Source organism: Oncorhynchus clarkii, chromosome 20 (assembly GCF_045791955.1).
Source record: "Oncorhynchus clarkii lewisi isolate Uvic-CL-2024 chromosome 20, UVic_Ocla_1.0, whole genome shotgun sequence".
In the NCBI taxonomy this organism is placed as follows: Eukaryota; Metazoa; Chordata; class Actinopteri; order Salmoniformes; family Salmonidae; genus Oncorhynchus; species Oncorhynchus clarkii.
In genome coordinates, this window is record NC_092166.1 from 23,497,159 (window position 1) to 23,641,337 (window position 144,179).

The window sequence follows — 144,179 nt, forward strand, 5'->3', positions numbered from 1 at the left end:
GGATGTATCACCGTCTGGTATGACAACTGCAGCGCCTGCAACAGCAGGGCTCTCCAGAGGGTGGTGCGGTCTGCCCAAGGCATGCCCTCTAGGACACCTACAACACCCGATGTCACAGGAAGGCCAAAAATATCATCAAGGACAACTACTACCCGAGCCACTGCCGGTTCACCCCGCTATCATCCAGAAGGCGAGGTCAGTACAGGTGCATCAAAGCTGGGACCGACAACCTGAAAAACAGCTTCTATCTGAAGGCCATCAGACTGTTAAATAGCCATCACTAGCACCTTAGAGGCTGCTATCCTATATACATAGACTTGAAATCACTGGACACTTTAATAATGTTAACATATTTTGCATTACTCATCTCATATGTAAATACTGTATTCTATTATATTCTATTGTATTTTAGTCAATGCATCTCCGCATTGCTCGTCCAAATATTTAAATATTCTTTATTCCATTCCTGTACTTTAGATTTGTTTGTATTGTGTGTATTGTTGTGAGATTGTTAGATATTACTGCACTGTTGGACCTAGAAACACAAGCATTTCACTACACCCGCAATAGCATCTGCTAAGCATGTGTATGTGACCAATAAAATTTGATTTGAACAAAGAGCAAATGCATCCAACAAGTTTGATGAGTCACAAGCTTGATGCAATCATTGCGTGCTAGGAATATGGGACCAAATACTACACTTTTGACCACTTCAACTTTAATACACATAAGTGAATTTGTCCCACTTTTGGTCCCTTAAAATGGGAGGACTGTGTACAAAAATAGCTGTAATTATAAACGATTCACCCGATATCAATGAAAATATCCTCAAATTAAAGCTGAACGTTTCCACTTTAACCTCATCGTCATTGTATAATTTCAAATACAAAATGCTGGAGTACAGAGCTAAAATAACAAAAAATGTGTCACTGTCCTAATACTTTTGGTGCTCATTGTGTAGAGACAGTAAATATTGGTGAGAAGTAATGAGAATTTCCCAGAGAGGTCAAGGATGTATTTGGGCTAAATGGTGTTTCTAGTGGCAAAATACTCCCCCCTTCCTTTTCACTCTTTTTTTCCCCTTTTCACTCTTGTTAATCAAACAAGATAGACAAATAAATGCATGTAAAAAAAAGAAGGCAAATAAGGTTTCATCTTCTATTATTTCACTGTTATTTCACATAATTTGCCATGTTTATATTAATGAGGTAAAGCTGACAACGTCACGAAAACGATGCATATGCTTCACTGGGGCAGAATTCCATGAGTTATTGTGAATTTGGATGGCCAGATAGCCACCAACAATGACAAAAACGGCTCGTTTCAGCTAGTTTAATCTTGTTCTTGATTCCATGTCATGTTTTGAGCTGTTTTGACTGATTTCATGTAATCTATAATATGGTTTAAAAATCGCTAGCTAACTAACTAAAAACTGTAATTATGTATTTGAGAGACAACAAATGTTCATTGTTCAAGTGTTTTTATATTTTCAATAAACATTGGAGACGAAACATTGTTGACAACATGTAAACTATCTAAGCCAAACCCATCTGTTTTGCCTGCATATTTGTGCACGCGTCGGTTTTGTTAGTAAACAATCAACCCATCTACAGTAAATACTAGTGTATATCGTTGGTTATACCCCTCATAAAAAGATGTGGGGGCGAGGTTGCGCCAACTGATAGTCTGGTCGTCGTCACAAAACACCAAAGAAGAAGAGCAGTCGTTAACCGGATGTTACGTCAAATCCACAAACAACCCAAGGCTGCTGAAATTTCTCTGGAGCAAAGCAGCATTTTCTGGAATAACCCTAAGTGGAAAACGATTATAAATCAGCACTGGGAATTTATCCGTCTATAAAAGAAAACTGGGACGCTGAAGAGCAAGGTAATTTGACTTCGTCTTTTGTTTTACAAGTGACACATTACTTTGAGTTTGATTGCTGGGCATCACCATCACAAAAACATTAACGTTAGTTAGCAGTAGCTTGTTGGCCTGTTAGTTAGCATTACCTATCTAGTCATAATGGTCCTTTTGACAGCAACGCGAGTTACAGCAACATTTAGATGTTTGCTAGAACACTCCGTATGGTCTTTCGCTTTGGTGTTATTAGTGTTGAGTTGCTAGCTAATGTTTCATGCTAGGAGGCACAGTCAGGACGGCGAACAAAACTGGGGGTGTATTCATTACGTCTTGCAACGGAAACAGTTTAAGAACCAAACGGAAACAGAGCAAGCGTAACGAAACGGAATTTGTCCAATAGAAATGCGTCTTCGTTGCAAAACGTTTTCTGTTGTAAAACGGTTTGCAACAGACGAAACGTTTTACAACTATTGGCGTAATGAATACACCCCTGGTTATGCTGTCGAGCTAACGTTATCATAATGAGCAGCACAAACGCATTAGCTAGATATGGTGGAAAGAGAAACATATGAGACTGTACCAAGTTCTATAACGTTACATTTATTTTGAAGTGTAAAAAATAGCTACATAACTAAACAGTAGCTAGCTAGCTAGCTAGCTAGCTAGCTGACACATACCTGGCTAGCAGGCGTAGCACATCGCGTAATTTCCCACTACTAGTAAATCTTAGTACAGACCTGGAATTTCATTATACGTACTATTGTAGCTTTCCCCTGTGGTTGACTCGGAGGGGGGGTTGTCAATCAAGCCTGTTTATTGTAAAATGTTGTACCAGGGGTTAAACTCAACGCTGCGCCAGAATGTGACCTCTTTGGATGATAAAGCGTTGACCTTATGGCACCGTAACCCCCCAGCTGTCACTCAGACATACAAATTAGTTACTAGACAACTGCCAGGCCAGTCTCGGGTGGATAAAGTAATTGGAGTCTAAGATTAGCCCATTTTCAAGGTGCTTTGGTACTTCCATTGTTATCTTGGATATTTTGTTCCCTGAATCCCGGGGAAATGATTGGCCATTTGCACCGTAGTTTGTATAAGATTGGCCACGTTTTTCTCAACTCCATGATGTACATCACATCCAGTAACGGTGCGTGGGTAAAATCACTGAGCAAGCCAAGCCAGTAAAAAATCCATATTACAACCTATGTTGGGATAATTGCATTGTTTGCTTTATAACCCATTAGTTCATACACCACCATGATATACAATAAGGCAGTGACCACAAAAAGACAAGTCACACAGTGGTGGAATAAATTCAACAACGCATACGTTTGTTTCATCACAAAACCAGAGAGCAACATCTGTCCGGTGAAGTCCAAAAAGCAAATATTGCATACAAACAGTTATGTCACCTGCAGCATGGTCAAGCAAGTTAATGTTTTCAACAGTTTACTAAACAACTACTGATTTAGAACCATGGAATTACTATAAGTCAGCACAAAGACAACAGGAGCACTGCCTCTGCTATTCCAGCACCATTTCAACTTAATCATTTAAACATCATCAAATCAACAAGACTATATAGGCTTTGTTTTCGGTTTATTAAGCTAACTTGGATACCAAAAACAATTGAGTCTAATCAATGATGCTAAATAGTGTGTGTGTGCGTGCAATTAAAACAAGAAATGTTGACTCGCCCTACTTGTAGACTAGTTGAATGCCAATGCCATCCTTCTCACTCATGTTGGCAAAACGGTCTATGACTCTGTCATACAGTACACTTGTTATTTTTGTTGTCAAAAACTAGCTAGCTGAAATGCTTCCTTTCCTGACTTCCTTTCATGGGCTAGCTAGTTAGTTAATGTGAGACTCCTAGGCTACATATTGAACTTCAATCGTCTCAGGCCAGTGGCACAGCATACTCATTTATGGATGGATTAGAATACATAGATACATGGGCTACACATACGGAGACAGAGGGGTGCTGTTTCCCTAGCTTAGATGATTTCTCCAGTGAGATTCAGCCTCTTGCAAATTGACAGAACATTTTGGAAACACAGAGAGATTAAAGATAATTCTGTTATACATTTTAATGTATTTATTGGTGAAATATTTGGGGAAACCTGGCTTTCATTGGTATCCATGAATACACACCACTGATCACATCAATGGAGTTGAGTGGAGACAACTAGATCGAGTCGCTGTCAGTCATAACTTGTCAAAATAAACATTTTACACCCTTTCCGTGTACCTCTGTTTTTCCACCCGAGCTGCGTGCTTTTCTTTGATTTCTGAAATGATTGCTTTTTACTAAAACATTTGTCAAATGCAACCACTGACAGCAACTCAATCTAGTCGGAGGTATGCTCCGCCACAGTTGTCGCAACCCAACTCCACCGAGATGCAAATATAGTGGATTTGAGAAACTCAACTAGTTTAAGATGTGCAGTCCTGCATCTTATACTTTACTGTTTTCTCTTTACACAGGTTTCAAAAAGTTCTACAAAACCATGGTGGAATATTATCACATTTTAGGTGTCCAAAGAAATGCATCTCAGGAAGACATTAAAAAAGCGTAAGTATCCTTGTCAAGTGCTGTATACAGTGCCTTCAGAAATGTTCACACCTCTTGACTTTTTCCACAGTTTGTATTACAGCCTGAATTTAAAACGGATTCAATTGAGATTTTGTATCACTGGTACACATTATCCCATAATGTTTAAGTGGTATTATGTTTTTATACATTTGTACAAATTAAATAAATGAAGAGCTAAAATGTCTTGAGTCAATAAGTATTCAACCGCTTTGTTATATGTTCAGAACTAAAAATGTAGTTCACAACTAAAAATGTGCTTAAGTCACAATACGTTGCACGAACTCACTCTGTGTGCAAAACAATGATCTGTAAGGTCCTTCAGTTGAGCAGTGAATTCCAAACACAGATTCAACCTCAAAGACCAGGGAGGTTTTCCAATGTCTCGCAAACGGCACCTATTAGTAAAAAAAAAAAGAAGCAGACATTGAATATCCCTTTGAGCATGGTGTAGTTATTAATTAGACTTTGGATGGTGTTTCAATACACCCAGTCACTACAAAGATACAGATGTCCGACTCCTTTCTACCTCAGTTGCTGGAGAGGAAGGAATCCGCTCGGGGATTTCACCATGATGCCAATGGTGACATCAAAACTAATGGCTGTGATAGGAGAACTGAGGATGGATCAACAACATTGAAGTTATTCCACAATACTAACCTAAATGACAGAGTGAAAAGAAGGACGCCTGAACAGAATAAAAATATTCCAAAACATGCGTCCTGTTTGCAATAAGGCACGAAAGTAATACTGCAAAAAATGTGGCAAAGAAATAAACTTTATGTCCTGAATACAAAGCATTATGTTTGGGGAAATTGGAAGTCTATGGCAAGACTTGAAAATGGATGTCTAGCAATGATCAACAACCAACTTCAGAGCTTGAAGAATTAAAAATATATATAATAATCTGCAAATATTGTACAATCCAGGTGTGCAAAAGCTCTTAGTTATTGTGTGTAGATGGGTGAGAATTCACATGCAGTCAGAAGGGGCCCCTAAGGGATATTTTGCCACGACTCATGGTATGTTAATATGATATCTGAGTGCGAGCAACAAAATCAATGGAGACCCATCGGTCCCTAATTTGATCATGATTACTACAAGTTTAGATTGATACATTAATCTAAATAATTTTAGCTGACATGGGCTAATTGAGTTGCCTGGCTACACAAACTCCTTGTTCCGGAGTTCGCAATGAGTCTGGATCTGAGTGTCTCCCCGACAATTTCTAGAACTCAAATACATTCTAACCATTCTGGTTGGTCCCAGAAACCAGTGGGTTGGGCCAGAGCCAGAACACACTTGGGAGAAGCGGCATTTTGAAAATACATAATTGGCGTTGAGATATTGGATAGAGATGATCGAATTGCTGATTACTTTTTTTTGTATCACACCCCTCATTTTGACCTCACCACAAACGACTTCAACAATGGCAGTCTGACTGAAGTACAGTTTGTAGTGAACATGAAGCAGTGGAATAATTCAGTTTGTCGTCAGGTAACTAACTAATTGAGTGACTGACATAAGAGAAACTGTTGCTGCACAACCACGTTTGGAAATTGCATTCTATTATTCTAACTGCTATTCTATTTTTATTTTTCATAAATGTTTTGGATTATTGATCCGCGGGCATACAAAAGGGGGCTGCCAGTTGCCCATCCCTGCAATAGATTGATGGCTTTTTCTGATATTTTAAATGTGTGATCTATACTGGGATAATGACATTATGTATGAAACAGGCCCCTTGAGTTGCTGTCTAATGTATTTCTAAACTTTCAGGTACAGAAAATTGGCACTAAAATGGCATCCAGATAAAAACCCAGAAAATAAGGAAGAGGCAGAGAAAAAGTTCAAGGAACTTTCTGAGGCCTATGAAGTTCTTTCAGATGGTAAGTCATACATTTTGAAAGTTGTTTGAATTCGAGAGAACAGTATTTATGATACACTGAGGAAAAATATAAACGCAACATGTAAAGTGTTGGTCCCATGTTTCATGAACTAAAATAAAATATCCCAGAAATGTTCCATACGCACGAAAACGTATATTTCTCTCATTTTGTGCACACATTTGTTTACCTTCCTGTTGGTCAGCATTTTTTATTTTCCAAGATAATTCATCTACCTGACAGGTGTGGCATATCAAGAAGCTGATTAAACAGCATGATCATTACAGAGGTGCACCTTGTGCCGGGGACAATAAAAGGCCACTCTAAAATGTGCAGTTTTGTCATATAAAACAAGGCCACAAATGTCTCAAGTTTTGAGGGAGAGTGAAATTGACATTCTGATTGCAGGAATGTCCGCCAGAGCTGTTGCCAGAAAATGTCATGTTAATTTCTCTACCATAATCCGTCTCCAACGTCGTTTTAGAGCATTTGGCAGTACATCTAACCAGCCTTTCAACCGAAGACCACATGTTACCAAGCCAGCGTCGTTTGGGCATGCGGTTTGGTAATGTCGTAAACAGAGTGCCACATGGTGGCGGTGGGGGTATGGGCAGGCATAAGCTACGGACAATGAACACTTGCATTTTGTCGATGGCAATTTGAATGCACAGAGATACCGTGACGAGATCCTGAGGCCCATTGTCGTGCCATTCTGATGTCATCACCTCATGTTTCAGCATGATAATGCAGGGCCCCATGTCGCAAGGATCTGTACACAATTCCTGGAAGCTGAAAATGTCCCAGTTCTTCCATGGCCTGCATACTATGCGAAGGAGATGTGTTGCGATGCATGAGGCAAATGGTGGTCACACCAGCTAGACTGGTTTTATGATCCACGCTCCAACTTAAATAAATATTTTTAAAGGTACGCTATATATACAAAAGTCTGTGGACACCCCTTCAAATTAGTGGATTTTGCTATTTCCGCCACACACGTTACTGACAGGTGTTGAGGGCACTGCCATGCAATCTCCATAGACAAACATTGGCTGTAGAATGGCCTTACTGAAGAACTCAGTGACTTTCAATGTGGTGCCATCATATGATGCCACCTTTCCAACACGTCAGTTTGTCAAATTTCTGCACTGCTAGAGCTGCCCCGGTATACTGTAAGTGCTCTTATTGTGAAGTGGAAACGTCTAGGAGCAACAACGGCTCTTAGAATCTTTGACATGTTGCATTTTTTTACTTTTGTTCAGTATTTATGAATAATGCACTGATATTGGCATCCGTGACATGTAAGGTCCATCTAACCGAAATATATATTTTTTCTTGTCAAGGAAACTGTTTGTTCACATATCATAGCAGCGCCCACAACAGTTATGCTATTGTTGAACTATGTGTTAATACAATGTGAGTAGTTGAGGTTGAAAAAGATTGCATTTGATTCCTTTTGAAATTCCCCCTAATAATCCAATGAGATGTACGCTGATCTGCAGGTACTGACCCAGAATGATTTCCACCTGAACGCTTGGCAAGCATAGTGTTTTTCACTTGTTATCATGCTGTTTGAGTAATTTCACTTTGTTTTGATGAGGTTACTTTTGTTTTATTTTCTGTTGTAGCCAACAAGAGGAACATGTATGATCGCTATGGTAAAGAAGGTCTAACAACAAACAACGGCGGAGGTGGTGAGTCCTTTCTTTATTAGGCTCTTGGCGGATATCTCAAATGTATGCATTTATTTTGTGGAAGTGTTAATTTTGTAAATCTGTAATAAACAATCATAAGACTTATTATTATTTCCACTAACCATATTTAACCTTTGTTTTCATTTAGGTGGACATTACCACAATGGTGATCACTTCAACGAAGGGTTCACGTTCCGCAATCCAGAAGACGTCTTCAGGGAGTTCTTTGGGGGTCGAGATCCTTTTGCTGATTTCTTTGGTGAGCATTTCTGAGTATTGTTTTTTTGAGTATTGGTAAGACATTGTGAAAAAATATGTATTGTTGTCAGAGCGAGCTGCAGACGGAAGTGAGGGACAATCAGTAGGAAATAGGCGAGCAAAGAGAATGAAGGACAGAGATGAAAGAGGGAGCCAGTCGTCCTTTATGAGGACCATGTTGGGTTGGTTACTATAGACTTAGAAGGCTTATTCTAGCAACTGATAATATTAATAATTTAGTTCAGAGCATCTACTAAATTTGAGTTTTACGGTTAGTAAATTGCATTACATTCACTTTCAATTATTAGATCTATTTATATAATAATACAAATCATTTGGTGGCTACTTATTCATGTCCTGCTTACAGTGCCTTCAGAAATGATTCACACCCTTTGACTGTTTCCACCACATTTTGTTGTGTTACAGCCTAAATTTAAAATGGATTAAATTGGGATTTTGTGTCACTGACCTACACACAATACTCCATAATGTCAAAGTGAAATTATTTTTTACAAATGAATGAAAAATGAAAAACTGAAATGTCTGGAGTCAATATGTATTCAACCCCTTTGTTATGGCAAGTCTAAATAAGTTCATCAGTATACATGTGCTTAACAAGTTGCATGGACTCAAACTGTGCAAAACTAATGTTTAACATGATGTTTGAACGACTATCTTCAAAATTCAAAAGGCACTCGCACATCTGACCTATCTTTTTTGCAGGTGCATGGTAACAGTTGAATAAAATAAGAAACCTGCTCACTGCTCTTGATAGGGGCATAATTCATGTTCACATTTACAACACAATATACAGTATATCACAGAAGTGAGTACAACCCTCACATTTTTGTAAATATTTGAGTATATCTTTTCATGTGACAACACAGAAGAAATGACACTTTGCTACACTGTAAAGTAGTAAGTGTACAGCTTGTATAACCGTGTAAATTTGCTGTCCCCTCAAAATAACTCAACACACAGCCATTAATGTCTAAATCGCTGGCAACAAAAGTGAGTACACCCCTAAGTGAAAATGTCCAAATTGGGCCCAATTAGCCATTTTCCCTCCCCGGTGTCATGTGACTCGTTAGTATTACAAGGTCTCAGGTGTGAATGGGGAGCAGGTGTGTTAAATTTGGTGTCATCGCTCTCACACTCCCTCATACTGACTGGTCACTGGAAGTTCAACATGGCACCTTATGGCAAAGAAAACTCTGAGGATCTGAAAAAAAGAATTGTTGCTCTACATAAAGATGGCCTGGGCTATAAGAAGATTGCCAAGACCCTGAAACTGAGCTGCAGCACAGTGGCCAAGACCATACAGCGGTTTAACTGGACAGGTTCCACTCAGAACAGGCCTCGCCATGGTCGACCAAAGAAGTTGAGTGCACGTGCTCAGCGTCATATCCAGAGGTCTTTGAGAAATGGATGTATGAGTGCTGCCAGCATTGCTGCAGAGGTTGAAGGGGTGGGGGGTCAGCCTGTCAGTGCTCAGACCATATGCCATACACTGCATCAAATTGGTCTGCATGGCTGTCGTCCCAGAAGGAAGCCTCTTCTAAAGATGATGCACAAGAAAGCCTGCAAACAGTTTGCTGAAGACAGACTAAGGACGTGGAATACTGGAACCATGTCCTGTGGTCTGATGAGACCAAGATAAACTTATTTGTTTCAGATGGTGTCAAGCGTGTGTGGCGGAAACCAGGTGAGGAGTACAAAGACAAGTGTGTCTTGCCTACAGTCAAGCATGGTGGTGGGAGTGTCATGGTCTGGGGGCTGCCTGAGTGCTGCCGGCACTGGGGAGCTACAGTTCATTGAGGGAACCATGAATGCCAACATGTACTGTGACATACTGAAGCAGTGCATGATCCCTTCCCTTCGGAGACTGGGCCGCAGGGCAGTATTCCAACATGATAACGACCCCAAACACACCTCCAAGACGACCACTGCCTTGCTAAAGAAGCTGAGGGTAAAGGTGATGGACTGGCCAAGCATGTCTCCAGACCTAAACCCTATTGAGCATCTGTGGGGCATCCTCAAACAGAAGGTGGAGGAGTGCAAGGTCTCTAACATCCACCAGCTCCGTGATGTCGTTATGGAGGAGTGGAAGAGGACTCCAGTGGCAACCTGTGAAGCTCTGGGGAACTCCATGCCCAAGAGGGTTAAGGCAGTGCTGGAAAATGATGGTGGCCACAAAATATTGACACTTTGGGCCCAATTTGGACATTTTCACTTAGAGGTGTACTCACTTTTGTTGCCAGCGGTTTAGATATTAATGGCTGTGTGTTGAGTTATTTTGAGGGGACAGGAAATTTACACGGTTATACAAGCTGTACACTTACTACTTTACATTGTAGCAAAGTGTCATTTCTTCTGTGTTGTCACATGAAAAGATATACTCAAATATTTACAAAAATGTGAGGGGTGTACTCACTTTTGTGATATACTGTACATAGGCATTTCATCATTAAGACCTTCAGGAAATAATGTCTGGAGGGTGAAAATCCTTCATTCTTCCGCTTAGAGTATTATTTATACCACCTCTGTCTGATATCTTAGCATTCTCTGTCACAAAATCTAAAGGTAGAAATGTCATGTTTTGGGTCATTAAAATGTACTGCGACTGGATATCCCTGTCGTTTCTCCTAATTTAACTTTTATGTTCACAAAGTCTCTGTGAGAGCGAGAAGTTTAACCTACGTTGCACAGCCCACGTGGACATTTAATAATGTAGTTAACATGGGTGGTGGAGCACGTAATAATGTCATTTATTTGGCACCGTTTTCCTGTATGTGGGTGGCAGAAATATTCACACTTCATCATATTGTTGCACTATGCACAACCTCTGCATTTATAGCTACCATTTGGAAGAGGGCACAAAAGAGACTGGCAGATTTTGTTGTTGTTGTTGTGGCTGGCAGTTAGCATGAACCAATTTATCGTGTAAATTGCGACCTCCTATATACAGTAAGTGGTGGGTTCTTAAATTCAGCTGGCAAAGCTGGGTCTGATGATAAAACATGCCAGTGACTACCTTCCAATGCCTCGCAAAGAAGGGCACCTATTTGTAGATGGGTAAAAAAATAAAAGCAGACATTGAATATCCCTTTTAAGTGAAGTCATTAATTACACTTTGGATGGTGTATCAATACACCCAGTCACTGCATAGATACAAGCGTCCTTCTTAACTCCGTTGCTGGAGAGAAGTCCAATAGTGACTTTAAAACAGAGTTTAATGTCTGTGATAGAACTGAGGATGGATCAGCAGCATTGTAGTTACTTCACAATACTAACCTAAATGACAGAGTGAAAGTAAGGAAGCCTGTACAGAATAAATATATTCATCAACAGGCATCCTGTTTGCAATAAGTCACTAAAGTAAACCTGTAAAAAAATGTGTCAAAGAAATTAACTTATGTTTGGGGTAAATACAACACAACACTAAATACCATTTTTCATATTTTCAAGCATGGTGGTGGTTACATCATGTTATGGGTGTGCTTGTCATCGGCAAGGACTAGGGAGTTTTTTTGGGATAAATGGAAACCGAATAGAGCTAAGCACGTGTAAAGTCCTAGTGGAAAACCTGGTTCAGTCTGCTTACCAACCGACACTAGGACACATTCACCTTTCAGCAGGACAATAACCTTAAACACATGGCAAAATATACACTGGAGTTGCTTACCAAGAAGACAGTGAATGTTCCCGAGTTAAAAATATTGTGCAATTCAGGTGTGCAAAGCTCTTAGAGATTTCTCCAGAAAGATTTGCTGCCAAAGGGGATTCTAACATGTATTGACTAAGGGGTGTGAATACTTTTTATAAATCAGATATTTCTATATTTCATTTTCAATACATTCTAAAAACACGTTTTAATTTTGTCATTATCCGGTATTGTGTATAAAATATAATTTTTATCCATTTTGAGTTCCGGCTGTAACGCAACAAAATGTAGAATAAGTCAAGGGTTATGAATACATTCTGAAGGCACTGTACATTTGTCCTGAAATGGAAATGTGTTTTTTGCATATCCCAACTCTCCCTTGGACACCCTCAGAAATGTGTTTCAGGGTCCACCATTAGCAACGTCAACCCTGGCGCAATTAGGGTTAAGTGCCTTGGGCACATCGGCAGTTTTTCACCTTGTTGGCTCAATTGTTCGAACTAGCGACCTACCTGCTGACCTATAGCTGACAGCTTGCAGTCTATTTCTCATTGTTTATAGCTTGAGTTATCATCTGGAAACTGAAGTCTTTCTTCTCTTCTTGGTTTTTCTTTTCTTCTCATGCAGGAGGGGATCCGTTTGGGGATGAGTTTTTTGGTGGAGGGCGGAGGCACCACAGGGGGGTGAGCAGGAGTCGGACGGGGGGTCCCTTCTTCGGGGGATTCGGAGGCTTCCCACCCTTTGGTGCAGGTTTTACAGCATTTGAACCAGGTCAGGAAACACTGGTCCCTCTTTAAAACATGTATTCCAAAGAAACAAACCTTTAAATTATGTTATTACATGTAACTAATTACCAGGTCCTGTCTGTACTGTCAAACTGTGTAGGGGTGAGTTTAGTAATTTTTTTTTACATTCGGTATCACTACATCAAGAGAAATATTGTATTATTTCTAACAAAGATATCTACATATATTTCAGGATGTTTTTTTTAAACATTTTATTTAACTAGGCAAGTCAGTTAAGACAAACCCAACCGAGGAAGGCATTTATATAAATATTTTCTCCCCAATTTCACCCACTAATCACACGAATGTCTTCAAAATACTGTCCATATTATGTATAAAACTGACAATTTTTTATGGAGTATATCGATTAGCCCCAACAATTTACCCCAAAGTAACTATTCTGACTATATTAGCCCACACAGCTACAAGGATGCACTTTCATGCTGATGTGTAAAACGGTCTTAAAATGATCTACTTTGGTTTAGATAAAAACATCATGAAACCTAAAACACACTACATTTATTTGACTTTTGAGAATCTTCTTATTGGACCTAACTTGCTTACCACTTTTTTTCATGTGGTTTCTTCCTTCACACTCTCCATGATGACCTTTTCCTAAATATTTTGTGACATGATTCATTTTTCTGTATGATTTCCTAGAAATAAAGGGGCTTCACTAATTATTTGGCACAACTTACCCCTCTCTCCCCTACAGCTATCAATCCATAGCATTTAGATATGTTTGTTATGGATCCATGAGTGAATGCCATTTCTCTGTTCTCTGACAGGCTTTACCTCTTTTGGACACATGGGTCAGATGGGTCACATGGGTCAGATGGGTCACATGGGTCAGATGGGCCACATGGGCCACATGGGTCATCTGGGAGGAGGCGGCGGCCACGGCGGCTTCACTGCCTTCTCCACCTCCTTTGGCGGTGGGGGTGGAGGTGGGGGTGGAGGTGGTGGGATGGGCAACTTCCGCTCTGTGTCAACCTCCACCAAATTCATCAACGGCAGGAAAATCACAACAAAAAGGTACTTTAGATTAGTAGTAGCTCTCTAACCACACAGTGAAGTTGATATTTTTTGTCTTTAATTGTGATGGTTTCAAGGGGGAATAGAACAGTAGATGGCTAGTTGCAATTAGGCTAGATAGCATCTGATGATAGTGTGTCCTTTACCATTGCTTCTTTTAGAAGTGCATTGATTTAGAAAAGGAACACTAAAATGTATCTTAAATTCCCCCATACTTTAGAATTGTGGAGAATGGACAGGAACGAGTAGAGGTGGAAGAAGACGGACAGTTAAGATCACTAACCATCAATGGTAAGGAACAACTACTGCGACTGGATAACAAGTAATCTCCTGGAACATTACCAGCACAAACTTGAGCTTAAAAAAACAATGTTATACCATTGTTTGGATGTATGTACTTTTGGTTTTTCCCTTGTTAGCATTTGTAGGTCAAGATGTCCATTAGGAAAATAAAATGTTCTATGCATTTTGTTAATGTATTTATGAATTGGAGCTGTCAACAATTTGGCTTAGGATGGTGTGTTTTTACTTGCGTTTGGGTAAGTTAGGACCAGACAACTTTTGTTTGTACTGTCTTTCTGTATGCACTTCGCTCTATTGCAGTCTCCATGGGCTTATTGCCTTTGATAGTGTTTTGGACAAGGAACGCATTGTGCATTTAGATAAAGCATGACTTGGCTTTTTCGTCTGGACATTTAATATGAGTGTTGAACTGGAAAACTTAACCCTTGCTTTAAAACCCTGTTTACGACCTAATTGCTTGTCTAACCTTTGTTAGTAAAACATTTTTTGTAAAATGCGTGTAGAAAGTGTTAATATGCTATTTTATTTGTTCTAATACGAGTGTATTTTGTGTTTTTTTTTGTTCATTTCAGCATGTATGCCAATAAATGTTCCTCAATCTTAATGTTATTATTGCATAACCATGCACAAATTAATGATTCATTATATAAATTATATATGAATATACAACAAATTTTGTGTACTTTGTAAAACAATTTAAAATCAATAAATATGAATTTCATCCTTTTTGGGGATGGGACGAACAGTCTTGGGTGGCGTGGTGTGCGGTTTCTTTTAACAGAACAAGCAATTCATCGTCATGAGTTGCTAAATGCTACTTTAATTACAGAGGATAGGTCACTCTGTGTGAGTGCATGCTACTGTACTAACTGCATGGACGTGCTTTCTATCTTCTAGATATCTTTCTATGTGTGCTCTCTCTTTTAGTCTTTTGCTTGAAATGGCTTAGTAATTTACTTATCTTTGTGGTGTGAAGGCATAATCAGTGGGGGATATTATTGCCATGTGCATAATATCAATGGGTCAGCTGAGTCCATAATAAAGTGGCATGAGAGCTACTAGGACCATAATTAATTTATTGTAGTTTGGGTAAAGGCAACTTGACAAAGTTCCATGCATTTATTGTTTCGCCTCATTCACTTGTATCTCTGAGATTATCAACTCTCCGTTTTTACATTTCAGGCCAGGGCCAGCCCTAGGTTTTTGGGGGCCTAAACGAGATTTGGTTTAGGTGCCCCCCCCCCCACCTTGCGGCTAAAAACAGAGGAGAGAATTATTATTAGTTATTTCTATGTACATTTACTGCAATTCTACACATTTTGCTACGGGGTACAGAGACAATGTTGCAGTTTTAAAGATAATTTTCAAAAAAAAATGTAAGCAAATTTCCTGAAATTCCACACATTTTGCCATGACTTATGGAATATTCATATGATATCTTGAGTGAGAGTGACTAACAAAATCAATTAGGGCTGCCTGGAGGTCAGGGCCTCTGGGCACATGTCCTGGGTGTGCCTGGTCAGTAATTCGGCCATGATTACTACAAGGTGTAGATAGCTGGTTAGACACTTTTTTTTTATTTTTTTAAGCTGACATCTTAATTGAGTGACTGACATTACAATACAAGAGAAAAACTGCTGATACATTACCACATTTTGAAATTACACCTTGTATTTTAACTCTTAACAGTAAGTTCCTAAAAACAAACTCTTATGCCCAGTGCCGGCGCTGGGGATTATTATTTACAGGGAAATATTTAGCGTTGTTGAGGATTAAAAAAAAGATGCAATATAGAACAACAGACTGATCTCTTTCTCTTACACACACGATACAGCATGTATCTCTCTCCTGTGTTTCCATGCCCCAAAATAATGCAGCTTATTTTGCAAGATTTTGCAGCATTTTACAACGTCTCTGCCATGTCCCTTTTTATGCATTTTTCAATTAACTGTCCAGTTCAACATTATCCATCGATGGTTGCACCTGTTTAGGTTCATTTATTTCCATGTCTGTCCTGATCCATGCATGGAAATCCATTGAAGGGTTTCCTATTGAAGACTGTATGTACTGTAGGAGGTAACTGGTACTTACAACACCCCCATTCCTCTCTCCAGGGACAAAGCCTAATGCCGCAGTCCAACAGGAGGAGTGCAGACAAACTGTTACTGCACACTCCTCTAGTGCACACGCCTCCCGGTCCCCTGTTTCCCGTCCTCCTCATCATGTAAAGACTTCCTCCCAGACTTCCTCCCACAGTCCCAATCCAGACAGAGAGGAGGGAAGGAGCCCTGCTTCAGGTTAGAACCCATTTTAATACATGACCCCCCAAACATTACCATAATAGTACAGTGGGCTATTGTTTTACTTACAAGATTCATTGATTGGAGAACATGTGTAGGCATTCAATTCTCAAAGTGTAATAATGTGTTATCAATAGTTTTCATACTGTAGTTATGGGCCTGTGTTCACAAAGCCTTTTGCCTTTTAAATCATGATGAATAAGACATGGAGAGACCTGATCCTAGATCAGCACATCTACTCTGAGACGCTTTGTGAATACGGGTCCTGGACTCATTGGATTGACACTCAAATAAGCTGTCCTTTAAAAAAAAAAATGTATTTCTCTCCAGGACACAGTGAAAACAAGAGGAAGAAACCCATGCCCGAGCCCACAGAGGATGCCAAAAAGAGAAAAACATAATGGATTCAGTATACACATCAGATCCTTGTCCTTCTAGTCAGCTACGTAAACAACATGTCATTAATACACCCTTAACAAGTAATATTGTTTAAAGGACACTTAAATATGGGGTGCTAAAAGCTCTTTATCAAGCATGCACACATACTATAAATGTATAATCCTGACTACTTTTCTAGTATATATCCTATCTTATGACCATTCGAAAATACCAAGAGCAAACATCCCCATGTGGTTATGTTTGACCAAATGATTCAGAAAACCATGCAAATTACAATTGAAATTATTTTAAATCGTGACACTTGTGTTTCCTTACATACTGTAATGTGCATTAGTAAAGGAACACTATGTCAATTAGTTTAACTGCAATATTGGATGGGTGATGTGCAGGGGTGAAAATATGATAAGTTTTAAGGGTGGTGGTAGTTGCAGGGGGGGTGGTTATGTGTATTAATAATAGTCCAAATCAAGGAGGATGCACCAAGTCTTCTTTTGTTAACAATGGTGATACCATACCCCGACATTCCTTCTTAATCCAACCCATGGTTTTGTGTACAGTGCATTTAGTAGGAAACAGCCCATGATAATATATGTTGCTGTTACTTCCTGGCTGCCAGTGCCCTCAGCAGAGGGTTCCATTTGCTCTGACAGGGGAGGGGCTTGTCCCTGTAGCCCTGGAACAGCTGAGGACCGTCGTGCTCTTCTGCCTCTGAACTGATCTCCATCTTCTGAACGATCAGCTTCAGAAGGTTGTGCTGCTTCTCAATAATATTAGACATTTCCTTTAACCTGGAGAATGAATAGATGATCTATTTGAATAGTCTCAAAAGGAGTGTAGAATGGAAGCACTTAATAAGACATTTGCAGAATGCACTAAATACTCATACATCTTTTAATACTGATAAACTAAATGCAGATAAACATTTGAATGTTAATACTTGTAGTGTATTGCTCTGCTTTTGTATTTAAATAAGGTCAAACAAACAACTGGTGTGAACTAAGTACTTACCTGTACTTCTGTTTACTGATTTCCTGTTCCATAGGTGTAGGTGGATGGGAGGTGAGGTTGAGAGTGGTTCTCTCATGCGCCATACCCAGCATTGCAAATAACATTTCTCTCTGTTAAAGGAGATTCAAACTATTCATGACTATGTTGTTTACCAAGCGCCTCCCATACCAAATACTAACAGTGTCCTATGATGGGCTTGGGCAACCTCCACGTCTCTCCAATAATATTTCCATGTGGAATATTAGTTGATTAAACAATCCTTTAAACTAAGTGATTCAAAAATGTTATAGATCATCAATTTCTAAACTAAAGAAAGTCCTTTGAGAAGATCTCAAAATATTTGTTATGTTCTTTAGTTTGAAAGCCCTTCAATTTTATACAAACATTCAAATGACAGTTAGCAACATATTCTTGAAAAAAATGATCAGAAGGGACATACCTTTCCGTCACAGGCTCTGTTAGGGTACTCAGTGAGTGAGATCTGATCAACCCTCTTCATTAACCAGTATGGCATTTTCTCTTCCAGACTAGTGTGAAGCTCAATCTGTTGAATAATGATTTATAATATACAGTCCCGTGAAAAAGTATTTGCCCCCTTTCTGATTTTCTCTATTTTTGTGGCAGGACTTGAAATGAGCAGTTCATGCTTGAAAACCCACAAATGTCACTGAGTTAAAGCAGTTCTGCATTCAAGAGTGGGTCAAAATTCCTCCACAGCGATGTGAGAGACTGATAAACAACTCCAGGAAGCATTTGGTTGTAGTCATTGCAGCTAAAGGTGGCACAACCAGGTATCGAGTGTAAGGGGGCAATTACTTTTTCACACAGTGGAATTTGGTGTTGCATAACTTTGTTAATTAAATAAATAAAATAAGTGTACTTTTTTGTTGTTGCTATTTGTAAACTCAGCTTCCCTTTGTCTAATATTAGGTTTTGGTTGAAGATCGGATAATATTCAGTATAAAAAAATAGAGAAAATCAGAAAGGTGGTAAATATTTTTTCACGCACTGTATGTCTTATTTTAAGATCCTGCCAGTCAATCACTAGTAGAGATTTTGAAAATGCTTTATGAGTTTGAAAAAGCACAACAAAGAAGACAAAACACACCTGCATTCCAATTTGCTTCAGCTCAGCATTCGCCTGTACCTCTGCTATGTCACCAACAGCCAAACCAATCTGTCACACAATATGTAGTTGTAATTAAGCATCAGTAGTTTATAAAGGGAGTATAGGTAAATGGCTTCATGTAGCATTTTAGGACTTACCATTAGGTTAATGAGGAGAATGGGCACAGCAAAGGTGAACATAACAAAAATGCAGTAGGTCAAATATGGGAACGGCAGAATCCCTCCCAGAAATGGCTTCAGGACATTTTCTTGGTAGTTGAGTTCTCCAGCCATCATGACAAATGTTTGCATGATTACTAGCGGTATGCTAGCTCTATTTTCAAAAAGTTTCTGGGAACAACAATGTAGGAACAAGTAATTGTAGGAATGCATTATACAAATACAGGTACAAGTTATCTGCCATTTTAAACAGATTTTCACAGACATTGTTTTTCACAGACACAATACAATGTTCAATCATCACATTTGTATATCTATATGGTCCTGTAAACATACATGATCTAGCATCAGGGCATAGAACGCCAAGGCAAATGCCAGCAGCAGGAAGAAGAAGAGTACAATGATGCTTATAAGAGTTTTTGCAATCTCTAAAAACATCACCACGTAGATCCCAAAACGTTCAAACCTGTGGACCAAGAGTAAATGTATTTGTTAAAATTGCTTTTGTTGATCAATACATTTATTTCATCAATTTATATAAATGTTACTTCAAAGATGGGTCTCAGTAAACCTACACTATTTTGTGGCAAAAATAACTTTCAGTGTCCATACCGTTGGAAATAGAGCAGAAAGTTTATCCAGGATAGAAGAACTGCCACTACCCCAGCCTCCCAATGCCATGTGTCCTTCAGGTCCATCAGTAAAGGGATCACAAACAACAGAGAACTGATGGCAGCACCCCAGTCCAATGCATTGGTCACATCATAGAAGTACTTTGAACCCTTGAATAGAAACAAATTACATCAACTTATTTTTCAATATTGTAGCAAATTCCAGGGGGTAGCACTGACTGGGACTCGAACCCCGCTCCAGAAACTGTCAACCCAACACCTTAGCCATTAAGCAAAGAGATCCAAACCCCTTGACAAGGTCGCCAGGTGTTGGGTTAACGTTACAATATATTTGACATGTTGATTCGCACTACCAGATAAATCACATATCATGGCTTAGGGCTACAGTATTTAGAACAGCTTTAGATGTCTAGGATTACCTGCTGAACTATCTGCACAAGCTCCTTGCCAACTGCGTACAGACTCATGGCAAGAATCAGGACCATGCATGTGGTGATTATGTAGCATTGCTGTCAAGATGAAGAAGTTATTATTGAACAGGTGTGTGAGACACATACACTTAAAAATACGTCTAATGTCTTGTGGATGTAATCAGATCTTAAACTGCACCTCGTCAAGGGATGTGGTCACCATGCTGACTGATGGTGATGGTGACGGTGACGTGGTATTGGTGACATTGGTGTTGAGGACAGGCTTCAGTGTATGAATGATGTGTGTCAGAGGCCCCAGACCAAGTGAGTAGATGGCCAGATTTAGCAGGTGCACTTTCATACCATAGGCATTCCTAAACAGATAAAATAAACTATATGGTGAGTATTCGCAGGTGACTATGCATGAACATATATTTTGTACAGTGGGGAGAACAAGTATTTGATACACTGCCGTTTTTGCAGGTTTTTCTACTTACAAAGCATGTATAGGTCTGTAATTGTTATCATAGGTACACTTCAACTGTGAGAGACGGAATCTAAAACAAAAATCCAGAAAATCACATTGTATGATTTTTAAGTAATTTATTTGCATTTTATTGCATGACATAAGTATTTGATCACCTACCAACCAGTAAGAATTCCGACTCTCACAGACCTGTTAGTTTTTCTTTAAGAAGCCCTCCTGTTCTCCACTCATTACCTGTATTAACTGCACCTGTTTGAACTCGTTACCTGTATAAAAGACTCCTGTCCACACTCAATCAAACAGACTCCAACCTCTCCACAATGGCCCAGACCAGAGAGCTGTGTAAGGACATCAGGGATAAAATTGTAAACCTGCACAAGGCTAGGATGGGCTATAGGACAATATGCAAGCAGCTTGGTGAGAAGGCAACAACTGTTGGTGTAATTATTAGAAAATGGAAGAAGTACAAGATGACGGTCAATCACCCTCGGTCTGGGGCTCCATGCAAGATCTCACCTCGTGGGGCATCAATGATCATGAGGAAGGTGAGGGATCAGCCCAGAACTACATGGCAGGACGTGGTCAATCACCTGAAGAGAGCTGGGACCACAGTCTCAAAGAACCATTAGTAACACACCATGCCGTCATGGATTAAAATCCTGCAGCGCACGCAAGGTCCCCCTGCTCAAGCCAGCGCATGTCCAGGCCCGTCTGAAGTTTGCCAATGACCATCTGGATGATCCAGAGGAGGAATGGGAGAAGGTCATGTGGTCTGATGAGACAAAAATAGATATTTTTGGTCTAAACTCCACTCACCGTGTTTGGAGGAAGAAGAAGGATGAGTACAACCCCAAGAACACCATCCCAACCGTGAAGCATGGAGGTGGAAACATCATTATTTGGGGATGCTTTTCTGCAAAGGGGACAGGACGACTGCACCGTACTGAGGGGAGGATGAATGGGGCCATGTATCGCGAGAATTTGGCCAACAACCTCCTTCCCTCAGTAAGAGCATTGAAGATGGGTCGTAGCTGGGTCTTCCAGCATGACAACAACTCGAAACACACAACCAGCGAAACTAAGGAGTGGCTCCATAAGAAGCATCTCAAGGTCCTGGAGTGGCCTAGCCAGTCTCCAGACCTGAACCCAATAGAAAATCTTTGGAGGGAGCTGAAAGTCCGTATTGCCCAGCGGCAGCCCCGAAACCTGAAGGATCTGGAGAAGGTCTGTATGGAGGAGTGGGCCAAAATCCCTGCTGCAGTGTGTGCAAACCTGGTCAAGACCTACAGGAAACGTATGATCTCTGTAATTGGAAACAAAGGTTTCTGTACCAAATATTAAGTTCTGCTTTTCTGATGTATCAAATACTTATGTCATGCAATAAAAATAAAATGAATTACTTAAAAATCATACAATGTGATTTTCTGGATTTTTGTTTTAGATTCCATCTCTCACAGTTGAAGTGTACCTATGATAAAAATTACAGACCTCTACATGCTTTGTAAGTAGGAAAACCTGCAAAATCGGCAGTGTATCAAATACTTGTTCTCCCCACTGAATATGACCTACTATATTCAGTAGCATGGCATACACAACTTTTCATTTGATGGTGCCAATATTTACAGTGTTGGAGACAGTAGTATGATGCTAACGTTCGTACACTATATACAGGTATATGCAGTCTAGAATTGTCACTCACCATTTCATTTCCAGATACTTCTTGCAGACAGGATGGGTCAAAAGCTCTATGCGGTTAAATTTCACCATGTACTAGTAAAAACAATACACACACTTTGACAACACATCAGATAATTATGTTTTCCTTTCATTTATCCAGCAATGTTGTGTTGTGGGAATGACAAATACACCTATGACCTGTTCCTGATACTGTACCGTTTTGTTTTGAAATGTTAGTTGGGGTAACTTCATTGCCCTTAACTCTGGAGCAACATACCACGTTTGAAAACTGTGAAGTTCAGTCTACAGTATTACAGTGGGTACTCACGTTCAGAGCAGTGAGAGGCTGGAAGTCAAAGCTTTTGTCTGCTTTTGCAAGCTTAATGACATGCATGGGAGCTTGTAGCCATCTGAAAGTGTACTCGATCTGTCGTATAAAAAAAAATGTATTATATTACAACACATACCCTAACTGGAACTTTTTTTAGAATTTGATTAAGCAATAATGATTCTGAGTTTTAAATAAGTCATATCAGATATAGAATAGAGAGAACAGACTTACAGAGTAGTTGGTACTATTTATGTCATCATCTGACTCCTTTACACAAGTGTCCAAAAGATGCTGTGGAGAAACACTGCATCGTTGCAACATTGACTGGGAAATGGGAGAGATTTGTATCCATTTCCTTTATGATAGTTTCCTTCATGCATAGTTTGTTGGATACAACTAACCTTGAATGACTCTGGCAGGAACTCTATCATGTCCATGACAACGCATCGCTTAGTTGACTTCACTTCGAACAATAGCATAGCCTCAGCACATCTGAAACAAGCAGGTTATACTGTACATGTCAACATGACATTGTCATGCAATTCAACTCAATACCAATCGTCAAACACATCACTGTACTGTCAAAGCATCATAACAGCACATACTGTAAGTAGTTACGAGAATAAGTATCCACTGTATTTTACAACATTGGACCAACCTCTCATTGTGGATGACAGCGATGGCTGCGTCTTTCCTGCCGTTGAGAACAGCTTCGTGGAGGAAGGAGGCATCACTCTTGTTGAGCGTTAGCTGGGCCCCTCTGTCCAGGAGCAGTGTCACTGCAGCCACATGGCCCTCTCTGGCAGCCAGATGTAACGCTGTGTTCTGCACCAACAGTAAAACATAGCACTTTGAAATCAGAACAGAGGATTGTATGTACCTGCAACTATAACATTTAGATGAACTTTTTTAGAAAGAAGAATGATATCTGTATAAGTGGAATACTTCCTCTGTATTTCAACATAGACATCTTACAACCCTTAAGCAAAATAAAAAGGAAAAAGACAAGGATGAGCACACCTCAGGGTAAGGGAATGTAGAAAATGAGAGAAACCAAACCCTGTCTTCATCTGTTTTGTCCAGCAGTTTGATATTTGATGCCAGGAGTATGATAATGGTCTGGCTGTATCCCTCTGCTGCAGCGTGATGTAGACATGTCCAACCTTTATAATCACTGCAATGGCATACAGTAAACATTCATTAGTACTGCAGCTGATTCAAAATGGGAAAAGTAGTAAAAAGATAAAGACCCTGGTTTTCACTCAACAGACCGTAGTGTAATTGAGGTTGGGGACCTCTACAGGTGCTGATGAGGGTAATAATGGTGTGTGTGTGTGTGTAGCAGGTCTGAAGTACTGTACCTGTGGAACAGCGCTCCTTTCCGCAGCAGCAGGTCCACCACTATAACATGGCCGCCACGGGACGCCAGGTGGAGGGGAGTCATTCCCCTCTCATCTCCCTCATTCAGCAGTCTGGTGTTGGTCATGCTCTCCAGGAGTCTGTGGCAGGTGTTTATCCTCCCATACCTGGGATAGAAACGATTGCTCATGAAGATGTTATCAAAGACAAATATTCTATAATATATGTACATCCATTCTCGGACTTATACATTCATGATATGTACCCATTGATTCTTGAAGAATATAACTTATGAGCTCAACTGTCGTACCCCATCAGAATGCAAAATATAAGCGTGTTTTACTCCAATGTTTGTAAACAAAGAAAATGTAAACAAACACTATATAGCCCCAAAACATGGTTAAAACTATAATGTTGATATCATAGATGGTCAAGCCTTGCATCCATTCCTCCATTTGAGAGCGATTACATTTCTCCAGCCCCATCCCTCAGCTTTTTACCAAACCAGGGAAGGGGTGGCTGCTTTGTTATCGTTTCTACTGCTGATTGCTGCTTTAAAGGTAAGTCAACTGGTCAGTCATGTATTAAAGGTTTAGAGGGTTGAATTTATTCAGAAGTAACTCACTCGGCTGCGAAATGCAGTGCAGATTTCTTCTGCTTTGACTTCTGGTCCAGTGAGACGTTCAGTCTGAGCAGGTTCTTTACTGACTCTGGAATGCCCAGTCTGCAGGCATAGTGCATGGGAGTACAACCCTCATTGTCCTCTGCATCCAGGAGCTCTCTCACACTGCTGCACTGTGTAGGAACAGATGATATGAGAACTTTGTCACCTCAGGAGTTTAACAAACCAAGTGTAAACTGTCCTCTAGATCGAACAATGATTTGCAAATAGTGATGGTTTGATTCTACATGTTACTAGAAAATGCATGGTCTCAATATTTTACCTTCAATACAATGCCTAACAGTGTTGCGTTTGTTTCAACTTCTCTACAATAGGTGGCAGTAATGCACTACATCTTCCTACAAGATCCCCACAAGAATATAAAAATATGAGCTCATCTTTGCAATATTGAGAACTTATGACTATGCCTTAAAAATGAACATGGACCTTGTGGTCATTTTGGAGGCTTCATCATTGTTATTAAAAGTTCTGTCAGGTCGATGAATGGTAGAATATTACCTTTAAGAATTCTGGAGGAAGGTTTGTCAGACCTTTAGGCTGCAAGATGGCAAGGTGAAGGAAATTGCAGCCATGTTTGTCTTTTATTTTCAAATTAGCCCCTAAAATAGGAGATCATGAACATGGTTATAACAAATCATACAATAGTGTAAACTAAATGTGGGAGACATACCGTACGCCTTTCTTTGAGATACTTACCATGTGTAAGAAGAAGGTTCACTGTTTTCCATGCGCTACAACTTGTTGCCAAAAGCAGTGGGGTATGACCCTTACAGTCAATGGCATTAATGTCTCCGCCCTGTCAAAGAAGAAATATGAATAGGATAAGATTATGAAACACCGGAAATATTCATTCTGTTCTCTTTCAGGTGGTTCTTTTCATGTTCTGTTTACCTTTGAAATGAGGTATTCAGCCAATTCAACATGGTCAAATATTGTTGTCCTGTTGGTGAAAAACATGATAAAAAATTAAGAAAGCGGGATATCATTTTTACCCCAAAACATTGTCCAATGAAAATACATACGGTGTACACTACAGTATTTTACTTATGCAGTGGAGTTTGGCAAGTGCCATCTGTGAGATTGATGACATCACAGACTCTATCATGTGCTGATAGCATGAGTTTGACGGCCTCGGTTGCTCCCTGGGTGCAGGCAAAGTGGAGGGCTGTGGATTTGTCACACTGTAAAGCGAAGCACAAAGACACGACAGAGAATTTGTTCTTAATTGACTCGCCTAGTTCAATAAAGGTTCAGTAAAAAATAAATAGATTACAATCAATCAGACCAATTCGAAATGATGTCAGGATATGACAGATTACAGATTAGATTTAGTGGTCATCTTCCAATGTCTCGTGGGAGTAACATGAACTGATAATGTACTAATTATGGGTGGATGATTATGGATGCATAATAACCTGTTGTTACTTACCGTACCACATTGTATGAATCTCAGTTCTAAGAACCTTTCAAATGAATGCCTGTGATATTTACATTGTTTTCTATTGGAAGAAAATGATCATTAAGGTTTCTAATTGGTATTTTTTATTACTCAGAAGCCTTCTAAATATATGTGCTTTTGTCTATGGTTCTGAGGAAGAACCAAAGTTATTTTTGTGGTAGATTTTGAAATCCAGACACATGAGTATACGGTATATGATATTTGTAGGTGCAGTTTGAGTGATTATTTACATGTCAAAAGCTTCTTAACTTCATCATCACCAGTTGAAATACCTGTTGTTGGTCCATTTTAGCTCCCTGTTCTATGCAGAGTTTGATCACCTCCAGGTTGCCTCCACGGACGGCCAGATGAAGAGGAGTACTGAATGATTTGTCCACATAGTTGATGTGCGATTCAATTGAGTAACCTACTTCCTCACCTTCAGCAGAGAAAATTAGTGAGTAAGAATTATCTGATGAATATTGTTTGATTACCAAAATATAAAACAATATGTACAGTAGGAGGGACATTGGGGCTCGGAGACATATGTTTCTTATTTACCTTTCTGAAGAACCATCTGCATTGATTTCTTGGCCCCTGCAAAGGCTGCTGCGTGAATGGGATAATGCCCCAGCTTGTTCTGTTGACATAGTCTGGCTCCATATTTAAACTGAGAACAGCAGGTGAAATTAGTGCAGTTAGTAGCAGTTACATTACAAAAAACAAATGTAGGACACCAATAATGAACAATTAATCACACACGTCTCCTTGTTCAAACATGCAAGAACAAACCATTCGAAAATTATACAGTGGCCATATATTCAATATTCACACACAAGTAGATGGAGAGCTTCATGGTTATCAACACAGCAGGCCAACATTACAGGTGTGTTCCCCAGGTCTCCCTCCAGGTTGGCATCCGTGTTGCTGTGAGACAGCAATAGCTGTGGAAAAACACAATTACATATAATATAGTATCATATACATTAGACTTTTCTTCTTACATGTTAGTCATTTAACAGACACTCTTATCCAGAGCGACTTACAGGAGCAATTAGGGTTAAGTGCCTTGCTCAAGGGTACAATGACAGATTTTTCACCTAGTCGGCCCTGGGATTCGAACCAGCGACCTTTCTGTTACTGGCACAACTCTCTAAAAACTAGGCTAACTGCCACCCCAAATGTCATGTAATATCTGTTATTAGACTGAATAAATAATAGCATCCTACATAGAGGTGAGCTAGCTAGAAGTTTAGAAGTATAATAGAGGTGTATTAAAGAATAGAGGTGTGCTATAATTGCGGTGTACTAGAGTAGAGGTGAATGGGGGGTCAGGTAGGGGACGGACCTCGATGAGAGTGTTGTGTCCGAGGCTGACAGCCATGTGTAGGGGAGACATGAGGCGGCGGTTGAGGATGTTCGGGTTGGCTCCCAGGTCCAGAAGGCAAGCACAGCTCTCTCTCTGGGTCCTCTGCACAGCCCAGTGTAATGACGTGTTGCCCTCCTCATCACTGGCACTCAGTTCTTCACCAAGGTCACAGATAAGATTTTTTTTTTTTCAATACATCAATAATATACAATTTATAAAACTAAAAAAGTCCAGATTTGCGGGATAATGTGGGGACAATAAGGAATATATTCCCTATGACCCGTGGTACCACTGCATAAATAAAAATGATAAAAAATAGTTTCACGTTTTATTAATATAATAATTATATTAACATAAATACATAAGTAAATGTGTAAGTCTTACCATCTGGACCAGTCAACTGCACAATAAGCTGTATGGTGCTAATGTGCCCGTGTGAGGTGGCATAGTGCAGAGGGCTGGCATTGGCATGGTCACGGACACCCAGGTGGGCTGAGTGCTTTTCCAACTCTGCCGAGTCACCTTGTAGAGCCCACTGTGGCAACATCAGCACAGAACAGTACTCTATTACGATATGGTCTACACTACCACATCTACAAACTGAATTCTTAGTCAGATTATTCATTATTCATAACTTTGAATCTGCTCTAAACCCAGAATAAAATATATGTTTAATCAAAAATGTACAGTACAATAAATATTTCTATATTTTTTTAAATGATAGCCTTCATATTCTATTAAAAAAGATATGGTATAAAATGTACATTGTTTTTTACTTACCTCAAATATTTTGTCAGAAATCTGTGTAGCATCATCTCCGTACATCACAGACTGATAGGTCTTGTCCTGCATCAGGCCTGTCTTTAAGGGGCTTGTCAAGCTTTTCTATTCATGTCCACATTTCCACAAGGACTTCAACATTACATGTGGTTTGGCTTGTGACAGAATGCATAGAATAATAGTATGTTCTGCAAAGGTGTAAGAGCAGAGAATTTCAATTTCAACATACATATTAATATCTACAGTAAATATCTGTCAATGCCTAAGCACGGAGTATACATAAAAAACATACAGTATTGCAAATAAACACATCCAGCAGGCTGCATAACCTGCTGTAAAATATTATAGTAGGTTTGTTTTAATTTTATTATACCAATGAGACCAACCAATAAGATATAATACATTATGTTCTTACCTTTATGTTCTCTGGGTGTGAGATGAGCTTTCTAGTGTCTGCTGTTATTAGAGAGGGGGTTTATATAGAGACATTTGGCAAACAGATCAAATGACATTGCCTCTTGGTTGGTCAGACTTTGGACTGACACTGGAGAGGGTTATTATCCTAATGTAAATGCATCTGGTCCATTGCGAGTTAATTGGAAAAACAGTCCTTCCTGAAAAACAACATTAGTTGAAAATGAGGGGTAACTTTGTTATTTAGTGTAAACCTATGAGAATCACAGGCTCATTACAGCACTATGGTCCTATGATTTTCCAGTAGTAAACTCAAATAAATTAAATTATTCTTTCTTTGTTCCTAATTGTGTAATGACCACAATGGAATGGTCCTATTCACTTATGTTTTCACATCATCTTATAATTACATACCATTACCATAAAGAATGATTAAAAACCAAGAAATGACATCATTTTCTATCAAAGCTGATATTCAATCTACATGGATTTTACAAATGTGCTAATTTAGCTCTGTGATCCTAGATGTTTCAAAACTTAACATATAGCGTTTTTTCCCCAATGCTTGCTGTTACACAAAATCTGCTGTTTAAAAAAATACAACTAATGTATTCACAACTCTTTTGTCATTTACTGACTTTAGCTTTTATGAACTATTTTATTATATTATAGTTGTGCTGGTTGGTTCGACTATAGTATGCATTGGTTGAAGCTCAGTGTTAAGTTAAAATCTAGCTAGCAGCTGTAGGCTAGCAGCTGTAGCTAGCTAGAAATCACCAGTTGGGTGAGAAGCAAAAGTAAGGTAGCTAACTAGCTAGCTAGGTAAGTATATTTTGCTATGGAAGGTTTTTCATATGGCTGAAGTAATCTGTGTAAACATGGGGTGGCAGGTAGCATAGTGGTTAAGAGTGTTGGGCCTGTAACCGAAAGTTTGCTGGATCAAATCCCCAAGCTGACAAGGTAAAAATCTGTCGTTCTGAGCAAGGCAGTTAACCAGTGGGTTCCCTGGGTGCCGAAAATGTGGATGCTGATTAAGGCAGCCTACTGCACCTTTCATTCAGAGGGGTCGGGTTAATTGCGGAAGTTGTACAACTGACTACGTATCCCCCTTTCCCCCCCTAAACTGCTGACCTGGACACTTCTGTGTAATCAGAGCTGCTATTATAATCAGTTAGATGCACCAAATTTTGGTAAAACTGCAACACTGCTAATTTTTAATGCATGCACAGGGGCTCGCAAGTGGCACAGTGGTCTAAGATGGTGCTTGAGGCGTCACTACAGACAGCCTGGTTCGAATCCAGGCTGTATCATAACCAGTCATGATTGGGATTCCCATAGCAACACAATTGACCCAGCGTCATCCGGGTTTGGCCGGTGTAGGCCGTGATTGTAAATACGAATTTGTTCTTAACTGACTTGCCTAGTTAAATGTAAAAAAATTATGTGGCTGTTAGACGATCCGAAGAAAATCCTATCAGTGGCAGTCACTGCTGTTTAAGATGAGGGAGGACTTTTTTTAATGGGCATGGCTTTATTTATATTACAGCATATTGGATGACTGTCATTCATATTCCATTCACCCAGCTCAATGTTACATTGATAGGTTTAGACATGATACTTCAATTTTCCCTATACCCATCATGAGGTTGCTACAACGTAGCCGACGAATGAAAGTTAGCAACTTAGATGCATAGGTCGAGAGAAATTTGAGTAGTCAAGGTGACAGACAGTGACAGATTCAATAACACCTTGCACACTTTTGCATGCATCTAGCTGACCTAAGTTGTCATCATTAGTCCAACAGTTGCAAATGAGAGTTTTAAGTGGACAAATTCAGGTATATTTTTCCCCGTTTCATTCAGTTTTCTTCCGTTGAAGAAATGTTTTTCTACAGAATTGGCTGGAATGAATGTACCGCTGATCACAAGCAAGCACAGAACTAGCAGCCACATACAGTATAAACCACATGATCACTTTGCTTGTTGTATATATAAATCCTTCTCGCTTCTACACTCTCTCCTCCTCTCACCTTTTTCCTTTTCTTGTGGACTTCAGTGCACAATACAACAGCTGCCGGTGACCGGGTGAAAAAAAACTTTCCAATCCAGACTTTCATACCATAACAGCTAACCGTTACACACAGCCTACATCGTTGTCAACATATTAACGTCATATTAACGTCATAGTCAACATAACAACTAGAACTAATGCGGTAGTAAACCTGCTACAATCATGCATTGCAGTGTACAGCATGCAGTTTAGCAGTTATACCGGCGGACCCTAGTGGCAATAAATGAATAAAACCAAAAGCTTACCTTGACTTGGAAGAGTGTTGGATAGCCATAGCCAGCTAGCTAACATAGCATTTGATCCGTTTGAATTGGGTGTTTGAGTAGACTAAACTAGTTAGCTGCATTTGCTAGCTAAGTAAGTGAAAGTAAAAATATGTATACAGTACCAGTCAAATGTTTGGACACACCTACTCATTCCAGGGTTTTTCTCTATTTTTACTATTTTCTACATTGTAGAATAATAGTGAAGACATCAAAACTATGAAATAACACATATGGAATCATGTAGTAACCACAAAAGTATTAAACAAATCAAAATATATTTTAGATTTGAGATTCTTCAAATTAGCCACCCTTTGCCTTGATGACGGCTTTGCACACTCTTGGCATTCTCTCAACCAGCTTCACTTGGAATGCTTTTCTAACAGCCTTGAAGGAGTTCCCACATATGCTGAGCACTTATTGGCTGATTTTCCTTCACTCTGCGGTCCAACTCATCCAAAACCATGTCAATTGGGTTGAGGTCAGGTGATTGTGGAGGCCAGGTCATATGATGCAGCACTCCATCACTCTCCTTCTTCGACACTATTTTTATTTTTATGAAACTCACTGAGGAGGAAGGTCCTCCCCTTCCTCCTCTGAGGACTCTCCACTGAATTATATCCCTTGCCTTATGCATTAATTCAGTATGCTCCCTCCTCTGTCAATACAATTTCCGTCTTGTCATTATAATCCAAATTTGCAGTGACTGATCAACACAGAGTCAAGCTCCCAAAAACCGGAAATCACCATCCACAACTAGAAAGTAGCAGGAGTGCGAGTTGCACACGAAGCATCCAGTTAAAACAACAACATCATAATGATCATTGCTTGCTAGCTTGTACAACCTGTGCGCAGTCAATAGAAAATGCTTGCCATGCTTGCTAACTTGGTTGGCTATAAAATGAAACTGTTTTAGACAAAAAAAATGCTTTACAAGCAAGATAAATAAATATTCAATCAGTACTGAGTGAATGAACAAAACATTTTGGAATTAACGCGTGCTATCATCACCAGACTGTCCATTTGAATAGTGTCAGGTTGACATACAGTTGAAGTCGGAAGTTTACATACACCTTAGCCAAATACATTTAAACTCAGTTTTTCACAATTCCTGACATTTAATCATTGTAAAATGTCCCTGTCTTAGGTCAGTTAGGATCACCACTTTATTTAAATAATGTGAAATGTCAGAATGATAGAAGAGATAATTATTTCTTTCAGCTTTAATTTGGAAGCAAACTTCCAAAGTTGTGGCAAAATGGCTTAAGGACAACAAAGTCAAGGTATTGAAGTGGCCATCACAAAGCCCTGACCTCAGTCTTATAGAAAATGTGTGGGCAGAACTGAAAAAGTGTGTGCGAGGAAGGAGGCCTACAAACCTGACTCAGTTACACCAGCTCTGTCGGGAGGAATGGGCCAAAATTCATCCAACTTATTGTGGGAAGCTTGAGGAAGGCAACCCGAAACCTTTGACCCAAGTTAAACAATTTAAAGGCAATGCTACCAAATACTAATTGAGCGTATGTAAACTTCTGACCCACTGGGGATGTGATGAAAGAAATAAAAGCTGAAATAAATCATTCTCTCTACCATTATTCTGACATTTCACATTCTTAAAATGAAGTGGGGATCCTAACTGACCTAAAACAGGGTATTTTTACTCAGATTAAATGTCAGGAATTGTGAAAAACTGAGTTTAAATGTATTTTGCTAATGTGTATGTAAACTTCCGACTTCAACTGTATTATACATATATATTATATAATATTTGTATATTTTTTAGCATGACACTCTAACTCCATTATCCCTCACAGTATGAATTAGCCTGTTTGAGAAGGTTTGAATTCTAAGCAACTTGTCTACATATTGTTGAAGTACAATAGACCAACATAGCTACTGTAGTACTTCAACACTGTGTGCTGGAAAACGTTGGTAGAGCATGGGTAAAGTACGCAGTACACACAGTGGCCAGTTTATTAGGTACACCATCTAGTATTTTCCACTCCTCAATCCTCAATTCTCCAGTGTTGGTGGTCACATGCCCACTGGAGCAACTTCTTGTTTTTAGCTGATAGGAGTGGAACCCGGTGTGGTCGTCTGCTATAATAGCCCATCTGTGACAAGGACAGACGAGTTGTGCATTCCGAGACGCTGTTCTGCACATCACTGTTACAATGCCCTGTTATTTGCCTGTTTGTGGCCTGCCTGTACGTTTGCACGATTCTTGCTATTCTTCTTCGACTTCTCATCAACGCGCTGTTTTCGCCCACAGGTCTGCCATTGATGTTTTTTGTTTTGTTTGTGAATGTGTATTATTGTAGCGTCATCTTTATTGCAAAAGTAAATACAATACACAATTTTAAGCTACATAATCATTTTACAGAGGTAATGAATTGCCCATTTGATAAAACAGGACCATGTTTTAAAAACAAGTGGTTACAGTATGTCAATGTTAAGCTAACTGTTATAGAAATAAGGAATGCAGACAGACCCTATAGACCTCTATATCTTTATGAGTGACTGTGTCAAACACACCACCGCCTTTTATGTTGGCGGTGATGAAAACATATGTTATGATTTATTTTTATTTTTCAATGACATAAAATAAATGTTGAAGGAATTACAGGCAGGCACCACGTTACTACAAGACAAAACAGCTCACTCAGTCAAGCCTGCTGGTCTTGTAAGTATAAAAACAAAGCTTGCTTGAATATAATAATAAGAAAAGCTTGAAAATTGAGTAATGTCTTAGTGTGGGGTGGAAAGAATTCAATACATTACCTTGTATGAGGTACAAATCATATTATTGTGGGAGCATATGAATTAGGCTGTTTGAGAAGGTTTGAATCCTAAGCAACCTGCCTACACATTGTTGGAAATACAAATAGACTAACATAGCTACTGTAGTAGGTCAAAGCTGTGTGCTGGAAAACCTTGGTAGAGCATGGTTGAAGTACACATTTTGGTTCTCGTGAATTTCCTTTCTTTTTCGGGCTTCGTGGTTGTTTTTTTTAAATTATTTTATATGATGGCTTTCATAAGACGTTCATGTTTTCTCTTGCAACAATTCTCTTTGGGAACCTGGGCAATGAACCATTTATATGTTCAAGAATATGTTCAATAAAGATAGGGACCTCTATTATTGAGTCCAATCACAGTCAATATTTGTTTGGTTAGCATGGTCCCTGGCCATCATCTAGTTTATTGTGTTTTTAATTGGAAATGTGTTACTATGTTTGATTGATTGCCAATATAGTTGAGCTATAAATGTCCCAACACATACACATGTAGGATCTTAATTTGAACCAGTTTTCTATAGCAGGAAAATAATCCTGCAGCAACAGGGAATGTGAATTATTATATGGATTATAATTAATGGACATTTCTATGGGTTGATACATTTTTCGTAATGGAAAATATAGTCTGAAATTTCCAAGTGGAAATTACAAACTTCAGAAGGCTTTTAAATCTTAAATATACTACATGTTCTCCTGCAACAGGGTGATCAAATTAAGAACCTACATCTGTACAGAGTTCTTAGTCATAAATGTCATGAAACATTGCTTTAAAATGTATGATACTATGAGGTATTTAATGAAATAATAATGGAAGGTATTTAATTTAGTGGAATTTTCTACTATCATTTCATATTAATTTTACTGGGGTAAGACAAGAGTCAATGGAAAATCAGACAGATTTGTTTAGTGGTAATGTAAGTACGCCACTGGATTGAATGTCAAACTTTGTCAATGCGAAATAATGTTCTTACAGAGAACAGTAGTAGTTTATATGCTTATACTGTGGAACATATTTTGTTCTCTGAATAAGCAACATACCCCCTCTTGTGGTCACTTTTGAAACAGCTATTTCTCTTCTCCGTTATGAAGTCATCAATGTCCCCACTATCAGTCAGATCTTAAACATTGTGTGGGCAACAATGCTGTTTTCATACTAGCAGTAGACTACTGTAGCCTTTGCTGGAAAACTGTCGTGACTTGTCATTTGGCTTAGGGAAGAATGATCTGTCCCTATTATCTTGCCAGCAACCTGCTACAGAGGCAGCGTAGGCCAATATTGGATGCCTAAATCTAATATGGTGTGGAACAGAATGTGGCTCTCTCCTCAATATTTTGTTCCTGCAATGAGGAATTACCATCTTCAGATGATGTTTTAATAATTTATCTGCAGATAATCCATGTCTGAATCTCAAAAAGCAATAATAACAGTACAGTATGCAAATCAGGGAGCCAAATAAACGGCTCTTTCACATATGTAATTCGGTTCCCAACTTTCACCAAAAAGAGCGATTCAAAAAGAGCCGTTGTTGCGGCGTACGACCCATCACTAAAGGGTACCCTCCCCTTGGCTGGAGGTGGCAGCGGCAGATTGCATCTGGCTGCTCACCAGAAATAGCCTTCTAGAATAAACCTCTAACGTGAGATATTTAGGTTCCCTGGCTGATAATGGTCTACATATTCCAATGTACAAAGGAAGGACGAGGAGTCCCAATCTATTATTGTATTGAGGATGTGGGATGTCCCTGCCGCAGCCTGGTAATGTAACTGGTCTGGTGAGCCTGGACAGGCAACTCCAAAATACACATTATCATATCATTCATCCAAGGTGACAACAAGTCATAAAGTACTGTTTTAAGGAACAAACTGAGGGCATTGGAATTCATCATGTGCGAACTGTAAAAATAGTTATGTTGTGGTTATTTTCAAGCACGGATTCTTTGATCCCATTATTTTATAACGAGCCTTACTTGGTTGAATTTTGTATAAAGATGTTCCATTCAGTATAATTGAGGTAGTTACGTAGTTAACATTTTCATGGAGCCAAGAATATCCTGTTCGCCCTTGGGGACAGTGTTGGTTTGGTTCTTCTCTGGTCTTCTTGCTCCCATAACGACTTATACAATATATACAAATGTACTTTACTGATTTATTTGTAATACTTTATGCTTTATTTTTGTCTGGGCAATACTAGCCTATTTCTGACTAATGTAACACTACATAACTATATGAGGAAAAGGAAGTTGTTCTAGTCTATTCCAAAAGTCGAAATGTATAGGCTAACATTTTCATTCAACCGCAACAGTGTTTTTTCTTTTTTTTCTTATCAAAGTCTTCAGAAAAACTTTGAATGCTTGACTAGACACTAGAACATTACAACATGCAACCTCCTTCGTTGACACAGGTCTTGCACTGAGTAGAGTTCGTAGATCTACCCGGGCTCGCTCTCGTTGATCTGTAGCTGTCCTTGGTGATGTACATCTCAATCCAATTAGCTTTCACCTCCGGGCTGTGTTGCAGCCAGCGGGTGGAAAAAAGCTCCCCCCTATTACTCGATCCTGTGCGTCTTGCTATACAGATAGCCCCATGGTGCGCTCATCCGTTTATTTTTACATGTTCGATATCCGAGGACAACCTCTTATCATATCCCCATGGAGTGTGTCGTTTGCAGTTTTACTACTGGTAGTAGTAGTATTTTCTCACTACAAGGACGATATTTCTCTGTTTATTTCTAAATGTGACAAAGATAAAATGTGGAAGATATCCTCTACTCCAGTTACAGACGGCTTGCGGTACTAGTCGGATGGGAGGGTAGCCTAATCACGGATAACCTGCCTCTTCAATTCTCTTCGAGGGAGAGGAGTTTGGTTTGAAAGATAAGAGTGATACAAAAAGGTAGGCCACGGATTGTTATTAGGCTATATTAGACTCCGTTTTTTTCTGAAATGTTCACTTTTCATATATTTTCTGAAATGTTGTTTAAAAATAATAATATCTTATATTTTTAGCCTATCTACTGCTCTATTATTTAGGTTGTGTAAAATGCAAAGACGTTCATAATAGACTATATGTGAAATAAATTATGTTTGATTACAGTGAAATACAGGATCAGTAAGGATCTGATTACCAGATAAGATGTTCGAAAAGTTCAGGTTACTGAATTGATATGGTATATTGGGTAGGATACCAAATCATATATTGGTTCCATTTGATCTTGAATGAGGTTTTCTGTGTATTACATAAGTAACCTTGGGGTGATAAAGTACAACTATGTTACCTCTTAGAATGTATCCTAGGCTATAATAAAGTGCCTTATTATCAAGACCTATCAAGACAGAGTTGGGTAAAATTTACCCTCCAAGTGACACCCTCCAAATCTAGTGTAAATTGGTTAAAACGAGTGCCCTGTATAAATAGCTTGGAGGCTATTATGAAGTCATGAACAGTAGCCTACACTCTGTGGAAACGGTTCTACATTGAACCCAAAATTGTTATACTTGGAACCAAAAGGTTTCTACCTTGAACCAACAAGGGTTCTTCAAAGGGTTCTCCTGTGTGGACTGACGAAGAAACCCTTTTAAAATCTAGATAGCACATTTTTCTAAGAGTGTAGCTAAGTGTAATAGGCTACTTGCGGTGAGATTTATGGTTAACTTAAGCCAACACAATTAAATCTTAGGTCCACTGCCTTCAATGCATAGAGCACTCTTTATTTTATTTGATAAAGAATAACTTTTCAGGGTGGTTCTGCAATACCATGAGCTCACATAACATTTATTTAATGGATTGGCTATATTGTTCTTCAAACCTGGTCTTGGGGAACCACAGGGTGTGTAGGATTTTGTTCCAGCCATGTAATAACACTAGCCTGGAAATCTAGACTGAGTCACGCTAAGGATAATAATTCAGTCTGGATTTTCATGCTATACTAACAGACCTGATTTAACTAGTCAAGGGCGTGTTGATCAGCTGATTAGTTGAGGCCTACTGGGCACAACGAGCATGCACACCCTGTGGGTCCCCATGACCAGGCTTGATGAGCACTAGTTAGTAAATGATGTCACTGCTTACATGTAGTCATTATAAACTGATGGGGATATTTTAAAACCAGGTATTCAAAAATGATGATGCATTCAGATGCACATTTGTCCTCAACTAATGGTAAAATTAGTGTCCCTGTTTTTTTCATTTTTTTTCTTTCAGTTGAAGCCATGGGGAAACTGGTTTGAAGTTCCTCTCACATTCAAAGTTGTTGGGCCCAATCCTAATTGAGGGGTCAGTGGATTTGACCTGACCTAGCATAACACCTGAACTGTGACCATCATGGCGGAGAGAGCTAGCTTTGGGATCCCCAAAAGCAACTCACGTCCTGTAGGCTCACTCCCACCAGAGCCGATCGACATCATCCGTACTAAGGCTCGATCCAGAAGAGTCCGCATCAATGTTGGGGGGCTGGTCCACGAGGTCCTATGGAGGACCCTGGACCGTCTCCCCAGGACCAGGCTGGGTAAACTCAGAGACTGCAATACCCATGAAACCTTAATGGAAATCTGTGACGATTACAGCTTGACTGATAATGAATACTTCTTCGATAGGCACCCAGGGGCATTCTCCTCCATTCTGAACTTTTACAGAACAGGGAAGCTGCACATGATGGAGGAGATGTGCGCCCTGTCCTTCGGCCAGGAGCTCGACTACTGGGGTATAGATGAGATCTACCTGGAATCCTGCTGCCAGGCCAGGTACCACCAGAAGAAGGAGCAGATGAACGAGGAGTTGAGGAGGGAGGCCGAGTCGCTCAGAGAAAAGGACGGGGAGGAGCCGGAAGAAGGCTGCTGTCCAGACAAGAGACAGAAGCTGTGGGACCTCCTCGAGAAGCCTAGCTCTTCTCTTGCTGCTAAGGTAAGACCAAAGCGTTGACCTGGGTTGAGTTTAGGCCTACTGACTATGGGTCAGTCCAAATCCATCCCATCCCATGGTATCATAGCTGCTTGCAGGAATCTCTCTAATTTCATAATGTAGTCTCATAATTTATGATCTTGGTTGCAGTAAAGTAGGGGAGTACTGTAGGGGCTAGACCTCCTTAACCCGTTTTCAACTTCAGCTCAGCTGCTGGCAAAACTCGGTATGAAGTGAATCTCAATATATCAGATATATGGAATTTGATCAATTCGTTTATTAATAACAGATCTTGTGTCCCAATTTGAATTTGTCTTTAGATATCTCTTTACTTCCAACTCAATCAAAACAGTAGAGGAGAAATTGTGCCACCAGCAGCTTAATCCTCTTTTAACCTATGAAGTAATCAGATAAGAAAGAACCCGGAAGATTATGGTTCATGTGTGCTTAGTGCATACTGCTCTGTGTGTTGTACAGTTGAGATGATACATTAAAGAAATACAGTATATGAATAATATCACACATGCTGTATATTGATGCACAGTATTTTGCACTCTTAACCAATACATGTATACTAAACAAAAATATAAACGCATCATGCAACAATATCAAAGATTTTACTGAGTTACAGTTCATATCAGGAAATCAGTCAATTGAAATGAATTCATTAGGCTCTAATCTATGGATTTCACATGACTGGGAGTACAGATATGCATCTGTAAAAAAAAGAAGAAAGTAGGGGCATGGATAAAAAAAATGTCAGTTTCTGGTGTGACCACCATTTGCTTCATGCAGCATGACACCTCTCCTTCGCATAGAGTTGATCAGGCTGTTGATTGTGGCCTGTGGAATGTTGTCACACTCCACTTCAATGGCTGTGAGAAGTTTCTGGATATTGGCGGGAACTGGTTGACGCTGTCGTACACGTCGACCCAGACCATCCCAAACATGCTCCATGGGTGACATGTCTGGTGAGTATGCTGGGAACTAGACCATTTTCAGCTTCCAGGCATTGTGCACAGATCCTTCTGACATGGGGCAGTGAATTATCATACGAGAATGGATCTCAGGATCTCGTCATGGTATCGCTGTGCATTCAAATGGACATTGATAAAATGCAATTGTGATTGTTGTCTGAAGCTTATGCCTGCCCATGCCATGACCCCACTGCCACCATGGGGGAACTCTGCTCACAACGTAAGCAAACCGCTTGGCCACACAACGCCATACACATGGTCTCCAGTTGTTCGGTTGGATGTCCGGTTGGATGTACTGCCAAGTTCTCTAAAACAATGTTGGAGGAGGCTTATGGTAGAGAAATTAATATTAAATTCTCTGGCAACAGCTCTGGTTGTTATTTCTGCAGTCAGCATGCCAATTGCCCGCTCCCTCTGTGGCATTGTGTTGTGTGTCAAAACTGCACATGATAGAGTGGCCTTTTATTGTCCCCAGCACAAGGTGTACCTGTGTAATGATCATGATGTTTAATCAGCTTCTTGATATGTCACAGCTATCAGGTGGATGGATTATCTTGGCAAAGAAGACATGCTAATTAACAGGGATGTAAAGAAATGTGTGCACAAAATTTGAGAGAAATTAGCTTTTTGCGCATATGGAAAAATTCTGAGATGTTTTATTTCATCTCATGAAACATGGGACCAACACTTTACATGTTGTGTTTATATTTTTCTTTAGTGTAGTTAATTTTAGTATACGCTGATCAGTTGATCATATGAACTCCTGCACCAAATGCCTGTAGTGTAAGGTTAGGTATTATGGTTTGGTATTCATGTTCAAGTTAGTTCTTGGATCTATGTCTCCAGGACTAAGATCTTATATGAATCTGTCTAATGTGATAAAGTGTTAAATAATATTTTACAGACAGCAGCTTTATTTATTGTCTTGCATACACACTCTCAATGGTACACCATGTGTACTATGCTTCCCAGAATTCAGTCCAAGAAAAGCAGTCAATTGACCCATTAGTAACGGTTTAATGTGCATGCTTTTATCTTCTTTTTTTTACTAGAGTGGGGAAGTGTAATGCATTGTATTCCCACAATTGCACATTTGTCCTCTCTATGGGCAAAATCTAAAGCATCTAATGGTTCAGTCCACTGCCAACCTCAAATGGTATAAACAGGAGGTTTTCTGAAGAACCATGTTGGAGTTTTAGGGAGACTAGATTTAGTTATGCTAATAAACACAAGTGATATAAGTAAGTGCAGTGTACACATTTTTATTTTCTTTTAATAACATTGAGTCACCTAATTCAAGAGGAGGTGCTTAGTGTCTGTTAGGAGTTTTAGCAGTAGGCCTGATAGGAAAATGTTTTAGGAGGAGGTGCTGGAGGTGACAGATGGTCAGGGGAACCCACTGTTGGCTCACACACGGGTCAGTCCCCATTATCCTGCTTCAGTAAACTGGCAGGACACTCAACTGACTGCAGTGTGTTTTATGAACATTGGTTACACGTGTTATGTAGGGGTTGTCTAGGGTCTGCTCAGAGGGTTGGCGTCAGTTCCTGATCGCATTCATCAGAGTGACATCACAGGTCGCTCCTTGACTAGGCAAGGTAGTAATTGTACCAGTGGTCACATCATATGACTTTAATATAGGCCTGCATGGAGAAACATGGATGAATGGAGACAAATGCTGAGTTGATTTTGTCAATCAGATGGGCAACTGCCGACTGGGCAATCCTTTTAATTGAATTTTGTCCTTGTGCAATATTTGAGTCACTATGGACATCATGTAATTCAAGCTGACGGGCTCCAAAACCTGAAACATGTTCCACTTTACATACATGTACTGTATTTATTAACTGTAACATTGAAACCTGACTACCCAGAGATGGGTGCAGTGCCATCAGACCAAAGGTCTTTGTGAAATTAGCTTGGTGATTTGTAACGATTAAGTGAACAGTGAAGTAAGATAGGGCATCCCTTACCCCCCAATGACAGACACTAAGCTCCTGTTGGCTTGTGGAAGGAAGCATGGGGGTAGCACTAACTAGCACATGGAGCTTAGGGAGTGCTTAAAGCACAGGGGTAATGCCAGGGTGTGTTGCCTCCTTTGGCCGAGAAAGGACATGGAAAAGCATAAGGCACAGGGAAGGACACTGGCTGTGTGTGTCGCTAACTCGAGATACCGGAGGAGTGGCCATGGGGTATACCCAGCCTGTCACAACAGTATGTTATGGTTGGCTCCCAGTCAGTTATATTTTGTGAGTCAGCACAATGACACAGCATCCACTCAGGGCTCTTGTCATTACATCACACACAACTGCTGACAGGAACGGAAAGGGGCCTTGCTTGACCAAATCAAATTACTACTCCAGAAGAAGTGTCATTCACAATTTTGTGAGGCTACTGTTCAATACTGTCAAACATTATTTCCAGTTTATTACCTGTAGCACAGTATTTGATTTGGTATGCGTATAGAATCAAAATGTTTTATTTTGAAAATATTGGAAACAACTTTCCAACGGGTCTCAAGATAATTCTGTGTGATTTTCCAATGACACAAACAAACATTGGAAACTTTAGCAAATGTGAATAACTCCTTGACACAGAGCGTGTGTGACTTCCATGTGAGTGTCAGCTGCTTACAGCCTACTGTGTCCTGCCCTGTCCTACCAGTCCTACCTGTCCTACCACTGTTCACCACCTCCTCAATTCTACACATCAGTCAGTTTTAATATACTTTTATATGCTATGACAGCAATCAGGTTCTCATACAGGTAGGCCTACTCCATAATGGGGTGTGTCCCTAGTTTTGCTGAGGCCTGGTTGTGCGGCTCAGTACTGTAGGGAGTGATGGAAGTGAGACTTAATCTTCTTTGGGGGTTTGACCCAGGCTGCTTCTGCAAATAGACTGTTGTGAAGGCTGCACACCGTCTGGCTCACAGCGAGCTGGGTTTGCAATATGCCGACCGGCCCGGGCGGGGGTCACGTGTGCGGTAGAGCTGTTAAGCAATTACTGCAGTTGGGTTGGCTGCTGCTATAAGATTAACAAATGACGTAAAAGCAGTCTCCTCTCTTCATGATTAGTTCCTGTTCAGTACTTGTTGAATAGATACAGGTTGAGTGCCCACTGGTTAATTTGAGTTAATGACTGTGAGATAGTGCAGACGGCAGGAGCATGTCTCCTTATCACGCTCAATTTAATCTTGAAGAATGATTAAAAAGCTTGAGTGAGATTAATTTGTCCCTTTGGCAAGTTAGACAGAATGCTTGGATAGCATAATCGTTTTTCCCAAATGTGTTGTCTTTTAAATTGGATTCTTTCACCCATTTATGTCAATTGACCTTCAATTGGAGCTGAATATGTCATAGGGAATTATTCTCAAATAGAGGTACAGGTTTTTCACCTGTAACTCATGTGGCTCAGTTGTTGCAATCTGGACATGCACTATAGCAGTACAGGGTTATTTTAGCCTTGACTAGATTGGAATGTTGTACATGGTGAAACTGTTCTCCAAAGATTTTGCGTGCACATGATTGTTTTGAACAGAAATCTATCTCCCACTGAGTGCTGTCTACCTCTCAATCTAAAATGAGAGGCATCTTTCAATCCACCTCAATTAACACACTGGATAGAAAAGGTCAACAAAATGTACATGGGTACCTGGTCAACTCAGAGCAATACTTTATTATCCATTTTCAAATGGAAATGGATTGATTTCCTGTCACATTACCCAACTTAAGTGCTCTTGATATTTTGGGCATTTACTGTATATATGAGTATATTCACATCAAGGATGTTATCCTGTTATTGATATATTGGATGAGGGATTTTGAGTCTTGGCAAGGAAACTGCACCTCTCAGCATAATCCATTTTGCCTTCAGATCGTGTACCCAAGCATGGCAGTGTGCGGCGCAGGAAAATGCCACAGGCATCTGTGTGGTAATTTGCTGCCATTTATATAACTATTTCTCATCCCTCTTCGCCTCTCCTCAATCTGCAACTACCTTGATATTAAAAGCTACAATTAGCTGATTTTCTATCTCCAAGGAAGCAATAATCCCATCACTTCTCATACTATGTGTCACTTCATATACAGTATACATTGTGGTGTTAAGTCATTTAAATGCCCTTCACATTCCACTACAGAAGCCAGTTGTTAAAATTCTAAGCATGAGCCATCCCCTTTCTTTTTAGAAACTGCTGGTTAAACCTTTCAAATGACGACTCACCTTTTTATCCCAGATTTATACCAACTTTGAGAGAAATTCATTCCATTATGGCAGAGGTCCATCTGGACCTTTTCAGATGTGAATCATCAGTTACACTCTTCGGTGAGGTTGTTCAATATTACTCAGTTGCCAAACAAAGGCGACTTCATTTGTTGTACAATAGTTTGATCTACTGCAATGTGATTTTCCTACTTTTTGGAAGGGTGCAGATTGAATGAGTCAGAGATGATCCTCTTTAATGAACACTGGAAAGTCAAGATAATGCGATCCATAAATGTGCTTTAAATGTACAAATGTAGGATCTTCATTTGAAAATGCAAACTTCCCACTGGGCACAAACTGGTTGAATCAACCTTATTTGTCAACGTATTGTGACATGGAATCTACACGGAATAGACATTGGATTTGAAAAAAAGTTAACTGTTGTTTTAAGCGTGAAATTTAAACTACAGGATTATGTCAACATGTCACAAATAAATTACAATTGAAGACGGAAGTTTACATACACCTTAGCCAAATACATTTAAACTCAGTTTTTCACAATTCCTGACATTTAATCAGAGTAAAAATTCTCAGTTTTTGGTCAGTTAGGATCTCCACTTTATTTTAAGAATGGGAAATGTCAGAATAATAGTAGAGAGAATGATTTATTTCAGCTTTAATTTCTTTCATCACATTCCCAGTGGGTCAGAAGTTTACATACACTCAATTAGTATTTGGTAGCATTGCCTTTAAATTGTTTAACTTTTTTCAAACGTTTCAGGTTGCCTTCCACAAGCTTCCCACAATAAGTTGGATGAATTTTGGCCCATTCCTCCTGACAGAGCTGGTGTAACTGAGTTAGGATTGTAGGCCTCCTTGCTCACACACACTTTTTCAGTTCTGCCCACACATTTTCTATAAGACTGAGGTCAGGGCTTTGTGATGGCCACTTCAATACCTTGACTTTGTTGTCCTTAAGCCATTTTGCCATAACTTTGGAAGTATGCTTGGGGTCATTGTCAATTTGGAAGACCCATTTTTGACCAAGCTTTAACTTCCTGACTGATTGTCTTGAGATGTTGCTTCAATATATCCACATTATTTTAAATTCCTCATGATGCCATCTATTTTGTGAAGTGCACCAATCTCTCCTGCAGCAAAGCAACATTATGCTGCCACCACCGTGCTTCACAGTTGGGATGGTGTTCTTCGGCTTGCAAGCCTCCCCCTGTTACCTCCAAACACAACAATGGTCATTATGGCCAAACAGTTCTATTTTTGTTTCATCAGACCAGAGGACATTTCTCCAAAAAGTACGATCTTTGTCCCCATGTGCAGTTGAAAACCATAGTCTGGCTTTTTTTGTGGCAGTTTTGGAGCAGTGGCTTCTTCCTTGCTGAGCGGCCTTTCAGGTTATGTCGATATAGGACTCGTTTTACTGTGGATATAGATACTTTTTTACCTGTTTCCTCCAGCATCTTCACAAGGTCCTTTGCTGTTGTTCTGGGATTGATTTGCACTTTTCGCACTAAAGTACGTTAATCTCTAGGAGACAGAACGCACCTCCATATTGAGCGGTATGGCGGCTACATGGTCCCATGGTGTTTATACTTGGGTACTATTGTTTGCACAGATGAACATGGTACCTTCAGGCGTTTGGAAATTGCTCCCAAGGATGAACCAGACTTGTGGAGGTCTACAATTTTCTTTCTGAGGTCTTGGCTGATTTCTTTTGATTTTCCCATGATGTCAAGCAAAGAGGCACAGAATTTGAAGGTATGACGTGAAATACATCCACAGATACACCTCCAATTGACTCAAATGATGTAAATTAGCCTATCAGAAGCTTCTAAAGCCATGACATCATTTTTTGGATTTTTCCAAGCTGTTTAAAGGCACAGTCTACTTGGTGTATGTAAACTTCTAACCCACTGGAATTGTGATACAGTGAATTATAAGTGAAATAATCTGTCTGTAAACAATTGTTGGAAAGATTACAGGTGTCATGCACAAAGTAGATGTCCTAACCAACTTGCCAAAACTATAGTTTGTTAACAAGAAATTTGTGGAGTGGTTGAAAAACGAGTTTTAATGACTCCAACCTAAGTGTCTATAAACTTCCGACAACTGTGCACTGGAGTTGCTTACCAAGACGACATTGAATGTTCCTGAATGGCCTAGTTACAGCTTGGGCTTGTTGTAAATGGGTTGAAAATCTATGGCAAGACTTGAAATTGGCTTGGGGCACCACCAGTACAGAGCTTGCTCAGGAATGGCAGCAGGCAGGTGTGAGTGCATCTGCACGCACAGTGAGACGAAGACTTTTGGAGGATGACCTGGTGTCAAGAAGGGCAGCAAAGAAGCCACTCCTCTCGAGGAAAAACATCAGGGACAGACTGATATTCTGTGAAAGGTACAGGGATTGGACTGCTGAGGAATGGGAAAAAGTCATTTTCTCTGATGAATCCCCTGCGCTACCATCATTCCTGTGTCATGCCAACAGTAAAGCATCCTGAGAACGTTCATGTGTGGGGTTGCTTCTCAGCCAAGGGAGTGGGCTCACACATAATTTTGCCTAAGAACACGGCCATGAATAAAGAATGGTACCAACACATCCTCTGAGAGCAACTTCTCCCAACCATCCAGGAACGGTTTGGTGACGAACAATGCCTTTTCCAGCATAATGGAGCACCTTGCCATAAGGCAAAAGTGATAACTAAGTTGCTCGGGGAACAAAACATCGATATTTTGGGTCCATGGTCAGGAAACTTCCCAGGCCTTAATCCCATTGAGAACTTGTGGTCAATCCTCAAGAGGCAGGTGGACAAACAAAAACCCACAAATTCTGACAAACTCCAAGCATTGATTATGCAAGAATGGACTGCGCAGAAGTTAATTGACAGCATGCCAGGGAAGATTGCAGAAGTCTTGAAAAAAAAGGGTCAACAATGCAAATATTGACTCTTTGCATCAACTTCATGTAATTGTCAATAAAATCCTTTGACACTTATGAAATGCTTGTAATTATACTTCAGTATTCCATATTAACATCTGACAAAAATATCTAAAGACACTGAAGCAGCAAACCTTGTGGAAATTCATATTTGTGTCATTCTCAAAACTTTTGGCCATGACTGTCTGGTTGTAAGCATAGTGATAACACACTGAGAATTCACCAAATTTCTGTATGTCTTTTTGAGTGGATAAATAAAGGTTGAAAGCTCATTGATCAACGTCTCAACCAAATCTTACCCAAATGTCCATGTTGAAATGACTTGTTGTGCCCAGCGGGTTGTATTCAAGGTTTAAAAAGGATTCTAAAGTTTGTAATATCCACTTAACATTTTTAACCTTGATTTGTCCTAACAAAAATGTTTCAACCTCTACAAAAATGTTCATTAATTATAATCCATACCATTATGATCCATTGCTGCAGGATTATTTTCCTGCTGTGAGAATTTGGTCAAACTAACATCCTATATCTGTACTTGAAAAAAAATAAATGGTGTTCATTTAAAAAATCATACACTCTTTCTTAGGGAAATAAAGGTGCTATCTAGAACCTTAAAGGGTTCTTCGGCTGTCCTCATATGAGAACCCTTTAAATAACCATTTTTGGCTCCAGGTAGAACCTTTTGTTTGCCAGTAGAACCCTTTTGATTCCAGGTAGAACCCTTTTCGGTTCCATGTAGAACCCTTCCAAAATGTTTCTACCTTTAACCCAAAAGGGTTCCTGGAACCAAAAAGGGTTCTCTTATGGGGAGAGCTGAACAACCCATTTTTCTAAGAGTGTACAATTGATTGCATGGCTTGAGGGTGGTGAGTGTAATATGATTTATTTGACGGCAGTCGGCAGGCTGTAGGCCTACAGCACATGAGACGAACAGGGTCATCTGTTCCAGACATGCCACCAGGGGTCTTTTCACAGTCCCCAAATCCAGAACAAATTCAAGAAAACTCACTGTATTATATAGGGCCATTATTGCATGGAACTCCCTTCCATCCCATATTGCTCAAATGAACAGCAAACCTGGTTTAAGAAAACAGATAAAGCAACACCTCACGGCACAACGCCTCTCTCCTATTTGACCTAGATATTGTGTGTATGTCTTGATATGTAGCCTATGTGTGCCTTTAAATGTATGTAGTTCTGTTCTTGTCTATTAGTGTTATATATGATGTCATGTTTTGTCTGTACCCCAGGAAGAGTAGCTGCTGATTTCGCAACAGCTAATGGGGATCCTAACAAAATACCAAATTATTATAGTTGTATGTCATATGCAAATTAGCTCTGCATTAGCAGATGACACAAACATCACATTAAAAAAACATGTGTAAGTATGCTGTGGCAGTCTGTTCTTCTCCATGCGATAGTGTGTGGTGTGCATGTAGCCATTGCAGGATCCAATGTTTGTCCCTAAAACAGAATACCTTGGACATTTGGTTTAGTTTATTTGGTTAAATATCAGTTCAGTTTACACACTGTGTTTAATTACAGGTTGCCCAATCATCACGTCGTCTGAATCTGTCACATGGTCATGTCACCTTAATTACCAAGCTTGTGGTTGGCCTGTACGTCGTGATGACCAATCAGGCGCATCTATTTGACTAATTACTATAATCATGGCCTTCTCCCTTTTCCCCTCACACAAAGAGAAACCATCCCACCATCAGCAACTCACTGAGCACAATCCAGTGGGCTCTGGTCTACATGGATCACAGTCAGAAACAGTAGCCTGAGCCAACATGATCTAAATAAAGCCTCTTTTGGGGGGTAATAGCATGGTGTGTGTCACCATAGTAATGAACAGTGAAATCTATGCAAATTGTCTTGATACCGCAATGTTATATTGATTTAAAAAAGTGTGTGTCTATATGCAGCTTCACTGTCTATTGATAATTGAAAATTGTTTCATTATGTTTCTAAGGAAGTGTCATATTTTAGGTTTAATTACAATCCAGTGGTACATCCCTTATCAATAGTGAAAATATACACATACATACACGCAAACACATAAGGCTTGATATTGGTTTAGTAATGGTCTTTAGAAGGCTATATAACCATTTTCTAGTTGGTATTGCTGTACAATGGCCTGTAAAATTAAATGGCACTCCTCCACTGTGTCCCTTACTCAGCAGAAGCTCCTTGAAAAATGTGGTGGGTTGGTTCCAGCTACATCTCCCATATAAAAACACAGCCAATCCAATATATCCCATGTCACTTTTCCATAAATACCTCCTGATATTGATCAAGACATTCTTGGGTTTCCTTGCCGAGTTAGTTTCCCCTCCGAGGACGGCCTGCAGCAGTGATAATGTTTGCCAGAAATAATCTAACCTTCAAGCCTTACATCCTTTGCGTTGAGGTGGTATTTCCTTTTTTTTCCTTGGGAATTTTACAGTGTGTTGTTTGTCTTGTTGCTTTTTTGTCTCGTTGTCTATCAGATCTATAAGCTGTGGGCTCTTTGCTGTATGGCCGGTATGCCTCAGAGGAAGTAAGTTCTGTATGTCAGCCATTTTGCTATTGGCTCAGAATAAATATTTTATATAGGATTAATTTTATTGGCTGTGTACTGGCATACATTTTACAGGCATACTTTCATCTCAATGAATTTGTTTAGTTGATTACATTTAGCCTTTGGCAGTCAGATCACGATAATGCTACTGGACTTGAGGTGAGGTCAGTTTGAGGCAAGTGTGGAACCGTAACACTGTTTGACTGTGGTGTTTCTCTTTTATGTCATCACCATAACATTTGTGATGTTAAGCCTCAGTTCTCTGCCTTCCACACGTGTTCATTTCCTCTCAGATGTTGCTGTAAATCCAAACTCCTGTCACAGATTATAGCTGGACAAATCCCTGTGTTTTGCCTGATTGAACCTCTACAAACAATCTTCCCTGGATTTTTTTCTGTCCGTTTCCTGGGAGCCTTTGTTTGAAGTTTAGCAGCAAACCAAGAGCTAAACGTAACTGAGTGGGAGGACAGACCTGGCCAGGGCTTAATGAGGGAAATCCAGATCTTTCAATTAATCTGCTTACCTCTCAGTAGCCAGATGTTCCCAAGGACTGCACCATGCCGGTCCAGGTCACACATGCATGGAGCCTGGTTGGGACAGAGAGACACACAGCAGAGGCAGCTCAGCCTGTGTACTAGCCCCATTGTCCCGCAGTCCCACCTCTCACCTAATGTATTGGAAACCGCCGCCACTCATAAACATAGAGCATCATGCTCAGATTGAGTCATGATCAATCATCATACTCTTGGTTTTGTTTTGAGGGATTTCTGTGTATGAATATAAGGATTTAGTGTTGCAGCATATTTGAATGAAAATGTGGATTAGCAGAGTATAATACTCAAAGGTCTTAGACTGGGTCCCCGGAATGGATTCCTTTGTTGGATCTTAAAATATCCAAAGGGTCGTTTCTAAATACAGAACATGGCTACATCTATTTGACCTCAAATGCAAATTACTTTATTGTCCCCTGAGGGAACAAAAAAAAAATGTAATCTGTAGTGTTATATGAAAATATATATGTTATCTATATGGAACATTGTAAATTGTTATTGCTGTGAAAAAGGTATTTAATGTACAAGACTATGGACGGATATGGTAATACTGTACAATAACTGTTGTAGATACCCATAGCCATATCTGATTTGAGAAAGTAACGAAGTACTGTAACATATTCTGTACATGTACTTGGTGTATGTTGTCTATAATTCACCTTATTAGTTCCTTTTTAGAAATTCAATACAAACACAGCCAATGTGTCTCAATGGTAATTGTTCAACTCCACTGAGAGCTCCAGGGCCAAAGAGGAGACTGTCATTTGCAGTGCTTAATGAGAGATTTGGCAGCAACAGACAGTGCTCTTTTAGTGGGTAAAGATTGTCTGTCAGGACTGTTGGAGGGTAAAAAACATCCAGGATGTAATGCAGGAGAAGAACAATACAGGTGTTTTATGACTGTTTCACAGCGTATCAACGAACACCCTTACACTTGAGTCACAAAGGTGTTTTGTGGCAGAGTATTTGCTGATCCTTTGGCGTTCGCTCCCTGTTTGCACACGCATGCCCTGCCCTGGAATCTTCTCAAGATGTGGGCTAGCGATTTCTCTGTATCCAGATCACTGTTCACGTAATTACGTTTCTGCAGATCTACAGATCAGGTCAGGAGGAAGCTAATCCTGCTCCTTCCACCCCCACAACCTCACCAATGATGTCTGTCGACCTAGACTATATCTAAATGCACCACACGCACGCAAGGCCCATGAGTGAATTACTCTGTATTAAGTGCTTTGGTAGTATATCACATAGCAATCATTCAATCAAATGTATGTATAAAGCCCTTTTTACATCAGCAAATGTCACAAATCACCAACAATCTATCATGGTCCGAACACCCCAAGACAGTCGTGAAGAGGGCACGACAAAACCTTTTCCCCCTCAGGAGACTGAAAAGATTTGGCATGGATCCCAAGATCCTCAAAAAGTTCTACAGCTGCACCATTGAGAGCATCTTGATCGGGTGCATCACCGCCTGGTATGGCAACTGCTCGGCATCTGACCGTAAGGCGCTACAAAGGGTAGTGCGTACGGCCCTGTACATCACTGGTGCCAAGCATCCTACAATCCAGGATGTCAGAGGAAAGCCCATAAAATTGTCCGACCCCCCCCCCCCCCCCCCCCTCATTTGTTTTGTACTCTGCTGCTACTCGCTGTTTATTATCTATGCATAGTCACTTCATCCCTGCCTACATATACAAATTACCTCTAACCTGTACCCCCCGCACACTGACTCGGTACCGGTAGCCCCTGTATATAGCCTCATTATTGTTATGTTATTGTGTTACTTTTTATTATTTTTTACTTTAGTTTATTTGGTAAATATTTTCTTAACTCTTCTTGAACTGCACTGTTGGTTAAGGGCTTGTAAGTAAGGTCTACACTTGTTGTATTCGGCACATGTGACAAATAAAGTTTGATTTGATTTGAAGCACAGTGGCTAGGAAAAACTCCCTAGAAAGGCAGGAACCCAGTAAGAAACCTAGAGAGGAACCAGGCTCTGAGGGGTGTTACAGTACATGGCCAAGATGTTCAAACTTTCATAGATGACCAGCAGGGTCAAATAATAATAATAATCACAGTGGTTATAGAGGGTGCAGCAGATCAGCACCTCAGGAATAAATGTCAGTTAGCAATTATTTTTTGATTTTTTTGGATTTTATTTGTGAGGGCATAGTTTATAGAGTGTTTGCTGAAGAAGGCAACGTGTTCTCAATGACATAAATGCCATGTTTTTTCATAGAGAAGACAAAGACACATGGTAGTGGCCCACTAGTCTGGTTTTCACAGAAAAGTCATGTAAGCGTATAATGATGAATGTTGACCTCAGTGTCCTGCCTGTGAAATAGTCAAACTGTTCAGCATAGTATTTTCCTTTGTGTTGTTTCTTCTTGTACAAAGCAACAAGTCACTCAAGGTTATTACTAATTTCTATGTGAAGCAGCATGGATTTAGATTAGGCCAAGGTGCAAAGGTCCTACCATTTGGCAGCTATTATGCCACATTAGTTAGTGTTGACAAAATGGACTTTCATATAACTCGATCCCAATTGCCCTTTGACTCACCTGTGTGGGTGATAGTTCAGGTCACAGTTGACCAATGAGACCTCCAGCAGCTCTGCCATCACAGCCAATAGGCATAATGCTGCATGACCATTGACTTGACCTCAGCAGCCATGACTGTGGTCAGACTGGGTGTTCATCCTGACATGCCCGAGACAATCCCTGCATCACGCGATGGCTACAGCCAAGGCTTTTCAGAGGCTTTGTCTTATCCATCCCTCTGCATCACACAATGACAGACTCCCTCTCTAGGTCTCTGTTGTGTAATGTAAAACACCTTTCTTTGAAGCGGTTTCAGTTAAAAGTGTTTAAAATGTTCTTACATCTGGAATCTTTCAAAATATTTGGGTTCTTTGGTATTTACTTAGAACTGTAGTAAAATAGTTGTTACATAAATATATACTTTCCCCCCTTAGGATTCATCAAACCAAACACAAGTATGATGGATACTACCTGAAGGTAGCTACTGATTGTGTATTATTATTATTATTATTTAGTAAACTTTGATAGCACTTTTCATTACTCACAAAATCTCAAAGCGCTTGTTCAGCAAAATAAACAATAGCAAGTATTTAGACAGAAATATAGGCTACAACAGTAGCTAGATCAGATCGATCAAATCTGTTTGAGTGCTTCTCGAAGCCTCCAGCGGTTGGGCAGCTGCGGTCATGAGAGGATCTAGACGCTCATAGCTAGATGGTCAGCGGAGATGGTGGTCAGGTCAGCATGTCCAAGGGCAGGCAGACAGGCAGGCAGCTCAATGTTATCAGTGCATCTCCGCCGTCTGCAGCTTCTCTGTATTGGGATCCGGTGAAGTTTGAGCTCCCCACAGAGTACAGCCTCCTTACTTCAGAAGCATGGCCGTAACTATGAGGACAACGAGGTCCGGACTTCTGTCATTTTTCGAATAAAAAAAGTATACATATTTTGTACACAATAAAGAAAATGAATTATGGGTCAATATCTAAATGTTGGTCACAGCTTTGATCAAGGCTCAGAATGCTAATCACGCCTCTTTGCGAAATAGTGGAATCATGAACAGTGGAATGTTCGTTATATTCGCCTGCGTCCCCTGGATTTGTCTCCCGGATTTGCCTTTCACCACTCTCTCAAACGGCTCTCAAACGGCTCACTCCGCCCTCTCGCTGCACAGCCCGAGGGCCTGATACGTGAAACAAACTACCCCAGCTCGGAGACGGCTCACTGGAGAAGTAGGCAACACTAGAGGTGCTGCTGACAGTGTGTTTGTGAGATGCCGGACAAAAGGCCATCTTTAAATTATCCCGCATCTGCCGTGTCTACAGACATCACCCAAACAAACAAAAACCGACTCTCGGAGAATGAGTGCACAACTGGTAGTCAGTCACTTATAGATATAGTACCTTCAGAAAGTATTCACACCCCTTTACTTTTTCCACATTTAGTTGTGTTACAGCCTGAATTTAAAATGGCTTAAATTTACATTTGTTTTGTTACTGGTCTACACACAACAGATGTTTTTCGAAAAAATAATCAAATGAATTAAAAATTAAAAGCTCTTCGTTACAGCAAGCCTTAATAAATTCAGGAGTAAAAATGTGCTTAACAAGTCGCATAATAAGTTAAATTGACTCACTCTGTGAGCAATAATAGTGTTTAACATGATTGTTTTATGACTACCTCATCTCTTTACCCCACACATACGATTTATCTGTAAGATCCCTCAGTCGAGCATTGAATTTCAAACACAAACCACAAATACCAGGGAGGTTTTCCAATGCCTCGCAAAGAAAAGCACCTATTGAATATCCATTTGCGCATGGTGAAGTTATTAGTTACACTTTGGATGGTGTATCAAAACACAGACAGTGATGTGGTGCTCAGTGGTGAGGCTGAGGCAGGCTACAATGCATGCAGGAGGAAGCATAGGAGACAGAAAAGGAGGAAGCAAGCAGAGAGAGGTTAATACAATGGTTCCCAAACTTGGGGACAGGGCCCGGTCCCCTGTTAGGAACTAAAAAAAATAAGATATGTTTCAATATGAACGTTTCCACATGGCCTATCTTCCCTATAGGCCTACATTAAAATATAATCAAAATGCAAACAACACAGTACAATAATAATGTAATGCGTGTTTGTTTATATCGGTGGTTGTTCGTCTTATCCATTACTTACCATTTTTTTTTACCATTACATCACTGATATTCATACAGAATCTTAAGTAATATTGTAATAATTATTGTGAAAGTGGTAATTGGGCTGCAGGGTAGCCTAGTGGTTAAAGCATTGGACTAGTAACCGAATGGTTGCAAGTTCAAATCCCCGAGCTGAAGAGGTACAAATTTGTCATTCTGCCCCTGAACAGGCAGTTCCTAGGCCATCATTGAAAATAAGAATTGTTCTTAACTGACTTGCCTAGTTAAATAAAGCTTAATGAATAAAACAAATCTATGTGCTCCATTGATGTCTGTGTGTCCAGAGCTTCATTAGTAATGCCTAGAAATACAAATGTGAATGCTATGCAATTTGAAAAAAATAGATATCTAGGTAAAGAGCAATTCATCATTACAACTGACTGAGCAGTCGCTGATGCTATGTGTCAGTGTGAATCATTTATCATATTTCCCCCCCTTTCAGGGGTTTACCATTACAATTGTATAAATAATAGGCTTTTGTAGATTGACTGAGATGATAGAACCCACAGCAGCCAAGGTGATAATGGGTGGGGTCATTTTTCCTTGTTTTTGCTGTTCTCCAAATAGCATTTTTAAAGTGTTTTAATTGTATAGAATGCAGTAAATTAGCTTCAATGTTAAAAACACCACCCCCTTCTGGACCTCACTAAAACTCAAACCCTGGTTAAAGCCCTGTTCAGAAGTATCCTCCTGTGCAATGACAAACTGTCCCACTGCCAACTCTGCATGCATTAAATATGATTATATATGTACAGAATGTACATTAGCCCTCTGCCTTGGCTGCCACTAGGCGCCATGACAACTATATAACTATCAAAATACCAGGAAGTAGGCCTACCCATTGCTACTAACCACATAATTGCTCAGAAAAATCAGCATTACCAATACTTGTATGGATCACGGTACTTTGTTACTGGAACCAACAGATATGTTTTCACCCCAGTTGTGGCTCATTTTAAGCACAATTTTGATTTTATATTTACAAGCCAAACTACCCTGCAGTATATCATGATTATAGAGTGTCCATTTGCCTGATGGATCAGTGCTCAGGTGTGATAGAGTAGATTCTTAGCTAGTCCTTGGCTCGGTCTTGGCAGGAGGCTTTCTCAGAAGTAGCTGGCAACGGATGCAGGCGGTTGTCAGTGACTCACGTGGCATCGACAGGCTGTCACAGCTATGGCCACTCTCCACCGTAAGTCACCTTAGGTGCTCTTCTGGATATTTTTCATTCTTTAACATATCTGTGATTTATTCACTTAATATATAGATGCGGGTATAATAAGTCTGTACAAACCCTCCCCTTCTCCAGAGGGCCATAAGTATGGGAGCTTCAGCATGTGCTTGTCTCTGTGAGGAGGACATTTCAGGATAATTGTAATAGGATTTGGTGGCTATCTATAGTAAGGATAGAGAGAGGTTAGAAGTGGTTACTCATTCTTTCCTCAACAGGAAGAATCAACCAATAATCTGATACTTCTTATTCAGTCAACATTGTCATTCCAAACACACCCACTAAAAATGCAAGCCGCAGACAGGATATTGTGCATAGAAAGCTGATTGTGCATAATCATTGATTTAATGCAACGCATTGTGATCCATACAATGTGTATGTATGGCTATAGGCTATGTGCAGGAACTTAAAAGTTAGCATGTATTAGCCTACAACTATTATATTTATGTTTGAAATGATAAGAGAATCCATGATAGGTTATAAACTCTATATTTGCATTTGCTTCATGGGATGAGGGGAAACCCCTCCAGAAAGGGATTGTTCTGTGTAGCCATCTCTCACAAGGCCAAGAGTCTCATCAATAGCTCTCTAAGCCAGTCATTTGAGCTCCCCCACTTGTCCCTGGCAAGACTGCATTTCACTTTCATTGCACTCATATTTTAAAGGACTAATGACACTGAAACACTACAGGCGCTTGCCAATACAGCCACTATGCCAATATTGAGACTTAAGCTCATACTCTCACATCTTTGTTGCACGCATACAGTATTGCTCATTTCACAATATGCAAATTGGGCATGTTTGCATAAAGCACTTGGAGATGTGGAGAGCGGTCACAGTTATGTCAATTAGTCGTGTTACGTCCTGCAGCACTGCAGCAAGGTTGTCATGTGAACATCAACTGTGCTAAATACTACAGTATGGCCCGACCTGTTTGGTTATACCTTGTGTAGGCAAATGTGTCCTTGCATTTTATTTGAAAAGTAATAATCACATCTTGAAAAGTTACTTCTAACTCCTAACTCTATTACCTGCAATGAGGGAACTGTCATTTTATTGAATTAGTTATCTCATTCAAACACCTGTGAATCCTTTGAGACGAGTTTAAATGAAACCGGCAACTTTTTCTTTGTCTTTCACTGTCTGTGTGATTGAATCTCCCACAGATACTGTATTCTCATGTCATAGTTTTTGGGCTCGGTCTGCTAATCACAACTGACTGTGTTTCTACACAGGAGTTGGAGATGCAGATCTATTATGGTGTCTGACTCTTTTGTAACCTGGGGTTAATTCTCCTCTATAGCCGTGATTAAGAGAGTATTGCAGGGAGGTCAGGCCCATGCGATGACAGCGTCACAGCCTTGGGGACCCAGGAAGGGAAGGAGGGCGGCTGGACCGAAAAGGGATAGCTAAGAGAGATATAATAAGAATTTGATTATTTCCACAGGGAACTAAACCTGTGCCCTTGTCTTGATGAAGAAGTGAACATACACGCAATCACACACACACACCTCACAGGTTTGACCTACAACAACCTTTGGTATTTACACATGTTAGTGCTAATTTAACCTGAGCATAATGGCCGTTGACAAAGACTTCTTAGAACCATGACATAGTGGAAATAGCAGACAGAAATCTATATGCTGTTAATTAACTGATGTGATAAGTGGTGATTTGTTTGTTTCCTGTATCAGATATCTCTGATTTGAGTGTTTCTTCGGTTAAGGAAGGAGTGGCCAATGTGCTGCAGAGTTGAGAGGATATCTGCTTTAAACATTGATTATCAATCCATAATAGAGCCTCTGCTGCCGCCCACATTTAGATGGATGTAAGGAAATATTGCCCTCTGCTCTGTCATCTGTGCCTTACACAACCGTTTCTGGTATTGCTCACATCATCTTATCCATTGGCTTATACAGTACAGTATATAGACATGTAATGTTGTAGAACCATCTAATCAAAGGATGTTGTGTCGTAAATAAGACACATTTGGTGTAAGTGGTGTTGAGTGAATACTGTAACTAAGTATTCTAAGTAACTAAGTATTCTAAGTAACTAAGTAACTTACCAGCAATATCAAAATTACTTTATGATTGGATGCGCTAAGAAATCTCTCTCGTGAGGTCAGGGCACCTTACGAGTCTATGATGCCTCTGTCAGACCACCCCACCAGGACACTGTAGAGTTAAGTGGTTGCATGGGGAGAACAACCCTTGGCCTAGGCAATATAGCTAATGAAGACAAAAATGACAGTTGAGGTGCAGTACAGTTGATTTACTTAAACAACATCACTAGACCTTAAGCACAGTACGCAGTGGACTTACTGCTTGATGATTTTTAGCTGCAAATACAGCACCTGCTCTTAATGATCCTCCTGACAACGTTAAATGTGAGCAAATATCAATCTCACTTACTATCTGTTCACTTGAAGGCATAATTCATGTTTTCCATCCATCTTAGTAAGGAAGGCTTAGTCCTGAGAAACCAGGTTAACTAGAATAAGTAACCAGTATGCACACACATACACATACACTGATGTTTGTGTGTAATAAGAGTTGTCTCAGCTATCTGATTATGACTCATTTTCTATTTTTTTTGTTTCTTTGTCTTTCAGTTCCTGGCCTTTGTCTCCGTCTTCTTCATCGTTCTATCAACAATCTCATTATCACTCAATACCTTGCCAGAGCTACAAGTCGTTGATGAGTTTGGACAGGTCAATGACAATCCCAGCCTAGCGCATGTTGAAGCTGTGTGCATCGCCTGGTTCACGATGGAGTACCTCCTCCGCTTCCTCTCTTCTCCTGACAAGTGGCAGTTCAGCAAAGGCCCATTGAACGTCATTGATTTACTCGCTATCCTGCCCTACTATGTAACTCTCTTTCTGACCGAATCCAACAAGAGTGTTCTGCAGTTCCAGAATGTCAGACGAGTGGTCCAGATATTCCGTATCATGAGAATCCTAAGAATTTTAAAACTGGCCAGACATTCCACTGGACTGCAGTCCCTTGGGTTCACCCTTCGGCGCAGTTACAATGAACTGGGTCTGTTGATATTGTTCTTGGCTATGGGCATCATGATCTTCTCCAGCCTGGTATTCTTTGCTGAAAAAGACGAAGATGCCACCAAATTCACTAGTATTCCTGCCTCATTCTGGTGGGCTACCATCACCATGACAACTGTAGGTTATGGGGACATTTATCCACAAACTCTTCTTGGTAAAATAGTCGGTGGGCTCTGCTGTATTGCAGGTGTGTTGGTCATTGCATTGCCCATCCCCATCATTGTGAACAACTTCTCAGAGTTCTACAGGGAGCAGAAGAGACAGGAGAAAGCCATCAAGAGGAGAGAGGCCTTGGAGCGGGCCAAGAGGAATGGCAGTATTGTGTCTATGAATCTGAAGGATGCGTTCGCTCGCAGTATGGAGCTGACGGATGTTATGGTGGAGAAAGGTGACGAGAAACGGCCAACGGATAACCATCTCTCACCTAGTAGGTGGAGCAGTAGGCAAGGCATCTCTGAGGTTAGTCCAAAGTCCCAGGCGAGGTATAAAGAGGTTGCTCAACTGGGATCTCCAGATAGGGTCAATCCTCTAAGAACCAGCCCACAGCACCTGAATGCCAAGATATTGGAGGAGATGTACAACAAGATGACGACCACTGCCAACGTTGGCTCGGGAGCTCCACATGAACAAGGACAGAAGCTTAAGGAGGAAATGGAAATGAGGGTGGTGTCTTCTGGACTAAAGCCCCCCCTAATTAGGGAACAGGTCAGTGGTGACCTCAGGAGCCCATCCAGCATGGACAGCTTCGCCAGCTGCACTACAGAGTTCAGTGTGGCAGAAAGCAGTGCCCTCCTCCCTAACGTAGCAGGACGGAAGGCACCTCCTCCCCTCGACCTCAGCCAGATCAGCTCTATGGAACCAAAAACCAAAGAGAAAGTTCCGCCGGCTACCATCATCAAGGAGGGTCTTTATGAGTTTGTCTCAAGCAATCCAGAGAGGGCGTCACAGGGGGAGGATAATCAAAGCTTTGACATGAGCGTCGAAAACATCCGCAGTTCTCTCAGAGGCAACCCACAGAAGACGAAAGCTCTAAAAGTGAATTTCATTGAATCTCAGGCAGAGATGCCGTCAACGCCTCCCTGTGCTACTCTGTCTCCACAAGGATACCAGCCCTCCCCACCCCCAGGCCAGGTCCCGGTGACCAGCCCACGGGCTCCAGGAGAGTCAGGCCAAGGCGAGGATGCAGCCAAGGGCTTGGAGGGCGAAGGTCAGCCTTCCAGCTTAAGCCACAGGGGAAATCACATGGACAGGGCCGCTGTCTTCAGCCCTTTGTCACCTAAATCAACCAACTGCACAACTCAGGAAGTGGTTGTTGCTGGCAACGATGAAGGAGAGGCAGGCAACAGCCAAAAGGAAAACCACATAGTTCTGGATGGAAGTCTATCTCCATCTTGTGAAACAAGCATGTGACTAGTATAGGTGGAAGGTCAAGGAAAGATTGAACAGACTCTCTTGTTGTCTATGAAGAACAAAAAGATGAAGCACACTAATGTATTAAAAAATAAGTTGTCTGCATGGCTTGACAATAATTTTTTCTGATAACATCACTGTTTCTGAAGACCTATGAGAACTGCTGCTTGCTGCAGACATTGAACTTTTAACAGTGACTTTTACTATAAGGCTCCAATGTGAGCAAAAAAACAACCTAGTATGAATGAGGACATTTATGAACAAATTGTACTTTATGGTCGTGGACTTTTTACGCAGCTAGCTGTACATTGCAAGTTTTTTTTTTTTAGCTTGCTGAATATTTTTTTCTGAAGTGTGGTGGGACAAGGACATCGACTGAAGAGGGGAACGTGGAAAGACTTTGGGATTTTTATATAAGGCCTCATCATTGGTCGAGCAGTATCAATGTCATGTCATATTCTGTACTTGATATGGCTTGCATTAATTAGCAAAGTTGCAATTCCATCTCATGTTATTGTATCTGTTTAGATTTTGCACCGTTCTCAATCAAGTCAACCGAGAGACATACTGTATATGGAACAAGCAAGGGCCTCCTAGTTCAGGGAAATTAGAAATGAATCTAAGCAAAAACAAAACAAAAGTGAAGCATATTATATAGCAATTCGTAAACATCTGCCTATATGGAAATAGACCAATAAGAAAAAACAGTTTTAATAATAGCCTATACATGACTATCTATGATTGCTTTTAAATACTTTATATTCTACTATGTTATATTCTGTTCATGTGAATGAGCTTATGTCCCTCATTTCTATGTTTAGCATTGCTGTGGTGCAACCCTGCATTGATGGAATGGGAAATGGACAAGCCATGTAAGTACTGGTATTTACACTATGACAAAATTGATTAGATAATGGCATTATACTTTAAAACAAATATTATCATACAGCAGCACTTCATTCACTTAGATACGGATCATATCAACTGAATGGTTATTCAGGTTCTTCACTAAAATGGACATGTATTATTGCTAACTTCCAGATCCATCATGATCCAAGGAAATCTGTGTTGTTACACTCCTCACTGTATTTATGTTGTTGTAATGCTGCCTTTTGCTTAGAGAAGTGCAGAAAAAAATGTATTGGATATGTACATGTGCGTATGCTAGTTGGAACAAATAATGTGTATGTTTGATGTGTCAAGTTTAATTTATATTGTATGGGGATGATTGTGGTCACAGTAGGTCTAATACTGCATGGTTTCCCAAAATCAGTCCAAGGGCCGCCCCTGGGTGCACATTTTAGTTTTCGCCCCTAGCATTACACAGCTGATTCAAGTAATCAAAGCTCGATGACAAGTTGATTATTTGAATCAGCTGTGTAGTGCTAGGGCAAAAACCAGGGGGGGGCCTAGGACTGATGTTGGGAAACCCTGCAATACAGTACAGCACTCAGGGAGAAAGTGTAACACTGCCCTCTAAAGACAGAGGATTTTAAGGCATTTTAATTCATCCAAGAATTCATGCATATCTCTAATTAGAATTCCTGTTGATATTGAAGAAAATAACCTCTTTATTCAATTCATTGAGCATTTTCAAGTTTTGCATGGCACATCTCAACTGTTGCATCTTTAAAAAAACTATACTTATAAATCTGAACTGAATCAGGAGGGCCATCTGCAGACAATCTGAATACTACAGTATATTCACTATATCAATTACTGTGCTTATATTCTATTTAAAGTAGATCATGTTACCATATTATGTTTTGTTTGTTTGCTTGTATGATTGATTCCATTTTTCTAAGATAAAATGGATCAGGACTGTAATATTTCCTGGTAAATTTATGAATTGTGTGCCTTTTCATAAATAGACATTTATGAGAAGGCGAAAACCTACATAATTTGGCTGGTTCATAGAGATCTATAAAGAATGTATTTCTAGTAGGGAGATATATGAGGTGATGATATGCAAATAGCTATTGTTCTGAGTTATCAAGTTTTGTATAACTTGAAAGCTTTGTCATATCATGGCTTACATCCTCCTTTCAAAGTACCATTTGTTGTCAGTAATGTACAGTACAGTAGGCTTATGTTAGTTCATGATTGAGATGTCAGGGCAACTGGAAAAGTTACTGCACTGACACTCCTTGATATAACACCAGCTCATTCACCAAGACATCTGTAAAACCTCAATGTCCATTTGTATTTTTGTTGTAATTATCTTACATTCTTTTGTACAGTTAGCTCTATCCTACTCATATCCTCAAATCAATACTGACAACCACAGCGTAATGTAGGTAACTCTAGGGTCAATTCCTCATCTGCCTGCTTTGTGTGATGTTCCCTCCATATACCCAATTTTCTTTAGTTATTTTAAAGGTATGTGACCATAGTCATCTTAATTGTAAGTCAACATAACTTGATAGTGAATGAGTAGTAACTTATTGTTTCCAATAAGTTGATTACCATATGCAAGACAAATAAAATGTGCTCATGTGACCTTGCCTTTGTAATTGTGTGTTTACAGAGGGGTCATCAAGATTCTTATTTTGCATGTGATGGACATTTTCAATAATAAGGCGAATAGACCAAACGTACACAGTATGAGAGCAGAGAACAAAAACACGTTTTCTGGGGCAAATGTGCCAAATTCCCTTCTATGGAATGGCCCTGTAGTAGCCCTATCTATGAACCATCCAACCAAGTCCATCGGGGAGCTCTCAATTCAGTGATAATCAGTCAATCCCTGGCTGTTGTCAAATGAACACAAAATAATAAAAAGCATTAACCCAGGGATATGTTTAGGGGAAGTGCTTTAGTGATCATTGAATGATAATGCAACAGCAATAGATGTACCTTACACTTGGACCTAAGGTTCAGAATTCTCTGTTTACTTCCTGCATGCAGGATTTTAGGAAGAAGCCGGGGCTGATTTACACACGCTAGTCTTCTAACAATAAGGATAGGTTTAATCATTACACTTGGAAGTCAGAGGAGTGAGGTTGAAGAAAAGTGGAATATGTTTTGAGTGATTGTCAACTGTACTGCAGACATGGAATGTAAGTCACAGAAAATAGAGGTTGTGGTGGCAACTGCAGAGAAGTACATGGGATTACGAGGTTTCACTGTTGAAGATTTGCAGAGAGTGTTGACTGGTAGTGTTCTGTCCCCTCAGACCGTTGGCCTGGCTTAGATAGGGTTAGATAGGGTTAAATAGTGAAATGGGCTGGTGTTTAAAAAAATATATATTATAATATTTTTTTTATGAGGGCTACTAGTTGGCAGGGTAATTGCCCTTTCTCCAATTTTGTATTACCAGAATTTAAAGTAGGTATGCCATGACTGCTCTCACACTTCAGTACAGTAGGTGGCAGTGTATGCACATGTCAGTTGGTTGCAATCTGCCAATAAAACCTTGAAGAAGAAGAAGAAGAAGAAGGAGGTGATTTGTAGATGTATTTATTTATTCATTCAACCTTTATTTAACTAGGCAAGTCAGTTAAGAACAAATTCTTATTTACAATGACGGCCTACCAAAAGGCAAAAGGCCTGGGGGCTGGGATTAAAAATACAAATATAGGACAAAATACACATCACAACAAGAGAGACAACACAACACAACATAAAGAGAGACCTAAGACAACAACATAGCATGGCAGTAACCCATGACAATACAGCATGGTAGCAACACAACATGATAACAACATGGTAGCAACACAACATGGCAGCAGCACAAAACAAGGTACAAACATTATTGGGCACAGACAACAGCACAAAGGGCAAGAAGGTAGAGACAACTGTCAGCAAGAGTGCGCAGTGGGAGAGGATTCATAAAACCGTCTCAGGTCGTTTTTCTTTGTGTGGCCACTGCTCATGCTTTCGAAATGTTGGTGCCCGGAGAAGACATGTTTCCTAGGTGAGAATTATGATTATGAGATGGAGTTATGTTGGGATGCCACTGCGCTGCAAGCAAAGTTGGGAGAAGAGGAATATTGGGACAGGGTCACTAAAAGGTTGATTTTTGAGGATTAATCAAGGGGGGAAATGAGGTCAAAGATAATGAGGAAAGCAGAGGTTGGATTTGAGGAATATGGCAATTAAAAAGGGAGATGGGGTGTTGAAGAAGATTGGTGTCAAGTGCAAACAGAGTGAGCTGTGTTCCAGACCGAGCTCTAGAGGTGAAATGGAAGTGAATGAGCGTGAGTTAAGTAAGGTGGGAGGTGTGGTAAAGCTCTGGCATCAGTGGACATGTTAAAAATCTGGTCTAGTAGGAGTAACATTTTTGGAGAAAGTGGATCCTTGGCTTTTGGCAGATTCATATGTGGTTTCAGGGTGGGTGAGAAAGGAGTTGGGTGCAGATGAGTCAGTGAAAGTAACCTGTAGTGGACTTGTGAAAATTGTGTGGTTACCACAGAAATGGAACGTAAATCACAGAAAATATATGTTGTGGTGGCAGCTGCAGAGAAGTATTTGGGTATACGAGATTTGACTTCAGAAGAGTTATAGTGTGTGTTGAGTGGTGGTATCCCGTCCTCCCAGGCCGTTGGTATGGTGCAGGAGTAGATGGGGCAAAGTAGTGGAATGGGATAGAGGGTTTTTAATCAGTGTCGGGTTTGTTAGAGGTTTATTTTTATTTAAATTGTTATTTTTTATATATTTATTATTATATATTTATATTATATGTATGTGTGTATATATATATATATATATATATATATATATATATATATATATATATATATGTGTGTGTGTGTGTGTGTGTGTGTGTGTGTGTGTTTGGATGCCAACCGCCGTTAAACTCCAAGAAGAAGAAAATAAGAATCATGCGCAGTGCCTTGTGCAAGTTGACCCTCGTGAACAAGCATGAGTACTCGCAACAAAGTAGCAACTAGCAATAATTAGCACAATAGCTGCACAATAGGCTATCAAAGTCAATTTTGTTGTCTCATCTTTCCTCGAAATTATCATGATCAGGAAATCTTTCTGAAGGCACATTTATTTTGTTGCTTACCATGAATATCTTTGTTGAATTCTGCTTGGTGTCGTGCAAAGTTCTCTGGACTTTTGTGTTGGCTGGAACGAGATGGCTCGTGCGTCCAAAAGAGAAGAATGTAATGGGTCAGGTTTGTGTGATCACTGGGGCAGGAAGCGGTCTTGGAAGACACTTTGCCAAGGAGTTTGCCCGAAGAGGTGCTACGGTTATTCTTTGGGACATCAATTGGGAAAGTAACGAAGAGACTGCTGAGATGGTGCGACAAATCTACAGCGACTTTACCAATAGGAACCCCGAAGGTTGGCAAACTGCTGCTTTATTCAATTATACTACTTTACTTTTAAAGGGGAAATCATGAGTTGCTACATCAATGTTTGGACTTATAAATGAATATGTACCCATTGAATAATATAACTTGTAAATGACATGCTTCATGGGCTTAGTTTAACTGTTGTCATCATCCCAAAGGTAAATGTAAAGTAACACTGTATAGAATCAAAACATGGTTAAAACTATAATTTTGATATCATGGATGGTCCTTGCATTCCTTGCTCAATGAATTTGAGTGATTACATCCAGCCCCCATCCTTCCGCTTTTTACTGAAACTGATAAATTGCCCTTTTAAAGGTGCAATCCAGTATTTATAGCGTTGGTCTTTTCAATGTAGAACTCTTGATAAAAAGAAGAGAAGCCTGTGGTTCATACTATGATTTACATTACAACCCCAAAACTAGGACATAATCCATTCGTGTTGTCATAGAACACTTAGGTAGGCCTGCACTATTTAGTTTCAAATTATATGATGGTCAAATATGTATCTCTATTCTAATTACTTTAACCCTAAAGATTGAGGGATATCACAAAATAAAGTGCTGTTTGTGTTTGCAAATGTTACGGAATGCACCTTGAAATATTGTTCCACTAAACCAGACGAGGACCATCTCCCCTGCTCTACAGGTTCAGTGGATGGTGAGGAGGGAGATGTATCTCAGATTCAGCCCAAGGTCTACACTTATCTGTGTGATGTAAGCAAGAGAGAGGAGGTGTACTTGACCGCAGATAAGGTGCAACGTGAAGTGGGCAACATTGATATCCTGATCAACAATGCCGGGGTGGTCTCAGGACGTCACCTGCTGGAGTGTCCAGATGAACTCCTAGAGCGCACCATGATGGTCAACTGCCATGCTCACTTTTGGGTCAGTTGCATTGCACTCAATCTGATCACTTAGTTTCACATGGACTAGTCCAATGACAATGAAGTGTATTTCCAAAGGTAGATGGAATAAACCTATATGAAAATCTGCTTAGGACAAATTCTTACACCATAATATCAATTGTCACTTGCCATGCAACGTTTATATTCTTACCGTAAGAATTATTTTGGCATGTTTTTCAAATTCAGACTACCAAGGCTTTTGTTCCCAAGATGCTCGAGCTGAACCATGGGCACATCGTGACGGTAGCCAGCTCCCTGGGTCTGTTCACCACTGCTGGTGTTGAGGTTAGCAGCATATTCTCCACTGATAAAGCTACCGTATACCTTCCTACAGTGTACCCGAGTCTTTTATTTGAAAACTCCGGTCAAACCATTATCTATCGCAAATTCTGTCTTTTACCAGGACTACTGTGCCAGCAAGTTTGGTGCTATAGGTTTTCATGAGTCCCTCAGCCACGAGCTGAAAGCTGCTGAGAAAGACGGGATAAAAATGACGCTGGTCTGTCCTTTCTTAGTTGATACTGACATGTTCAAAGGGTGTGAAATCAGGTTGGTAAAGTGTTACATTTAACAAGTGTATTCAAATCTGAACACAATGCTCATTTCTTCATGGCATCATCAAATGTGAACTCATGCAAAGACACTACAAACGAATTGATGACTACTTCTGTCCCATCAGGAAAGAGATTGCCCCACTCTTCCCTCCGTTGAAGCCAGAGCAGTGTGTGCAACAGGCAATGAGGGCTATCCTAACAGACCAGCCCATGATCTGTACGCCTCGGATTATGTACATGGTTAGTTTCATGAAGACGTAAGTATTACACAACATGAATATTGAGATACCCAGCTTTTGTCAAACAGCTCTTTTAGGTGAACTTAATGACATCCTTAAATATTCTCTGATTTTCCCCCTCTTGCCACCATCAAATGTATATCATGGGAGCCATAGCTTTATGCACTTACTGATCATTTATTCATTTCTGTATCCCTGGCTATTTCAGTGTCTTGCCCTTTGACGCCATCGTTTGCATGTACCAGTTTCTTGGAGCAGACAAATGCATGTACCCGTTCCTGGCTCACCGGAAGGAGTCCATGAACAACAATGAATCCAAGCTGCCTGCCATCATGCAGCTGCCACTGGAGAAAAAATAATGTTACATATACCCTTTGAAACTCAGATTTATCAGATGGAGAGGTTTACCACATTGTCCCTCTGGAACAAACTACATATGCTGTGTACTTTATTAAGGGTTCTTTTGGTTTCTTGAAACCAGTTTTTGTATTTGTTTTAAACATAATAATTGACAGTAAATGTGTAAATGTCATTGTTTTGTAGACACTCACTGTGTATCCCTATCCCGCGCTTTGTTCCATGGTGGCCGGCTTGATCATTCCTCACGCAGTGCCTTATTCTGGTTGCCTTTGAGTCATTAAATTGTTTTTTGTATTTTGCATTCTATAAATGAGTTTTGTGTAGAATGTCTTCATTTAGAAAACAGATTTTTGGGAAAGAGTCCTTTCACTCGAAGTGCCACATGTTTTTGAATGTGGACACTCCCTAGAATGCTGCCCCTGTGTGCATAACTTGTGTGTTAATTTCTGGGGATCTTTCCAGGCTACGACATAGCTGAAAGCAATTTATCTGTTTGGGATACAAAAGAGAAACAAAAGCTAAGCAATTAACAATGAGATACTCATCTGCAGACATGTGCAGTATGTGACAGCACTGTCACTAACCTGAACAGAATAACTATTTCTATAATTACCATTTCAAGACTTCATAAAACTATAGACAGAGGACTGGATCTACCGTGGCAGTCATTCACCTATTTTTCAAGTCTTTTTGTTTTTTCAGAACTGGAGATGAGACCCTGTATTTGTTATTGTACTATGTCCTAACTGTACATGCAAATATCATGTGCAACTGCTTCTGTACTTGGAACTCCAGTGAGATGAACCACTGCAGTTTTCTCATTTGATTGTCCTAACAAGTCAACAAAAACAACTTGACTGAGGTTGTATTCAGAGAAAGCCTAAGGACATTTTGCAGCTCTGAGTATCAGTAGGAAGATTAAGTAACTGGGAACCAATTTTATAAGTGAGCTGTGCTATTGAATCAGATAACTTTTCAATATTAAACAATATAGTTAATCAAATATTGCAGCTTATAAATAGCCTGCATATTTGATGCTGAAGATTGAGGATCAATTATCTCATTTTATTTTTGACATTTGTGATCTTGCACATATATCTAACAAGGAATTGTATTGTGATATTAGAAATCCTGTGTGTACCTTGGCACAGAAGGGAGAGGCTGTAGAGAGAAATTGTAATGTCATCTTTTTGTAGGCACTAACTCCACCATGGTTTGTTGGATAAAGCCTATGAAGAAAATGAATGGTGTTTTTGGAGAAATGCTGAAAATAAGGTCTGTGGTTAACACAGGCTTAAGAGATCTTATACGTTTTGTTCGATGAGATAATCTTCATCAGCTAACTTGACTTTTTGTGAATTTTGAAGAATTTATGTATTAATAAAAAACAAATCACAGGGCTTCACAATTCATAAAAGGTAATGCATACTGACTGCAATTATCTCATAGAACAAAATGTATAAGATCTCCTAAACCTGTGTTTATCTCAGACCTGCATTTATTCCAAAACCCTATTTGTTGTCCCAATGAGCCCTTTACAGCCACTGTAGCTAGTTTCTGATTGTGGCTAGAAACTCGTCTGCCAAAGTTGGGACTTTTTTTTAATGCAGACGTTAATGCCGTAGTTGTACATTTTCGGTGAAAATCACTAGCCAACAATACATGTGCAGAAGAGGCAGACTCGATGCTGCAGGACTCTTTTGAGAATACTGATATGTTAAAAGATTCATCCACCCAGTACTCATTCATCAACATTGAGGAATATGCATCATCAGTCACAGGCTTCATTAGGAAATGTGTTGATTATGTTGTACCCACAATGTTAATCTGGACATACCCCAACCAAAAACCCTGGATGAACAGTGATATCCGTACTATGCTGAGAGCCCATACTGCAGCATTCAATGGTAGCAGAACGAACCTCAATGACTCGGTGGCACGCTACGTGTTCAAGGCAAGCAGGTACGAGCTCAATTAGGGATGTAAAAACAATACAAACTCAAACTTGAATTGATGTTCAACAACTCAGACACGCAATGCATGTGGCACAGACTACAAACTATCACGGACTACAAAAGCAAATCCAGCTGTGTGGTGCCCACTGAAGCCTTCCCCCCAGACGAGCTTAACACATTCTATGCTCGCTTCGAGGCAGACAATACAGAGCCATACAGGAAGACGTTCGCTGCTCCGAACGATCAGGTACTTACGCTCTCCGAGGATGGTGAGAGGAAAACTCTTAAAAGAGTGAATACTCACAAAGATGATGACCCAGATGGCCTCCCTGGCCATTTCCTCAGTGTGCCCTGACCAGCTGGCTGGTGTCTTCTTTGACATCTTCAACCTGTCCCAGGCTATAGTCCCTACCTGCTTCAAGGATACCACCATTGTCCTAGTGTCCAAGAAAAACAAGGTGTCTTCCCAAATGACTATCACCCTGTTCACACTCACTCTGGTCATTATGAAAGGTTGGCCATCAAGACCAGCATGCCAGGAACACTGGACCCACTTCAATTTGCCTACTGCTCCAAAAGATCCAAGGAAGATGACATTTACATCGCTATTCACACTGTCGTAACACATTTGGCCAAGTGGAACACCAATGTGAGAATTCTGTTCATTGACTATAGTTCAGCATTCAGTTTGCACCCTCCCTCTCAAACTGAACAAGACATCAGTAGGCCTAGTTCGCATACATAGATATTGCCTTTAATTTTTTTTTTTTACAAATAAACAATTATTTTCAGAAGAAACCTTTGACTCGCCTTCTGAAGTGCCACTGTACACAGCACAGCCATTGGTTAGGAAGCACAAAGGCTTTAGGCCTACATCAGCAAGAGCAGGGCAGGCCAGGGCCCATGATTGGGATGGCCTATCCATTGCAGTGTGTAATACAGTATAGCCTAGTTTTACACCATCCCAGCAGCGCAACAACTCGGGAAGGAAGTATAAAAAATTATTCTAAATATAACTTTGCCCTGTGCTTATCTGAGCATGGTCTTCGCATAGCCTCGGACAATGTTTTGTTATTTCCTTTTGTTGTTGCATTATCGAGAAGGAACCTCTAAGTAAGCATTTTGTTGGACGGTGTATACCATGTGTGTGACTAATAAAACTTAACTCGAAACTTGGACACATTAGCTACCGCCTGCGACATGTGATAGTCTACAGCTTACCGTATACTTCCCAGTCAAAACATTTTGGGCATATATTATGATTCAAAATTCAAAAGGCACTCGCACATCTGGGTTTGTTGCAGGTGAAAAAAAAAAAAGCTCTGACGAAGGCCTTGAGGCCGATACGTAAACCTTAATAAAGAGCAGTGATACTACCAAGAGCAGTGTGCGGGTTTCTACTTTTCCCACATATATTATGGCAACATTTTGTGATGATTTGGTCTTCGGCAGGTTTTTTTTGGGCTGTTTGTGCACACAACCTTTCTTTTTGAGGTAAGTCGAAGTTTGATAGCCAAAGTCTATGCCCCTTCATCTATGATTGGTCTACAGTACTACTCCTATTAGGAGTGGGAACATGAAGTGTTTGTTGTCATTCAAAGAGTGACGACTAGTTTTCATGCACTTTTTTTACTTGAGAAATACTGCACCAACATCTTAGTTAGGTGTAAAATTGTGCAACTAAGACCTTTGCGAAACAAAGTCAAAATGAAAGACAGATTTATTGATTTATCTTAGAAGCGTTTCTGGCTATGTTGTTGCTAAGGTAGCTCAAGAGGGACAAACAACAGTAATATTGCCTTTTTTTCCATTCATTTTTTAATCGAAGGTCTTTAGGGAGTATGCGAGCACAGACGTTCACTTCGCCTAGCCGAGTTCTGCTAGGAGCAAACCGAACCTATGTATGTGGATGCCATACAGCTGCCCGTTGGGACGCAACTGCTGCCCAGTGGGATGCAACTCACATCGGCAAAGATGCTTGATACAACACTGTTGTTATGGTCATTCATGCCGGCTTGTTACGTTAGCTGATTGGCCTGTCACGGTGACATCCAGATGGTGACCAATACTACAATTTATTTCTCAATCGCCCATCAAAATAAACATGATTTTCATGCTGCAATGCTGTTGATTCCAGCTAGCCAGCCCAGCATATTTTAATGAAACAGCAGGGAGCGGGACCTTCGAGCCCGAGGTCCGGCGCGCTATCGACTGCCGCAAAAGCATACTCGAACGGCAGAGTCGATTTCCGCGCTTGTAAACCCAGGGTCGGTATAATATAAATTAGCTAGCTAGGAACGGCTGCTCAGGATGAGTGCTTGAACCGAATTCATTCGTCTCCACACTCGACTCTCAGCTGCACAACATACAACATCAATTTGGGCACCAGGCGAGTTTGTGGGTTTACAATTTATAGTTTACAATTGCACTTTCATATTAGTACATCATTTTCTTTATTTGAACTAATGATAGCTAGCTACCAAGTGGCTGGACCAGTTTTCACAAAAGTGAAATGATGTGATGTGTAAAGTCTAGATCCCTTTCAGTCAGTCAACTTCTGTACAACATACTATCGGGACTTTGGCTGAAAGATCTAAATGCACGCCTGACAAGGCCAATGAAATCTGTGTCTCGCTGGAAGACCCGCATTCCACAGGCGATAAGCGTGAGGCTCGGATGCATTGCTTCAATTATTCCGCTCTTCACCTCAGTGTGAACAGGAACAATTCACATTATGAAAACAAACAATTGGAACACGAGACTGTCTTACATTGCGCCAACTAGTCCGGTCTGCCAGCTATGGTTGGAAACCTGTGTGTATTAAAAAACTACATTTCCAAGAACCAAGTTACAGAGTTTGTCTAACTACTTAAGGTTCGGAGATTAGCTGTTTTGTCCCTTCCTGTTGAATGCAGAACAAGGGAGAGCTCGGATTGTTGTTTTGTAAAGTCTTTTAAAAAAGTTACTAGCTAGCTACCTTTTTGAGTTTGGATCCTGCAACACGTTTGGCATCAATTGCGGTGACCGCTACTATCTGTCCAGTGATCCTGCCGACCAATCCCGGGTCTGAGGAGCTGTTTGGCGTAGCAGCTAGCAGGGTTTTTTTTTAAGGGCTTGAACACAGCCCGTAACGCGGTTAGCCATTGTGGCTGGGACCGCGGATTGTCCCGATCTTGTGGCTGTCTAGACCCCTGCTGTTTGTTGTTGTTTTTAATCTTCCCTGTGACCTTCCCTGTCTGGAACTGCGAGGAGTAACTGTGTAACCTATAGTTGTTACAACAACAATAAAATAGCTTCAAGTGTTTAGTCCAAATACTGATGGAGTCAACAAAAAAATGGACAACCTAACCAGTGGTCCAGGACCTGAAGAACAGTTTGCAGTTCTCCCAGGGTAAGCTCGATGCGTTTAAACAGGAGAACGACAAGATGACAGAAATCAATTGAGAGAGGACATCAGTTCTGTATGTGAATCCATGATAACAATGATGGAGAAATTAGATTATATTGAGACAATCAAGGCGGAACAACATGGTTGTGGACGGAATTGCAGAATCTCCACATGAGACCTGGACAGAGTCTGAGGACAAAGTGAAGGAAGTTATCTCGGAGAAACTGAAGATGGGCCACAGGAAGATTGAGGTGGAGCATGCCAACAGGACTGGAAAACCCACCTCCGGCCCAGGTGACAGGCCCATGCCGAGAGTTGTCAAGTTCCTGAGGTTCAAAGACAAGGTAGCTGGAAAGAGACAGAAACTTGAGAGGAACGTATATCTTCCTCAACGAGGACTATTCTGAAGCTGTGCGCCAGAAGAGGAAAGAACTTATCCCAGCCATGAAAGCTGCCAGAATGCGCGGGGACATTGCTTACATCCGCAATGACAGGCTCATTGTCCACCCTCCTTCCCAAAAGCCTGGAAGGGATGAGAGAGCCAAGCCTAGGGGTTAGTAGTTTCAACCCTGCAGCACACGCACACATTTACACACACCAGCTGATTAACGGACTGCTGAGTGCAAATTTGTTTCTCTTGCTTTGTTTGCTCTTTTCCATATTATGTCTATCTCTGATAAGCTACGCAGGAAAGGGATGAAAATAGCCCTTATTCATAGAAATAGCCTTAGAAATAAGGTTAATGAAATCAAGAACTTGCTAACATCAAATAACATTCATATACAGTGCCTTGCAAAAGTATTCATGCCCCTTGGCATTTTTCCTATTTTGTTGCATTACAACCTCTAATTTAAATGGATTTTTATTTGGATTTCATGTAATGGACATACACAAAATAGTTCATATTGGTGAAGTGAAAGTAAAAATGAACTTTCTTTTAAAAATACAAAAAATGAGAAAACTGAAAAGTGGTGCGTGCATATGTATTCACCCCCTTTGCTATGAATCCCCTAAATAAGATCTGGTACATCTAATTACTTGTTAACATTAGAAGCCTACTCCTAAATTTGTTTTACTCACTGCTTTAGCACACTCTGCTAACCTGGATGTCTTAGCCGTGTCTGAATCCTGGCTTAGGAAAACCACCAAAAACCTTAATCTCCATTGCTAACTATAACATTTTCCGCCAAGATAGAACTGCCAAAGGGGGAGGTGTTGCAATCTACTGCAAAGATAGCCTGCAGAGTTCTCTATTACTATCCAAGACTGTACCCAAACAACTTGATCTTCTACTTCTAAAAATGCACCTTTCCAGAAACAAGTCTCTCACTGTTGCCGCTTGCTATAGACCTCCCTCTTCCCCCAGCTGTGCCCTCGATACCATATGTGAATTGATTGCCCCCCAACTAATCTTATGAGCTCGTGCTACTAGGTGACCTAAACTGGGACATGTTTAACACCCCGGCCATCCTACAATCCAAGATTGATGCCCTCAATCTCACACAAATTATAAATGAACCTACCAGGTACAACTCCAAATCCGTAAACACGGGCACCCTCATAGATGTCATCCTAACTAACTCGCCATCCAAATACACCTCTGCTGTTTTCAATCAAGATCTCAGCGATCACTGCCTCATTGCCTGCATCTGTAATGGGTCTGCGACCAAACGACCACCCCTCATCACTGTCAAACGCTCCCTAAAACACTTCTGCGAGCAGGCCTTTCTAATTGACCTGGCCGGGGTATTGACCTGGCCGGGGTATCCTGGAATGACATTGACCTCATCCCGTCAGTAGATGATGCCTGGCTATTCTTTAAAAGTGCCTTCCTCACCATCTTAAATAAGAATGCCCCATTCAAAAAATGTAGAACTAGGAATAGATATAGTCCTTGGTTCACTACAGACCTGTCTGCCCTTGACCAGCACAAAAACATCCAGTGGCGTTCTGCATTAGTATCGAAAGGCCCCCGTGATATGCAACTTTTCAGGGAAGTTAGGAACAAATATACACAGGCAGTTAGGAAAGCTAAGGCTAGCTTTTTCAAACAGAAATTTTCATCCTGTAGTACTAACTCCAAAAAGTTCTGGGACACTGTAAAGTCCATAGAGAATAAGAGCACCTCCTCCCAGCTGCCCACTGCTCTGAGGCTAGGAAACACTGTCACCACCGATAAATCCACTATAATTGAGAATTTCAAAAAGCATTTCTCTACGGCTGGCCATGCTTTCCACCTGGCTACCCCTACCCAGCAACCCGCCAAAGCCCCCACCATTTCTCCTTTATCCAAATCCAGATAGCTGATGTTTTGAAAGAGCTGCAAAATCTGGACCCCTACAAATCAGCCGTGCTAGACGGTCTGGACCCTCTCTTTCTAAAATTATCTGCCGAAATTGTTGCAACCCCTATTTACTAGCCTGTTCAACCTCTCTTTCGTATCGTCTGAGATTCCCAATGATTGGAAAGCTGCCGCGGTCACCCCCCTCCTCAAAGGGGGTGACACTCTAGACCCAAACTGCTACAGACCTATATCTATCCTACCCTGTCTTTCTAAGGTCTTCGAAAGCCATCATTAGTTAAATAAAGTCAACCTGTGCGCAATCTAAGTCTCACATGATCTCAGTATACATATACATATACACATATACAGTATACATATACATATATCAGTATACAGTATACATATACAGTGGGGAGAACAAGTATTTGATACACTGCCACTACCAAGCAAACAGCACCATGAAGACCAAGGAGCCTTCCAAACCGGTCAGGGACAAAGTTCTGGAGAAGTACAGATCAGGGTTGGGTTATAAAAAAATATCCGAAACTTTGAACATCCCACGGAACACCATTAGGTCCATTACTAAATAATGGAAAGAATATGGCACCACAACAAACCTGCAAAGAGAGGGCCGCCCACCAAAATTCAGGGACCAGGCAAGGATGGCATTAAATCAGAGAGGCAACAAAGAGACCAAAGACAACCCTGAAGCTCCACAGCGGAGATTTGAGTATCTGTCCAAAGGACCACTTTCAGCCATACACTCCACAGAGCTGAGCTTTACAGAAGAGTGGCCAGAAAAAAAGCCATTGCTTAAAGAGAAAAATAAGCAAACACGTTTGGTGTTCGCCAAAAGGCATGTGGGAGTCTCCCCAAACATATGGAAGAAGGTACTCTTGTCAGATGAGACTAAAATTGAGCTTTTTGGCCTTCAAGGAAAAAGCTATGCCTGGCAGAAACTCAACACCTCTCATCACCCCAAGAATACCATCCCAGCGGAACCCATCCAACTTGAAGGAGCTGGAGCAATTTTGCCTTGAAGAATGGGCAACAATCCCAGTGACTAGATGTGCCAAGCTGATAGAGACATACCCCAATAGTTATGCACGCTCAAGTTTTCAGTTTTTTTGTCTTATTTCTTGTTTTCTATATTTTGTATCTTCAAAGTGGTAGGCATGTTGTGTAAATCAAATGATACAAACCCCCCCAAAATGTATTTTAATTCCAAGTAATAAGGCAAAAAAAATAGGAAAAATGCCAAGGGGGTGAATACTTTCGCAAGCCACTGTATTAGCCATTTCTGAGACTCACTTAGATTATTCATTTGATGATACATTAGTAGCAATACAAGGATATAACATCTATAGAAGAGAAAGGAATGCTTATGGGGGAGTTGTTGCTGTACAGCCAGAAGAGGACTGGCCGCCCCTCAGAGCCTGGTTCCTCTCTAAGTTTCTTCCTAGGTTCCTGCCTTTCTAGGGAGTTTTTCCTAGACACTGTGCTTCTACATTTGCTGTGCTTCTACATTTTTAGGCTGGGTTTCTGTATGCACTTGTGACATTGGCTGATGTAAAAAGGGCTATATAAATACATTTGATTTGATTTAATTCAGAGCCATATCCCTGTAATTCTTAGAGAAGAACTTATGTCAATTGTTGTTGAAGTGTTGTGGTTGTCGGTTAACCTGGCACATCTAAAGCCTTTTCTACTTTCTTGGGGAAGTGAATATTGACTGGTTTTCATCAAGCTGTCCGCTCAAGAGGAAGCGTCTCACTGTAACCAGTGCCTGTAATCTGGTTCAGGTTATTAATCAACCTACCAGGGTGTTTAAAAACACTACAGGAACAAGATCATCCACGGCTTTACTAATACTGTATAACTTTTTTTTTTAAAGCTGTATCTGTACCCATTGGATGCAGTGATCACAATATAGTGGCTATATCCAAGACAACCAAAGTTCCAAAAGCTGGGTCTAAAATAGTGTATAACAGATCATACAAAAGATTGTGTATGATGTTGAAAATATTTGTTGGTCTGATGTGATTAATAAGGAGCATCCAGACGCTGCACTTGTGAAATGTATTAAATTGCTTCTTCCAATTATTGTTAAACATGTACCAGGTAATAAACTGACTGTTAGAACTTTTAAGGCCCCAGCGATTGATGAGGAATTTGAAAAACTGTATGGCTGAAAGAGATGGGGCAAAAGGAGTGGCTAATAGGTCTGGCTGCACAACTGACTGGCTGACTTAATGTAAATTGAGAAATGATGTGACTAAACTCAACAAAAAGAAGAAAAAAATGTATTATGAAGCCAAGATCAATGACATAAAGAATGATGGAAAAAATATTTGGAGTATTCAATTCAATTCCATCTTTCATCGAATCAGATGGCTTATTCATCACAAAACCATTTGATGTTGCCAAATATTTTAATGATTACTTCATTGGCAAAGTGGGCAAACTTAGGCAGGAAATGCCAACAACGAAAAGTGAGCCATGGTACTCATGCATAAAAAAACTAATAATGAAAGAAAACGTTGCAAGATTGAATTTGTAAAGTTAGTGTGGGAGAGGTGGAAAAATTATTGTTATCGATCAATAATAACGAACCTCCTGACATTGACAATTTAGATTGAAAGCTACTGAGGATGGTAGCGGACTATAGCCATCTGTCAAATCTTTAATCTGAGCCTAGAGGAAAGTCTTTGTCCTCAGGCTTGGAGGGAAGCCAAAGTCATTCCGCTACCCAAGAGTGGTAAAGCGGGCTTTACTGGTTCTAAACGCAGATATATCAGCTTGCTGCCAGCACTTTGCAAACTGTTGGAAAAAATAGTGTTTGACCAAATACAATGCTACTTCTCGGTAAACAAATTAACAACAGGCTTTCAGCAGGGCACTCAACATATACTGCAATGACACAAATTACTGATGATTGGTTGAAAGAAATGTAGAATTTGATAATAAATAGATTGTGGGACCTGTACTGTTAGATTCAGTGCAGCCTTTGATATTGTTGACCATAACCTGTTGTTGAGTTTCAACCTCTGCCATATCATGGATTCAGAGATATCTATCTAATAGGTCTCAGAGGTTTTTCTTTAATGAAAGCTTCTCTAGTGTCAAACATGTCAAGTGTGGTGTACCACAGGGCAGCTCTCTAGGCCTTCTACTCTTTTCTATGTTTATTAATGACCTGCCCCTGGCATTAAACAAAGTATGTGTGTCCATGTATGCTGATGATTGAACCATATACAGTGCATTCGGAAAGTATTCAGACCCCTTGACTTTTTCTACATTTTGTTATGTTACAACCTTATTTTGAAATGTATAAAATTGTATTTTTCCCCCTCAATCCACACACAATATCTCATAAATACCAAGCAAAAACGGTGTTTCAGAAAATGTTTCAAATGTATAAAAAATAAATATCATATTTACATAAGTATTCAGACCCTTTACTCAGTACTTTGTTGAAGCACCTTTGGCAACGATTACAGTCTCGAGTCTTCTTGGGTATGACACTACATGCTTGGCACACTTGTATTTGGCTAGTTTCTCCTATTCTTCTCTGCAGATCCACTCAAGCTCAGGTTGGATGGGGAGTGTCGTTGCACAGCCATTTTCAGGTCTCTCCAGAGATGTTCGATCGATTTCAAGTCCGGGCTCTGGCTGGGCCACTCAAGGACATTCAGAGACTTCTCCCGAAGCCACTCCTGTGTTGTCTTGGCTGTGTACTTAGGGTTTTTGTCCTGTTGGAAGGTGAACCTTCGCTCCAGTCTGAGGTCCTGAGCACTCTGGAGAAGGTTTTCATCAAGGATCAGTCTGTACTTTGCTCCTTTCATCTTTCCCTCGATCCTGAATTAGTCTCCCAGTCAGTCCCTGCCGCTGAAAAACATCCCCACAGCATGATGCTGCCACCACCATGCTTCACCGTAGGGATGGTGCCAAGTTTCCTCCAGATGTGACACTTGGCATTCAGGCCAAAGAGTTCAATCTTGGTTTCATCAGACCAGAGAATCTTGTTTCTCATGGTCTGGGAGTCATTTAGGTGCCTTTGGGCAAACTCCAAGCCGGCTGTCATGTGCCTTTTACTGAGGTGTGGCTTCAGTCTGGCACTCTAGCATAAAGGCCTGATTGGAGGATTGCTGCAGAGATGGTTGTACTTCTGGAAGGTTCTGCCATCTCCACAGAGGAACTCTGGAGTCCTATCAGAGTGACCATCGGGTTCTTGGTCATCTCCCCGACCAAGGCCCTGCCCCGATTGCTTAGTTTGGCCGGGCAGCCAGCTCTAGGAAAAGTCTCGGTGGTTCCAAACTTCTTCATCTTAAGAATGATGGAGGACACTGTATTTTTGGGGACCTTCAATGCTTCAGAAATGTTTTGGTACCCTTCTCCATATCTCTGCCTCAACACAATCCTGTCTCGGAACTCTACGGACAATTCCTTTGACCTCATATCTTGGTTTCTGCTCTGACATGCACTGTCAACTGTGGGACCTTATATAGACAGGTGTGTGCCTTTCCAAATATTGTCAAATCAATTGAATTTACCACAGGTGGACTCCAATCAAGTTGTAGAAACATCTCAAGGATGTTCAATGGAAACAGGATGCACCTGAGCTCAATTTCATGTCTCATAGCAAAAGGTACGAATACTTACGTAAATAAGGTATGTTTTTTATTTGTAATAAATTAGCAAAAATGTCATAACTGTTTTCGCTTTGTCATTATGGGGTATTGAGTGTAGATTGATGAGAGAAAATAACATGTACTCCTGCTCCCCCTGTCCGGCGCTCAACATCGCCAGATTATTAGGCACACCTGCCACCATCGTTATGTGCACCTGCGCCTCATGAGATTCACCTGGATTCCATCACCTTCCTGATTACCTCCCCTATATCTGTCACTCCCCTTGGTTCTTCCCTCAGGCATTATTGTTTCTGTTTCATGTATAACGCTATTCGTGTTTCTTGTTTGCTCCATGTTTTATTTATTATAACATTTTTACTACCTGTACTTGCTTCCTGACTCCCAGCCTACACATCACAGAAAACAATAATTCAATCAATTTTAGAATAAGGCTAAAGTCAGGGGTCTGAATACTTTCCGAATGCACTGTATTAGCAATCGCACAATTTAATGTGCATCCCGCCACCTACCCTGCGGGATGGAAACACGATTCCCAAAAAATGGAACAAACTACCAAACTACCCCCCCCCAAAAAAAATTTAAAAATAAACTAAACTAAACCAAACAAGAGAGTTGAAACGATGAGACAAGATCGTAACTACCAATTGCATATCACTAAAATGTGGAGAAAAAGGAGGTAAAATATATTTAAAAAATATATAACAATTCATAATAATAATAATAAAAATAGAACAATAAAACAGATCTGATCCCTACACAGGCTCAAGGGGAGCCTGGGAGGGTAGGTCTTCCAGCAGCAGTACCCCTGGCAAGTCTTCAGATGTAAAATCCTTAAGTCCCAAAAACGTTTCTGCGGCAGCCACAATATTATGTCTAGTTTCTTAGACTTCTTTGAGACTTGTGCCGTTAAGTTCATAACTGTGACAATGAACCCCACAAAATCCACCTTTTTAACACACAGGGTATCTTTTGACTGGCAGTAAACATTTACTATAGGCTGTGTTGAGTCCACTACCATATCTTCAATAGCATCACTTGTTTTCTCAATTATTTTAATCAGCTCCGCATACGAGATTCGATTGACCGCTCTAACTTTTGCCACTTCAATCTCCTTCATTCACCCTTACAGGGCACTCCAGGAACTCAGAATCATGATCTCCACCACAATTGCAACACTGTTGTCCTTCTACACACCGTTCTTCAGTAGACTCTGTCCATCTGCACATACTTGAAACATGGCCAAATCCTTTACAATTCTGACCTGCAATGGTTTGGGGACAAAAGCTCTTACAGCTTAAATTACATAACCAAGCTTCAAATGTGTAGGTATTTTCTCTTGAACAAAAAAACAACAGGGCCGAAGGACTTTTTTCTTTATTTAACCAGCAGGTCAGATGCCTGGCACCAAACCACACCAGGAATTATGTTCAGGTATTCTACCTGAACATCTGTCTTCACTCCCGAGATTGAGATGACTTCGTTGACGGGTGCTCTATTCCGAAGTTCAAAACACAAAACTTCTGTTTTCTGTTTTCCAGATTCTTTTGAGGCTCACTGCAATCTTCCTATATTCTTCATAAATACAATTAATCAAAATAAGACCGCTCCTAGTCACTCTGACAGACTCCACTTTTTCCAGCGCATACTTCACCATTTGACACCTCAAACGGGCCTCTCACATATACATTCTTACAAAACAAACGCATCCCATCAAGAAGCGATTCATTATCATTCATAAACTTATCAATTTCCTTTTTGTTCCAGTTTTCGATACTACTGTTGTCCATTCGGAACATTCGTCTTCACCAACTTTGTTCAACGTGCTGCTTGATTCGAACTCAGCATCCACTTCCGTTATCTTCCTTCATCCAAGGACAGCGACATTGATCTATCTCCATTTCTAAGTAGTCTATTTTCTTATTCACGATCGCCTGATCTATTCTACTGACCCGGTTGGACATGAGGGTCACCAGGAGGGATTAGCCAATGAAGTTGGAAGTCCCACCCAGTTGACTACATTAAAATGGTGCGGCCTTCTGGCCACTAGGGGGTATCTATGGTCCCGTGTCCGTATAGCCTTTCTCACAGAATAAGAAAGTGGGTTGGGTTTGTAGGCTTCTGTTGTGAATGATAGTTTCAGTTAGCTAACTAGGTAGTCAGCAAAGAAGCTAGCCAAGGCGGCTTAACTTTATTATTTTACAATGTTTCAGCTTCACTTTGCACGTGGATTACGTACTGGTATTTGGCAAACGTTTAGTATCCAATTTGCTGCCCTCCGACGTGGGAGGCCTGCTTCTCACGCGTGTAGAAGGCTGCCATTGAAGACACAAGAGCAATTGTATGACACTGCCAAAAGGTCGTTTCTCAATGATGCGTCTAACAAGGTATTTGGCTTTATTCCTTTCTCTCTCAAATGTATCAGCTACTTCCATACAATGACTATATGTCCTATCAGCCATTTTTTCCATATGAAATGATGTCATGTTCGCTAGCTGACTAGCTAGTTATTGGCTCTGCGTTCGATAATTTATCAATTACAGCACTATGTCTGACTTCATGCTCTGCAGATTAGCCTGGTTGTACAGGCCAGTGCGTTAACTTTTAAAGTGCATTAGGTATTCAATTAAAATCTACAACTCCTGTGCATGATTGAATGATGCAATATTATAACAATTTCTTCAAGACCTCATTCTAAAAGGTCATTCTTGAATGGAGGTTATTTTAAATGGATACATTCTATGTTATAAATTGTAGCAGACATTGAATGGAAATAAATACTTTACCATTTGTGTCCATCTCTGCCCAGGTACAGTTAGCCTCCATACAGCGGATGGACCGCAACTTGTCTACATCCTCCACCTGCCACTCTGAAGAGGGGAAGCTGATCTATTCAGGGAGCCTCGGCAACGCTGTTCGAGGTATTACTTTATTATCATCTCATTATTACCATCATCAACATCGGTGATATCACTGCATAACTAAACATAAATTGCACCTTTTTAATAATACTGTATTTTCTGTCTGTTTGTTGCAGGTGTGAAGATGTTCTCCTACACCAGTAGCGGGGCCAGCCTTTGCGTGATGCCATACATCCTTCTGAAGACGGGCATCGGTGTTCAGAGTCTAGTGCTGAAAGGTGCCTTCTGCGGTGTCATCGGTTTCTTTACATTCCTGACTCCCATCATCCTCCACATCATCACCAAAGGCTATGTGGTCCGCCTGTACCACAACCAGGACACTGACACATACACAGCTGTCACTTACAATGTCCTCCTGATGGAGAAAAAGACTGTGTTCCGTCAGAGTGAGGTCAAGATACCGAGTGTCAGCAAAATGTTAACCACATTCTATGCCGACAAGAAGTCTATGCTTGTGAACCCGATGCTGTTCCCACTTCCTCATGACTATAACCACCTCATGGGTTACGATAAGCCCTTTTCATTTGATACGGAAGACTTGGATGATAATCCAAATAAAAGTTAATTGATTTCTACAGATAATGGCAGTCTAAACTGCTGAATTGTGTGTGTGTGTGTGTGTGTGTGTGTGTGTGTACACGACTAACTTAAAGTGTAGTCGCAATAGCATATTAAAGAGAACCATTGAAATGTTGGTGACTAGGAAGAGGTCATGTACAGATGTAGAGGAGTATTATGGTTAAAAAAAAGGCTAATGGATAATGTCATTGTTGGAAAAGTACATTTCACCTGACATGACTGTTTAGATTTTTTTTTGTGTTTTTCTGCTTCAAACAATGCCTCTTCAGAAAAACACTGCCAGTTTTCTGATGGAAAAATGACAAGTTCCTACTTATGTTTTGGGCACTGTCTAGCAGTTTGTATATTGCATGAAAACAGGAGACTGGCAGTCAAACCATTGAGTATCTTTCAATTTCAGTTGCAATAATTACCATGATTTTTCAAATCCTGGGTATTGTTGTAAGTGTTTTGGCTGCTTATGGACAGAGATTGCTTTGCTTTTCAGAACGTATCGAAGCCTGGTGTACTTGGCATAGTAGGACAGCACTTTCCATATACTTATCTAGTGTTACCAAATAGAGAAGAATGTACAACATTTTATAACATTTAGATAAATATAGTAAGGTAATACCAGAACTACTAGGTGTCTGGAAGTTGTTTGCTATATTTAATCTGACACACTTTTACCAGGGGCAATGTATAAATCTTCTGACAATGTCACACTGCAACAATGGAGTGACAGTATTTGCAGTTACCTACTCAGTGATTTCATGTGAGAATTTAAGTTGATTTATTTTTCAATATACATTGTAAACACTTTCTAGTCTTGTTGCATTCATGACAGTTCAAACAGCCTTGGGCCTAACCCATAGCTAACACACTATCCTTTAGTTTAACTTCCAGTTGAGCCACATTGGTTTCCGGGTGTGTGTCTGGTACAAGAATTGGAAGTACATCGAATTTTCCGAGTCAGATTACTTTTGCCGGAATCTGAAAATATGTAACATTCTCAAAGGAGGTTTGTATCAGAAAACTAACATTTATATCAATCCTCTAGTCCACTTCTGGTGGTTGCGTGTGAGATACTCCATACCTCTTTGCAGAATCCCTACATGATACCGTTCCCTTTCATCTCAGGGCCTATGGTGGGTTCCCAAAAGTGAGTTCAGTTCTTACTGTGGAAAACCACATTCTATGTATTGTAAAAAAATATATATAGTCAGGTCCAAAATTATTGGCACCCTTGATAACTCAAAGGCTGCAGGTAGCCTAGTGGTTAGAGCGTTGGACTACTAACCGGAATGTTGCAAGATCAAATCCCTGAGCTGACTAGGTTCAAATCTGTTGTTCTGCCCCTGAATAAGGCAGTTAACCCACTGTTCTTAGGCTGTCATTGAAAACAAATATTTGTTCTTAACTGACTTGCCTAGTTAAATAAATACATTAAAAAAATTCAATAAAGATGAGGAAAAAAAGACTATAAAATATGACAAATACTGAGCTATATTTTATGCAACAAACAAGAAAAGTACAATTATATTATTTTATACTATACAATTGCTCAGAGAAAGAGAAATATTTGTTTTCCCCCCTAAATATAGGGGTCAAAATGATTGGCACCTCTGGTTTCAATATCATCTCCTGAGGATAACCGCACTGAGCCTTTTTCTAAAATATTTGATGAGATTGGACAACACATTGGGAGTGACCTTAGACCATTCCTTCAAACATGATTTTTTCCAGATCCTTGATATCCTTCGCCTGTTCAATTCAAACCATAGGTTTTCAATGGGGTTCAAGTCCCGAGACTGAGATGGCCATTGCAAAATGTTGATTTGTGGTCAATTAACCATTTCTTTGTGAATGTTGATGTGTGCTTGTGGTTATTAACTTGCTGGAAGATCCACTTGTGGCCAAGTTTCAGACTCCTAGCAGAGGCAACCAGGTTTTTGGTAAAAAATATTCTGGTACTGGGTAAAGTTAGTGACGTTGTTGACTAGTGATGCACCGATATGACATTTTTGGCAGATACCAATATCTGATACTTTCCTTTCCGAAAAAAACAATACCCATATTTAAAATGTAGTGGCCTTTTAAGCAACAAACAAGAAAAGTACAATTATATTATTTTATACTAATACAATTTAAGCATTCTAGTACAGTTAAATAGTTTACACACACACACGTGGACGCAGCGGTCTAAAGCACTGCATCTCAGTGCAAGAAGCATCACTACAGTCCATAGGGACTCCATGTGTAACTCTGTTGTTGTCTGTGTCACACTGCTTTGCTTTATCTTGGCCAGGTAGCAGTTGCAAATGAGAACTTGTTCTCAACTAGCCTACCTGGTTAAATAAATGTTAAATAAAAAAATAGGGAGGCGCACAATTGGCCAAGCGACGTCTGGGTTTGGCCAGGGTAGGCCGCCATTGTAAATAAGAATTTGTTCTTAATTAACTGACTTGCCTAGTTAAATAAAGGTTACACACACACGTCACACTGACCAAAAAGTTATTTTGTAAAACATAATCAAAACCAATTTCTTTCATTTACTTGCTTTGCTATTTTGTTGTTCATTTGTTCAGTCGTTTCATTCTCAACTAGGATTTGATTAAACATGTAAAGCAGGGAAGTTTCAGCTCTCTGTCCGTGGCCTCTCTTCCTCGGTGCGCACTGTCACTGTGTCTGTTTCCATATTGACCAGCTGTGTATGTAACATTTCACGTAAACCCTGTTACTTGTCTGCATCAAAGTAGCGGTCCTTGTATTTAGCATCGAGCATGGTGTCGACCCAGTAAAGAGAGAATGCCACCGAATCGCTTGTTCACGGCCTGTGTCGGCAGTTTTGGCAGAGGGTATCACGTCTGCTGCAGACGCAGTTGATGAGCTTATTTCTCCAGTCAGTTGTTTGAATGGAGCTAGGTGTGTGTTCATGTTTCCAAGTTTCAAACATGTTTCAAATGCCATTGAAATGGCAGCAGCGGTATGACAACCAGCACATTCATGAGCATGAAATATAATTTTCCTCAGTACGAAATCCTCAAAGACCCACTCTGCTGTCAGACTCAGCATGCTCATGGGGCTGATATAGATGGTCCAAATGTCAGTCATGAAGCTAATAGCGGTGACGCTATTTCTGTGTAACTCCGGTAGGGCAACATCTGAAAAAGAGTACTCTTGGTAGGGTGCTCCGGTGCTCGACCAGTCAGCGAAAACCAACATCACCCATGACAGAGAATGGTTGATTGTCAAGGGTAATGAATTCCATTATCTTGGCGTTAATGGATTTCGCCATTGAGTTGTCTCGCTGAAATGTTCTTACTCTTTCAAATGACTGCTCAACTTTGTTGACTGCTCGATCCACACTGCAGACATTGTGGGCTAGGCTAGGAATGCTGTGTTACACGTGTAGCGCAACATTTTACATGGTGTCATTACATCCTTGTAAAACGTTATAAAGGTATGCACTTCAGCTTTGACATCAATTCAAATCAAATCAAAGTTGATTTCTTTCCTGGATGGTAGGCAGCTTAGCCCCAGTGACGTACTGGGCCGTACACACTACCCTCTGTAGTGCCTTGCGTTCGGAGGCTGAGCAGTTGCTGTACCAGACAGTGATGCAACCCTGCTCTCGGTGTTGCAGCTGTAGAACCTTTTGAGGATCTGAGGACCCATGCCAAATCTTTTCAGTTTCCTGAGGGGGAATAGGATTTTTTGTGCCCTCTTTATGATTGTGTGTTTGGACCATTCTAGTTTGTTGGTGATGTGGACACCAAGGAACTTGAAGCTCTCAACCTGCTCCAGCCCCGATGATGAGAATGGGAGCGTGCTCGGTCCTCCTTTTCCTGTAGTCCACAATCATCTCCTTAGTCTTGGTTACGTTGATAGATAGGTTGTTATTCTGGCACCACCCGGCTAGGTCTCTGACAACCTCCCTATAGGCTGTCTCGTCGTTGTCGGTGATCAGGCCTACCACTGTTGTGTCGTCTGCAAACTTAATGATGGTGTTGGCCACGCAGTCGTGGGTGAACAGGGAGTACAGGAGGAGACTGAGAACGCACCCCTGAGGGGCTCCAGTGTTGAGGATCAGCGTGGCAGATGTGTTGCTACCTACCCTCACCACCTGGGGGCGGACTGTAGGGAAGTCCAGGATCCAGTTGCAGAGGGAGGGGTTTAGTCCCAGGATCCTTAGCTTAGTGATGAGCTTTGAGGGCACTATGGTGTTGAACGCTGAGCTTTAGTCAATGAATAGCATTCTCACGTAGGTGTTCCTTTTGTCCAGGTGGGAAAGGGCTATGTGGAGTGCAATAGAGATTGCATCATCTGTCGATCTGTTTGGGCGGTATGCAAATTGGTTTCTGGGATAATGGTGTTGATGTGAGCCATGACCAGCCTTTCAAAGCACTTCATGGCTACAGCCATGAGTGCTACGGGTCTGTAGTCATTTAGGCAGGTTGCCTTAGTGTTCTTGGGCACAGGGACTATGGTGCTCTGCTTGAAGCATGTTGAAAATTTCAGTGAAGACCAGCTGGTCAGCACATGCCAGTTGGTCAGCACATGCCCGGAGCACACGTCCTGGTAATCCATCTGGCCCGCGGCCTTGTGAATGTTGACCTGTTTAAAGGCCTTACTCACGTTGGCTACAGAGAGCGTGATCACACAGTCATCCGGAAAAGCTGATGCTCTCATGCATGCCTCAGTGTTGCTTCCCTCGAAGCGAGCATAGAAGGGATCTAGCTCGTCTGGTAGGCTTGTGTCACTGGGCAGCTCGCGGCTGTGCTTCCCTTTGTAGTCTGTAATAGTTTGCCAGCCCTGCCACATAAGACGAGTGTCGGAACCGGTGTAGTACGATTCAATCTTAGCCCTGTATTGGCGCTTTGCCTGTTTGATGGTTCATCGGAGGGCATAGCAGGATTTCTTATAAGCTTCCGGGTTAGAGTCCCGCACTTGAAAGCTGCAGCTCTACCCTTTAGCTCAGTGCGAATATTGCCTGTAATCCATGGCTCTGGTTGGGGTATGTACGTACAGTCACTGTGGGGACGTCCTCGATGTACTTATTGATAAAGCCAGTGACAGATGTGGTGTACTCCTCAATGGAATTGTAAGAATCCCGGAACATGTTCCAGTTTGTGACAGCAAAACAGTCCTGTAGTTTAGCATCTGCTTCATCAGACCACTTTTTATAGACTGAGTCACTGGTGCTTCCTGACTTCATTTTTGCTTGAAAGCAGGAATCAGGAGGATAGAATTGTGGTCAGATTTACCAAATGGAGGGTGAGGGAGGGCTTTGTACGCCTCTCTGTGTGTGGAGTACAGGTGATCTATAATTTTTTCCCTCTGGTTGCATATTTAACATGCTGATAGAAATGAGGTAAAACTGATTTAAGTCTCCCTGCATTAAAGTCCCCGGCCACTAGGAGCTCCACCCCTGGCTGAGCGCTTTCCTGTTTGCTTATTTCATAATACAGCTGAGTACGGTCTTAGTGCCATTGACCGTCTGTGGTAGTTAATAAACAGCCACGAAAAGTATAGATGAAAATTATCTTGGCAAATAGTGGGGTCTACAGTTTATCATAAGATACTCTGCTTCAGGCGAGCAAAATCTAGAGAATTCCTTAAATTTCGTGCGCCAGCTGTTGATTACAAATATGCACAGACCGCCCCCCCTCGTCTTACCGGAGTGTGCTATTCTATCTAGCCGGTGCAGCGTATATCTTGCTAGCTGAATAGCCATGTCATCTTTCAGCCACGATTCCGTGAAACATAAGATGTTACAGTTTTTGATGTCCTGTTGGTAGGATATTTATGATCGAACCTCGTCTAATTTATTGTCCAATTATTGTATGTTGGCGAGTAATATTGACAGTAATGGCAACAATCCCACTCGCCTTCTACGGATCCTTCTGAGGCACCCTGCTGTAACGGTCATCGTATGAAGGAGAAGGTGAGGACCAAGGTGCAGCGTGGTACGTGTCCATATTTATTCAAATGGACACGGGAATAACAAAAATAACAAATAGAAACAACTGAAAACAGTTCTTGCTGGTGCAGACACACAACAGAAAACAATCACCCACAAAACACAATAGAAAACAGGCTACCTAAATATGGTTCTCAATCAGGGACACGCTCCGGAGTGAAGGGCGATTCTGGCAGCTCCTGGCTGATGGACGGCTCTGGCAGCTCCTGGCTGACTGGTGGCTCTGGCAGCTCTTGGCTGACTGGCGGCTCTGGCAGCTCCTGGCTGACTGGCGGCTCTGGCAGCTCCTGGCGGCTCTGGCAGCTCCTGGCTGACTGGCGGCTCTGGCAGCTCAGGACAGACGGGAGACTCTGGCAGCTCCGGACAGACGGGAGACTCTGGCAGCTCCGGACAGATGGGAGACTCTGGCAGCTCCGGACAGACGGGAGACCCTGGAAGCTCCGGACAGACGGGAGACTCTGGCATCTCCGGAGAGATGGGAGACTCTGGCAGCGCTGGGCATGTGGAAGACTCTGGCAGCACTGGACAGGCGGGAGCACCTGTAAGGAGGAGACGGAGAGACAGCCTGGTGTGTGGGGCTGCCACCGGAGGGCTGGTGCATGGAGGCGGCACCGGATAGACCGACCGTGGAGGCGCACTGCAGGTCTCGAGCACCGAGCCTGCCCAACCCTACCTGGCTGAATGCTCCCCGTAGCCAGGCCAGTGCGGCAAGGTGGAATAGCCGATACGAGGCGCTGCTATGTACCGCACCGGGGACACCGTGCGCCTCACTGCCTAACATGGTGCCTGCCCGGTCCCTCTCTCACCACGGAAAGCACGGGGAGTTGGCTCAGGTCTCCTACCTGACTTAGCCACACTCGCCTCCACCCCCAAGACATTTTTGGGGCTGCCTCTCGGGCTTCCAACTGCGCTGCCGTGCTGCTTCCTCATACCGCCGCCTCTCCGCTTTCGCTGCTTCCAGCTCAGCCTTGAGGCGGCGATATTCTCCAGCCTGTGCCCAGGGTCCTTTGCCGTCCAGAATCTCCTCCCATGTCCAGGAGTCCTGCAATCGCTGCTGCTGCTGCTGCCTCCCGTTACCACGCTGCTTGGTCCTTTGGCGGTTGGTGTTTCTGTATCGATTCTCGTTCTCCTCTTCTGAGGAGGAGTAGTAAGAAGGATCGGAGGACCAATGTGCAGCGTGGTAAGTGTTCATTATATTTATTTATAACTCAGAACACTAAATAATAAAACTTCAAAGAGAACGAAATGAAACCGAAACAGTCCTGTACGGTGCATACATAAAACACAGAATAGAAAATAATCACCCACGAAGCACAATAGAAAACAGGCTACCTAAATATGGTTCTCAATCAGGGACAACGATTGACAGCTACCTCTGATTGAGAACCATACCAGGCCAAACACAGAAATAGCAAATCATAGAAAAACTAACATAGACAAACCACCCAACTCACGCCCTGACCATACTAAAACAAAGACATAATAAAAGAACTAAGGTCAGAACGTGACACCCTACTCTGTGTACTCTGTACCTGTGTCTCTTTCTCTTGCAAATAACGGGGATGTCGGCCTTGTCGGGTGTTCGCAGTATATCCTGTGCTTCCTGCTTGTTGAAGAAAAAAATCTTAGTCTAATCCAAGGTGAGTGATCGCTGTCCTGATATCCAGAAGCTCTTTTTGCCATAAGCTATGGTGGCAGAAACATTATTTACATAATAAGTTACGGTTTTGCACATCAGCGTTAAACTAGACATAGGGTCAATGTTGCCATTTTTAGCTAATATCGTCGGATTCACAATATATTCACCGATATATCGTGCATCCCTACCGTTGACCTTTAACAAGGGTCCCAGGACCAGTGGAAGCAAAATAGCCCTATAACATTAAAGACCCATAACCATATTTTACAGTAGGTATTGGGTTATTTTCTGTGTATGCATCTTTCTTTCGACGCAAAAACCACCACTGTGTTTTCAAGTCATCTGATGATAGCACTGGTTTTTAATCCAAGTGCAAATACCATTTAGCATACTACAGGTGTTTGCATTTGTTGGATGATATAAAAATAGAGCTCTTTGGCCATGCACACCAATGGTGGGTTTTGGCTCAAAACATACATGCATATGCAGAAAATAACCCCATAAAATATCATAATTAAATAAAAATGTCCATACAATATAGATCAGTATTTGTGTTATTTATTTTATACAGTATTTTTTTTTCATCTTTGTCAAGGGTGCCAATCATTTTTTACCTGATTGTACATATTTTCTCAGACACAAATAGCTTTGCCTCCATGGTTAGTCACCCTCCCACGGTACACCTTGTGAAGGGTTTCTGCGACATGTCATTAATAAGGATCTGAGTTATTAATGTGTTGTCCCATTATCATGCCTCATTACAGGGGAATGAATCAGTTCTTCGAACTGTGGAATTTAGACAACACCCGATCTGTGAAAAACTTGAAAGTCAACATCACAGCTGAAGTGAAATAGGGGGGATGCATGTTAGTGGACATTCTCATCATTTTGTTAGAGTAGTGTAAAATAGGTATAGTTAAGTTTGCATTCAGCTAAGCTTTTTAAAGACTACTTCATTACGATGTATGCTATTCCTGATCAGACATAACTAGGACAAAGTAACTCAAGCGTTCAAAGGTTCTAATTTGGCAAATCCAACCTACAGTGCCTTGCGAAAGTATTCGGCCCCCTTGAACTTTGCGACCTTTTGCCACATTTCAGGCTTCAAACATAAAGATATAAAACTGTATTTTTTTTGTGAAGAATCAACAAGTGGAACACAATCATGAAGTGGAACGACATTTATTGGATATTTCAAACTTTTTTAACAAATCAAAAACTTAAAAATTGGGCGTGCAAAATTATTCAGCCCCCTTAAGTTAATACTTTGTAGCGCCACCTTTTGCTGCGATTACAGCTGTAAGTCGCTTGGGGTATGTCTCTATCAGTTTTGCACATCGAGAGACTGAAATTTTTTCCCATTCCTCCTTGCAAAACAGCTCGAGCTCAGTGAGGTTGGATGGAGAGCATTTGTGAACAGCAGTTTTCAGTTCTTTCCACAGATTCTCGATTGGATTCAGGTCTGGACTTTGACTTGGCCATTCTAACACCTGGATATGTTTATTTTTGAACCATTCCATTGTAGATTTTGCTTTATGTTTTGGATCATTGTCTTGTTGGAAGACAAATCTCCGTCCCAGTCTCAGGTCTTTTGCAGACTCCATCAGGTTTTCTTCCAGAATGGTCCTGTATTTGGCTCCATCCATCTTCCCATCAATTTTAACCATCTTCCCTGTCCCTGCTGAAGAAAAGCAGGCCCAAACCATGATGCTGCCACCACCATGTTTGACAGTGGGGATGGTGTGTTCAGCTGTGTTGCTTTTACGCCAAACATAACGTTTTGCATTGTTGCCAAAAAGTTCAATTTTGGTTTAATCTGACCAGAGCACCTTCTTCCACATGTTTGGTGTGTCTCCCAGGTGGCTTGTGGCAAACTTTAAACAACACTTTTTATGGATATCTTTAAGAAATGGCTTTCTTCTTGCCACTCTTCCATAAAGGCCAGATTTGTGCAATATACGACTGATTGTTGTCCTATGGACAGAGTCTCCCACCTCAGCTGTAGATCTCTGCAGTTCATCCAGAGTGATCATGGGCCTCTTGGCTGCATCTCTGATCAGTCTTCTCCTTGTATGAGCTGAAAGTTTAGAGGGACGGCCAGGTCTTGGTAGATTTGCAGTGGTCTGATACTCCTTCCATTTCAATATTATCGCTTGCACAGTGCTCCTTGGGATGTTTAAAGCTTGGGAAATCTTTTTGTATCCAAATCCGGCTTTAAACTTCTTCACAACAGTATCTCGGACCTGCCTGGTGTGTTCCTTGTTCTTCATGATGCTCTCTGCGCTTTTAACGGACCTCTGAGACTATCACAGTGCAGGTGCATTTATACGGAGACTTGATTACACACAGGTGGATTGTATTTATCATCGTTAGTCATTTAGGTCAACTTTGGATCATTCAGAGATCCTCACTGAACTTCTGGAGAGAGTTTGCTGCACTGAAAGTAAAGGGGCTGAATAATTTTGCACGCCCAATTTTTCAGTTTTTGATTTGTTAAAAAAGTTTGAAATATCCAATAAATGTCGTTCCACTTCATGATTGTGTCCCACTTGTTGTTGATTCTTCACAAAAAAATACAGTTTTATATCTTTATGTTTGAAGCCTGAAATGTGGCAAAAGGTCGCAAAGTTCAAGGGGGCCGAATACTTTCGCAAGGCACTGTAACATGCCAACAAACGTCATATACTGTACTTGTGTCAGAATATTGAGTCACAAATGTTTGTGATGGCTAAATCCACTAGGGTGCACTGTAAGTCCAGTAAAAGGAGAAACAAGCCAGTGTGGTGTCCCATACTCATGAAACAAATAACAAAAATATCTTATAGGACTATGTAGCTATGGAATTAGTCATTCAGGAAATGTCATCTTGTTAATAAAAAAATTGCCTTTTACTGTTTGGACAAATCGTGGACATACAGTGCCTTCAGAAAGTATTCATACCCCTTTTTCTCACCCATCTACACACAATACCCCATAATGACAAAGTGAAAACATGTTTTTAGACATTTTTTCAAATTTATTGAAAATTAAATACAGAAATGTCTCATTTACATAAGTATTCACGACCCTGAGTCAATACATGTTAGAATCACCTTTGGCAGCGATTACAGCTGTGAGTCTTTCTGGGTAAGTCTCTAAGCTTTGCACACCTGGATTGTACAATATTTGCACATTATTCTTAAAAAATTTCTTCGAGCTCTGTCAAGTTGGTTGTTGATTTGCTAAACAGACATTTTCAAGTCTTGCCATAGATTTTCAAACTGATTTAAGTCAAAATTGTAACTAAGCTACTCAGGAACATTCAATGTTGTCTTAGTAAGCAACTCCAGTATATAGTTGGACTTGTGTTTTAGGTTATTGTCATGCTGAAAGGTGAATTCATCTCCCAGTGTCTGGTGGAAAGCAGACTGAACCAGGTTTCCCTCTAGGATTTTGCCTGTGCTTTGCGTCATTTCATATCTTTTTTTTATCCTGAAAAACTCCCCAATCTTTAAAGATTATAAGCATACCCATAACATGATGCAGCCACCACTATGCTTGAAAGTCACCATTGGCCTCATGTTGAAATCCCTGAGCGGTTTTCTTCCTCTCTGAAAACTGAGTTAAGAAGGACACCTGTATCTTTGTAGTGGCTGGGTGTATTGATTCACCATCCAAAGTGTAATTAATAACTTCACCATGCTTAAAGTAATATTCTATGTCTGCTTTTTAAAATTTTCACCCATCTACCAATAGGTGCCCTTTGGAAAACATCCCTGGTCTTTGTGGTTGAATCTGTGTTTGAAATTCACTGCTCGACTGAGGGACCTTACAGATAATTGTATGTGTGGGGTACAGAGAGGAGGTAGCCATTAAAAAATATGTGGAAAAAGTCAAGGGATGTGAATACTTTCTGAATGCACTGTATTTTCAGCCTGTGAGGATCAGCCAGAAAGGAAAGCCTGAGACGCTACCTCCTCCCTAACTCCCCACCCAAGCCTGCAAGCCGAACATTTTGGTCCTCCGCTGTGACTCATGGGGATGGACATTATCAGCTGCTGAGTATTGTCATTCATTGAGGAACTGACCTGATACATATCTGATTTCTGTATGCACTTCTCTAACCAAACATGAAAGGATGGAACAATATTCAGATATAAAAAACTCCAGGACACAATACTGTCTAGGACCTTTTTGATAAATTGGCTGTGTATATGTTACTGCAAATGTTTGGTATGTTGTGTGTGATTGCTACGGAACATTACCACAAATGTTTGGGTCATTGATTTAATTCAACAATGTTTTTGAGATCTGATTTAACATATCTCTGCTCATGTCATATGACATGATTTGAATTAAGTAGTAGCTGCAGCTCCTTCCTCTTGTTAGTAACAATGATAATGATATTCAGCCTGTGTTTATTTCATTGCAATGGTAGAGCCCTTGCCTGCCAGGTGAAACCATATGTAACTGAATGACGTACTTGGTTGTGGCAATCCAACAAGGTGGTCTATATATAAGTGGGCCTTGGCTGTGAGGAACTTGACAGTCTAGCTGGGTTTGAAGTGGCAGCAAACAGCCCACAAGCAGCCGTTGGGTGGGTGCAATGTTACGCTTCTGACGGGGAAGAGCAGGTGCCACTGGGCGGACGGGATGACCTCAGAGCGCTGACCCCCTCAATTTAGCTCTATTACACCTGTAATGCATGTATTACAGGTGTAACGGCTGCCCTTTTGACCAGGGCATAGTAGATGCAACTTTTTCAGAGCGTGGAACACCAACTAATGAATACATGTGAAATGTGTGTGTTGATATTGATTTATTGACTTTTAATATGATTTTAAGGTATATATTAACTTGAAATATGAGTGTGTGTATAGTTGGAGATGATTGGGATTTGACACTGACTCCCATTCACATGCCAGCAATATACCTGTAACCAACACTGTTTATCCTTGTCTATTCTGACAAAAATATATCTGAAATTGCGCACAGGCTATACATTTAGGACTATACATTACGAGACCTCAGTCGAGACCAAATATCTGATGAGCGCAGTACCATAGAGATTCATTAAGAGATTGTTGGTTGGGAGTGTATTTGGGAGAAATATAACACCCGCATAGGATTTATTGTCTGAAACAGGTCTCCTTCCAACAACAAAGTGTAAGTGCAATATGCAATTCTGTTTCTGGTGTAGTTAATTGATGCAATGCCAGAATCAGCTAGAATCCTACTTGTTTTTTTTCCAGTTTCCATGTGTATTTTGTGTATAAAGTGTTCCTTGTGGTTAGTGTATGCACAAATGCACAAATGTATTTTTAATAATACTCCTGTTGTGATATCAGTATGGTCTACCAGTCCATGCTTATGCTTGGAGTAATGGCGTAATAACTGTTGAGAAATTTGGAGACATAATTGAAAAAAAATGGAAAAATATAATACTATTCTTAAGTGGGAAACGTTGTAGTGCCTCAAAAGCTTATGGACTCTCGGTAGGCACTCTCCCCTAGAAGAACAGTATGAGTTGCCATGGTTGCAATATATTCATTATTTGGGGCCATTTCCTCTGAACCACTGTCCCGTACAGAGGTTGTCTGGAAACACAAATAGAATGGAAAAAAATCAGTTTGTCAGTCCTTCCATTCACTCACATACACTGCGATGTGAGCAGAGTACATACAGAACGAAATCCACAACCTCTTCTAGGGCTTTCAAATGTGACACTCTACCAGCAGCAGCTGTTGTACACTATTTTAGTCTCAGGATAACTGCAGAAATCCCTCAGACAAGGGCCAATTTTCACACTCAGGGAGGTTAGACTGCTCTTAATTTAAATAGTATGCCTCCTGCTATGGCAAATCAATTTAAGCAAAGAGGAGTTCCCCCTTTCCTCTGACCACCATTGTTAATAAGAAGTTTAATCATTTGAAATATTACATCAGTATGCTTGAGTGAAAACAAGAGACAATTCAAAGTGTTATGTCAGGGTGTTGGAGTGAGAACTATAAAACATGCAACGTCAACAACTGACTGGAATATCATTGTCGTTTGAGTATTAACACCTTTAGATCTGTGGTCAAATCTGATGTGTCTCTTTTCAGATAACCTCCTTACTTTCACTGATCCGACTTCTGATAAAGGACAGAAAAAACTGGGCCCCCACTCACACAAGATCACACACAAAATTGGACAGAGACAACTGTCCCAAAATCCATTAAAGTCATTGTGGTCAGAAGATCATAAATATCCAAACAAATTGCCCAATATAGCTTAATGTTGTTTATTTTGTATTCAGTTATATTCTTTGTAAGCCTGGCAGCAGTTCACAAATATTGAATTGATATTAAAATCACTAATTAAAAATATCTATCAAATTGTAAGTTACATTTTCCAAAAATGTACAGGCTAGTTTTCCAAAATATAGTTTAGAACATTTTAGAAAAATACAATCATACATAAATAGACTGTTCCTATGCCTTTAAACAGCAATAAAAGCTCAGAATTTTGGCCAAAAAAATGGATGTAGCATCAGGTACAATTAGTAGAAAATAGCCTTATACATAGCTGTGTGCAAATACAGTTTAGACAAGAAAAATAAATTATTGATCATTCATTGTGGTTCTTTCAACTTTGAACTTTGCCTGTGCTCTTTAAAGGGCAACTCCACCCACTTTTCAAGCTCATTTTCATTATCTCCAGCACAATACCAGTGTCTACAGATGTGGAAACGGCACATTTCTATATTTAGTAGAAACAATATGAAGTAAAAAGTTCCACCTGAAGACATCAAAAGTTAAGACAGTTTAAAAACAGTGATTTTCAAACACTATGAGATTTGTGTTGACGTTGGGAGCAAGAAAATACCCTCCCTCTGGCTACAAACTCGTTACAAGTTTTGAAAATCACAGTTTTTCTTACTTTTAGTCATACCCTGTGATGTCACAGAGAAGCATTTTTTTCTTTAGGTATTTCCTCTTTTTAACCACGGATCATAGAAATGCCCCTTTTTGTAATATATGTAGACACTGCCCACTGGGCACACAGTGGTTGAATCAACGTTGTTTCCATGAAATTACATTGAACCAACGTGGAAAAGACGTTGACTTGACATCTGTGCCCAGTGGGTGGTATGGTGCAAGAGATCCTGAATATGAGGTGGAAAAGTGGCGGAATTTCCCTTTAACTCTGTGCTCTAAATGTTCTTTATTACTTTACACTCAGAAAAGTAGTAATAAACATATCTGGAGCCATTTCCCCTTCTGATGCTTTCTTCTTCCAATCTCACATTCTCTCTGTGGCAGTCTGTCTGACCAAACCTCTGTAAAACATCTCAATGTTACTGCCCTGAATTCCAACTGATGCATCCTTCCCATCCTCCTCATACCATACTCTCAGCATTGTTGCAAATGGAAATGTTACCATAACCAGTGAAAATGCATCTCCTACACCTATCAAACAGTTTACCAAAATGTACAGTTTTATAAATATAATACATTTCATTCTATTTTAACTGAGCAAACAGAACATATTTATTAGTCAAAAAATAAAACTGAATATGCATGCTTAGCTAACTAGTCACAACAAAAATAAAATATTATATTGATGACATTGAATACAGTAATTAGACTTTCACATATTTAAGACAATGACTCTCTCTCTACTGTCTTATCCAAAGTAAACTGGAACGTCATGCGAATGTTATGACATTTAGCCAACCATTTACTCTACCTGAATGTATTCAACACACATAACAAGGTGTTATTGCGGAGTAGGTTTCGAGCATTGGGCTGCTTTCACAACCATGCAAGTTAGTAAGTATGAGGTCCAGTGTTGGTAGGCTAGCTGTGGTGTTGGTTTGGCCAAATTAAAGACGCCAAACTATTAAGGAAACAATTTGACATGCATCAACCAACCAACCTGTGCACACAGTTTTTTTTATTTTAAATCTAACAATTCCTCAACATTATTCTACATGATGCAACTGCATATTTTCTAATTAAAATCAAACCAAACAAATCACTTTATTCTTATGTATTCTCTTCATGTGCCAATCTACTGTGTATGTTATATTCATGTGGCAATAAATCAATGTTGGATGCCATATTTCCTACAAAATAGGAAAAAAATAAGAAATTGGAAAGTCATATGCTTCCATTTGAAAATGAACCATTATGCCTTTATTTCACAAAACACTTTAGACTAAAAAATGTTTGCACATTGATCCTTGATTGCACAAGAAAATCTGGCAAAATCTATCTGCAAGTGCAAACCACACCCAAAACTACAGTCCTTTGCCTTAAAATCAATCAAATTACAAGCAACCAATTTGGTGCAATATACTGTAGGGTCAGTATACATAAAGTACACTGTGTGAATGACTAGCCATGTTAACAAACTTTATCGCTGGCTGGCTAGATGGATAGATGGATAGATGGATAGAAATAAAAATGTGTTTTATTGAATCAGTCGGAAAATGATTCAATATCCCAAATTTAGCTCTAAATTACTAACATCTTCAAATAAAGTCTACTTTTTTTTATCACAGTGTTGGTTAACTATGTCATCTTATAAGTTTGTGTTATATGTAGCCAGCCTCCAGCCAATAGCTGGTTAGTCAAAAACATCTGTGCCTGTATACTGCTAAGATACTTCAATTGCATATAAATTACTCTCAAATTTGACTATTTTGAAAAATATGTCCTCACAATAACTGGAATTAAATGTTGCAATTTATTTCAAATGAACTGATTTGTTTAACATAGGCTTTATGGAAATTCCTTTGAATTTGAAGGATCTTCAAAAAGTTTGAGAAATGCATGGACTAGACTTAAATTTGTAATAATTTGTAATACCTAAGGATAAACAGACAAAGGGAAAACAATTATGAAAACCTAACAGTTACTAACTAATACATAAAACAGATGCACTTGAAACAGCCCCATGCACAAGCATGTCCTAACATGAGAAGTTAGACAAGGCTTTAGCAGTGGGGAATGGAATAAGACTGGTGAGTGCCACTTCGAAACATGTATGATTTCTTATCGACCAAGTGAATAGTATAGTGAACACTGAGACACACCGAGACGCACTCCCAAGGCAGCAAAGTCTGCCGAAACACATTCCTCTGGCAGCCTTGTGAACTGCATCTCCCCACTAAAACGTCAGATGGTAAAATAGTAAGGCAGCTGTTAGCTTCTGTCAACTAAAAGTGCATCTCTGAACATATCCCCCCTGCCCACCCCCCTCCACATCCCCCCAGTCAGGGCATATGAAGTGGCAACGCACTTGACTGGTAAACAGCTTGGATCAGCAGATTGTTTTTTTGTTGCTTTCCCAATGACTGCTTGCTTCAGCTTTCACAGAACCAAAGCGAGTCACAAATCATCGCCAGCGAAACTGGGCAGCGTCTGGGCCGAATGGTCCTGGTCTCATCTTTCTCCAATGTTTCACACTATTTACAGTCCTCCTTTGCCTGTGTCTGTGCTTGACCGGTGCCATTTTTAAAGGCCGTTGACGCAAATGCAGAGAGTTAGGGACCTATGCCACTAGTTTTGATGAGTTCACTGAAGGGTCAAAACAGTTAGAGGGTTAATAGTTATGTTGAATCACATTCAGGCTTATCTGTATCTTAATGTCATGTAAAACTTGCAATTTACACTTTAAAATGTAATGGGAAAAAACGACTGTATCACAATGCTCTACAATTCATAACATCTGAATAAATGTTATTAAGCTGACTCTTACCTCAGTTCAGATTCCGTCAGGTTAAAAAATGGATAAAAATTATTGCTAGACCAATATTCAACAGCATTACAAGGGCAACCAGTATTGAGTTAGGACCCTGTGAAGTAGGAAAGACAAAGCTTCAGGAGAACATTTCAATAACAGCATTTGAAAGTTAGCTAGACATTATCACAGAAAATATGAGACTACCTTTGATGTTTCATACGTTGTTCTGAAATGACACCTTTCTTTCTCTTTGCTTCAGTTTTCCCATTTTCATCATCATACAGTATGAGTTACTTACTGACTCTTCCTCTACGAAATCCGTGGTGATCTCCAAGCTGGCTTGTTTCCTAGTTTCTGCTAGGCTTTTTGGCTTATACGAATCTTGTTTCTTAAGTGTTAGCTCAGGTTTGCTTTCTTTGGCTGCTGACTTTGGCGCTCCAGGTTTTGGGGTGGGTGTCCTGTATTGCGCCATAGGTTTTGCGGGCTGTGGCATCTGGGCAAAGGTGTACGGGGTAACATGCTCCTCCTCTACTCCCTCAGGTTCATCTGGGGGGATCTTCACGTCTGCCTTCATGTAGTAGCCGTGGTACTCAGTGTCAGTGTGCAGCTGTCCATTGCCAGGGCTGACGGGGACCGACTCCGCCATCTTGAAAGTTTTCGGTTGGGGAGGCACTTCTTGTCTTACTTCCTGTTTCAACGATGTCTTAGGGACTGCCTTTGTGATGACCGGGGCCTGGCTCTCTGCTGAAGGGGTTTTATTATCTTTCCCTGGCTTGGGGGTGAGCTTGCTGAAGAGGCTCTTCTTGGGCTCTAGGGCTGGCGCTGGTGGGGGTGTTGGTGGGGGAGAGGGCTGGGGAGTCGCAGTGGGAGAGTGGTCTGGGGTTGTGCCTTTACGGTAGAAATGAGGGCTACTTGAGGAGGACTTCTCTTTCTTCTCCTCTTGGACAATAGGTTCAATAGGTTCATTGAACCTCTGCTTTATATAATCAGGGCCTAGAAAATGGAAGGAAATGGAAGGACATTATTATCATACAGTCTTTAGCTATACTAAGTCCATGTAAACAGTGATCTAATATATCACAATGTTTGAATTAATGCCATGTGTTTATATCACAATCAACACAAATGTGTTTTTTCCCCCCTCAACAAGCACTTAGTGCTGAATCCCAATTTCAGATACGGATATAAACATACACCTAAATATTATTTAGTGTTGCTTTTGGTAAATCATAAATTCACATTTATTCACTGTGAGTTATATCATGGTTACGATGCCTTTTCTGCATCCATGATTTAACATATTTGTTCCTTAATAAGGATCTGACTCTTTTTTTCAATTTCCGCCTAGAATGACATACCCAAATCTAACTGCCTGTAGCTTAGGACCTGAAGCAAGGATATGCATATTCTTGATACCATTTGAAAGGAAACACTTTGGAGTTTGTGGAAATGTGAAATTAATGTAGGAGAATATAACACATTAGATCTGGTAAAAGATAAGACAAAGAAAAAAAACATGTTTTTGTGGGGGGGGGTTTTGTACCATCATCTTTGAAATGCAAGGGAAAGGCCAGCCCAGGTGCAATTTAGATTTTGGCCACTAGATGACAGCAGTGTATGTGCAAAGTTTAATACAGATCCAATGAACCATTGCATATCTGTTCAAAATGTTGTATCAAGACTGTCCAAATGTGCCTAATTGGTTTATTAATACATTGTCAAGTTCATGATTGTGCACTCTCCTCAAACAATAGCATTGTATTCTTTCACTGTAATAGCTACTGTAAATTGGACAGTGCAGTTAGATTAACACCAATTTAATCTTTCTGCCCATATCAGATATGTCTATGTCCTGGGAATGTTTTTTGTTACTTACAACCTCATGCTAATCACATTAGCCTATGTTAGCTCAACCGTCCCACGGGGGGGACACCGATCCTGCAGAGGTTAATGAAGTTTCAAAGCTGTCCCAGTTGGTTTATTATTAAAGGTTGGAAGGATTCTCGACATTCTCCTGACCACTGGTGAGGCCAACACTGTCACACAGCTGACACAAGTGGAGTTCGCAAGCCAACAAAGTTGATACCTTTCTGACGCAAGCAGTGTTATCAAATGGAATCGTTGTTCATAATATTTATTAAACTATTAATAGCATCAAAGTGCTATGATCCCTTACTAAATCTCTACATCCTCAGCAGTTGTTCATGAAAAGCCAATCAAATCACAAAGATAAATCATTGTTAATAAGACATTTATCTGGCATTAACAAACAGTAATAAGAAATTATTAAAATAAAAGAGAACAGCGCACATTAAAAAATACTATAGTAGGAATGCTATAGTACTCACTGTAGTGTTTTTTTGCTGGCTTTACTGTAGTAGTCACTGTAGTGTTTACAGAATACTATAGTATAAATACTGTAGTAAAAAAAAGTAGCAGTATATAATATAGTAATTTCTGTAGTGTTTTTGCGGACTGTAATATACTGTCGTTTTTACTCTTCTGTTTTTGTGGACTGTAGTATTTAGTGTAGTGTTCTTGCGGACTGTAGTATACTTTACTATTTACTGTAGTGTTTTGGGGGACATTACTGTATTTACTAAAGTGTTTTTGTTTGATCATCTTGGGGGGCTTTCTCCTTGAGGAAACCTACTGGAGAAATACTAAAGGAGCACATTTTGTAGGTAGGTAGGACTGGAGTCTGAACGGAGAGTTTTCTATAACCATAGGGAACACAACATGTGGTGTATACGTGGCATGTACGTTTCTCACTTATGGGTGGCACAAATTGGGATATGGGGAGGGGAAAGGGCAGGGTATATGCAAAGGAAATACTGTACTATTTACTACAGTAAAAAAAACAGTGTAGTGATTTTGCTGATATTTCTTTAGTATTTACTACAGTTTTTCTGAGGGGGATAATACTGTAGTATTTACTATTGTATTCTACAGTATACTACAAAATTCTATACTAAATATTACACATGATCGAGGGATACTACAGTGTGTAGTATAGTATTCAACAGTATAGTACAGTTTACTACAGAATTATATAGTAAGTATTGTAGTATGCTATAGTAAGCTGTGAGCTTGCAAGCTGGCTGGCTATGGAACATGATTATTAATAGTCGGTGATATACACTATCCTGGTGTCAGGTCAAGTGTATAAGGTTTAAAGAGCCTATATGGTCCAGACCTGAGCAAGACCATGTGGTAAAAAGAGGAATGCCCAGCGATGACATAAGATCACAAACCTACATGCATACAGGAGTTAAACATGCATGAGACCGTAACACGAACACTACAGTCTCTGATCACACTGAAGAACCACCCTCTTACAAAACTAAGCAGGCTGACAAAAGCTGAATTTTTTGGGTTTTTTTTTGTACAAGAATATGCTGTGCCGTACAATGTAGACATTCGGCCAGATCCAAAATTATTGGCACCCTTGATGAATATGAACATTTAGAAATTATATTATTTTATTTTACAATTGCTCAGAGAAATAGATTTTGTTTAACAAGTAATTTTAAAAAATCTTTAAAAGATAGGGGTCAAAATTATTGGCATCCCTGTTTTCAATACCCTCCCCTTGTGAGGATAGCTACACTGAGACCTTTTCTTAAATGTTTTATGAGATTGGAGAACACATTGGAAGGGATCTTAAATCAAATCAAATCAAATGTATTTATATAGCCCTTCGTACATCAGCTGATATCTCAAAGTGCTGTACAGAAACCCAGCCTAAAACCCCAAACAGCAAGCAATGCAGGTGTAGAAGACCATTCTTCCATACAGAATCTTTCCAGATCCTTGATATCCTGTGTCTGTGCTTATGAACTGCCCTCTTCAATTCAAACCACAGGGTTTCAATGGGGTTCAAGTCCCAAGACTGAGATGCAAAATGTTGATTTTGTGGTCAGTTAACAATTTTGATTTGTGCTTGGGGTTATTGTCTTGCTAGAAGTACCACTTGTGGCCAAGTTTCAGCCTCCTGGCAGAGGCAACCAGGTTTTTGGTTAAAATTTCCTGGTTCTTGGTAGAGTTCATGACCCCGTTGACCTTAACATGGGCCCCGAGACCAGAGGCAGCAAAATAGCCCAATAACATCAAAGATCTACCACCATATTTTACCGTAGGTATAAGGTACTTTACTGCATATGCTTCTGTTTTTCAACACCAAACACACCACTGGTATGTGTGGCCAAAGAGCTCTATTTTCATGTCATCTGAGCATTGCACCAGTTCCAAGTGCCATGCAGTTTACCTCCAGGCGGTGCTATGGTCAGATGACATAAAAATAGAGCTCTTTGGCCACACACACCAGTGGTGGATTTGGGGATATCAAGGCTCTGGAAAGATTCTGTATGGAGGAATGGCCTAAGATCCCTCCCAATGTGTTCTCCAATCTGATAAAACATTTTAGAGAAAGGCTCAGTGTTGTTATCCTCGCAGGGGGAGGGTGCTGGGAGTATTGAAAACAGAGGTGCCAATCATTGTTAACCCTATCTTTTGTAGATTTAAATAAATGACCTTCGAAACAAAATCTCTTTCTCTGAGTAATTGTATGAGTATAAAATAATATAATTTCCCTTTTTCTTATACAGTACTTTATAGTTCTGAATTATTTTCTTATTTATTTATTTTATACAGTATTTTTTAGTCTTTTTTGCTTAAGGGGGACAATAATTATGGACCTGACTGTACATCGATGCTGCAGAAACATGTTCACTGTAATATAAAATATTGTACTCATAAATATGTGACACTTGTTATCCCAAAAAACACTGACCTTGTATTTTTCTGAGGATGAAAAAGACCCCAAGGTAAATTATGCTAATTATATTCCTCCCTAAACAGATTTTCATTTACATTTGGTACATTTGCATATACATCTGCCCCAGACGGAAAATAAAGAAAAACACACAACCCAGACACAAAAGGCATTGGACAAAGGCGATTATAACAAGGGGCTGTGAGATAAATAGATGCTGGGGTCTGGTTGGGTAGGTTGGGTACGTTGGTTTACCTGGCTGATGGAAGTTGGGAGACAGTTCCCTGGCCACTGCCCTGGCGATGTCTGAGTCCTGACTGGCTGACTGACCGGCCTGGTCAGCAGCATCACCTTTAGTCCTGGCGTGAGCCGTTCTGGATGAAGGCAAAGCAGAATTATAGCCGGTTAGACTTGGAAGGGTACATACCTGGGATCAAATACAATTGGTTTACTTTTAAATACTTTTAGCATTTGTTTGAGCATGTTGATTGAGAGTCCAAGAGCGACAGAGTTTACACTTTTGGGACTGTTCCATTGGTTTTATTTCTCCAGACAAGCCCAATCAGACACAGCTAAATTATACAAAATATATCTAATACTACTTGAAGCCAGGTCTGGGAGGGTGAAGCACTACATGGCTCTGGGCCTTCCAGATAGACACTGTCTTTAGTGTCTTATAGGGTTGAGACTGGAGAGCTCAGTGGTGCTACAGTGTTGCCAATAAATATTGTTGGAGCCAAAGGTTTTTCCAACATTAAATAATATTAGAAGTAGAGAATTAAATAATATAATGGCATGGTTATCGTGCAGTTTCATGCTCTTAGCAGTAAAATGCATGTTGCAAACATTAAATGGCTTGACATGCATATCCACTGTGTGATATTCAATAGAAGGCATTGTGTCATTCATCACAACCATAATTTTTGTCATTTCTGATGAAACTTTTTTTCAAGTTAGATATTTGTGTTGCATTTACTTCCTTTCACTCAAGTAAAATTGTTTTCAAAACAAACTATTTACATGCATTAACATACAGAATACCATGATATACTTCTTTTTACTTATAATGATGTACAGTATTTCAATGGTACAAGATTAATTCAATAGTGTTTCTTTATAAACAGTTCAATAAGAGGTAGTTGGTTTTACAACTGTCTGTATGAGTGTCATTCAGGGCCTCTGAATACAGAGGAGTACAGGAGGATTTACATGGTGTCTCTTGAAATGAATGTATCCTTTCAAAAACTTTAAGAAAGCCTTAACTTTTCAAATGAAGGTGGATAAAAGGGAGTGTTTGAAACCGATTAAGCTGACAAGGGCAAAACACGTGGTCCTTGTCTGCAATTGAATAAAACTTATGCTTTTTCAACCTTAATTTGAAGTGGGGACGTTCTCTTTTTTTCAACGACTGACTATGCAGTTGCATTTTAACAACTTTAGGGGGCACATGACTACAGAAGCTTACATTGTGCATTGAGGAAAGTCTTCATTATGTGCAATTGGCTTTGCCTCATGTAGACATCTGACAGTTTCGCAGTCAGTGAATCACTGTGAAACATGTGAACTCCATATGCATATAGTGCAGATGTGCTGTTGAATGAATCATGCCATTAATCTGTTATAGAGGAGTACAGGAGGATTTCACAAATATTTGATTTGAGTCATCGTGCACTAACCCGCCCATGGGCTCACATAGCTACAGTACTGTACAATGAGGAGTACAACAAGTTATACTTATATCATCATACAATTTCATGTAGGCTTCCCGAAAGCTTTCAAACCTGGGGCCATAGGCTACACCAAATCACATGGCTCGGGGAGAAAAGAGAGCGAGCGAGGGCACATTTTAAAAAGGCGACTTGAACCAAGTTTAAGAAGCTTAAATGGGAGCTTGTTAGCAAGTCTAGGAGAGCTCGGAGGGAAGATGAGCAATAAACCACCTACCCAACACCTATTCCCAGCCAGATAGACTGACTGAGTAATCCACCAGATGATAGTGGATGGTGGGACAGAGAAGTATCAGCTCAGCTGCTGCTGCTAGGCTGTATTCCTGTCAGGTGTTGATAAGCCAAGTCCTGCCTTGCCTTATTTAGTCAGAGCTCAGTGCTGACTGACACACTAGAGGCTGATGGCTTTACATGTGAGGAGAGCAGAGCTAGCACACACCGTCCGGTCTGGTCTAGGAACTGCTTGCTCTCCTTCGTCTCTCCCTCTTTCTCTCTCTCTCCCCCTCCCTCTCTCATTCGCTCCCCTGGGCTTCCACCCAGATGACGGGAAAAGTGACGCAAGCCGGACCTGGTCCGCACGTTCCAAAGCTCTTACCACACTTATCAACTCAGCCACATAACAGTCTTCAAAGGCAGAGGCCTTCATTTTAGACATTCTGCCGCTGCAGGGACATATTTCTATTTCATGACAGGAGGAGTTGCTGTGATGGTGAGCCTAGATATGAGAGCCCTCATTAAAATGTACACAGATGCCAGAAAATCAGGATAAAGAACATGCTAATGATGGTTTCTCATTCAAGAAGATTACAAGGAAAGGGGGATGGGTGGGCATGATATGGCAATGAAGTGACTATTTTGATACTGTAAACAGGTAGTGGTAGTATATCTCTGTGCATTGCATTCCAAGGACAATAGCCCAGTTTAATGAATATTATTGTTTAATGAAGTGTTGAAAGAAGTGATAGGCTACTAACAATATGGTTGCAATTTTTTCTCTCTTGAGTCTTTATTTCTGATTCAACTTTAACTTTATTTGGAATAATTCCAAGTCCAACCCATGTCATAAAAACTTCATAGACCATGGCTTTGTACTTCATATTAGCTATCTCACATGTTCTAACATGAACCAGAGATATTACTTGGCTGGCTCAAGTTGATGTGGGTGTCTAAGAGAACTACCACTTCAAAAGTTCAACAGCTTTCTCCTTGCTATTCCATGCCCTGGTAAATTACTCATTGTCACCCCTTGCTTTTGAAAAGGCAGTAGGCACAGAATGTAGGCCTAAGACGAGGAGAACAATATTTTATATGTAGTTTTCCAGCCAAGAGCTCGACTTCGTTCAACAAGCAGCTGTGTATGGTTTCGGTGTTCCACCTGATCGCAATCAAATGTATTTCAGACGAGCCAGATTTCCATGCTTATAATACACACTCAGTATTCTGGTCTGAGAGATCTTTTTTAAGACTGAGCTATCTCTGAGATTTATGTCTTGAATATGTTTAAACGAGAGCATGTGGCTCAATCAACTATGAACACTGATTAATAACCTAATTCTTTATAGAACTCTTGCAATTGTCCCTCACCTGCCAATATTCACAATTGCATGTGTCACAGGGTCACACCCTCACAATGATGTGAACAATATGGTTGTACCATGATTTGTCTTGATTTGATCCTCACTATTTGGATCACTACAGTGTGTATCAAATTGTTCCACTGTCTGAATTTACAACGTACTGAAGTTCATCATCTGAACTTTAAGTCTGTAACATGTGTTACGTGTGTCACATGTATGTGCAAAACATGTTCTACTGTGTGTGTGTGTGAGAGAGAAAGTGAAAGATGGAGAGAGCGTTGGAGAAAGTTGGAGAATGTTGGAGAGAGGTAGGATAAGGTGACACCAATAAAAACCTGACCCTAGTTGAGAATCCCAACCTGTCAGCCATTCAACCTAACCCAATCAGCAGACCTGAACTGGAAGCCCACGTAGCAGTAGGATCCATCACCACCACCACCACAACATGCCCTGCGTCCGAAATGGCACCCTATTCCGAAAATAGTGCACTACTTTTGAACAGGGCCCTTAAAGCAAAGGGTCAAAAGCAGTCCACTGCATAGGAAATAGGGTGTCATTTCAGACGCAAGCATGCACATTGAGAAAATGATTACCTTGAAGTGGCTATTTCTACTTTTGTTTTGGCAATAGCTGCTGCCCGTATGGCTCCTTCCACAGCCCGATCCACTTTCTGTTTAGTTTTGGTGTTTTTGAGAGGAATGAGCTGTTTCTTGATGCCTCGCGCCAACACATTGTTTTTATATTTCCCCTCTTCTTTGGTGCCATCTGGGAACATTGTGCATCCGTAGCCGTGGCGTTTATTGTTCATCCACTCTCCCTCATACTTCATCCCGTTGGTGCGCTCGCTGACACCAAAGCCGTTCCGCTTGTCGTTCTTCCACTCCCCCATGTAGGACTCAGTGGTGGTGGCATCTACATTGTCCTCCAGGGGCATGTACTCATCAACTCCATCTCCGAAGCTGATGGTGGAATTGGCATCACTGGAGCTGATTCGGCTGATGGAGCTGGCGGCATCGCTGCGGGCGGAGCTGCGTTTGCTTGATATGGACGACCTGGAGTCAGACTTTCTGAGGTTTCTTAGGCTGCCGAACAGGGACCCTCTTCGGAACAGGCCTTTTTTCTTCTCACCTTCGCCTTCGCTGTGGAAGTTGAGAACAAAGCCTCCTCTGGTGCCGGCAAGGCTGTCTGACAGGTCGAGGTTGGCATGGAGGACGGTGCCGTTGCTCTGTTCGCTGCGGAGCGAGGCCAGCGAGGTTCGAAGAGGTGAGCGAATAACCGTAGCCATCCCGTAAGGTACACTTTGCCGCACACCATATCCGTGTCGCATTCCTCCTGTCCACTGCCCCTGGTACGTACCTGTTAGGACAAGAAATTGCTCAAATTAATACAAAGGTTAAGAAAATCCTGAACACACATTTTTGTCATGATGACAAAATAACCATTTGGGGTACAAAATTAGAATATTACAGTTGATTAGAATCTCTTTACACTAGCCCAATGTCAATTCAAGCCATTGAAGTGGAAACATCTTTAAAAGTACATAATATCCTTATTATATTGGAAACTTTTCATTGAATGGGTTGAAATCATATACAATATCTAATCTCACCCAGGTACTGTGATTCTGCAGTCAGTCAGACAGACCTGCATGTATTTCTAACCACATTCAAGATACCACGTCCATGACGAGATTCATATTTCAGTATTTGTTTATATCGTGATTTACTATCACTTCATCATTTGCTATTCATATACTCTTGGCGTTATGCCAAACCAGGCAGTCTTTATGACAGTAGACATAGTCGAAAAGCATAGGCTACCACTGGTACATAATTAAAGTTAGTGGCCTTCTCTTGTCATTGTAAAGACATGTGCTCCAATGTTTGTTTAGGTTTTGGAAAGTTGGCAAGGATCAGGGCCGGCCCTAGCCTTTTGGGGGCCCTAAGCGAGGTTGGTTTGGGAATTACGATTTTGCCATTTTAAAGCTAATTTCATGCAATTTTATACATTTGACATGACTTCAACGTTCAACGTCTAGTTTTTATTTACATTTGTTGAGTTGTCAACTAATGTGAATTCAATGTGTAATCAACAACAAATGTCTCCATGTCATTGGATTTACGTTAAAAGTTAAGTGAAAAAAATATGATATGCCCTTATGTTGATGACTTTTTGCAAATACAATCAGTTTCCCATGTTGTTTCAACGTCATCACATAGATTTTGGGGGGTTGAAATGATGTGGAAGTAACATTGGTTCAAACAGTTTTTGCCCAGTGGGTTATGGCATGTTAATATGATATCTGAGTGAGAATGACTAACAAAATCAAGGGGGACATATTTCATTTTTGTGGATGTGGGCCCCCTAGCGGCCGGAGGCCCAAAGCGACTGCTTATGTCGCTTATGCCTGAAGCCGGCCCTGGCAAGGATGAAGGCATTACTATGGAGTATCCTTATCTATGATTAGATAGGGCCTAGTGAGGTTACAACAAGTGCAGTGGTCCAAATATGTTAGCCTACTTTTTAAAGATGAGCTCCCACCCAGTAACAACCTGTCCTGAAACAGGCTGTGGCATGAAGGAGGGCCTGGGAACTTTAGGCTATGGCCACTCATTCTACGGCCCAATCCCAAATTAGCCACTAGACCCTATGCCCTATGCACTTGTGGAGATCTGATACACTTTGATTGGTATAACAATATAGTGAACCTTCCACCTAGCCTATCAGAGGGAAAGTTAGAGCTATTATGATATTGCTTACACCTTTCAAATCCTCTCAGATCTCCACAAGTGCATAGGGCATTGAGGTTAATTTGGCTTTCCTTATGCTCCTGCACACAAGATCCATTGGAAAGCCTGCAGTTTGGCAAAAGTCACTAATTTCATACAACGAAAAGGTGGAAGTTAATTCTAAAAGAAAACAATCCTGCCACACTCTTAACAGTAATGTTGAACCCCACAGTAACACTGACTGACCTTACATCATCACAACTTCAGTTGACACTCCAACTGTGTTTTTGTCATTCAGATATTTGTTTGAAGGGGGAAGTGCAAAATGCCAAGAAACCACACATCACAGCCTTCCCAACATTTCAGCAGCTACAGGGGGTCTACAATTCTAAATACATACTGCATTCTGGTGTGCACTCAAAGCGATATGCCACTGTCCATCATTATTGCTTCCAAAGATAAGAATGTGCTATTTTAAAGAGGTAAGTCACTTGAGACATTGGTAAGTTTGTCAGTCAAGCCAAACACAACTCCATTTGTCTTACTATGTGAAATAAATCAGCCTAAATACAAATAAGTTACTGAACAAAATCAATCTTAACACATTAGGAGGATAGATTAGGGCACTTTTGAAAGGCTTCATGTCAGTGACTAGTATTTATATTTTGTTGAGTGACACTGTCCCACTGATTCCTAAACTGACTGATCCTATTATGACTACTTTTTACCTGCCTACCTACCTACCTGCCTGCCTGCCTGCCTTAACTTCTTGCTCCTGCCAAACGCTACGCCACGCCCACAAACGTTAGTTTTCTCCGCAATGAAGTACAGCATGTAGCAAAGGATAAAGCAGCTAAATAATTCAGTTTGAGTTGTCAGGCAAAACTTTCACTGCTTCAGATTGTCAGGTTCACAAACGGTGTTTTTTTGCTTTATAAATTGAACCCGTGAGTGATATGAGAGTACTAGACGACTCCAAGCACAAAAGAAAGCACTCGAAGCCATGCTTGCTCAGGGGGAACTGGCTAATACCGTTTGCTCAGGTTTTGTTGGGTCTGGCCCTCAGACAATGCTCACTTTATCTTCTGCAAATCTAATGATTATGTTGTTATTTGTGTATTATGCTACTGTATCTATTGACTATCACACTGCATGAAGTAAGATATTGTGGTGTGTTTAATTATCAACTAATGTCTATTGACTTTCCTACAATCCATTATTGCTTTCACCTGTAATCAATAAATAAAACTATCAATCGATGCTATGAATCAGCAAAAAGTAGATTTCTCTCTCTGGAATAGATATAACCTACAAGTTACATGCAACTGTGTGTGTATGACTATGCTTGTGTGCCCTGGCACAGCCTAGTCTCAAAGACTAGACTTAACATAGTAAATGTAAATTCAGAACACAGTCAAATTACTATGATAATGTACATTTGGTATGGTTACTTAGTTGGGTGATTGGTTGTTTGGGGTGGATGGGTGGCTGTATAATGTGAACAAGTTCAAATCTCATCACGGACAATTTTTGCTAATTAGCAACTTTAACTACTTACTACTTTTGAGTTACTTTGCAACTACTTAGCATATAGCTAATCCTTCCCCTAACCTTAACCCGTTTAGCTAATCGTACCCTAACCCTATAACCTAAGTCCTAAACTTAACCTTAACACTAACCCCTAGCCTAACTAGAGTTAGCCAGCTAGCTAACGTTAGCCACCGAGCTTGAATTAGTGACATATACATTTAGCAAATTTATAACATATAATGAATTTTGCAAATTCGTAACATATTGTATGTTTTGCAAATCAAAACATTTCATACAAATTGTCATTCGTAACATATCATACGAAATGGGGTGTCTCGGATTTTAAGTAGAGAATCATATGAAATGCTCCGAGACCAGGTTGCCTGACATTACAACTTCATGACCACCTGCGCCTACAACACAATCTTTGAAAACAACAACTCTAAAACGACTTTATATAGAAACTACTGTACGCTAAATTCCATACTGCAACAAATGAACAAAGATCAATAGTTGTCTATAGATCTGTGATCAATAGTTGTCTATAGATCTGTCCTGGGTAAAAAGCACTTTGATTTTCAAGTGTGTCTGAGTGATATTTTTATTTTTAGCCATGACCTCTGTGGGAGTATGCCTTCAACGTTAGGTTATGGAAAAGCTCAGCGCTGACTGAACAGTACAGTCCTATATCAATAGAGTTCAGTGGTGTGGCACTGGCTATAGTTCAGGACAGGCTTCTCTACTCTAATCTTTTGCAATTAATGGAAATAGTTAACTCTTATACTACAACTGTACTATAAATATACAACGAAACACTTGTGGAAACATGTGCCCCCTGCTACACTGTAACAAGTGAGACTGCCTTACATGTAGCCTACTAACCACAAACTGTTACTGACACGCTTACCTCCATCACCATACGTTTCAACTCCATATCCATCTTGCAGACCGTTACTCCATGTCCCATCGTATCTAGCAGGCGTGTGGAGACTTTGCCGGACCCCGTATCGACCTTTAAATCCATGAGTCCATTCACCACGATAAATCCATTTTCCCTTCGATTCCACACCGAATCCGTGTCGTTTCCCCTGTGCCCAGTAACCCTGATACACGTTTCCACTGGGCCAGGTGTACACCCCCACTACCTCAAAACCATTGTTCCAGGACCCGGAGTATTCTCCTTGGCCCTTGGGCCCGGTACAGACGCCATGCCCATGGGCTTTTCCATCCTCCCAGCCACCGCAATATGTGCCACCATCGTCAAAATCGAACCGTCCGCCCGTCATTCAGATTATGAGGGGAGAAGAACGAGTCGTGGTAGCCCCCGGATATTGTGCTGTCCCTCGCTAATCCAGAGCGTATTTTAAACGAAAAGTAGCAGCACTGAAGCGAGAGTCCGGTAGATAGTGTGGTGTTGTGGTTGCAAGCAGAGATTAATTATTGTCACTGTGTGGATTTGTGGTGGTCGGCTAAAGCGGTACGTGGGAAGAAGAGAGAGAGCGCCACTACCGCTGCCAGAATCGCTCCTGGTTTATTTTATGATGATCTCTCCTCCCTCTCTCACAGCAGAGAGATAGAGAGAGAGAGAGATAGAGTGGTTGGGGGGAGGGGGGAGGGGGTAATGACATGAAAATGCCATGACATGATGTAATTCAAAAATATAATGATATCTGTTCTTATATTGGTTTCAAAGTTAAATCGATTATAATTATAACCCTGCTTGATATGTCCGTATTGCATGTAGTATTGGTATCTGTAGGTAGGCTAATCAAAAATAACATAAGGTTTTCTGTGTGTAAACTCTATCAGAATGTTAAACCCATAAAAATAGAATCACTCATTCTAGTTCTGTGGTTACTGGTTAGACTCATAATCATTCAGTTTGGGGTGTGGAATCCGTGTTCATTGACTATTAATAGAAGACAATAAAATGATATTAATCTCAACAGTCAGATAATGATGTTGAACTGGCCAGTTGGGTTGGTGGCAAACATAAATTAAAAGCTAGGACTTTTATCAGTACAGAGATGAAACTCATGTACTGTTGTTATTTGTGTATTATGATTTCAAGAGAACAGGGACATCTACTGAGCACTGTTAATATCCTGCAGCATTATACATGGGTGTTGGACTAATGTTTCTGGGTCAGAAGAAGACATAGACTAAGTCATTATTTTAAAAAAAAATCTCAAATACACTATTAATAGGTTACAATACCTGCTAAAATTTTTGAAGGAGATTGTAGCCTAGAAACTACAGGACATGGCAACAGGCAGCCTCTAGATCTTACCACTGGGTGTCAGTGTGCACATCGTTCATCTGCATTGCAAACACAGTAGATTTTCAATAGAAAATACAAATTGGACCATACATATGCCACTGGGTAGAGATTAAGGGGACTTTTCTTACCAGCATCCCATTGACAGGTTAACCCTAACCTTAACCAAACCCTTATATTTCCATTTGCATGTCAACCATATCCCCTTTTTTCCCATGCCACAGTCTACAATACATACAGTTGAAGTCGGAAGTTTACATACACTTAGGTTGGAGTCATTAAAACTCGTTTTACAACCCGTCCACAAAGTTTTTGGCAAGTCGGTTAGGACATCTACTTTGTGCATGACACAAGTCATCTTTCCAACAATTGTTTACAGACAGATTATTTAACTTCTAATTCACTGTATCACAATTCCAGTGGATCAGAAGTTTACATACACTAAGTTGACTGTGCCTTTAAACAACTTGGAGAATTCCAGAAAATGATGTCATGGCTTTAGAAGCTTCTGATACGCAAATTTAGATAATTTGAGTCAGTTGGATATGTACCTGTGGATGTATTTCAAGGCCTACCTTCAAACTCAGTGCCTCTTCGCTTGACATCATGGGAAAATAAAATAAATCAGCCTCAGAGAAATAATTGTAGAACTCCACAAGTCTGGTTCATCCTTGGGAGCAATTTCACAACACCTGAAGGTACCACGTTCATCTGTACAAACAATAGTATGCAAGTATAAACACCATGGGACCATGCAGCCGCCATACCGCTCAGGAAGGTAATGCGTTCTGTCTCTTAGAGATGAATGTACTTTGGTACGAAAGTGCAAATCAATCCCAGAACAACAGCAAAGGACCTCGTGAAGATGCTGGAGGAAACAGGTGCCAAAGTATCTACATCCACAGTAAAACGAGTCCTATATCGACATAACATGAAAGGCCGCTCAGCAAGGAAGAAGCCACTGCTCCAAAACCTCCATAAAAAAGCCAGACTACAGTTTGCAACAGCACATGGGGACAAAGATCGTACTTTTTGGAGAAATGTCCTCTGGTCTGATGAAACAAAAATGGAACTGTTTGGCCATAATGACCATCATTGTGTTTGGAGGAAAAGGGGGAGGCTTGCAAGCCATAGAACACCTTCTCAACGGTGAAGCACGGGGGTGGTAAGCTCATGTTGTGGGGGTGCTTTGCTGCAAGAGGGACTGGAGCACTTCACAGAATAGATGGCATCATGAGGATAGAAAATTATGAGGCTATATTGAAGCAACATCTCAAGACATCAGTCAGGAAGTTATCGCAAATTGGTCTTCCAAATGAACAATGACCCCAAGCATACTTCCAAAGTTGCAGCAAAATGGCTAGAGGACAACAAAGTCAAGGTATTGGAGTGGCCATCACAAAGCCCTGCCCTCAATCCTGTAGAAAATGTGTGGGCAGAACTGAAAAGGTGTGTGCGAGCAAGGAGGTGTCACGTTCTGACCTTAGTTCTTTTGTTATGTCTTTGTTTTAGTATGGTAAGGGCGTGAGTTGGGTGGGTTGTCTATGTTCCTTTTTCTATGTGGTGTTTTTGTGTTTGGCCTGGTATGGTCCTCAATCAGAGGCAGGTGTCATTAGTTGTCTCTGATTGAGAATCATACTTAGGTAGCCTTTTCCCACCTGTGTGGTGTGGGTGATTATTTTCTGTTTCTTATCTGTACCAGACAGAACTGTTTCGGTTTCATTTCGTTCTCTTGTTGGTTTTGTATTTTAGTGTTCTGAGTTCTATTAAAGAATATGAACACTTACCCCGCTGCGCATTGGTCCTCACATTCTTCCACCACAGACAGCCGTTACAGCAGGCCTACAAACCTGACTCAGTTACACCAGCTCTGTCAGGAGGAATGGGACAACATTCACCCAACTTATTGTGGGATGCTTGTGGAAGGCTACCCGAAACTAGTGACCCAAGTTAAACAATTTAAGGGCAATGGTACCAAATACTAATTGAGTGTGTGTACACTTCTGACCCACTGGGAATGTGATGAAAGAAATAAAAGCTGAAATAAATAATTCTCTCTACTATTATTCTGACATTTCACATTCTTAAAATAAAGTGGTGATCCTAACTGACCTAAAACAGGGAATTTTTACTAGGATCAAATGTCAGGAATTGTGAAAAACTGAGTTTAAATGTACTTTACCAAGGTGTATGCAAATTCCGACTTCAACTGTAACATGTGAAATGGCATTGAGACAAGCTTTACAGATCCAATCAGTATTGTACATTACAACAATATTTTATATAATATTATTTTGTGTAAAATATCACAAAGAATACTCTAGTAATATACATACAAATTGATTTAATTATCAAAACATTTACTGTGGTGTCCATTTAGCAAAACAAACTGTTTTCACTTTCTTCAGTTGTGTTGGCTTTAGTTTCATCACTAGATTTGAATCCAGACTACTTTGTATGGTCTTCAGACCCCTACTGACCTTAGTACAGAGTGCAGGTCTCTACATCAGGAGGTAAAGACATGCGGGCCAAAAATAACACCAGCTGAGCGATTATGAGAAAGTGACTGTCACGTTCTGACCTTTATTCCTTTGTTTTGTCTTTATTTAGTATGGTCAGGGCGCGAGTTGGGGTGGGCAGTCTATGTCTGTTTTTCTATATTTTCGATTTCTGTGTTTGGCCTGATATGGTTCTCAATCAGAGGCAGCTGTCTATCGTTGTCCCTGATTGAGAACCACATTTAGGTAGCCTGTTTTCCTTTGTGTTTTGTGGGTGGTTATTTTCAGTCTTTGTGTGTCTGCACCAAACATAACTGTTTTGGTTGTTTCTTTGTTGTTTTTGTTATTGATTTATTAAATAAGATGGACACTAACCACGCTGCGTTTTGGTCCTCTCCTTCTTCCACCCAAGACAGCCGTTACAGTGACAAACTCTGTAACTGATATGAGCTTGGCGGAACCATGTCATTATTCTTATCTTTATGGTTGGATTAATGGTCTAAGAACGTATAGAAATGAACTCCTTATATCAGCATAAAGAGTGTAATCTGTAGTATAGGCTGTTTGACAATTCAAATCAAAGTTTATTGGTCGCATACACAGTTTATATATTTGGGACAGTCTAAGGCACCGCATCTCAGCACAAGTGGTGTCACTGCAGTCCCTGGTTCAAATCCAGGCTGCATCACATCTGGATGTGATTGGGAGTCTCATAGGGTGGCTGTCACGAATCCCGCCGAAGATGGTGCCTCTTCCTGTTCGTGGCGCTCGGCGGTCGTCGTCGCCGGCCTATTAGCTGCCATCTATTCCCTTTCCTTTTGTTCTCTGTTTATTGGTGTTGGTGTATCAGTGTGATCTCTATATTTCCGGACAGTTTTAGTCCTGTGTATTTTGGACGGGTTGTTTCATGCGCCTTTGTGTTTTGCATGTCCGTGTCTCCGCTGTCTTTGGAATAAAAGATCCACGTACGGAATTTTGGAGAGCAAAGGGATGCCAGATTCTCATGCCTCTATTTGATAGGCCAAATGGAAAAGATAGTATTTGTCCATAATTAAACCAAATCAGCCATGTTTGACAAATTATCCCAACATTCTAAGGATTCAGTAAAACTTCAGGAATGACATGCATGGAATAATGTTAGAGTGAAGATAGCTACCTAACAAATATATTTATTTCCTCCCATATTGCAATGCAATTTCTACTGTACCTGTATGGTCTTCAAACTGCCTACTTAATAGAAAGTGTATGAGTACTTCCTCTGCCAACAATCCTTACTGACAAAGCATTGCAAAGGTTGTGCTGGGACAGCACTGCATTCCAAGTCCAGCTTCAGGCCAAACCAAATTAACTACTGTGAGATAAAACAAGCAATACATCGATTCTTATGAGTGTGCAGAGGATGTAGTGCAGTGTTTAAACTTTCATTACTTTGACTGTAATTACTGTATCACAAAACCATGAGAACAAGAGCAAAACATTTGTCAAACTCTTCAACACTCCCAAGTTGTCAATATGGATATCTGTCTCTCCAAAATCACCTACTGTACTGTATTTAAAACTACGGTCAAGGAAATGAATAGAGATCTAAAAGAAATGCAATTAACTTTTATGGCTAATGTAAGCTCAGGCTGCGAACTCAGGAGGCTCAGAGCCAGAGCGCGCTGCTTCTCCCACTGCTCTAAGGCAGTTTCCAATGTTATCGCAAGCACTAAGAATACTATGAATACTGATGATACATATGCCCGTCGTTTTTAATTATGTTGTTTTAAGCTTTCCCTAAACCATAGCACTAACTGAATTAATGCCTAAAATGTTCACCTTTGAGTTGTTTCTGTTTTAATCACGTGGAATTAATGCGTCAAAAATACACAGTCATCCAATGGGAGTAGATGTGGTTTTTCATTAGGGACATTTTTTTTTTTTGTTGAATTGTTTTATTATGTTGAAGACAAGCAATAGGCACTATAAGTTATTGGTTTACTCAGTGCCTGTGTGGTCCAGTGCTTACAGCCACTGACCTCAGCACACATATTCCAGAGTCGGCATATGCTCGAATCCGGCCCTTTGAGTCATGGACAGTGGCAATTTTAGCATGTAAATCTTGGCGGGGCAAACTCAAAAATTGTTTTTGAGATGCATGCCAGCAAAGCCACTACACAACACAACACTAAACAATACATGAATTGCACTATAACGGTGACAAACGCTGTCCCAACAGCAGAGCATTCTTTTCAGCACCATGGAGTGAATCCTTACCACTGCTACACCTGGCTATCAGCGTAGTCTTGTCTGGCAGCGGAACAGTTCATTGAGCCTCATTTACTGCCTTTTTTAAAAACATAGCTGGCCTGCTTAAGTAAATTTGGTTTCTACTGACAATTCAAATGTACAAACTATGGCATAAGGGAACGATGAGCAGATGAGAGGCAATCCGTAATTTTGATTAAAAAATGAGAGAGCTAAGACAGATGTAGTCAATATAACTATTAGTTCAGCACTTTTGAAATGTACAGCGACAGAATTCCGAACATGAGACATTCTTACAGTATTCTCCCTGTACACTGTGATAGACAAATTACATATTTACCTGATTTGTTTGATATTAATAGTTAGCAATTAATACTTAACAAAACTGAGGATATTTCTGTCCTGTTAGTGTCTGTGTTTCTATGGTCTCCACTTTAGTTCCCTGCAGCTAATCTGGGCGTATATCACCAGAGATGGCTTGAGCTGACAAATTAGTTAAAGACTGCATTACAGAGACAGGATGTTTTACTAGAGATAGCTTAGGAGTAAAACAATCCTGCATTGTCTCAAAATCATCCTTCCATCTTGAAACCTAAGCCAGGGTGGGGTTAAGACAACAACCCATGTGCAGATAAAACTGGGATGAACCCAGAGTGGATTATGATGCTCCTTGGTCTGTATGAGGGGGTTGAACCAACCATGACTGAGCATTGTTAGTGTCAGCTATATATAGTACTCTGCATTTGTGTAAAGGTTAGGTTACTCTGTCCAACACTCAAGGGTGGGGGGTCGACCATGAATTTATGTCACCGACATGAACCAATGTCACCGACATGAAAGTTAAAACCGCAGGTGTCTTCACTCATACCAAAGTCTAGATGGAAATGTTGGATTTCACAAAACGAAATTCTTGCCATCTTTGACTATCACAATAAAGTCAGAGCAAACATCTTTCCACCTGCTGCAAATATGGAGTATAGATCAAGTTTTATATGATAAAATCATAGGCTACTTTTAATTTTAGTTGTTGGTGTAATGTTGCCTTTGTGATTTGATCAGATAACTTACTGTATTTAAGTTTATTTTGCAAATTAAAATGTAGGTAGTTACCTCATCATAAGTCATGTCATGTGGCTTGGTCCATGGCTCACCCTGTTGGAAGCATACGTTTACCAAATGAGATCAGTGTAAAATATATAGAGAGATTTTTGGGGGAATGTTTCATGCATCTGATAATTGCAGGAATCTTCAGGTTACTGTTTATGTTGGGTATCAAAATATAACTGGTGAGCAGTGTTGTGCGTTTTGCATTTATGCACGTTGATGGAAGTGGATATTTAGGAGAGCAGCTCACGATCCATGGCTTTTGTGCACTTTTTAGTGCAATCCCAATTAAATGCATTATTGTGTCTGCAACACATACAGGTGTTGAATGAAGGTCTTGCTAGATCTGCAGAGAATTGGGCAGCCATGTGTCTCTGGGAACATGGCGCACCATTTCTACTGAGATACCTGGGACAGATCCTGTTTGTCTGAACATGGGGTTATCATTTCTCAACTGACCACACATGGGTTGATAACATCTTGTATTTGTTTTTTGTTTTTTTATTGAGAGAGATCCGAGCAATGTCATCTTTGAGTCCAACCGCATGTAATGTTGAATATGGTGCTAATTTAATGTCTGTGTTTGTTCCAGTTACCGCTCCATTCTGCAGCTGGTCAAACCTTGGTATGACAAAGCCAATGATTAAATGTTTCCATACCTTCGGGACTGCAACCCCAGGTGTCCTATGAGTTGCGCTGCAGACATATGTACACATTACACACAGGTACAGTAGCCACCTAGGCACTTCAGATTTGGGAATCCTTGGGGTAGTCTTATCCTGACGAAGACTCTGATGAAGGTATATTGACTATAACATTGCTTCTAAGAGATGCATTCAATTGTGTGCAGTATTCAAGATAACCAAGAGTTTGATATTTTTCAAGAAAGTATTTGTATCTTCAAATGACTTCTTTGACTGCTATTCAGATGGCGTGGGCTACAATGAATAGTGTTGCTTAAATGGTCAAATGTACTGGTCAGCAATCATGTTGTTTTTGTTGGTGACGTTTTATTGACTATTGGGTACAGAGGTCAGACCTATAAAACATACCTCCAATAAGGCAGTGGTAAGAGTAACCTGTTAATAAACTTCCTCCTAATTATAACGACAAGCGTATCAGATCAAATGACTAGCTCACAGTAGCATATGTCAGTAGTATGTTCAACAGTGATGAATATAGTTTTATTAAAGATTGACTACATGTTTGTATGTACCATACACTACCGTTCAAAAGTTTGGGGTCACTTAGAAATGTCCTTGTTTTTGAAAGAAAAGCCAATTTTCGTCCATTAAAATAACATAAAATTGATCAGAAATACAGTGTAGACATTGTTAATGTTGTAAATTACTATTGAAGCTGGAAACGGCTGATTTTATATGGAATATCTACATCGGTGTACAGAGGCCCATTATCAGCAACCATCACTTCTGTGTTCCAATGGCACGTTGTGTTAGCTAATCCAAGTTTATCATTTAAAAAGGTTAATTGATCATTAGAAAACCCTTTTGCAATTATGTTAGCGCAGCTGAAAACTGTTGTGCTGATTTACCTCTTAAGGATCTGCCACTTGTTTTCAATTTTTGCCAAAAAGTGACATACCCAAATCTGGCCTTCTTTAGACTAGTTGGGTATCTGGAGCATCAGCATTTGTGGGTTCGATTACAAAAGATGTTGCTTCAATATATCCAGTTTCACAAAATAGATGGCATCATGAGGTGGAAAATTATGAGGATATATTGAAGCAACATCTCAAGAATTGAAGCAACAGCTCAAAATGGCCAGAAACTAACTTTTGTCTGAAACTCGTCAGTCTATTCTTGTTCTGAGAAATGAAGGCTATTCCATGCGATAAATTGCCAAGAAACTGAAGATCTCGTACAACGCTGTGTACTACTCCCTACACAGAACAGTGCAAACTGTCGATGGCGCCAATTAAATATACTTTTGGGGATATAATTTTTTTTTTTATCTAACAAAACAACACTACATGTTATAGCTGGGACCCGTTGGATGACAAATCAGAGGAAGATTTTAAAAAAGTAAGCAAATATTTAATCGTTATCTGTGAATGTATGAAACCTGTGCCGGTGGAAAAACATTTTGAAATGGGGCGCCGTACTCAAACAATCGCATGGCATATTTTCACTGTAATAGCTACTGTAAATCGGACAATGTAGTTAGATTAACAAGAATTTAAGCTTTCAGCCGATGTAAGACACTTATACAGTGCCTTGCGAAAGTATTCGGCCCCCTTTAACTTTACGACCTTTTGCCACATTTCAGGCTTCAAACATAAAGATATAAAACTGTATTTTTTTGTGAAGAATCAACAACAAGTGGGACACAATCATGAAGTGGAACGACATTTATTGGATATTTCAAACTTTTTTAACAAATCCAAAACTGAAAAATTGGGCGTGCAAAATTATTCAGCCCCCTTAAGTTAATACTTTGTAGCGCCACCTTTTGCTTCGATTACAGCTGTAAGTCGCTTGGGGTATGTCTCTATCAGTTTTGCACATCGAGAGACTGAAATTTTTTCCCATTCGTCCTTGCAAAACAGCTCGAGCTCAGTGAGGTTGGATGGAGAGCATTTGTGAACAGCAGTTTTCAGTTCTTTCCACAGATTCTCGATTGGATTCAGGTCTGGACTTTGACTTGGCCATTCTAACACCTGGATATGTTTATTTTTGAACCATTCCATTGTAGATTTTGCTTTATGTTTTGGATCATTGTCTTGTTGGAAGACAAATCTCCGTCCCAGTCTCAGGTCTTTTGCAGACTCCATCAGGTTTTCTTCCAGAATGGTCCTGTATTTGGCTCCATCCATCTTCCCATCAATTTTAACCATCTTCCATGTCCCTGCTGAAGAAAAGCAGGCCCAAACCATGATGCTGCCACCACCATGTTTGACAGTGGGGATGGTGTGTTCAGGTTGATGAGCTGTGTTGCTTTTACGCCAAACATAACGTTTTGCATTGTTGCCAAAAAGTTCAATTTTGGTTTCATCTGACCAGAGAACCTTCTTCCACATGTTTGGTGTGTCTCCCAGGTGGCTTGTGGCAAACTTTAAACAACACTTTTTATGGATATCTTTAAGAAATGGCTTTCTTCTTGCCACTCTTCCATAAAGGCCAGATTTGTGCAATATACGACTGATTGTTGTCCTATGGACAGAGTCTCCCACCTCAGCTGTAGATCTCTGCAGTTCATCCAGAGTGATCATGGGCCTCTTGGCTGCATCTCTGATCAGTCTTCTCCTTGTATGAGCTGAAAGTTTGGAGGGACGGCCAGGTCTTGGTAGATTTGCAGTGGTCTGATACTCCTTCCATTTCAATATTATCGCTTGCACAGTGCTTCTTGGGATGTTTAAAGCTTGGGAAATATTTTTGTATCCAAATCCGGCTTTAAACTCCTTCACAACAGTATCTCGGACCTGCCTGGTGTGTTCCTTGTTCTTCATGATGCTCTCTGCGCTTTTAACGAACCTCTGAGACTATCACAGTGCAGGTGCATTTATACGGAGACTTGATTACACACAGGTGGATTGTATTTATCATCATTAGTCATTTAGGTCAACATTGGATCATTCAGAGATCCTCACTGAACTTCTGGAGAGAGTTTGCTGCACTGAAAGTAAAGGGGCTGAATAATTTTGCACGCCCAATTTTTCAGTTTTTGATTTGTTAAAAAAGTTTGAAATATTCAATAAATGTCGTTCCACTTCATGATTGTGTCCCACTTGTTGTTGATTCTTCACAAAAAAATACAGTTTTATATCTTTATGTTTGAAGCCTGAAATGTGGCAAAAGGTCGCAAAGTTCAAGGGGGCCGAATACTTTCGCAAGGCACTGTATGTACCTAAATGTTTTATTTATTCGAATTGCGCGCCCTACAGTTTCACCGGAAGTTGTCCCGCTAGCAGGACGCCTAGCCCTAAAAGGATAAAAAATAGTAACCACAAAACACCGGTCTCAACATTAACAGTGAAGAGGTGACTCCGGGATGTTGCCCTTCTAGGCAGAGTTGCAAAGAAAAAGCCATATCTCAGAATGGCCAATAAAAAGAAAAGATTAAGATCGGAAAAATAATACAGACACTGGACAGAGGAACTTTGCCTAGAAGTCCAGCATCCCGGAGTCGCCTCTTCACTCTTGACGTTGAGACCGGTGTTTTGTGGGTACTATTTAATGAAGCTGACAGTTGAAGACTTGTGAGGCGTCTGTTTCTCAGACTAGACACTCTAATGTACTTGTCCTCTTGCTCAGTTGTGCACCGGAGCCTCCCACTCCTCTTTCTATTCTGGTTGAAGCCAGTTTGCACTGTTCTGTGAAGGGAGTAGTACACAGCGTTGTACGAGATCTTCAGTTTCTTGGCAATTTCTCTCATGGAATAGCCTTCATTTCTCAGAACAAGAATAGACTGACGAGTTTTAGAACAAAGTTAGTTTCTGGCCATTTTGAGCCTGTAATCGAACCCACAAATGCTGATGTTCCAGATACACAACTAGTCTAAAGAAGGACAGATGTATTGCTTCTTTAATCAGAACAACAGCTTTCAGCTGTGCTAACATAATTGCAAAAGGATTTTCTAATGATCAATTAACCTTTTAAAATTATAAACTTGGATTAGCTAGCACAACGTGCCATTGGAACACAGGAGTGATGGTTGCTGATAATGGGCCTCTGTATGCCTATGTAGATATTCAATAAAAACCCTTATGTTTCCAGCTACAATAGTCATTTACAACATTAGCAATGTCTACACTGTATTTCTGATCAATTTGATGTTATTTTAACGGAGAATTCTTCTTCTTTTTTTTTCTTCTTTCAAAAACAAGGACATTTCTAAGTGACCCCAAAATTTTAAATGGCAGTGTATGTCTGAAAGTTGTCCAGAACATTGATAACATGTACTTTAGATACAGGATGCAACATATTTTTACACCATTGAATTCCATTTAGTTTTGTGTCCATATAATTGCTATTGCCTTTTACAAAAGTTACAGAATAATGACTGGTATATACTGTAACTGAGTGTATAAGAATCGTGAACTTGATTTCTTGCTAGAGAAAGTGATTGGGATGTCCAAATGCATGAGCAGAGATGTTAGCAGCAGTTGTAGTGAGGAAAAAAAACACCAGAGGGCGAGCCTGACAAAGTAAACCCTGCAGTGGAATATTCCTTTGTGAATATTCAACTATGTCCTGATTTGAAGACTGGTTATAATATACATTTAGCAAATAACTAAGTCCTATAAAGACACGGAATGAAAGGAATACTAGGGGAAACAACATAGGATAAAGTTACTTTGACACAATGTCGACTACCTGCTGAAATGTTTTGTACACTGCTAAATATGATGAAAAAGTATGTCCCTGGTCAACCTCATCACAGATCATTTGTTTAGGCCCAGCCATAAGCCAATGATCTCTTGGACCTGTTCGGCTCCTCACTGACTTGGAGTCTTGCAGTGCTAGAACCTAATTGACCCCTAGCATGGGAGTGTCTGCTTTTCTACTATAAATCACTGAAGAGGACTATCAATGCGATTTCATTTCCCCTAGTAGGCAACTTTAAATTGGCAGAGGTACTCAGGCACCCAAAATGTCTTTGCTTGTACAAGTGTCCCCATCAATGCAGTCCCCTGGAAGCAACCATGGCACTGTACCTCTGTTACCTCTGTTAGGTGGGCACTGGCTTCATTTCTTCCAGCTGAGTTTACATTTCTCGGTGATGTGGGTTGATTCCTCTAGAAGTCTTAGTAGGAATGCAGGGTTGAAGTCAGCATGACCTAAGGTTCTGAGAATCTGATCCCCAGGAATGCACTCATAAAGCAGGGAGCAAAGCTTGTCCTCTACATAGAGGATGCCAGCTTTCTCCTGTGAAAATGCTCATTATACCCACCCAAGAAAAATAACTTGTGTCTGGAACTTGGGTTGATGCTGACTGAAGTGTAAAAAGCCTTATCAGTTTTGATGATTTTGAACACAGTTGATTTGATCTGCAGAGCTCAGTGGGGTCATGCTCCATTAAATGGCAGAGAGTAGGCCTGCAGGAGGAGAACAAGGACAGTGCAAAACTTTTCTTAGTGTCATGGATGCAGGCACAAAGCTATTGAGGCTTGCAAGAACATAGCCAGTGATTTTGGGGTGGGTTGGAAATCTGCTTGGAAAATACAGTAATGGATCATTCAGCGAAAAATACTGAATTAAATGTTATAATTGAAAAAAATCACATCTTAAAAGAAAACATAAAATACATAAATACTATTCTAAAGAACTACTGAATTTACATATGAGTGGGCTGTCATTGCCCAAAGTTTACCTTGCAGTCACTTTGAGTGGGATGGCTGGAATCAGAACCAGAGTCTTTAAATAGTTCAACCTGCGAACGCTCTGGAGGAGGCGTGGTCTGCCGCGTAACGTATTGCTAAATCCAAATTTGGCATATAAATGCAGGGAGCGCTCGTATTTGAGATATAATACAGGTAACTCTCGACTTTTTGTTGGATGTATGATACTTTACCCGTACGAAAGTTTTGGCTCCTGTTATGAGAGATGTCATAATTCTTAGGATGTATGAAGAGTAGCTTTCATTCGGCTGCAATAAAACTTTTGGAGTTGGACATTATTTCCTGAGGATAGTTGACCAGATTTAACAACAGTGTTCTGTAAAAGGTAAATCATTTGTAAATGTTATATTCGTCATTGGGATAACGAAAATACTGTTTTGTATTATAACAGGAATAGCCTGTCTAGGCAGACTTGTTGCCTCCAACAATGTATCAACGCTACTACGGTGGGTCGGGTTTACTAGACTATAACAGGATCAGATGAGACTTGCCTTGTCAGCCTGTGAGAGAATGTCACATGCAATATGCATGGTCATGAAATATTGCATGTGCTTGGCAAAAACGTACATGGTTTCCTTGTGAGAAATTGTGTGAACAGTTCAATTGACCTACTATCATGCACTTAAAATACACCAAATATATATGTACAGTATCAGTTCTAGTGTATGATATCCATGTGCCAAAGATGTAAATCATCAGTACTCACATTCAAGTGAATGTATTAATCAATAACAAATAGTATACAATGGATTACAGATCTCTGAATGCTTGTATTTTACTTTGTCTCTTGTTTAGCCAACAGAATACAGATTTTTGTATTGGAGGCTTGAGAGGCTGATCAGTCATCATGAAGTGTGGAACTCAGGACTGGCTACGAGGGTTTGGGCTGCTATTCTTTGTGCAAACAGTACTTTCTATGGTGATCCCTAACTCTACTCACCTGGAGTTGTTACTGGATAAGTATATGAACAAAGATGATGAGTGGTGGGTGTCCAAACAGCGAGGGAAGAGAGCCATCACTGAGGGTGATATGCACCTCATACTTGATTTGCACAACAACCTGAGAGGTCAAGTTTATCCTCAAGCTTCAAATATGGAATATATGGTAAGCTAAACCAGGACCTGCTGTGTCTGCATCACACATTTCTGTTATATTTAGCTCATCCTAAGATGAACTGAAGGCAATTGGAATATGACTTGCCCATACTGGAGAACGTAGAAGGAGATTGTACAGTACTAGAGATTGAAGCAAGTGTTAGTTAGTTATTTTGCACTGATACTTCATCTTAGCTAATGAGACTTGCTCAACGACTCAAGACATCTAGGCTTGAGAATCTGGAACATTTTCAAACCAATTCAACCATCCATGGGGTTCAGCAGAGCACATCTGCAAAGTCAGGGCCAACTCAGAGGTTTCACACCAAGTTCTGGGAGCACAGAGTGCTCAAATAGATCAAAACCTAAAAACAAGCCTGACCGACAGCCAAGCAATAAAGCCAGTGTGTTACTGGCCCTGCCAAACCTCAAGCTCTGCCCCCTGCCTTGGTAAGCGGCCAGCTCTCACCTCCGCTGTTATCGTGCACTCTGCCTCAACCATTTCAACTCACATCTTCAAATATTAGTGTCTTTCTTTGCATTTCATTTGGCAACAAAGCTGGATCTGTGTTGATTCAAACGTGTAACAGTTGAGCATCATTCTTTGAAGTATGGTGGTTAATTTGGACGATTTCCATGCATAAATGGAGATTTGTATCCTGTGTGGATACACTGTGGCTCAGTTGTTCGAGCATGACGTTTGCGCTGCCAGGGTGGTCAGTTCGATTCCCAGGACCACCCATATGTAAAATATATGCACGCATGACTGTCAGTCGCTTTAGATAAAAGTGTCTGCACAGTGGCATATATTGTATTGCAGGCCTATGGTATGTCCATTGCAGTCAAGCATGTCCATTGGCCTCAAGCCCGTTGCTTTAACCCTAAGCAGTGCAGAATGCAGATATCACTAATGTAATGTTCTACACATGGAAGACATTAGGACTGTACAGGGCAGCTGACTGGCACATTTTTCAATTAACCTTGATGGGTGTTAGTGCAGTTAAACAGCAGAACAGCAGCACACTACACCTATTCTTCTAATGGACAATTTTACTACAACTTGGCTGAAACGTTATAATTCCTCAAGTCATATCTATGTAGTTCTTTGTAAGAAACAAGTGGTGCACAAATAGATTATAGTTTTTAACTTCACTTGACCCGTTTATAAGATCTCGATCATGTAGGTTGTTGCACTTTAGTGCAGACCCACTGGGCACACACTGATTGAATCAACGTTGTTTCCACGTCATTTCAATGAAATGATGTGGAACCAACGTAGAATAGACATTGAATTGACGTCTGTGCCCAGTGGAGAGTTGAGGCAAAGAGACCAGTAATACTAAAATTGCCATCAGGGCCCCCGAAACACTTTCTGTGAAGAATGTTAGAATTTGTATTTACAATTTTTGTTTATCAAGAGTTTTGTCTTTCAAGAGTAATACACTTAAGACAGCTTGTATTAGTATCAGTAGCACTAGCACCAATCTGATGTGCCTGCAGATATGTCTTTATCTTATTAGAATAACTCTGACTTTGGCATTTCAAAGGTTTGGGATACAGATCTGGAGAGGAGTGCCGAGCACTGGGCACACACCTGCCTGTGGGAGCATGGACCACAACACATGCTAACTCAGATTGGACAAAACCTGGGTGCCCACTGGGGAAGGTCTGTATAGTATCTGGAGATGACCAGATTGATTTTATGCATTATGTCATTATACAGTTATACTGTATGCCTTTTTCCTAACATGTTGCAGGGTCCTATAAATTCATGAGGCAACCAATGTGTGACTAGACTGTACAGTGAGTACTGATACTGTATAATGCTGTGGGTTGTGTCTAGTTTAGGGTTTCCCAAACTCTGTCCCAGGGCCTCCCATGAGTGCATATTTAGTTTTTTTGCCCTAGCACTACACAGCTGATTTAAAATAATCAACTCATCAAGCTTTGATTATTTGAATCCGCTGTGTAGTACAAGGGCAACAAAAACTAAACATGCAACCCTGGAAGGCCCCTGGACCGAGTTTGGGAAACCCTAGTTATTTAAATAGTTTAGTTTCTACTTTCCTCAGAGACCGACCACCAACATTTCACGTCCAGGCCTGGTATGATGAAGTGAGAGACTACAGCTATCCCTATCCACAGGAGTGTAACCCACACTGCCCCTTCAGATGCTCTGGTCCTGTCTGCACTCACTACACACAGGTAAGAGTTTCCTATAACAATATCATAAAACCTTATTTAAGGTCAGAGAAGTCTGATAGGACTACTAACTGAAGGTAGCTACTTTGTTGTCTTTGCAGATGGTTTGGGCAACAAGCAGCCATATTGGATGTGCTATTAATATATGCTACAACATGAATGTGTGGGGCATGATTTGGACTAAAGCTGTGTACTTGGTTTGCAACTACTCACCACCGTAAGTTTGAAAGTTTTTTTAATTGTTCTTATGTCCGTCCCGCCCCCCCCCCCCCCCCCCCCCCCCAGATTCTTATTTTCAACTGCTGTATGTTATGTAGTGTATGGGAACTGGGAAGGATTGGGTCAAAAGGTTCAGTGTGTTTTATGATGTCATTTGTGTGCAGGGGAAACTGGTGGGGGCATGCCCCATACAAACATGGCAGCCCGTGCTCTGCCTGTCCGCCCAGCTACGGTGGAGGCTGTAGGGATAATCTCTGCTATACAGGTCGGCTGCTTTCAGAAAAAAGTTGTGCCATAACAAATTGGTTGCTTTTATACATTTTGTTTTGCAGACTATATTACATGTGATGTGACACTTGTTCTTCTTCAGAGAATGGAATAGATCGACGTCCTGCCCCTGAACTAGAGGAGACAAACTACATCGAGCCAGAGCCGAGGGCCCAAGAGCCAAGGTCGAGACCGCAACCCCCAATACCATCACCCAATGACAACATGGAGAGGAATGAGGTGGTCAGCACAGTGCAAATGTGTAAGAATTTATCACAAATTTGACACGGTTTCTAATACACAATGTCATTATACAGTAGGATAAAAGTCTATATTTTGTACAACTGCCAGAAGGTCTAAGTGAAATAGTTTTTCTTATTTTCAAAGGTCAACAGATGGACTGTGAGACAAAGCTGCGTGATCGTTGTAAAGAAACCACTTGTAATAGGTAGGCCTAAGTTGTTCCTAAAGTGGATGTTGTCACTTACCTAGGTTTACAAATCAAATGTTATTTGTCACATGTGCCGAATACAACATGTGTAGACTTCACAGTGAAACGCTTACTTACAAGCCCTTAATCAGCGATGCTGTTTTTTTGTAGAAATTAAATGTAACCTTTTTTTAAAGAAAATACCCCCCAAAAAAGTAAGAGATAAAAGTAACAAATAATTAAAGAGCAGCAGTAAAATAACAATAGCGAGGCTCTATACAGGGGGTACCAGTACAGAGTCAATATGCAGGGTACCGGTATTGAGGTAATATGTACATGTAGGTAGAGTTATTAAAGTGACTATGCATAGATGATAACAGAGAGTAGCAGCAACGTAGAAATGGGGGGGACAATGCAGATAGTCTGGGTAGCCATTTGATTAGATATTCAGGAGTCTTATGGCTTGGGGGGGGGGGTAGAAGCTGTTTAGAAGCCTATTGGACCTAGACTTGGCGCTCCGGTACCACTTTCCGTGTGGTAGCAGAGAGAACAGTATATGACTAGGGTGACTGGAGTCTTTGAGAAATTTTAGGGCCCTGCCTCTGACACCACCTGGTATAGAGGTCCTGGGTGGCAGGAATCTTTGCCCCGGTGACGTACTGGGCCGTATGCATTACCCTCTGTAGTGCCTTGTGGTCAGAGCCCGAGCAGTTGCCATACCAGGCAGTGATGCAACCCGTCAGGATGGTGTAGCTGTAGAACCTTTTGAGGAACCATGCCAAATCTTTTCAGTCTCCTGACGGGGAATAGGTTTTGGCGTGCCCTCTTCACGACTGTCTTGGTGTGCTTGGACCATGTTTGTTTCTTGGTGATGTGGACGCCAAGGAACTTGAAGCTCTCAACCTGCTCCACTACAACCCCATCGATGAGAATGGGGGTGTGCTCGGTCCTCCTTTTCCTATAGTCCACAATCAACTCCTTTGTCTTGATCACGTTGAGGGAGAGGTTGTTGTCCTTGCACCACATGGTCAGGTCTCTGACCACCTCCCTATAGGCTGTCTCATCATTGTCTGTGATCAGGCCTACCACTGTTGTCATCGGCAAACTTAATGATGGTGTTTGAGTCGTGCCTGGCCGTGCAGTCATGAGTGAACAGGGAGTGCAGGAGGGGACTGAGCACGCACCCTTGAGTGGCCCTCATGTTGAGGATCAGCGTGGCGGATGTGTTGTTATCTACCCTTACCACCTGGGGGCGGCCCGTCAGGAAGTCCAGGATCCAGCTGCAGAGGGAGGTGTTTAGTCCCAGGGTCCTTAGCTTAGTGATGACATTCGAGGGCACTATGGTGTTGAACGCTGAGCTGTAGTCAAGGCCCCTCAGGGGTGTGAGCTTAGTCTCCTCTTTTACTCCCTGTTCACGCACAACTGCGTGCCGGTGCATGACTCCAACACCATCATTACATTTTCTGACGAAGCAACAGTGGTAAGACTGTTCACCGACAACAATGAGGCAGCCTATAGGCAGGAGGTCAAAGACCTGGCAGTGTGGTGCCAGAACAACAACCAATCCCTCAACATCAGCAAGACAAAGGAGCTGATGGTGGAAATGGAGGAGCGAGCACACAGTCCACATTGATGGGGCTGTAATAGAGCAGGTCAAGAGCTTCAAGTTCCTCAGTGTCCACATCACTAAGAAATTAACATGGTCCACACCCACACAGTTGTGAAGATTGCACGCAGCACCTCATCCCCCTCAGGAGGCTGAAAAGATTTGTCATGAGCCCTCAGATCCTCAAAAAGTACCATTGAGAGCATCTTCACTGGCTGCATTACCGTTTGGTAAGTGCAAGGTACCCGAACGCAAGGCGCTACAGAAGGTCCACACCTGGCCCAGTACATCACTGCGGCCGAGCTCACTGCCCTCCAGAACCTCTATACCAGGCGGTGTCAGAGGAATGCCCAAAATATTGTCAAAGACTCTAGCCACCCAAACCATAGACTGTTCTCTCTGCTACTGCATGGCAAGTGGTACCAGTGAACCAGGTCTGGAAACAATAGGACCCTGAACACTTTAACCTTACCTATATGTACATAGCTACCTCAATTACCTCATACCCCTGCACATCGACTCAGTACTGTTACTCCCTGTATATAGCCATGTTTTTTACTCATTATTCACTGTGTATTTATTCCTTGTCACTTTCTGTTTAAATGTTTTCTTTAACTGCATTTTTGAAAAAGGAAGTAAGCATTTCACTGTTAGTCTACACCTGTTGTTTACGAAGCATGTGGCAAATAACATTTGATTTGCAGAGTTAATTGAGAATAATTTCATTGTTGATTTGATTTTTGTTTCATTAATTAGGGTATTTTATCTTGAACCATATGGTCTATCAAGTAGAAACTCATGGACAATATGGATACAGATATAAAAAATGTACTTTATGAATACATTTTTTTCTAGTATAAATTACCAAAGTTACTATAGCTTGCCATGGTATACATTTTAATTACCAAAATTACTCTACACTTAACCATTCTCACTCATTTCTGTGAATGGGTCAAAACTGAGTTTGAAATGTTATTTCTTCCTACAGGTACGAGTGTCCTCCTGGATGCTTGTCCAGCCCAGGAAAAGTAATAGGGACTGCGTATTATGATATGGTACGAACAGAAAACACTATCTATTACTTTTATAAATGTATTCCAACTGCATGAGTTGTGGGATACTTGATATAAAATAACGGTACAACTTCAGTCATTTTATTGATGTTTTTTATTATCTAATTAAAATAATTAGGGAAAGCGAAAACCTTCCCTCTTTAGGGCTCCTAAGTGGCGCAGCGGTCTAAGGCACTGCATCTCAGTGTAAGAGGTGTCACTACAGTCCCTGGTACAAATCCAGGCTGTATCAAATCTGGCCGTGACTGGGAGTCCCATAGGGCGGCGTACAATTGGCCCAGTGTCATCCAGGTTTGGCTGGGGTAGGCCATCATTGTAAATAAGAAGTTGTTCTTAATGGACTTGCCTAGTTAAATAAAGGTTATGCAATTGACGTTGTACTACGTCAAACATCTGGGTCCTGTCCCCTAATCTTTAGAACGGGCTCATAGAGTTTGTGAAAACACAGTAATTTAAGATGTAGATGAATTTAAGATGTAGATGAATTTAAGATGTAGATGAATTTAAGATGTAGATGAATTTAAGATGTAGATGAATTTAAGATGTAGATGAATTTACTTCTGCCAGATGCCTTTTTATTCTTTTTTTTTGTTGCGCTGAAGACCATTGGGCTGCATTTTTGCCCATTGATGACCATTCGAAAAGCCTACAAAAGTTCAAAAACGACAAGGATTCTTCCTGGAAAATGCCATGTCCCTTTCATAGCATATAAAGAGTAGTGAAACATGTTTCATTTTTCAGCAATCAAGTGTTTGTGGAGCTGGTTTACATGCTGGAGTAATAGACAACGATGGAGGCTGGCTGGATGTTACAAGACAAGGAAGAAAACCACATTTCACAAAGTCATACAAAAATGGAATTCAGTCTCTTGGGTGAGTTAATTTTACACAGCTTTGTCTCAAATGGCACTCAATTCTGTATGCAGTGTACTACTTTTGACCAGGGCCCATAGGGAAGTTGATGCCATTTGGGATGCAACTTCACTATTATGTTTGTTTATAATAAAGCAACAAGTCACGTTTTCACACCAAATTATTCAAATTTACAGGATGAACAGGAGTGCAAATGCTTTCAAAGTATTCTCTGTACCAGGTATGTCTGATCTCGTTTCACCTTTGTCTCAATAATGCATGTATTTTTCAAATGACATTGTGGCATCTTTGCTTCTCAGTAAAGGCAGTACCGTGTGGGACCACTGTTGCACGGTTCTGTCCCTACAAAAGACCTGCACGGCACTGTCCAAGGTAAAGAAAGAGTTCACTCTAATAAACCAAACGTGATACTCTTCTTCTGTAAAGTTGATTGGTTTGGATAGGTATAGACTACACCTGCATTGCTTGCTGTTTGGGGTTTTAGGCTGGGTTTCTTTACAGCACTTTGTGACATCAGCTGATGTAAGAAGGGCTTTATAAATACATTTGATTGATTGACTACTGTGATCGTGGCAATTTTCCTTCACCAGGTTGTATTGCCCCCGCAATTGTCTGCATGAGACCCGTGCCAGAGTCATTGGAACACAATATTATTCGGATGTAAGTCTGTCTGACAATGGCCTTCTATACAGATTATATTTCTCTCCATAGAACTGACGTTTGTGCTATGCTAATCTACCTTGTTTTTTATAGAAATCCAGTATATGTCGAGCAGCTATCCATGCTGGTGTCATTCAGAATGACTCAGGAGGCTACCTGGATGTGCAACCCGTGGACAAGAGGAGACAGTACAGCGGTAGCTATCAGAATGGAATCTCTTCAGAAAGGTAAGGGATTTGGATAAGGGAAATACAGGTCAATTGTGGGGTTTTTACTTTGTTCCAAATGCTTTTGGATGTATAATGGCTAGGGACCAGGAGTTTTTAATGGTCAGCTATTGTGATCAGAAAAAACTCCTTCCCTTTGCTGATACAGTATGTAGATGTAGACTAGTATCAGTGTCATACCTTGGCTTGACGGTGTAAACTGTTCTTAGCTGAATCCAAACTAACACCAGTGTTCATTCTCCCCCCAGCCTACAGAATCCCTCAGGTGGCAAAGCATTCAGAGTATTTGCAGTCATTTGAATTCGCATTGCAAGGACACTGGCAATGAAAAAGAGCACTTGTCATTTCACAGCCAGTAATCACATTACTTGTGGTTTCCTTCTCTTGCCAAGCTGTACAACCTATAAAAGATATACATTTAAACAGTGTATCTTTAAGCTTGTTTATTTGATGTATATAATATGTTGTAAATAAGTTGAATGTAAAAAAAAAAAAAAAAAAAAAAAAAATGTATCAGAACAGAAAAATATATACAGTAATGAGCATGCATAGTAAATGTTTTCATTCTATGATATTTAAAATGTATTGTTTTTATTTTATTTTGTATGCATATTTTTTAAAACTATTATGTTTTGATGGCTGTTGTATTTTTCATGATGCAAAATATATAGTATAGTCTTTATTCATAGATTTTTACAGTTCAAGCCTGGCTGGCCAGGAGTGTGTCCGAAAATGTCATAGCCTGAACCGAAAAGGGTGAGACAGCCGAAATATGCATTATTTATTTACATTTATGAATAAATCAATGGTAAATTCTGAAAAGACAGAGCATTCATTCATTCAAGAAGGGCTTTATAAATAAATGTGATTGATTCATGTCTTTTTGCTGAACATTCAGTATCACCATTATCGGTTTCAAGAAAACCTTAAATATCAGTTCTCCATTGATTGCTGCTGTTCATAATACAGTAGTGTATAAAGCGCTACCTGACGTTGTTAGAAAAGCTTTGTCCTATCACTGTCAATGTTCTGGAAAATACTGCTATTCTGTGATGGATGGCCAAGAGGGTACTTTCTTACTGTCCTGGATCAACATTTGTTTGTAAAGGCATTACTAATCTTCAGGGTATTCAGTAGTAAAGCGTATTTCTATGCTCTAGAATGCCCTTCAAGGCAATCAGAAAGGAGTATTCAACAATACCACGGTATAAGTATATACATTATACAACTGTTACACATGTTTAAGGTTGCAAAATGTCAAATTCCCATCTTTTCCGGAAATCCAGGTTGGAAGATTCTCGGGAATAAGCAGGAAATACAGAATCCTCAAACCAGGGAATTTATTGAAAGTTCTTGGAATTTTGCAACCCTACACATGTTCGTCTATCCACAGAATTCAGGCACTCATTCAATATTTCTAAAACAATATTTGCAGAAATCTTTTCCAGGCAGGAGCAGTAAAGAATGAAAGCTGAGCAAGCCCTTGTGTTAAACTACTTGGGCCCACTGGCTGTGTGCTAGGTAGAGCAGACAAAGAGTAACTTTGTGTGTGTTGATCTCAATCTCACTTCCTGGGATGCATTTCCCCCATGCCTGCCACAGATGTGGTCAATCCCAGCTGAAAGGTCTCTGTCAGTCACCCTTACTTACCCTAATGTAAACATACCCTCTGTGGGGTGCTTTATGTAAGTGGTTGAGATTTAGAAACCAGTTCAAATTCAGTATATTTTCCTCAATAGTTTAGTCTGAAAGGAATTTGCTTCGGATAACGCATTTGAACTAATGCTGGTCAACTAATGCTGCTGACTAACCTATGGTCTGTCAACATACAAAGAGATCGTTGAATATTATAGCTCTAAGTGGTACAGACAAACTTAAATATGGAACAGAGACAGGGGAATCTAACATGACAGACAGATTGACCTTTATCCATAAAATTATTTATTTTGAAATATACATTTCAGCCTAGCCTCCTTTGTTAGTGCATAGCCATGGTTAATAAACTGTATGCACTGTAGTGTAGTGGTGACACACAACACACAATCCCCACTATCACCACCATTCGGTGTAAATAAGAATTTGTTCTTAACTGACTTGCCTAGTTAAATAAAGGTAAAAGAATATATATTCTGCTGAGTGACCAGTAGGGCTGGACTGAAAGGACATTTCCAGGAAGAGGACCAGGTCTGATATAGAACAAGCTGCTGATGGCCTCGTTGAGTTCTGCACTGCTCTCCAGAGAGAAGAGGCATGCATCAGAACGCTGTCAGAATTCACAAGGCAGTGTTGCAAAGGAGTCTACTGGCAAAGACGCCAACTGTTCACTTCTACAGGAGTGTTAAACAACATGAAAAGACCGCACTCTTACAGACCCACACAAGAATCAATACATTGTCATCTCAGAGGTGCTGGTTTGTGAAATGAGATTTGTAGCTACAGCTAATATTATACCTGCTACTGAATAAAATAATGAGCAAAAATATGTAGAAATCAGTTCCACCAGATGAATGCTGTTATAGTATAACCCTCTTAAATTTGACACACTGTAGTACAGTACAGTATGACTAATCTGCCTTCAGTGAATGGTGATCTGTGTAATCTTTATAGAATAATTCCCATTGATCCGTAGTGGACGCTGTTCACAGGAAATGAATAAATAGAACATTTATTTTTGTAACTCCTGAGCCTCTAATGACAATTTATGTTACTAGTTATAGTCAGACAACTCAATGTTGATTTATTGTACAGTACAGCTATGTAAAATATAGTCAGTAATTATAAGGTTTTTGAAGTATGTTTGACATTTCAAGGCAGCTCACCACTAGAGAAACATTAGCCGGTGGATAGAGGTGAGTGGTTTCTAAATATAACTTGCACAATCATTCTCATGCTTTATAGCTTGTTCCTGAGGTTGACTTCTGGGTGGACATATATGATGTGCTGTTTATGGGCCAACAATCAGTAACTCCAGAAAAATAATTGTAGTGTCAGTTAGTGCCTCGTTCCTTTACTCCCTGAGAGAGTTAATCATTACTTTAACATAACTGTAGTTTCCAGCTGTGTTTAGTTTGAGGAGCATAATCATCTTTGCATTGCTGGCTTCATAATGATAATGCGTTATTTATAACAGAGGCAATTTCATTTCACTTTCACATGCAATAGATAGGAAACATCTCACGCAATTCCCTTAACGTGAGTTTTTAAGAATTACAGTAAATAATTTCCAATTCTGCTTCCTGCGGAGTGTTCAATTCAAAATCAAATGTTTTATTGGAACTAAAGAGCAATTCGCAACTCAATTCAGAAGTGGCCCTAATCCTGCACTTCAGAACATGACACATAACATTCTCAATGTCCTATTAAAAACACACATTTTTATTTAAAACATGATAATATAACAGTCAAATCTGTTTCTCATGCAGCTCTACACAGTGGATCAAACATCCTGCTCTAACCTCATCACTTTCCATCCACACACACCCACCCAGTTGTGATTTTGGCAAGCCTCTCTCTTACTTGCCCTATTTGTTGATATCCCACACAGAGACTTCCACTGCCAGTGTGGCAACTGTATTTCCCCACAACCTCACACTCCAATAGTAAACCAGTCAACTCTTTATGAAGTCTTTTCATGCTCCTACTGTTTGTCCCTAAAGAACCCTATAAAAATGTTCTGTAACTCTCAAAATAGTTGTCTGATGTCTTGGCACACTTTATTGGTGCCCTTCTGTCACTGACTGGAGCAGAGTACAAATAAATGATGAGACTCTTTAAAAATATATGTATTTCTGATCTCATTAAATCTGTTTTCTTTACTGTACTGAATGTATGTCCTGTGTTTATGTAAAACGTCTGGGTGTAGCTTGTGCAGAGGAGTCAGGCGCAGGACAGCAGAGATGAGTAATAAAACTTAACTTTACTCAAAATGACCAAATACATGTAGTTATGCCAAGCCCACACGAAAGGACCGAAATACATAAAACAAACACGCACAAAAATCATGGGGAAAACAGAGGGTTAAATAATGAATATGTAATTGGGGAATTGAAACCAGGTGTGTAAAACAAAGACAAAACAAATGGAAAATGAAAAGTGGATTGGCGATGGCTAGAAGGCCGGTGATGTCGACCGCCGAACGCCGCCCGAACAAGGAGAGGGACCGACTTCGGCGGAAGTCGTGACAGTTTAACATCTGTAATTACCTCTAATGCAGCATATGATATTGGAACAAAAACACTGCAGAATAAGTGTTACTATACTAGTAGTCATTAATTGGTCACTTGTGTACTGTATACAGTATATGTCTACAAATATGCAGAATATTTGTGGTTTTACCCTCTGTGGTTTTACTGGTTTACAGGTTACTTCTGTTGACACGCACAACATGCATCCCGACTGGAGACCTGCATTGTGAATGTGTACATGCAGTTGAAAGTTATTGTAGATGTTGTGCACTACACAGATATAAAAAATGTAAAATTAAATACACAATATATCACTCAGTTGCTTTTTCAGTGCACAGTAGAGACACAAAAATACCACTGTAGTGACATAAGAGGTTGTCCAAGCCTCCATATTTATTTAGTTTCTTGGGTTTGGAGTGTAGAATGTAAACAACAAGAAAAGCTACAAATAGAATTTACCCACTTAAGAATATAGTCACTCCCTCACTCCGTACGTCATCTCTGACCTTTTTCTGTTTGCAGAAAGGATTTGATTTCACCTCTTTTTTCACACTTAAACCACTGTAGCATCTTGGAGTATAAAAAAGTAGATTTTTGTCTTGATGAAATGGGGGTGCAGGAGCAACATGCAGCTGCCAAGCCATAAAAGAACGGCTAACATCCAGCACCAATCACCAGCTCCAGCCCTCACCTGTTTTTTATTACGATTGTCAGCCTACACATGGACCCCAGCTAGCAAACAGACCTGAGTTTATGTACTTTTATTTCACAACTTGAGTTCCTTTATTTAGAACGAACCACTGTAAGGTCTATCTGGAGGGGTGCATACAAACTGTTACCTCTGTTCAGATTAACAAGTTTTATCAAATGTTAAATTGAATCCAGTCCCTTGTGGAAAATGTGATGTAATATTTGTATTTTCATACCAGTGGAGGCTCCTCAGAGGAGGAAGAGGAGGACCATCCTCCTCAGTGAACTTCATTTAAAAAAAATTGTAAAACATGTAAAAAAGTTATGATTTTTAGATAAAACAATGCTAAATATAATCACGGCATGAAATAATTTATTAAAACTTGCTGTTTTGCAATGAAGGTCTATAGTAGCCTCAACAGCACTCTGTAGGGTAGCACCATGGTGTAGCCGGAGGACAACTAGCTTCTGTCTTCCTCTGGGTACATTGACTTCAACGCAAAACCTAGGAGGCTCATGGTTCTCACCCCTTCCATAGACTTACACAGTAATTATGACAATTTCCAGAGGACATCCTCCAAACTAATGGAGCTCTTACAGTATGATCTGACATGTTGTCCACCCAATCAAAGGGTGGACAACGGAAGCAAACGGAACGAAACGAGGATAAAAATACCTGAATTTGTCCAATAGAAACTCTTGTTTGAAACTGTTGGACTAATGATTACATTACACCCTACAACAGTTAGATACACTGTTTACCAGGGAGCAGGGCTACCGATGTTAAGGCTAATCTGAAGATGGTGCTGGCTAAAGCTAAAACTGGCGAGTGTAGAGAGTATAGAGATATTGTTATCCACGTCGGCACCAATCTACCAGCATAGACAAGACTCTAACTCCTCTAGCTCCACAATAAAACAGGGTGCAGGCAAGGCAGCAGGCTGTTAGCCTGCCTGCCCGCTTAGTGGAGTCTGCCACTAGCACAGTCAGTGTAGTATAGTGTCGTGTAGTGTATCGAATCTTCCATTCCTCTCAACATTTTTTGAAAAGGCTGTTGCGCAGCACCTCACTGCCTTCCTGAAGACAAACAATGTATACGAAATGCTTCAGTCTGGTTTTAGACCCCATCATAGCACTGAGACTACACTTGTGAAGGTGGTAAATTACCTTTTAATGGCGTCAGACCTAGGCTCTGCATCTGTCCTCGTGCTCTTAGACCTTAGTGCTGCTTTTGATACCATCGATCGCCACATTCTTTTGGAGAGATTGGAAACCCAACTTGGTCTACACGGACAAGTTGTGGCCTGGTTTAGATCTTATCTGTCGGAAAGATATCAGTTTGTCTCTGTGAATGGCTTGTCCTCTGAAAAATCAACTGTAAATTTCGGTGTTCCTCAAGGTTCCATTTTAGGACCACTATTGTTTTCACTATATATTTTACCTCTTGGGGATGTCATTCGAAAACATAATTTTAACTTTCACTGCTATGCGGATGACACACAGCTGTATATTTCAATGAAACATGCTGAAGCCCAAAAATTGCCCCCGCTAGAAGCCTGTGTTTCAGACATAAGGAAGTGGATGGCTGCAAACTTTCTACTTTTAAACTCAGACAAAACAGAGATGCTTGTTCTAGGTCCCAAGAAACAAAGATATCTTCTGTTGAATCTGACAATTAATCTTAATGGTTGTACAGTCATCTCAAATAAAACTGTGAAGGACCTCGGCGTTACTCTGGACTCTGATCTCTCTTTTGACGAACATATCAAGACTGTTTCAAGGACAGCTTTTTTCCATCTACGTAACATTGCAAAAATCAGAAACTTTTTGTCCAAAAAATATGCAGAAAAATTTGTCCATGCTTTTGTTACTTCAAGGTTAGACTACTGTAATGCTCTACTTTCCGGCTACCCAGATAAAGCACTAAATAAACTTCAGTTAGTGAGTGCTAAATACGGCTGCTAGAATCCTGAATAGAACCAAAAAAATTGATCATATTACTCCAGTGCTAGCCTCCCTACACTGGCTTCCTGTCAAGGCAAGGGCTGATTTCAAGGTTTTACTGCTAACCTACAAAGCATTACATGGGCTTGCTCCTACCTATCTCTCTGATTTGGTCCTGCCGTACATACCTATGGGGTCATTTGATTGGGGTCATATGATTGAGTGTAGTCTGGCCCAGGAATGTGAAGGTGAACGGAAAGGCTCTGGAGCAACGAACCGCCCTTGCTGCCTCTGCCTGGCCGGTTCCCCTCTTTCCACTGGGATTCTCTGCCTCTAACCCTATTACAGGGGCTGAGTTACTGGCTTACTGGTGCTCTTTCATGCCATCCCTAGGAGGGGTGCGTCACTTGAGTGGGTTGAGTCACTGATGTGATCTTTCTGTCTGGGTTTGCGCCCCCCCTTGGGTTGTGCCGTGGCGGAGATCTGTGTGGGTTATACTCGGCCTTGTCTCAGGATGGTAAGTTGGTGGTTGAAGATATCCCTCTAGTGTGCTTTGGCAAAGTGGGTGGGGTTATATCCTTCCTGTTTGGCCCTGTCCGGGGGTATCATCGGATGGGGCCACTGTGTCTCCTGACCCCTCCTGTCTCAGCCTCCAGTATTTATGCTGCTGTAGTTTATGTGTCGGGGGCTAGGGTCAGTTTGTTATATCTGGAGTACTTCTCCTGTCTTATCCGGTGTCCTGTGTGAATTTAACTATGCTCTCTTTAATTCTCTCTTTCTTTCTCTCTCTCGAAAGACCTGAGCCCTAGGACCATGCCTCAGGACTACCTGGCATGTTGACTCCTTGCTGTCCCCAGTCCACCTGGCCGTACTGCTGCTCCAGTTTCAACTGTTCTGCTTGCGGCTATGGAATCCTGACCTGTTCACCGGACGTGCTACCTGGCCCAGACCTATTATTTGACCATGCTGGTCATTTATGAACATTTGAACATCTTGGCCATGTTCTGTTATAATCTCCACCCGGCACAGCCAGCAGAGGACTGGCCTCCCCTCATAGCCTGGTTCCTCTCTAGG

At 40.6% G+C, this 144,179-nt stretch overlaps 7 protein-coding genes and 1 non-coding gene across 13 annotated transcripts; 5 read left to right on the top strand and 3 right to left on the bottom strand.

Annotated features, from left to right (window-relative positions):
- Nucleotides 1–1,736: 1,736 nt before the first annotated feature.
- LOC139376096 (dnaJ homolog subfamily B member 6-like) lies at nucleotides 1,737–18,668 on the top strand. The gene is made up of 10 exons (XM_071118276.1): nucleotides 1,737–1,887; nucleotides 4,351–4,438; nucleotides 6,236–6,345; nucleotides 7,968–8,033; nucleotides 8,182–8,292; nucleotides 12,583–12,726; nucleotides 13,529–13,775; nucleotides 13,996–14,066; nucleotides 16,193–16,375; nucleotides 16,709–18,668. The coding sequence occupies exons 2-10, from the start codon at nucleotides 4,374–4,376 to the stop codon at nucleotides 16,777–16,779; spliced, it is 1,068 nt and encodes a 355-aa protein (XP_070974377.1). The 5' UTR covers nucleotides 1,737–1,887; nucleotides 4,351–4,373; the 3' UTR covers nucleotides 16,780–18,668.
- Nucleotides 17,376–28,309, bottom strand: LOC139377032 (transient receptor potential cation channel subfamily A member 1-like). The gene is made up of 27 exons (XM_071120098.1): nucleotides 28,238–28,309; nucleotides 27,842–27,992; nucleotides 27,437–27,612; nucleotides 26,925–27,032; nucleotides 26,650–26,758; nucleotides 26,382–26,527; nucleotides 25,695–25,831; nucleotides 25,542–25,590; nucleotides 25,347–25,446; nucleotides 25,149–25,249; nucleotides 24,594–24,763; nucleotides 23,971–24,135; nucleotides 23,669–23,783; nucleotides 23,268–23,434; nucleotides 23,011–23,101; nucleotides 22,841–22,900; nucleotides 22,607–22,705; nucleotides 22,301–22,371; nucleotides 20,314–20,488; nucleotides 20,124–20,213; nucleotides 19,685–19,854; nucleotides 19,405–19,538; nucleotides 19,052–19,224; nucleotides 18,894–18,962; nucleotides 18,225–18,329; nucleotides 17,786–17,895; nucleotides 17,376–17,565 (listed from the first exon to the last, which is right to left on the bottom strand). Exons 1-27 carry the CDS (start codon nucleotides 28,307–28,309, stop codon nucleotides 17,376–17,378), a joined length of 3,303 nt encoding a protein of 1,100 aa, XP_070976199.1.
- Nucleotides 28,310–36,350: 8,041 nt separating this feature from the next.
- Nucleotides 36,351–62,862, top strand: LOC139376097 (potassium voltage-gated channel subfamily B member 2-like). The gene is made up of 3 exons (XM_071118277.1): nucleotides 36,351–36,674; nucleotides 37,983–38,681; nucleotides 58,507–62,862. Exons 2-3 carry the CDS (start codon nucleotides 38,103–38,105, stop codon nucleotides 60,361–60,363), a joined length of 2,436 nt encoding a protein of 811 aa, XP_070974378.1. The 5' UTR covers nucleotides 36,351–36,674; nucleotides 37,983–38,102; the 3' UTR covers nucleotides 60,364–62,862.
- Nucleotides 62,863–65,192: 2,330 nt separating this feature from the next.
- Nucleotides 65,193–68,025, top strand: LOC139377341 (retinol dehydrogenase 10-B-like). The gene is made up of 6 exons (XM_071120364.1): nucleotides 65,193–65,655; nucleotides 66,315–66,553; nucleotides 66,760–66,858; nucleotides 66,977–67,122; nucleotides 67,253–67,384; nucleotides 67,575–68,025. The coding sequence occupies exons 1-6, from the start codon at nucleotides 65,376–65,378 to the stop codon at nucleotides 67,723–67,725; spliced, it is 1,047 nt and encodes a 348-aa protein (XP_070976465.1). The 5' UTR covers nucleotides 65,193–65,375; the 3' UTR covers nucleotides 67,726–68,025.
- Nucleotides 68,026–82,066: 14,041 nt separating this feature from the next.
- LOC139376098 (transmembrane protein 70) lies at nucleotides 82,067–84,303 on the top strand. The gene is made up of 3 exons (XM_071118278.1): nucleotides 82,067–82,389; nucleotides 82,812–82,923; nucleotides 83,040–84,303. Exons 1-3 carry the CDS (start codon nucleotides 82,207–82,209, stop codon nucleotides 83,486–83,488), a joined length of 744 nt encoding a protein of 247 aa, XP_070974379.1. The 5' UTR covers nucleotides 82,067–82,206; the 3' UTR covers nucleotides 83,489–84,303.
- A 13,046-nt stretch (nucleotides 84,304–97,349) lies between these two features.
- LOC139376099 (junctophilin-1-like) lies at nucleotides 97,350–114,726 on the bottom strand. 5 transcript variants are annotated; one of them, XM_071118281.1, is made up of 6 exons: nucleotides 114,059–114,726; nucleotides 109,486–110,248; nucleotides 105,844–105,962; nucleotides 101,113–101,807; nucleotides 100,830–100,926; nucleotides 97,350–98,403 (listed from the first exon to the last, which is right to left on the bottom strand). In XM_071118281.1, the coding sequence occupies exons 1-5, from the start codon at nucleotides 114,435–114,437 to the stop codon at nucleotides 100,846–100,848; spliced, it is 2,037 nt and encodes a 678-aa protein (XP_070974382.1). In that variant the 5' UTR covers nucleotides 114,438–114,726; the 3' UTR covers nucleotides 97,350–98,403; nucleotides 100,830–100,845. The 5 variants fall into 5 exon arrangements, 3 of the variants coding, with proteins under 3 accessions (XP_070974382.1, XP_070974383.1, XP_070974381.1); XM_071118282.1 differs by having other exon boundaries at nucleotides 97,350–100,648; nucleotides 114,059–114,712; XR_011627878.1 differs by having other exon boundaries at nucleotides 98,365–98,403; nucleotides 101,019–101,807; nucleotides 114,059–114,684.
- On the bottom strand, nucleotides 103,441–103,493 carry LOC139377756 (U7 small nuclear RNA). The gene has a single exon (XR_011628229.1). It is a non-coding gene; the product is annotated as a U7 small nuclear RNA (small nuclear RNA).
- Nucleotides 114,727–127,709: 12,983 nt separating the features above from the next.
- On the top strand, nucleotides 127,710–136,796 carry LOC139377342 (cysteine-rich secretory protein LCCL domain containing 1b). 2 transcript variants are annotated; one of them, XM_071120365.1, is made up of 15 exons: nucleotides 127,710–127,961; nucleotides 128,432–128,741; nucleotides 130,279–130,397; nucleotides 130,804–130,936; nucleotides 131,035–131,150; nucleotides 131,317–131,417; nucleotides 131,523–131,681; nucleotides 131,807–131,867; nucleotides 134,444–134,510; nucleotides 135,270–135,400; nucleotides 135,577–135,620; nucleotides 135,700–135,772; nucleotides 135,991–136,060; nucleotides 136,154–136,287; nucleotides 136,536–136,796. In XM_071120365.1, exons 2-15 carry the CDS (start codon nucleotides 128,484–128,486, stop codon nucleotides 136,585–136,587), a joined length of 1,518 nt encoding a protein of 505 aa, XP_070976466.1. In that variant the 5' UTR covers nucleotides 127,710–127,961; nucleotides 128,432–128,483; the 3' UTR covers nucleotides 136,588–136,796. The 2 variants fall into 2 exon arrangements, with proteins under 2 accessions (XP_070976466.1, XP_070976467.1); XM_071120366.1 differs by lacking the exon at nucleotides 136,536–136,796 and having other exon boundaries at nucleotides 127,840–127,961; nucleotides 135,705–135,772.
- The last annotated feature ends 7,383 nt before the right edge of the window (nucleotides 136,797–144,179 follow it).

What these genes read in the sequence shown, in the direction of transcription:
- LOC139376096 (XM_071118276.1), top strand. Translation starts at nt 4,374, where the DNA reads ATGGTGGAATATTATCACATTTTAGGTGTCCAAAGAAATGCATCTCAG. An exon ending in TTTTACAGCATTTGAACCAG is followed by an intron (nt 12,727 to 13,528) that starts GTCAGGAAACAC and finishes GTTCTCTGACAG; the next exon opens with GCTTTACCTCTTTTGGACAC. An exon ending in GGGAAGGAGCCCTGCTTCAG is followed by an intron (nt 16,376 to 16,708) that starts GTTAGAACCCAT and finishes ATTTCTCTCCAG; the next exon opens with GACACAGTGAAAACAAGAGG.
- LOC139377032 (XM_071120098.1), bottom strand. Translation starts at nt 28,309, where the DNA reads ATGCAGGACAAGACCTATCAGTCTGTGATGTACGGAGATGATGCTACA. An exon ending in TTCCTCCAGAATTCTTAAAG is followed by an intron (nt 24,764 to 25,148) that starts GTAATATTCTAC and finishes GTTCCTACACAG; the next exon opens with TGCAGCAGTGTGAGAGAGCT. An exon ending in TTGTGCAGATAGTTCAGCAG is followed by an intron (nt 19,855 to 20,123) that starts GTAATCCTAGAC and finishes TTTCTATTCAAG; the next exon opens with GGTTCAAAGTACTTCTATGA.
- LOC139376097 (XM_071118277.1), top strand. Translation starts at nt 38,103, where the DNA reads ATGGCGGAGAGAGCTAGCTTTGGGATCCCCAAAAGCAACTCACGTCCT. An exon ending in GCTCTTCTCTTGCTGCTAAG is followed by an intron (nt 38,682 to 58,506) that starts GTAAGACCAAAG and finishes TTTGTCTTTCAG; the next exon opens with TTCCTGGCCTTTGTCTCCGT.
- LOC139377341 (XM_071120364.1), top strand. Translation starts at nt 65,376, where the DNA reads ATGAATATCTTTGTTGAATTCTGCTTGGTGTCGTGCAAAGTTCTCTGG. An exon ending in TACCAATAGGAACCCCGAAG is followed by an intron (nt 65,656 to 66,314) that starts GTTGGCAAACTG and finishes CCTGCTCTACAG; the next exon opens with GTTCAGTGGATGGTGAGGAG. An exon ending in ATGGTTAGTTTCATGAAGAC is followed by an intron (nt 67,385 to 67,574) that starts GTAAGTATTACA and finishes TGGCTATTTCAG; the next exon opens with TGTCTTGCCCTTTGACGCCA.
- LOC139376098 (XM_071118278.1), top strand. Translation starts at nt 82,207, where the DNA reads ATGTTTCAGCTTCACTTTGCACGTGGATTACGTACTGGTATTTGGCAA. An exon ending in TCAATGATGCGTCTAACAAG is followed by an intron (nt 82,390 to 82,811) that starts GTATTTGGCTTT and finishes ATCTCTGCCCAG; the next exon opens with GTACAGTTAGCCTCCATACA. An exon ending in CCTCGGCAACGCTGTTCGAG is followed by an intron (nt 82,924 to 83,039) that starts GTATTACTTTAT and finishes TGTTTGTTGCAG; the next exon opens with GTGTGAAGATGTTCTCCTAC.
- LOC139376099 (XM_071118280.1), bottom strand. Translation starts at nt 114,437, where the DNA reads ATGACGGGCGGACGGTTCGATTTTGACGATGGTGGCACATATTGCGGT. An exon ending in TGAAACGTATGGTGATGGAG is followed by an intron (nt 110,249 to 114,058) that starts GTAAGCGTGTCA and finishes TTGTCCTAACAG; the next exon opens with GTACGTACCAGGGGCAGTGG. An exon ending in TCCCAACTTCCATCAGCCAG is followed by an intron (nt 101,808 to 105,843) that starts GTAAACCAACGT and finishes TCCATTTTCTAG; the next exon opens with GCCCTGATTATATAAAGCAG.
- LOC139377342 (XM_071120365.1), top strand. Translation starts at nt 128,484, where the DNA reads ATGAAGTGTGGAACTCAGGACTGGCTACGAGGGTTTGGGCTGCTATTC. An exon ending in AATGGAATTCAGTCTCTTGG is followed by an intron (nt 135,401 to 135,576) that starts GTGAGTTAATTT and finishes TCAAATTTACAG; the next exon opens with GATGAACAGGAGTGCAAATG. An exon ending in GAACACAATATTATTCGGAT is followed by an intron (nt 136,061 to 136,153) that starts GTAAGTCTGTCT and finishes TGTTTTTTATAG; the next exon opens with AAATCCAGTATATGTCGAGC.